At 47.3% G+C, this 144,179-nt stretch overlaps 2 protein-coding genes across 2 annotated transcripts; both read right to left on the reverse strand.

The window, feature by feature from the left end:
* Positions 1-18,756: 18,756 nt before the first annotated feature.
* On the reverse strand, positions 18,757-19,830 carry LOC147971206 (glutathione transferase GST 23-like). The gene is made up of 2 exons (XM_087525950.1): positions 19,353-19,830; positions 18,757-19,249 (listed from the first exon to the last, which is right to left on the reverse strand). The coding sequence occupies exons 1-2, from the start codon at positions 19,689-19,691 to the stop codon at positions 18,887-18,889; spliced, it is 702 nt and encodes a 233-aa protein (XP_087382076.1). The 5' UTR covers positions 19,692-19,830; the 3' UTR covers positions 18,757-18,886.
* Positions 19,831-21,021: 1,191 nt separating this feature from the next.
* BGAL9 (beta galactosidase 9) lies at positions 21,022-51,439 on the reverse strand. Its single transcript, XM_087525949.1, has 19 exons — positions 51,080-51,439; positions 50,299-50,394; positions 50,103-50,215; positions 48,899-48,965; positions 48,605-48,697; positions 40,440-40,583; positions 40,264-40,352; positions 37,465-37,570; positions 35,480-35,567; positions 29,264-29,388; positions 27,204-27,401; positions 26,185-26,417; positions 25,692-25,807; positions 25,073-25,170; positions 24,442-24,552; positions 23,735-23,845; positions 23,290-23,498; positions 21,798-22,140; positions 21,022-21,357 (listed from the first exon to the last, which is right to left on the reverse strand). Exons 1-19 carry the CDS (start codon positions 51,329-51,331, stop codon positions 21,214-21,216), a joined length of 2,736 nt encoding a protein of 911 aa, XP_087382075.1. The 5' UTR covers positions 51,332-51,439; the 3' UTR covers positions 21,022-21,213.
* Between the last annotated feature and the right edge of the window lie 92,740 nt (positions 51,440-144,179).

Genomic DNA, 144,179 nt, shown 5'->3' on the forward strand with positions numbered 1-144,179 from the left:
TTACATGGCGATTGCATTTCATACAATAAAGTGACAACCATATGGCTCCTGCCAGTTGCCAATAACTGTGTTACAAAACATGATCATCTCATACAATAAATTATATAATCACGTCTTGACCATATCACATCACAACATGCCCTGCAAAAACAAGTTAGACGTCCTCTACTTTGTTGTTGCAAGTTTTACGTGGCTGCTAAGGGCTTAGCAAGAACCGTTCTTACCTACGCATCAAAAACCACAACACGGTATAGTCAGATCTGTTGGTCTTCAGAAAGAATCCTGTTCATTGAATCTGATTCAAATAAAGTTGGAGAAACTGACACCCGCCAGCCACCTGTGTGCGAAAGCACCTCAGTAGAACCAGTCTCATGAACGTGGTCTTGTAATGTCGGTCTGGGCCACTTGATCCAACAATACCGCCGAATCAAGAAACAATTAGTGACGGCAAGCAATATGTATATACCCACGCCCACAACTCCTTTGTGTTCTACTCGTGCATATAACATCTACGCATAGACCTGGCTCTGATGCCACTGTTGGGGAACGTATTATTTCAAAAAAATTCCTACGATCACGCAAGATCTATCTAGGAGATGCATAGTAATGAGAGGGGAGAGTGTGTGTATGTATCCTTGTAGACCGAAAGCGGAACCGTTTAAGTAACACGGTTGATGTAGTCAAACGTCTTCACGATCCAACCAATCAAGTACCGAACGCACGACACCTCCACGATCTACACACGCTCAGCTCGGTGACGTCCCTCGAACTCTAGATCCACTTGAGGTCGAGGGAGAGTTTCGCCAGCACAACTGCATGGTGACGGTGATGATGAATTTACCGACGCAGGGCTTCGCCTAAGCACTATGACAATATGACCGAGGTTTGTTTCTGTGGAGGGGGGCACCGCACACGGCTAAAACAATTGTCAACTTGTGTGTTCTAGGGTGCCCCCGTATATAAAGGAGCAAGGGGGAGGCCGGCCGGCCCTATAGGGCACGGCCAAGAGGGGCAATTCTACTCCTAGTAGGAATTGGACCCCCCCCCCTTTCCTAGTCCTACTAGGAGAAGAAGGAAGGAGAGGGGAAGGAGAAGGAAGGGGGGGCGCCCCTCCTCCTAGTCCGATTCGGAGTAGGCCAATGGGGGGGGGGGTGCGGCCAGCCCTTGGCTGCTCCCTCTCTCTCCCTTATGGCCCAATAAGGCCCATAACTTCCCCGGTGGTTTCGATAACCCTTCCGGCACTCCGATAAATACTCGATACACCTCGGAACCATTCCGGTGTCCGAATATAGTCATTCAATATATCAATCTTTATGTACCGACCATTTCGAGACTCCTGGTCATGTCCGTGATCTTATACGGGACTCCAAACTACCTTCGGTACATCAAAACACATAAACTCATAATACCGATCGTCATCGAACGTTAAGCGTGCGGACCCTACGGGTTCGAGAACTATGTAGACATGACCGAGACTCATCTCTGATCAATAACCAACAGTGGAACCTGGATGCTCATATTGGTTCCTACATATTCTACGAAGATCTTTATCGGTCAAACCGCATAACAACATACGTTGTTCCCTTTGTCATCGGTATGTTACTTGCCCGAGATTCGATCGTCGGTATCATCATACCTAGTCAATATTGTTACCGGCAAGTCTCTTTACTCGTTCTGTAATGCAACATCCCGTAACTAACCCATTAGTCACATTGCTTGCAAGGCTTATAGTGATGTGCATTACCGAGAGGGCCAAGAGATACCTCTCCGACGATCGGAGTGACAAATCCTAATCTCTCGATCTATGCCAACTCAACAAACACCATTGGAAACACCTGTAGAGCATATTTATAATCACCCTGTTACGTTGTGACGTTTGATAACACACTAAGTGTTCCTCCGGTATTCGGGAGTTGCATAATCTCATAGACATAGGAACATTTATAAGTTATGGAGAAAGCAATAGCAATAAACTAAACGATCATAGTGCTAAGCTAACGGATGGGTCATGTCAATCACATCATTCTCTAATGATGTGATCCTGTTCATCAAATGACAACTCATGTCTATGGCTAGGAAACTTAACCATCATTGATTAACGAGCTAGTCAAGTAGAGGCAAACTAGTGACACTTTGTTTGTCTATGTATTCACACATGTACTAAGTTTCCGGTTAATACAATTCTAGCATGAATAATAAACATTTATCATGATACAAGGAAATATAAATAACAAATTTATTATTGCCTCTAGGGCATATTTCCTTCACGAAGATGTGTCTCGGTCATGTCTACATAGTTCTCGAACCCGTAGGGTCCGCACGCTTAACGTTCGATGACGATTTGTATTATGAGTTATGTGATTTGATGACCGAAGTTTGTTCGGAGTCCCGGATGAGATCACGGACATGATGAGGAGTCTCGTAATGGTCGAGAGGTAAAGATTCATACATTGGAAGGTTATATTCAGACATCGGAATGGTTCCGAGTGATCCGGGTATTTTTCCGGAGTGCCGAAGGGTTACCGGAACCCCCTCGTCAAGTATTGGGCCAACATGGGCCTAAGGGAGAGAGAGGGAAGCCCACGGGAGGTGGCCTCGTGCCCCCCTCCTTGGGAGTACGAATAGGACAAGGAGGAGGGGGCAGCGCCCCCTTCCCTTTCCCTCTCCCTCTCCTTCCTATTCCCTCCGGTCAAAGGAAGGAAAGGGGGGGCGAATCCTACTTGGACTAGGTGTCCAAGTAGGACTCCCCTATGGCGCGCCCCTCCTGGCCGCCGGCCTCTCTCCCCCCTCCTTTATATATGTGGCCAGGGGGCACCCCAAAGCTCAACAGACAATCTCTTAGCCGTGTGCGGTGTCCCCCTCCACAGTTTAACACCTCGGTCATATCGTCGTAGTGCTTAGGCGAAGCCTTGCGCCTGTAACTTCATCATCACCGTCGCCACGCCATCGTGCTGACTGAACTCTCCCTTGTCCCTCTACTGGATCAAGAGCTCGAGGGACGTCACCGTGCTGAACGTGTGCTGAACACGGAGGTGTCGTACGTTCAGTATTTGGATCTGTTGGATCGTGAAGACGTTCGACTACGTCAACCATGTTACTAAACGCTTCCGCTTTTGGTCTATAAGGGTACATGGACACACTCTCCCGTCTCATTGCTATGCTTCTCCTAGATAGATCTTGCGTGATTGTAAGAATTTTTTTGAATTACTACGTTCCCCAACATAAATGCCACACATTTGATTCACTATTGTTGAAAACAGGATTGACAACTTTTTTGCAAACATCTGACAAGGATAAATAGAACAGTCCTCCTGACTCATAGCCTTTAAACCAACAAAAGTTTCATATTTGGATATTACAAATTTATTTGACTCAAAGACAAGCTTGTAGCCATCTCTACACCGAAGAGATCCGCTAACAAGATTTCTATTGACAAAGGGGACATAATGCATGTTCTTCAGCCACACAATCTTCTGCGAAGTAAATTTCAGATCGACCATGCCAACACCACGGACAGAAGCACTTGAACCGTTTCCCATTATCACGGTGGAAGTCTATGTGGTCTGATAAGACGAAAATATGAAAATATCACCGCATACATGCACATTAGCACCCGTGCCAATCAACCAATTAGGGGAATGACATACTAAAAGAATAGTGGGAAATATAGCATACCCAACATCCTTCATGTCATTGTCACCAATGACAACATTAGCGGTCTTGCCGCCTTTCCCAAGGTGACGCTTGTCATAACGATTAGGGCAACTATGAGCCCAATGATCAGGATCTCCGCACACATGACAAACATCTTTCTTCTTGTCATTCTTCTTCTTGAAGTTGGTGTGTTGTGCAGCCTTGTTCTTCCCATCAAATTTGTCCTTATTGTTGAACTTGTGGGACTGGATGGTTTTCTTTTGTATAATATTGGCACTAGATGCTCCCTCGATACCTCGAGTACGTGTGTCTTTTGCTCTCGCCTTTTCTTCCACATCAAGAGTACCAATGAGATTCAGAACAGAAAATTCATGTCTCTTATATTTTAGAGACAGAGAGGTAGCAAAGTTTCTCCACGAAGGAGGAAGCTTAGTGATGATGCCTCCGACAACAAACTTGCCCGGTAACATACAATTGAAGTTCTCAAGTTCTCTAGCAAATGACTATATCTTGTGAGCTTGCTCAACCATGGAGCGCTCTTCAGTCATCCTGTAGTCATAGAATTGTTCTATTACGTACAACTCAGTGCCGACATCCAAGACCCCAAACTTGGCCTCAAGTTCACCCCACATATCTTTTCCATTATCAATTGATGCATAAGCATCAACTATGTTCTCACCAAGAACACTCAAAAGAGCAGCCTTAAACATGTATTCATTTTTTGAAAAGCTTTCTCCTGTTGAGTATCAAAATCTCCTTCAGGTTTGCCAAGAGTGGCGCCATAGTAGCTCATAGTTTGAAAACCAAAGAACGGCTCTCACACGACACCTCTTATAGTGGATACCCTCAAATATAGAAGGCTTCATGAAAGCAGCAAAACCACTCGGGATAAATTGCCTATAATATAGTTTTCGGATTGTTGGAAATATGAGAAATTTATCATATGATTTTATTAACAAAATAGTAGATAATTAATGACTTATATGTCGTTATTAATTACAAAAATCATCTGGACATTAGTTGCACTTCAAGCGGGGACCCTCCCCTTGGTTGGAGGCGCGCGCGAAGAACAGGGAGGCGGGCTCCGGCACTGGGCAACCCGCAACTCGCTGGCAGAGACGGGGGCGCGGGGGAAGAGGTCCAGCACAGGGAGGGTGGGCTCAACTTGCCGACGGAGGCCGTGGCGCAGGGGAAGAGGTCCAGTGCGGTGGTGGAGCAAGACAGGGTCGGCTTGCACTTCAATTTCGTCGGCCGATGCCGATGAAGGCCGTGGAGGACTGCATGGCCGTGCTATTGGGCGGGCGGTGGAACTGCAGCGGCATCAGGAATAAGGCATGGCCCTTGAGCTGGCCGGAGGCGCTGGACAGCTGGAGCAGCTCGTTGGCGGTCACTGTAGCCATGCCATCCATGGCTGGAGGAGTACAGGGGCGGGCACGCCGCTGTGTGCGTGCCTGAATCAATGTTCAGAGTTTGGTTGTGTGTGTGCTTTCAGAGTGTGACGCCCCCGATTTGACCGTACACTAATCATACACGCAAACATGTACGATCAAGATCAGGGACTCATGAGAAGATATCACAACACAACTCTACAAATAAAAAAAGTCATACAAGCATCATATTACAAGCCAGGGGTCTTGAAGGCTCGAATACAAGAGCTCGATCATAGACGAGTCAGCGGAAGCAACAATATTTGAGTACAGACATAAGTTAAACAAGTTTGTCTTAAGAAGGCTAGCACAAACTAGGATACAGATCGAAAGAGGCGCATGCCTCCTGCCTGGGATCCTCCTAAACTACTCCTGGTTGTCGTCAGCGGGCTGCACGTAGTAGTAGGCACCTCCAGTGTAGTAGGAGTCGTCGTCAATGGTGGCGTCTGGCTCCTGGGCTCCATTGTCTGGTCGCAGCAATCGGGTATAGAAAGGGAGAAAAGAGGGAGCAAAGCAACCGTGAGTACTCATCCAAAGTACTCGCAAGCAAGGAGCTACACTACATATGTATGCATTGGTATCAAATGGAATAAGGGTATCATATGTGGACTGAACTGCAAAATGCCGGAATAAGAGGGGGATAGCTAGTCCTATCGAAGACTACGCTTCTGGTAACCTCCATCTTGCAGCAGAAGAAGAGAGTAGATGGTAAGTTCACCAAGTAGCATCGTGTAGCATAATCCTACCCGGCAATCCTCTCCTGGTCACCCTGTTAGAGAGCAATCACCGGGTTGTATCTGGCACTTGAAAGGGTGTGTTTTATTAAGAAACCGGTTCTAGTTGTCATAAGGTCAAGGTACAACTCCAAGTCGTCCTGTTACCGAAGATCACAGCTATTCAAATAGTTTAACTTCCCTGCAGGGGTGCACCACATTTCCCAACACGCTCGATCCCCTTTGTCCGGACACACTTTTCTGGGTCATGCCCGGCCTCGGAAGATCAACACGTCGCAGCCCCACCTAGGCACAATAGAGAGGTTAGCATGCCGGTCTAAATCCTATGCGCGCAAGGGTCTGGGCCCATCGCCCATTGCACACCTGCACGTTGCGTACGCGGCCGGTGAGCTGTAACACCCCGGATGTAACTTACCCAATATGTACTCCAACTCTTGTCGTTTCCAGCCTTAAGTTATTTTATTTTCTCGGGTTCGGGTTTTTTTCTCCGTGTGTTGTTATCGTTGTCATTCATCTCATATCATGTCATCATGTGCATTGCATTTGCATACGTGTTCATCTCATGCATTCGAGCATTTTCCCCGTTGTCCGTTTTGCATTCCGGCGCTTCGTTCTTCCCCGGTGGTCATTTCTACCTTTCTTTCGTGTGTGGGCATTAAAAATTTCCGGATTAGACCGAGACTTGCCAAGCGGCCGTGGTTTACTACCGGTAGACCGCCTGTCAAGTTTCGTATCATTTGGACTTCGTTTGATACTCCAACGGTTAACTGAGGGACCGAAAAGGCCTCATGTGTGTTGCAGCCCAACACCCCTCCAATTTTGGCCCAAAACCCACCTAAACCCTCTCCATCATCTAGAGCGTTCTATCACGATCGCATGGCCGCAAACTGCACCTCATTTGGACTCTCCTAGCTCCCTCTACCTCTATTTAAAGACCCCTCCCGAAATTCGCGGATCTCCTCTCTCCCTAACCCTAAAAATCTACTCCGCCGCCATCGGACACGTCCGGCCGCAACCGAACGCGTCCGCCCGCCACCGCCGACCAACGGGACGCCGCCACATCAGCCCGCGGCGCCCCACATCGCCGCCTCAGCGCCGCCGGCCCGCCAGGCCCACGTCGGGCCCCCGAGAGCCCGAAGCCACCGCCGCCCGCGCCCGTCTGCTCCGCCGCCTCCTTCCCCGCGTCCGGCGCCCGACGCCGCCGCGACCCTCGCCGCTCCGCCGCGGAGGTTCCCCGCCGGCGCGCCGCACTCTCCTCGCCGGCGCTCGACGCCGACCGACCGCCGCCGTCTCCACCTCGACGTCGCACCTCCAAGCCACTCCGGTGCCGTCCCCGGCCATCTCCGGTGAACCCTCCTCATCCGCAAGCACCGGCGACCGCCGCGACCTCGATCTCCGGCTGACGAACCTCGGGCTTCGCGAGCTTCTACAGTGCCCGGATCCAGATCTGGATCGGATCCGGTTGACTTTTGTTCCTAACCCTAGTTCATGTGCTTATGTTCATCATGCTATATCTCCGCATCCGTAGCTCCGTTTTTGGCATATAGCATATCAAAATGTTCGCCTCAGAGAGTACATCATTTCATTCCATTGCATCATTTTCATTTGAGTTCATCTTGATGCCCGAAATGCTGTTAGAAGAGTGCTACTTGAGATTATTGTCAGATCTGCTGCTCCATTTAGATATTTGTCATTTTTGCCATGATTATTGTGTGCATGATATGCCCCTGAGCTCTACATATGTTTTGTTAAGGGTTTTTCCATCTTTCCAAAGGTGCAACCCATGTATTTTTGTGATGTGTGTGGTGACTAGTACAAGCTTGCAAAGTGAGGCACTTGGTAATGCTGATTTCAGGGACTTAGCATTTCCACTAAGTCCTTGAGCTGTTTATCTCATACGGCCATATGTTCATGTTGTTTCCTAGTGATCCATGCCTCTTTTGAGGATGATCAGTAAGGATGTTTTGTTAATATTGTAGTGCTCTATCCATCCATGTCTTTGTTTGCAATTATGGAGCATCCTAGCTTGAGTCAATCGAGCTCTACTTTTGCTACTTCGTGAATCTGGGCAGATTGTCTACTAGTTAGCGATTTTGCCGATGATGTTGTAGTTGATCCGTGCATGCTATGTCATTGTTCTTGCCATGTCTAGCTTGCATTTTGTGTATTATTTATGGATGTATGCTTAGGTTATCATGACTTGCTCCGTAGTGAGTGCATCGAGCTCGTAAACATGCCTACTTGAGATCTGTTTCAGCATGCCCCAGTTTTCACTAAGTCTGAAAACTGATTATGCTTTTGCTATGTTCACATGCTTGCAAATGTGTTTTCTGATCCCTTTTGGCTCAAGGTCACTAAGGGACTTTTGTTAAGCTTTTTGAGTAGCTCCATGATATGTTTTACTTTGCCATGTTCAGGTCCTGTAGCATATAGTTTTGTTGCTCCGAAGAGTGCTATCTGATCTGAAATTCCAGACAAGTGTTAATTTCACTAAGTCTGAGATCTGTTTAACATATGCATTTTTGCCATGCTTGTTTGAACCTGTTAATGGATGAATTGGCCGTAGCTCAGTGCTAGACTTTTGTTAATAATCTTGAATGCATCCCTACCATGTCTTTTTATGTCATGTTTGAGTGTTGTAGCATGTTCATCTCATTGCATTTAGATGGCTACTTGCTGTAAATTGCATAACGTGGTCATATTTGAATCGCTTGCCATTTCCAAACCGTAACTCCGATTCCGGCGTTCTTTATATCGTTTTCAAGCGATTTCATCTCATCTTTCCAGTGGCACACTTGGATTTTCAATTTGAGGCCAGGTTCATGCATTCCTTGTCAAATCTTGCATATGCATCCCGCATCGCATGCCGCATAGCATATCATCTTTGCATCATATCGTTTGAGCTTTGCATGTGGTTGATTGTGCCCTTGTTGCTTGTTTGTCTTGTTTGGGTAGAGCCGGGAGACGAGTTCGCTAACGAGGAGCCCGTTGAGTTTGCTTTCGAGGATCCAGTCAACTCTGACAACTTTGCAGGCAAGATGATCATACCCTCGAAATCACTACTATCTTTGCTATGCTAGATTGCTCGCTCTTTTGCTTTGACAATGCTACGATGCCTACCTTTTGCTTTCAAGCCTCCCAAATTGCCATGTCAAACCTCTAACCCACCATGTCCTAGCAAACCTTTGATTGGCTATGTTACCGCTTTGCTCAGCCCCTCTTATAGCGTTGCTAGTTGCAGGTGAAGATTGGAGACCGTTCCTTGTTGGAACATTTATTTACTTGTTGGGATATCATTATTTTGCCATGTTATCTTAATGCATCTATATATTTGGTAAAGGGTGGAAGGCTCGGCCTCTCGCCTAGTGTTTTGTTCCACTCTTGCCGCCCTAGTTTCCGTCATATCGGTGTTATGTTCCTGGATTTTGCGTTCCTTACGCGGTTGGGTTATAATGGGAACCCCTTGATAGTTTGCCTTGATTAAAGCTTTTCCAGCAACGCCCAACCTTGGTTTTACCATTTGCCACCTAGCCTCTTTTTCCCTTGGGTTTCCGGAGCCCGAGGGTCATCTTTTTTTTAAATCCCCCCGGGCCAGTGCTCCTCTGAGTGTTGGTCCAACCTAGAGCCCCTTGCAGCGCCACCTCGGGGAAACTCGAGGGCTGGTTTTAGTTGTACGGATTGCTTATCCGATTGTGCCCTGAGAACGAGATATGTGCAGCTCCTATCGGGATTTGTCGGCACATTCGGGCGGTGTTGCTGGATTAGTTTTAACCTGTCGAAGTGTCTTGAAGAACCGAGGTACCGAGTGTGATCGGAACGTCTCGGGAGGAGGTCTATTCCTTCGTTGACCATGAGAGCTTGTCATGGGCTAAGTTGGGACTCCCCTGCAGGGTTTTGAACTTTCGAAAGCCGTGCTCACGGTTATGGGCAGATGGGAATTTGTTAATGTCCGGTTGTAGATAACTTGAACCTTAACTTAATTAAAATGAATCAACCGTGTGAGTTACCGTGATGGTCTCTTCTCGGCGGAGTCCGGGAAGTGAACACGGTGTTGGAGTAATGCTTGCGCAGGTTGTTCTCTAGTTTCTCGCCCGTCCTTTGCCTCCTCTTCTCGCTCTCTTTTGCGAACAGGATAGCCACCATATATGCTAGTCGCTTGCTGCAGCTCCACTTATATTTTTACCTTGCCTTACCTATAAGATTAAATAGTCTTGATCGCGAGGGTGCGAGATTGCTGAGTCCCTGTGGCTCACAGATTACTATTACACTAGATGCAGGGCCTGATGATTCCGCTCCAGGTGACGCACTTGAGCTCAAGTGGGAGTTCGACGAGGACTCTCAACGATACTATGTTTCTTTTCCTGATGATCAGTAGTGGTGCCCAGTTGGGGGTGATCGGGACCGTGTCGCTTGTTGGGTTGTCTTTTATTTTGGCGTCGTAGTCGGGCCATGAGTGTTTGAATGATGTAATGTTATTTATGTACCTTGATTGACGTGGCGAGTGTAAGCCAACTATGTTATCTCCCCTTTTATTAATTATATTACATGGGATGTTTGTGAAGATTGCCTAACTTGCGACATATGCCTTCAATGCGATTATACCTCTAAGTCGTGCCTCGACACGTGGGAGATATAGTCGCATCGAGGGTGTTACATGAGCAGACCTAGCAACCTCCATTACAAAGGAAGTTGCGTTACGCGGTCCAACCCGGCGCGTGCCGCTCAGTCGCTGACGTCACGAAGGCTTCGGCTGATACCATGACGTCGAGTGCCCATAACTGTTCCCGCGTAGTTGGTTAGTGCGTATAGGCCAGTAGCCAGACTCAGATCAAATACCAAGATCTTGTTAAGCGTGTTATCTTGAAGTCAACGCGAACGCCGACTAGGGCCAGGCCCATCTCTTTCCTAGGTGCTCTCAACCTGCCCTGTCGCTCCGCCTCAAAGTAACAGTCGAGGGCCGTCGGGAACTCAGGCCCACCACTACCTGGATGGAGCCACCTGCCCCTTCAGCCCCCACATCAGAATCACCTGCGAGTACTCAACGAGCCGGCCCGACTTTAGTCACCACCTGAATAGTATGTATATATGTAGGTATTTACCCGTGATCAACACCCGACGTGATCACGGCCCGATGGTATAGTATGGCAGACTGACAAGAATGTAGGGCAACTGATGATAATCTAGCATCCTATACTAAGTATTTAGGATTGCGGGTAAGGTATCAACAGTTGTAGCAACAATGACAGGCTATGCAACAGAATAGGATTAACGGAAAGCAGTAACATGCTACACTACTCTAATGCAAGCAGTAGAGAGAAGAGTAGGCGATATCTGGTGATCAAGGGGGGCGCTTTCCTGGTTTCTCTGGCAAGAGAGATGGTCGTCATCACCGTAATCATACTGGGTAGCAGCGGCGTCGGTCTCGGTGTCTAGCGAGAGAAGAGGGGGGGAAGAAACAATAAATATTAAGCAAACAGATGCATAGCGATGCATGACATGACAAGTAGCGGTGCTAGGGGTGCCCTAACGCGGTAAGAGGTGGTACCGGTGAAGGGGGGAAACATCCGGGAAAATATCCCTGGTGTTTCGCGTTTTCGGACAGACGAACCGGAGGGGGAAAGTTGCGTGTTCGCTATGCTAGGGATGCGTGGCGGACGAACGGGCTACGTATCCGGATTTGTCTCGTCGTTCTGAGCAACTTTCATGTACAAAGTTTTTTCATCCGAGTTACGGTTTATTTTATATTGATTTTAAAAGAATTAAGTCATTTTTAGGATTTATTTAATTATTTTAATTCAACATTATCCAGAATAGTGTTTGCTGACGTCAGTAGTTGACCTGGTCAACCTGACAGGTGGGTCCCACCCGTGAGTGACCCATTTGAATTAAACACATAAATTAACCTAATCAGGATTATTTAGGGGGGTGGGCCCCACTGTCATTCACTAATTAATTAATTAATTAATCGGGTTAATTTGGTAAGTAAGGTGTAATTAGTTTAATTAGTTGTTTAACTTAATTAATCAAAATTAATTAAGTTAATTATTCCTTCAATTAATTATTATTATTATTATTTTATTTATTTGTTTTTAAAAAAATATATGTTCCAGGGGCGGGGCCCCCTAGTCAGTGGTTATGGGGGAGCCATAGCGGGCGCGGGCGTCGGGCATAACCCGAACAGAGGCGCACCCGACCGGCCGTTGCAGGGCGGCAGGGGAGCTCCGGCGAGGGTGGTACGGCGCGCGGGGCGGGCGAAGGCACCGACGGGGCGAACAGATCCGTGGCGGGCGAAGCAGAGGGGCGTGGACGCAGCCAGGGGGGCTGTGCAGAGCAGCAACAGAGGGGTCGCGGGCGAGCGACGCAGGCGTGGTAAGCGGCGACGAGGGTACAGGGGGCGGCGATGCTCGGGGATACAGGGGCACAGGCTCGTGTGCCGGGGCACGTGCAAGGGTGCGCGGGGCAGCGGGTCCAAGCAGCGGCGCGACCAGCGCGGTGAGAAGCAGAGGTGGGGCGCGGCAGAAGCAGTAGCAAGCAGCAGGAGGCGAAGCGGGCGCGCGACGACTGGGCAGCAGAAGTAGAGCAGCTGCAGCAGTGGGCAAGGCGCGACCAGACGAGGAAGCTGCGGGACGACGCAGCGACGGGCGCAGAGGCGGGGCTGTGGCGGTGCGCGGTGAGCGTACGAGGCCATGGGCGCGAGCGCCGGGCGTAGTGGGGTGCCGGAGTTGGCCGCGGGCACGGTGGCCCGGGGTTGGCAGCGGCACAGGGAGGCGTGGCGTAGGCGAGGCAACTACGAGACGGGCGGCGCGTGCAGCAGCAGCAGCAGGTGCGGCAGGAGCAGGGGAGGTGCGGGCAGCGACGGCGCGGTGCAGATGACCACGGCGCGGGCGCGGTCATCACGGGAACAAGGGAGAAGGAAAGGTCGGGGCCTCACCGCGGGGCCGTAGGGACAGTGGCAGCGGTGCTCGGGGAGGAGGACGGGGACGGCCGCGTTTGACGAAGACGACGACGATAGAGCCCGGCGAGGAGGAGATGAGGAGGAGGAGGGCGGCACCGCTCCGCGAGGTGGGTCCGACAACGGCGGGGTCTAGCGGCGTCAGAGGCGGTGGGCGGTGGGCGGTGGGCGACGCGGTCGGCCCGAGCGAAGGGCAACGGGGTCGAAGACGAGGGGTGCCGGCGAGAGGCTTCGACACCGAGCGATGGGCGCCCCGATCTCGATCCAGATTCGAGGAAGAAGGGGGAGAGAGCGAGATGGAGTGGGGGGTTGTGGGTGTCGGTCGGGCTGGGGATAAGGGGAGTGAGTGGTGGCCGTTTGGGCCGGCCTGGTCTGACGGAGCCGACTGGGCCAAGAGGCCCAGTGGGAAAAGGGGGTGACCTTTGCCTTTTTATTTGTTTTTTTATTTCTTTTCTATTTTATTACATTCATCAATTTATTTTAGTTTTGTAAAATATATTATTAGTACCTAAATTAGTTTTATGAATTACATCATGGCCCCAAAAGTTTAAACCCCAAAATAAATTAGTTTAAAATTTTATAAAGTATAAAAGGTATTTAACTAAATGTTTTTGTTGCTGTTTTATTTATTCAAGAGCATTTAATTATTTTATAATAATGTGGTCTCTCCATCCTAATTACCTATGTAATATTTGGTTCACTCCAAACATTTTAGTTTTAATATTTGAAAAAAAAATGTTTGCTTGATTTTGAATTTGAATTTAAATCAATTTTAAACTAACGTGAGATTAGCAACAGTAATCGAGGTGACGTGGCATCATTAGCAGAGGGTTACTGTAGCTTAAATATCCGAACGTCACACAAAGTTCATGATGTACATATTTTTTATTGATATTCATTGATAGTTTTGTGGGTTACCACCAATTAGCTATTGTTTTGGTCGTCGTCGATTTGATAAGCTGTTGTTTATGTCCAAAATTTTCTGAAATTTATAGTTTAAGTTCTGTTCGAAACATATGTTCTTGTTGTTGTGCTACTGTTGAGCAGCTGCCGCGGGGCCGGCGATCGGCTGCCGGTTTTACATCTTCACTTTTACATCATCTATTAGTTACCTTTTTATATCTTTAATATATATTATCGGTGAGAGTTACCTTTTTTAGAGATGTAAATTTTTACATCTTCAAATTTGCATCATCTATTATCTATTGGAAATGCTCTTAGAGCAACTCTAATGGGTGACCCATTTCGTCCGCCTGCGTTTGTTTGGATCGGCGTGGACAAAAGTGGCGGCCCAACGTGCCGACCCAAACTCAAATCGAGTTCGCCTGTCGTCCGCGCCGACCCATTTCCGGCCCAAAATTACGCCTGGAATGCGTCGGCGCGGACGCGTCGCGCGTCTCCTCGCCGTCCGCCGCGTCCCCACTTGGCAGCCACCCAATCGCCACCGGTCGTCTAAATTATGACGACCATCGACAGCGGACCCACGCGTCAGCCAATGGAAGCGTCCTTTCTTAACCACGCGTGCGGCGGGGTCAGCCTCATCCACTTTTCTCGTCCACATCTGCCCTCCCCCCACCACTCTCTTTACTTCCTCGCCGGCGACCGCAAACCCTAGCCATGGGCCTCTTCGACAGCAGCAATGGCAAGGGCAAAGGCACCCCCGGCGCCTCGTCCTCCCGTGCTCCCCTTCTCCTCCGACGGCGACGCGTTTCCGCCCTGGTCGCCGGCGCCTACACATCTCGATGCACCAAGCGCGGTGGCACTGGGAGTACAAGCAGCCATTGCCATACCCGATGTCACGCTGCCGCACCATTGGCATCTGGATCCACAGCGGATCCCGGTGCTGGCAGTTCCTCGTACACAACGGGCGCACGACGACGAGGTGCGCAGGCGCCGCGCGCAGCTCACGCCAGAGCAGCATCGGCTGCCAGAGTACGTCGCCGACTCCCCCAACTGGGAGGCGTGGTTCGCCCTCGAACACGAGGAGCAACGGCGCTCGGGTGTCGACGCCGTCCCGCCGCCTTTCCCACCGCCGCCCCCGCAGGTAGAGCCAGAGGACATGGAGGCGGAGGCGGAGTACCATGCCGCCCTCGAGGAGGCCCTGCAGCATGCGCTGGAGGCTAGCCGCCTCGAGGAGGACGCACGCTGGGATGAGCTGGAGCAAGCCCTTACCCTGTCGGCAGCGGTGGACTCTGTCCACACCCCGCTCTTCGTGCCGCCACCGCCACCGTCGCCGCCCGTCCAGCCCAAGCCGGAGCCGGAGCCGGAGCCGACGTGTAAGCGCTCCCCGCCTCCACCCACTTGGCCGGAGGAGGCCTACTCGTGGACGGGTCAGTACCGCAAGTGGGTGAGCGCGCCTCCAGTCCACTTCGTCGCGACGCCGGAGGAGGAGGCGGCCCACCTCGAGCGATGGAAGGAGCACTGGCTCCGCCAGGAGCAGGCCGACGGCGAGGAGCAGATGCGCTACGACGCCATGCTCCAATGCGACGCGGAGGCGCTCCGGCTCGAGGAGGAGGAGGAGCGCGCGCGGCTTGCCGCAATGCCGCCGCCCCAGCAGACGCCGGAGGAGGCGTATCAGGCGGCATTCGGATGGGCTGGCCCTGCTCCGGTCTTCATCGACCTCACCGACGACGGCGGCGTCAGCGGCAAGGGCAAGAGCAAGGCCGACGACGTCTAGGGCAGCGTGCCGGGCGGGCGCAGACTTTTTTTAATGTTTATTAGATTTAGGTGGACTTTGCCAGCGTTTGATCGGCTACTTTATGTTTATTTCGTGCAATTTATTTTTTTCCCACGACGACACATTTGTGTCGGCCTCTCCGTTAGACGGTCAAGTCGACTCATTTTAAAATACGGACGCGCACATTTGGCTGACCAATCCAAACAGACAAAAAACTGACAAAGCGTGCGTCCGTTTAAGTCCCCCGTTGGAGTTTCTCTTAGTTTGAATCAAAATCTGAAGAGAACCCACGAAAGAGCAGGCCCTTTTTTTTTTGAAACTCGAAAGAGCAGGCCTTGATAAGTTGAAGTTGAGCCAAGTCACAACAGTTTTCCATCCTGGGCTAGTCTCGGTTACTGGCGGCAACGAGTGGAAAGCAGATATCCGGGGCATGTCTCGTAACTCGGAGACACTGGCTGCGTCTGTTTCCACCATTATTAAATATCATTGTGCGCATGCAATTATTTTATAATCATGGGAGTATGTTACCACTCCTTGAAGTTGGAGTAAGAAAACAGGGTGGGTCCTCAGCCCCAGGCTGAACATGGCGACAGTGCTTCTTGGCTCTTGCATGGTCAACATCTGGTCAAGGAAGCAAATCATCACCTCACCTCGCCTGTTCAATCAACAGGGAATCCACTTCCAGTGATCCTCGCCGCCATATGGAACATCTCATCTACAACCAAATCACTCATGCCTCTTTTGGTTCATAAGATAGTATTATTGTAGGAATAGGAATTTTGTAGGAAATAAGATGACATGTATCTTAAATTTTATGAATAGGAATAGAAAACAAGATGTCATTTGGTTGACATCATTTTTTTTTTCCATTAAGTCTAGGCTCATTTTTATTTTTCTATAAAATGTGAAAGATAGGAACTAATCCTATGTAGGAATAGGAATCCATTCCTATGAATCAAAAGGCTAAAAAAAATCCTATAAAAATCCTATCCTCTAAAATTTTTATGAAATTCCTCCAAACCAAAGGAGGCCTCAAATGGGAGAGGATTCGGGGCACGCAAGTCCCGCCCGTGCTTTTATTTTGTGACTTTCAATTTTTATTTTTTTATATCTTTCGAATAAAAAGTTTAAATTAATTTCTGGTTTTATGCCGTGTTTCTCGTAACTCAGGTTTTTAAATAATAATTTTTTTGAAAAATAAATAATAAATATTAAGTTTCAACTCTTCAAACTTAATATGAGCAACCGGTAAAATTACGATTTTTGTGCCTACGACCGACCAAAAAGTGTCTTAAAATTTTATTACTCCCTCCATTCCACAATGTAGTGCTTCCTCTATCCTCGTGCTTCAACTTTGACCGTAAATTTAATTACCAAGACCGATTGCGGCGGGAGCAAAAATTATATCAGTGAATTCGTATTCGAAAGAAGTTTTTAATTATGTAATTTTTTCTCCCGCCGCAATCGGTCTTGTTCGTTAAATTTGTGGTCAAAGTTCGACCTCGGGAAGCGCGTGCGCACTATATTTTGGAATGGAGGGAGTATAAAATTAGGTACGAGCCAACGAGAAAATCACAAGTTTTAGTTGGTAAGTTCGAATGACTGAAATTTAAAATTTACTGTGTGTCTAATATGTCCTTATACGGGATCCAACTACTTTACAAACCGCGAGGCAATCGAGCAGCCGGGCAGGGTTTGGTAGGTACGTAGCCCCATACCTCCGTGCCCCTACGAGTTTTCGTCCCTCAAACTGTTCCTTTATTGTTCAAGTAGAAAAGCCCCGTCACTGTTCGGACACAAATTCACCATTCAATCGGACCTTTAATAGCCATCCCAATGTTTAGGATGTTCGCACCCTCAAACCTAACCCATATGTGTTCTAAAAAAAATCTAAACCCATATGTAAGGCGGTCAGGACGTGCCTGAACGTGGCCGCCACGTCGGACTGGCCCAATCTGGCGCAGTCCCATCCCACATATACCCCACCCGAACCAAACTCTAGTCCCTACTCCACACACTTGACCGCCCCATTCTGCTTCCCTGCCGTGTTCTTCCCGTCCCGTCTCCTCCTACCATGGCCAACTCTGGCAGCGGATTCGACAACAAGTCCGACCCTGTTGAATGGGAGGTGCTCCTTAAGGAGGGATCTAGCTCCGCCTCGGACGACAAGTAGCTCGCCTTCCATCGGCTGCAGATGGACAGGGGCAAAAACTCAAGCTCCATGATGCTCGCACCTCCAACCCCTGCTCCTAATGGACAACACTGGGTGCTCGTGTTGCACCGCCAACCCTATGCCCACCGCGGCTACCCGCGTCGAAGGTGCGGGCCGCTCGCCGCACGAGGTAGAGGGCGGCACAAGCCATATCCAACCGGTTCGGTTATGGGCTGTGTCACGCCCGAGCCACTCCCGCCCACTGACTCTAACGACGGTCTTCTCCACTACGTCATCCTCCACTCCTTCATGTCGGCGGAGACAGATGCCCCCCGTCGTCGACGACAAAATGCGAAGGTGATCTGATTGCCAAGGAGAAGGCAGCTGCCGCGGAGAAAGCCGCCCACCTCGCCAAGGAGCAGGCCTCACGGCCCGATGTCAAGCCGGGATCCGTTCCTCTCCCTCATCCGACAACAGCACAACCACTAACGATGATGACGATTCCTCTCCGTCCACCGATGTGTACGTCGAAGACTACTACCGCTGCTCCAAAGACCGCAAGGGGAAGGGACCAGCGAGGAAAGTGTGAAATCCAGCACCCCCTAGCTCTAATTTATGTATCGTATGATAAACTTTTGTGAATATGCTATGCTATGTCCGATCTTTTGTGAACTTCGCACGCTATGTCCGGCTATAAATTGAACTCTGCTATGTCCAATCTGATCTATGCCATATTGAATTATCTATGTGCTATTTTGATCACGCCGCATGGGGTTGCATGGATTTAGAGGTTCGGTTATAAGGGGGACGGCTGTGGACGTTGCCAAATGAGAGGTAACTGGACGCTATAGGGCCCAAATTAGGACATTTCAGTTGTAGATGTTCTTACACGAGTATTTTTTAGAGAAAAAATGTCACGGGGCTATTTCTTTTTCCAATGATAATATACATGTAGTTGCAGAGTAGCCGCGTCGAAAATTTGGTTTCTGTTGAAATCTGACTTAAATTTATGTCTCCATAATATTGTGCCTGAAATGCGTATATTCGGTACCTGCCGTGGTGATTAGAATTTCTGAAATTTCATCGGAAACAAGAGCCATTTTCTTGTGTGGTGAATACGTGTCTCATTTATATCAATAATGATCATAGTACAAGCCATGTAAACACAAAGATGCACTGGACCATATATATATATCTTTTTTTTTTTGCGGGCTAGGACTGTATATATCATGCTAGTACAAGCATTCTTATACTTTAATCATAACTGAAGACGCAGACAGTGCCTTTGAGCTAGCCCATGTTCAGAAAGGCTTCGCGCATGGCTCGGTACCTGGGTTTCAGCCTCTCCACTGGCGGCGGGTGATCCTTCACCGGCGGCGAGTCCAAGAACCGCCCCATCCACGCCGACAGAGACGGGAACCTCTCCTCGGTGACCATCCTCACGCCGATGATCTCCTCGTACATCGGGATCACGTACGCCAACGCGCCGAGCGACAGGTCGACGAGCCCGACGCTCTCCCCGGCGAAGAAATCCTTGCCGCCGAGGGCGAGCAAGTCCTCCAGGACCTGCAGCTGCTCCACGGCGGCCCCCAGCGCGGCCTCCTGGCCCTCGCTTGGCGCCGCCGTGAACCACTTCCAGATCGGCGGCGAGAGCTGCATGTGGTAATATATTGCTCAGTCAGATCGTATCATCTGTGACGAACTAACCGAGTTGGATCGAACTTGGGAACAGAGGAAAGAGAACCGCTGCGCTGACCTTGTCGTGCACGAACCTCACCCAGAAGCGGGCCATGGCGCGCTCGTGGGGGTCGTCGGGGAGGATGCGGCCGCCGCGGTAGCTCCACGCCTCGTCGACGAACTCGACGATGACGTCGGACTCCGCCACCGGTTTGCCGCGGTAGAGCAGCACGGGGACCTTCTTGTGCACGGGGTTGTGCTCCAGGAGGTCGTCGCTCTTGTTCCTCAGGTCCTCCTCCACGTACTCGTACTCCACGCCCTTGATGCTCAGAGCCCATTTTACCTTGAGGACGTAGGGGCTCGCCCACATGCCGAAAAGCTTCACCTTCTCCGGCGCTTCCTCTTGATGATCATCCATGGCGATGATGGCTTTCTAATCTAATGATCCGTTTGGCCAGTTTGCTGAATTTGTAGTGTTTTCTTGTGGCGGAGATATTTTGATGGCTCCAGTGTTTGATTAGTCAGGTCCGGTGGCTTGACTTGGGACTGAGCAGTCTGGACGATCGACGTTGCTTCCTTCGTTTTCACAGTTAATGAAAGGCGCAGCCAATTCAAGCATGAAGAAGACCTGCAATGCCCGATCACCTTTTTTTTCTTTGGGCCTGCGTCAGCCGACAGATCTTTTCAAAAAATCTGCCGCCTCGGCAGCCGTTAGATCTGACGCCATCATCGTCTTCAGCATTGTAACAAATGTAGTATTGCAGAGCTCTTTGCAATAGAGCTCATGTTGCAGAAACCATTTGAAATATAGATGATGTTGCAGATTTTTTTCGGCTTCACATTTTTGCAACATGGGTGTCCTTGCGGAAGGAAATTTTGCAGCACAAATGATCTTGCCAAAAAAATTTGCAATGGAAATGATGTTGCAGAAACGCCGCCATCGTTCGCCGTCGCCCCTTGCAACCCGGTCGTCGCAATTGCAACAGGGAGGCGACCGGTGATGGTCGAAAACGTCATGGAGGAGGTCGGCTGCAGCCGTGCCGAGCTCAGGCGCACCGCACGGCCGACGGTAGTAGTGGAGGCGAGCGGCAGAAGGACGGTGGTGGTGGCCGGAGTTCATGGTTGGTTGCGAACACGAGAAGAAGAGAGGTGTAGGGGGCAGGGAACAGGGTGCAACGATGGACGCAGGCCTCGCCGACGACGGCACTCCCAGCGATCGGCCGGATGGAATCGGGCGATGAGGCATCGTGGGAAATGTTGTGTTGACATTGTTTAGTGTTTGAGACCTGTATTATGTCTGATATACCTGTATTGCAACAATTGCAACAAGGGCCATATTGCAGAAGTTAGCCTATGGTGTGGGTTGCTAAGTATCGTCTGATCAAACGGTGGTGGAGGTGGTGCAGGGGGTGGACGCCCGCGCTATTATCAGTCGGGTGGAACGTAGCGTTTCTGTTTTTTTTTTAAGTTACTCCTTCCGATCCCGTATTAATTCATGCTGCTTTAGTATAAAAATACACTAAGACAACATCAATTAATATGAATTGGAGGGAGTAATATATCAATTCAAGCTCATTCACCCAACATATAATACAGTTCTAGAATTTTATCCTTCAGCTTCTTCAGTCTCTTGCATGGCTGATCGATTTTACTGTTTTTCTGATCAGTCATGGCTGTCGATTTCATTAATGAAATCAAATCTACAATGTTCGCACCACGTTTAGGACTGCAGCGTCGGCCCACAGAGATCATTTCCGATGTGTTGTTCAGCATTAATCAAATCCAATCTCCAGTAACAAACAATATACAATGGGGTACGTATGCGGACTTTTCCCTGTCCTTATTTCTTCAGTTGTAGGATTATCTTTACACCAACACCAAGCACAACCATGGGTCAAGCGAAACACTCCCTTACACCAGTTTGTCACCAGCATCCCGCATCACATCTCGTCTCGAGGTTCTTTGGTGGCCGATGACAGCGAGCACTCAGCCTCAACTGCCAAATCCTTGAGGACTCCTCGGCATGGATCACCAAACACATCATTCGAAACACTGATTGCGCATTCGTTGTTGCCCACGCACGCCTGGAAACGAGGAAAATAATAAGTGTTATGACATCTGGTAGATATTCAGATTTGCATCAAGTTAGTGAACAGAGTTCATGCGTCTGTTCCTTATCTAACAGACTGAATAAATAAACATATAGTGTAATCACCGACTTGCTCAGAGTCTCTTCTCTCATTTTCGGGATCAAGTTTAGCCTTGCGTTGTTCAGAAACCACGGTAAATTAACCCCTCCAAATCTTTCATTTTTCTTCTTTATTAAGAATTTTGCAAACACTGATTGATGCACATGAGCGTGGGAAACTAAAAAGGTGCTTTCGCATCCGTCCATTACAATTTTGCTAACACTTTTTATGATTGATGCACATGAGCGTGTGAAATTAAAAAGGTGCTCTCGCATTCGTCCATTTAGTATCAGAAGAAATTTACTAGGTTTAGCAGTCGTGACTTGTCAGCTTACCTCTGATACCAAGGCAAGAGTACTCGAAGCATGGCACTTTCCTTCGGAGAAATTCTGGCAACCACCTGATGGAGTTCCGTAGCTCGCAAATGTAATCTTAGTGATCAAATGCCCATCATCACACCGTAAGCGCAGTTCTGGTGCTATAGTATCAACCAAGACACGACCACTGGTAAGGCGTGACCAAGCAGAAAGGGGAGGATAATAACTTTCTGATATCCTTGAGCAGATTGTTTTGGTATAATGAACCTCCAGTGATATCTTTGAAGGGTCACCCCCTGTTTCTTCAAACAATACCAGAAGATTGTCCGACTCCTGCAGCCATTCTCGTGGTATGTGGTACCTGGTTGGAAATAACAAGGTTTGAGAATATATAAAATGGTTATGTGACAGTAAAAGGCTAGTTTTCCAAACAAAAAAACACATTGAAATAAAAAAATACACATTAATCTTATCAAATGAATGCAATCATAAGAATTTAGAGTAGACTAGTCACATTCCATCAGTAGGGGCTATGGAAGGATCTACTACTGGCACAAGCCTAATCACTGTAAGCAGATAAAATAAACGATGATGTTCTTCTCTGTTGAGAGGGTCGCCCCATTATGTAGTAGATAAAATAACCAGCTTGTGGAGCAGTAACCTTTTCAATTGACTCCCAGGAGACCTTGGGCGCCACGCTCACCAGTAACCCCGGAACACAAATTTCGTCACAGTTTTCTTTTGTGTGGATAAAATCTTGTCACAGTTGAAGCAAAGACCCTGACGATGACGTTCTGCCAACTCAGCTGGGGTGAGGTGCCAAACTTGCCATGGTGCCGAGCTACGTGAGGCGCAAAACAGTTGCTAGTGGTGCTAGGGGGGAAGGCGTCGGAGTTGTGTTTACTGCAGGAGGAGTGGAGGGGCACAAGGGTCCCGTGGGTCCAGAAGGCTAGTGTGGTGATGTCGATGGAGGGAAATGCCTCTCGTGACGGACCTTGGGAAAGGAGGTGGCGTTGTGGAGGTCGGATGGTTACTGAAGCTCGACATCGACGCGAACACCCTCGGGCAGCCCTGCTGTGTACAGAATTGCTGGGACGGGATTTGTCGGTGAGTAAGTGTACCCACTCGGAGGAGGATCGCATACAGGCGTATCCTGACCATATCACCGGCCCAAGCGTCCAAGGGATAGTTTCAGTACAAATTGAATGGTATAAGTTTTGTGATACATAAACCATGTTTTCTTGGTCAAATTGATGGTCAACGCCAAATCTCAAAATACATGCACGGTATGTAAATAGGGATGGAGGGAGTTTATTTTATGTAACTAAAAATATGATGAAATTCCTTGACTATGTCTATCAATATTGTATCATCACTTTAGGGTTCCAGTTTGTGGCTTATCTGCATGTAATGCTTACACTACAGATATGATAAATATAGACATAAAGAATAGACAAATATAGAAGAGAAACCCGGCACCATGCAATGAATTATACTAAAATCTTAATACCAGCTTTGGGTCGGCATTCCACAGTTTGATTGACATTTGCTCTCACTATACGCTCCCGGGTAGTTGCATGAAGATGAGCACCCAGATTCTGGCGCTACTAGTGACCAGTAGCGCCCAATTAGATGCCCATTCACCCAAGCCTGGCCCTTCCCCATGCTCCCAAGATAGATGGCGACAGGGTCGGTACCTTTAGGGGCATCAAACATTGTCTGCATATAGAAAACAGTAGTTAAGAGACAACCAATGTGCAGATTGCATGATCTTGCAGTAAAATCTGAAAATAAATTTGATGGACTAGATAAAGATTGGCTTGACCTGGGTAGGTAAAAGTTATATCAAAGACATGTCCATGCTAGCGCTAGAAATGATGGAAAGCACTAAAGGAACTAATACAATACCTCAGCCGTATATAATGGCAAGTTTATGGAGATGAAAGTCAACTTACCTTGTACCATGTAAAGGGTGACAGTATATCGTCAATCTGCATGCCACTCCACTCAGCACATGCCTGCTTCTCAGGAGCATAAATCATAGAAAACTCACCTTTCAGCCCCACCTGCATTTCAAATATACATCTTAATGTGCATGGTATGCTCAAATCAGGATAAAATATTTTAAGTCCATGGCAACTCCAGAAGCTTACCTGGAACAATACTAGGTAAAGAACACATGGTGAGAGATACTGTATGCAACATTTCCTTTGGTGGAGAACAAAACATGGAAGAACTGTAGCAGTTTCACTACCAAATTAAGCTGTAATTTTTTGGCTATATTTTCAGTAGTTAACCAGTAAATTCGGTCTAACGATATAGATGGTTTTGGACTACTTGTCATGTGTGTCAGAAGAATACTAGTACAGTATTCTAGTACCTTTAACAATCTAGTACCTTGTCATGTGCGTCATGTAGGTTGTCAAACTATTTTCGGAGTCTCACGAGGCCCTGTAACTTTAAAGATCGTCATCTGGATCCCGGAAGTGCATTCTAGCACCTAGCATGAGTAATTGCACTTCCGGGACACAGATGATGATTAAAGTTCCAGGACCTAAGGGAGACCCTGAAAATAGCACCTATGATACTCAATGCAAAGTCTGCACGCCTGCATCAAAGTGTGAACAAGGTAGAAGTGTGGCTGAAAATTCCAATGCTTTACCTGATATGTCCAAACGGAATGAGTCAGGTCAATGTCCCCATTTGGCAATCCAGTGAGTTTTACTTGCCCTCTAAATCCAGCTCCATCCTTCTCCAAGAAAGCACCATAATTCTTTGCGATTGCCCAAGACAATATGAGACATCAAATAATGTGTCACGTTTTGTGCGTGATGATCATACGTGCATATATAACAGAACAAAAACATACAGCTAGCTAAATGAAGATGATAGCATCACATGCATGCACAGCATACAAGTAGCTCACTTCAATGTAACTGAATTTCTTTCACCCATTATACCTTCAATCCCACAGTTTAAACATGGGTATAATATGAGAACAAAAAATGAGTTCTGCGGTAGAGGAGCCCCATGGAATTGTCATTAAGGTAGAAATGACCATGAGACACCAGAATTCGTTCCTAATGGGAGTTGAACCCTAGTCGGGAAGGACACACCACAAACTTAACCAAGAAAGCATAAGCCTGATTGCTGGACTAAGTGATATAGTTGCTAATTATTAATTACAGGTGAGTGCACAGATGTTTTGAGGCAATAACTATGTACGCCTGATCTCTCAAATGCTATAAATAATATTATTTAGCTAAAAAAGGCATCATAAAATTACGAAATACCTGCAAGCCAACAATTTCTGACAACAATGTCAGCTTATTAAGACCTTGAACAAATTGAACCGGTTGCTTCAGTGATACCCAGTGACCAACTTGACTACCTTCATATTGAAAGATTCCATTATGAACAAATGAATCTTTCATCTATGCATTGGCACAAAATCATCAACACCAGAGCATGTCATACTATGTTTCAAAAAAAATATCGGACAAGTTGCTTGTAGATAACCAAGACCAAAGTTTTTTACCAGCGATAATCTGTGTTGTACTACACAAATATATTTATATATTTATAGAATGAAATCTTGAAACAGGTGGTTCAACTATTTAAAGCATATAACAAGTACTAACTAATGTTGAACTGCACCGATGTTACACAGTTCTTAAATGGGGTTGGCAAAATTAAACAAAAACATCTCAATTTGAATTCATAAACACGTTTACTTGAAATAGTGGTCCATTACCACCACAATTAGGAATTGAATAATTGACCATTACCACCAAGGAACTAACGACTATGATCTAGACTATGATCTAGTGTAGGATACATTTTTTCCACATAAACAGGATGTCAGCAAATAAGTAATCATTTTTATGTAGATTGATAGTCCCAAATAAATACCTGCAAGCTCTCCATTTACAAATACACGAGCTACATCACGAATTTGGTCTATTTTTAGTGCAGGAAGAACCCCTTTTGAACTCCAAAATCCAACATCCTCATCCGAAATGTTTACACTGTTAAATCCAAAAATGTATTTATATATTAAATCTTCTCAATATAAAGGGTGCATTATCAACAGAATCAGAATGTGAAGTACATGACAATCAAACTGCATACTGATCAAGCATTCTGAAGGCACAACAGATCTATTGCAACCCAATAGCTGATGCAGATGATCAAGCAAACCATATCACTTTGAAAATCTACAAACATGTAAATTTCCAGAAAAATGTATTACAGTATTTCTCAATTCAATCAGCCTCCAAGGAGAGAACCCAGCCCAATCAGTCATTGGCTAACTAGAGAAGAGAATACTGGTAGTTTGTTCCCTACAGAATGTAAGCACACAAAATTATATATGCTCTAACAGCTTATATAGGTCAACATTCACCTGGTAGTATACCACAGGTAGTCAGATGTGTCCTTTGTTACATTCAAGTGCTCTAATATTCCCTGCGTAGCAAAGCTTTCACCACCCCATGTACCAATGATCTCTTTAGAAGTCCACCAAGTACTCGAGAAATAGGACCCATCAACCCCAGGTAATAAAAGACTAGGCTTATGTCTACTTGAATGACTTGGGGACCCAGATTCAAACGTAAAAACAGAAGTTTGTGCACCAACCTGAAATATAACAAGTAAACAGTTAAGAAGCACCACAAATGTAAAATAAAAAATAAAAAAAATCAGTGACATCTACCCAGCATGTTGATGTGGAACATCTAATTCAGATCCAAACGATTACAGCCATCCATATGTTCTAACATGACTGTAAACATGGAAATGCATGAATAATCAAATAAAGTAAGTCTGATACAAAGGTTAGACATTCGATGACAAAAATAAGTTCACCCAAGTAGTTTCTAAACTTCTGAAAACATTGTTGCTGGTGTTTTTTTATGCTATTAAAAGTTCGAACCTAGAAACTCTCATGTTTAACAATTTGGTATCTTTGTGGTCCTGAGGACAGGTGAGATTGCGGGGTTATCCTTGTGTGTGTACATGAGATCCCAGTGATCCTGAGAATAATTACAGAATTATTAATTATGCATGTTTTGTCATGAACCAGGAACAGCCTCCAGCTGAATACAGAAACTATGTTCGACCGCACTTCTAGAGACACCTCTGCTTGCATGGCCACCTGATGCGGCAGCCATGCCTGCTCAGCCTGCCTAAGCTGCAGTTGATGTAACCTGTTTCAGTTTCCTGTTTCTTAGTTTTTGGCTCCTGTTTTTCCCTTTTAGCCTTCATTTTGGTGCCCTGTACATGTTCTAAATGTTTCCACTATTTCCACTATTTTCGCAGTCTTCTTCTAATACAATATGACATGCATTCAGATGCTACTAGATAAAGCAAACATTGTGCTCATACATAGGAAAGAAATAATATGCACAGTTATAGATTACTCACGTGAGCAGTATTGAAAGCTACATTCTCACAGTCTGGTAGTATGCTCACAGACCATGGTGGCAGATTATAAGATTTACCAAAGATCCAGACTGATGCATATTTATGCTCATCAATATTGGCAAGAAAAGCGGAGCAAATCAGTCCATTTCCTGTCATGCTTCTGTTTGTTTGAACTTTTCCATTGGAATATACATGTGCCTGAATTAAACAAGAGTGTAAGCAAAGTATTAAGAGACAATTGCATTGGAGATACGTGAACTTGGTGCACGCGAACACTTAAACTAATCTGTCCACTGCAGCGTGCAGCATGTCAAATTGCACATCTCCTGTCCCTCTTTCAGGCCTGTAAATAACCAAATACCCACCTGAGCTGTGTATGATTCGTACCAATAGCAACCCAGATGCTAATTGACACCCTAAGGGCCAAACCCATCTCTTCAAAATTCCCTTCTTCAGGACTCCAGTGCCCGAATTACCCTCTCTGCTCTCATGACCTGGGGGCGACGGCCGGCTCCCTCTCTGCTCCTTGGGGGGGGGGGGGGGGGGGGGGGGATGAGCTGGGAGGTCGTGCAATATATGGATGGCATACCGCCAGAGATGGGGATGATGAACGGCCTATTACGGCTTCCATTTGCAGGTAAAAAGTTAACCATTAATCAATTTAGGATTATTTGGGGGTATTCCGTGAGCTTTTTGGTTAAGTCTCCACACACGATCCATATAGGACTTCGACAGCTCAATGCTGTCGTAATTTGGTTTGTGCTGCTGGGTCATTGACGTCATGGTTCCATCTCTGGCACTCTTAAAGTCGCTGGCATCCAAATCCTCCACACCATTGCCGCAGTTCACCGCCTCCTCAGTAGCTGTGGATAGCTTGACAAGAAGAACAGAATGGAGGCACTGGTAAGGATTGCCAAAAATTGGGAGTCCTAATCGAAAAAAGTACGATGCGTCCGAAGATTCGAAGTCCTCACAAGCATGGAATGTGTGTGAGTAGCCAGACATGGCATGCCATGTAGGCATGATTAGCCTGGCGGGCCTCAGTTCGGACCAAAGTGAACCCGAAAGCCAAGTTGATGGATTAGTCCATTGCATATTCCAAGTTCATGGGGTAGTGTTCCCACACGCCATGTTGATATTGCAATTAGCTCAAATGTTAACATTCACAACCTAAATTGTACATAGAAACCATCGCATACAAAACAAAACTCCCAGTCGGAGTATTACCTAGAAGTGAGACTGTTAGCTTCTAATTATAAAATAATTTTTGGGTAATAATTGTGAGGAAATATGCAATTGTATTTCCACGAGGCCAGAGGCAGAGAGGGTAGTTACGGCAAGTAAGAGGCCGAACCCCTAGACCTCTCTGGCGCGACGCTAGTAGGAGAGGGGTTGTCGCACATCATAGGCAGGGGAAGAGGTAACATGGGGGGATAGTAGATTGATTTATTGCTCGATTGATAGGAGACTAGAGGTAAGCATTATATAGCCAACGTTACAGGACTTAAGAGGCCTAATCCAAAACGTGGAATATTACTAACTAGACATGTAAACAATCTACAGGGAATAAATCCTGCAAAACTAAGAGGATACAACTAATCTTTTCATTTAGCGACTACTGCATGAATCTGGTGACATTGTTGCCACTCATGTCGGCCTCCTGCGCCTATAGGGGATGCCCCACATGACAAGTAGAGGGACAATAGGTTACACGTTCCTATAACCATATATTAGAAGGTTTAGACTATTTGCATGCACTAACCAGTAGAACCAAAAGCCCGAACTCATGGAGAAGGTTGGGCAATCCACACATACTCCACTAGCCCTGCTCATGTATGTCTCAAAAAGTCCTAAACATGGACAGAAAGAGGGACAACAATTTTCTATTCAAAACTGCGAACGCCAAGACTTGAACCAAGACCTCTTGGTTCTGATACCCTATCAAGTTTCATGCACAGTAAAACCAAAAGTCCGAACTCATGAAGAAGGTTGGGCAATCCCCATATACTTCAACATATACATAGCTTATGAAATCAAAAGCAAGAAAATCGGCAACAAACCTCTTGCATTGATCCTAACTTTACATATTGAGGCGAGCCATCCACTGCAATGAGAGCTGGTTCACAAAGTTTGATAGCTGTGTGTAGATCTTTCAGATGTCCCCACTTAGGCTGCCTTAAGAAACCTGAAAATAATAATACCATGCATTCTGAATAGTAACTCTGATGTTTTATACATGCAAAGACTAAGATATAACTTAGATGCCTACTCTTAAGTCACTTGATGATATACACATTTACCACGTTATAATAAGGCACCCACATGCTACCATATGACACAATTTGAATGAAGAAATGCTAAAATTGTAAAAGTTCACCATAATCCGTTTGTGGCTTCTATAGGTTCAACTTGTTAAGGAGTATTAATATTAGGTCAGAGTCCTATTAGGCTAAGTTTCCTTTCCTTGCACCCCAAGTCTTGTGTAATATGTATATGCCCCTTGGGCCTTGCAATCCATAATACAACTGACACGACTACCGGCCCATCAGCCTCATACACCTGGTGGCCAAGATCTTCGCCAAAGTCCTTTCCTCGCGCCTCGGCCCTAAGCTGGATCGCCTTGTCAGCCCGTGCCAAAACGCATTCATCACCGGCAGAAGTTTACATGACAACTTCATCCTAGTCAAACAATCAGCTCGACTACTACACCAGCTGGGTGCCCCGCGAGTGCTGCTCAAACTGGACCTCACACGCGCCTTTGATTCCCTGGCCTGGCCCTTCCTTTTTGAGGTACTACGCCAACATGGATTCGGAAACAGATTCTTGGAGTGGATCGCTATCCTCCCCTCTTCGGCGAGCACGCGTGTCCTGATGAATGGTGAGCCAGGCCCGCCTATTTGGCACCTACAGGGACTCCGCCAGGGGGACCCAATGTCCCCACAGCTGTTCGTCCTCGCCGTCGACACCTTGGGAAGGCTCATCAAGCGCGCGATCGACCTCGGCATTATGGCCCAGCTGCACCCTAGGCGCTCGATCCCAGCAGTATCCCTATACGCGGACGACGTGGTGCTCTTCTGCCACTGTACGTCGAGCGACATCGTGGCTGTGCGGGAGATTCTGGAGCTCTTTGGCCATGCCTCTGGCCTGCATGTGAACTACACTAAGAGCTCCGCCTCGCTGTTGCACTGTGACATGGATGAGGCCACGGACGTGCTTGTACACCTCGGCTGCCCCATTGCTGAGCTACCGATCACCTACCTCGGGATCCCCCTCACGATACGGCGGCCCACCGCTGCCCAGCTGCAGCCGCTAGTTGATGGGATCGCTGGACGGCTCCCTACCTGGAAGGCTGATCTGATGACCAAGCCTGGGTGCCTCACACTTGTCAAATCTGTTCTGGGAGCCATTCCAGTACACCAGCTCCTCGCCTTTGCACCACCAAAAAAGACTCTGCGCCAAATTGAGAAGATCCAGCGTGGCTTTCTTTGGGCCGGTCGCGCCGCAGCTAACGGGGGTCACTGTCATGTCAACTGGCGACGCATCTGCCGGCCCAGCTCGCTTGGTGGACTCGGAGTCCAGGACCTCGAGCGCGCTGGCCTCGCCCCGAGACTACGATGGCTCTGGTACTCCCGCACTAATCATGAGCGTGCGTGGCATGGCCTGGACCTGCAATTCTCTGCCGAGGAGAGAGCACTCTTCTTTGCCTCCACCACTATGACCATTGGAAATGGCCAGACTGCTCTTTTCTGGGAGGACCGCTGGATAAATGGGCAGTCCATCAGTCAAATGGCCCCAGCCCTGTACAACTGCGTCCCCAAGCGCCGCCGCAAGACTCGAACCGTCGCTCAAGGTATACAGGGCAACAGCTGGGCGAGCGACATACAAAGGACTATCGGGATCAACGAGATTGGCCAATATGTGCAAGTCTGGCAGGCGATTGAGCACTTCTTACTCTCGGATGCCCCCGACCAGCTTGTCTGGAAGTGGACTACCTCTGGCACCTATACAGCACGCTCCTGCTACCTTGCCACTTTCCAAGACTTGCTTCTCCTGAAAGCTCATCTGGAAAAGCTGGGCGCCGCCACGTGTCAAATTTTTCCACTGGCTAGCCAACCTTGATAGGTGCTGGACTGCTGACCGCCTTGTCCGTCGTGGCCTCCAGCACCAGCCCCGGTGCCCGCTATGCGACCAGGCGCCAGAGACGATGCGACACCTGCTCCTGGAGTGCGCTTTCGCCAAGCAAACCTGGCATGAGATGCTAGCTTGGCTAAGGATGACAATCGCAGGGCCAAATCAGGAGGAGACTCTCATGGACTGGTGGCTCCACGCCAAGCAAAACACGCCTACACCAATGCGCAAGGGTCTCGCCTCCATTGCCCTCCTGACGCCGTGGATGATTTGGAAGCAGCGCAACGAATGCATATTCGACAATGCCCAACCTCTTGTCCCAGTCCTGGTCTCTAGGATCAAGGACGAGGCCGAGCAATGGGCACGAGCTGGTGCTCGTGGCTTACGGGTCATCCTACCCACCACCTGGGATGTACACTAGTTTCTTCTGCTCCGGCATGAACTTTGACTCTTAGGAGGATTGTAAATAACTCTCTATCTTTCCAATGCAATGAAACGCAAGTCCTTTGCGTTTTCCCCAAAAAAATAATGCAACTGACTCTTCTAGAACTAAGAGACCACCTTCTATACAGTCAAGTACATCTATGTAGATTCTTGATTCTGGAGCATCTATTCATATGATCTATGATTCTTCTGCCCTGTCAATAGATCAGATCTATATACTTCTATTCATGTTCCTATTGCTGATGGTACTTATCTCCCCGTTGCTAGTCATGGCACGCTTAGCACCTCATATTTTCATGTTTCCTCTGTTGGTCATGTTCCTTGGCTTACCATGCAGCTCTTTTCAGCTGGCCAGCTTACTCACTCTGGTTGTTGTGTTCAGGACCGTCACCCAGGGGCTCTAGTAGGGGCTGGCTCCGGCGTTGTGAGTCACGAGCCCTTTGAGAGCTCGAGTGGTGTCACGGTCCCTCTGCTGCCATTGTTGCCAGTCTCTCTATCCCGTTACCTTGTCTACCGTCTATTCTCAGTAACGGCATCATCGTCTTGGTCATCTGTGCAACTCTCGTCTTTAGATCATCATGATTTTCTAGGGTTTATCTCCGGAGATGTATCTTTAGATTGTGAGGGTTGTAAGCTTGGTAACCAAATTCAGTTGCTTATCCTCATAGTGAGTTCGTGTCTTCCTTTTGACATTGTTCATTCAGATGACTGGAGTCCAGCTCCCTTCATTTTAAAAGGAGGTCATTGCTATTATATTATTTTTATAGATGATTTTTCTCGCCACTCAAACAAATTTTATGTCTTCTCGCAGTAAGGTCTTATCTATCTTTAAGCAACTTGTCACTATGGTTCATACGGAGTCCTCTACTCCTATTCGTGTCTTTCGTGTAGCTTCTACTAGTGAGATATCTCATGTTCGCTGCGAGGATTTCTTGCTGAGCAGAGTACACATGCTCACTTCTCTTGTCTCAGTGCACATTCTCAGAATGGTGTTGCTGAGCCCAAGCATCATCGCCTTCTTCAGACAGCTTGTGTGTTGATGATCCCCACCTCTCTTTCACCTCACTTTTGGGCTTAGGTGATTTCTACTTCGACCTATCTCATCAAAATTCAACCTTCTGCTCTGCGGTGTGGCATTCCTCTAAAGTGTCTATCTAAAGTCTATGTGGTCTTTCTCCCGGCTACTCTGCGCCTCGGCCATTTAGTTGTGTTCGCTATGTTGTTCTCGTCCGTCATGAATGAACTAAATGGACTGCTCCATCATTTGATTGTGTCTTCTTAGGATATAGTGTTGAGCACAAGGGCTATCGGCGTTGGGATCCTGTCAGTCATCGAATGCGAATTTCTCAGGATATGACCTATGATGAGTCTCATCCTTTCTATCCACCTCCATCTTCTCCTTCAGCCTCCTCTATCGAGTCTATTTCTTTACAGACTTAATCCTGACACACTTATTAGCTATTACCACTGCCGAGGCTCCTTCTCGTATTGTCCCCACTATCCTCTCCACTACATTCGTCGTCCACGAGTTGCAGATTATTCTGATGGATCGACCTTTCATGATGGGTCTTCTTTTAATGCCTCGTCTTCCCCTACCGCTTCGTCGTCCCCTGATGTGAGTTCTTCTCCGCACGTGTCATGTTTTCCTGATGAGCTAACCCTAAGGTCAACCACTTCATTCCAAACATTCCAGATCTGAGAAGAACACTCCCCATGCTCTCCCAACCCCAATCCTTATTTTCCTTGAGAGATTTGTGAGGAATTTGAGAGAGGAGATAACCCTAGCCAAGATCCAAGCTTCCCCCTCTCTTGACCAATCACTTTTGTGATTTGAGCAAGTTCCAAGCTTCCCACATCGTTCTTGTTACTCTTGGAGGTTGGAGACTCATAGGCAAGAGGAGTCACTGGTGCGGATCCAAATCCGTTGATTATCCTGACGTGTGTGAAGGTTTGGAGATGCCTCGAGGTCTACCACGAATGTTAAAAAGTTATCCCGACGGTCACTTCCTTGGGCCCCTTGAGTGATCAGATCCAAAAATGCATGGAGGTGCCACTTATGGTTGAAGAGTTAACCTAGTAAAGGATTCCGAATCACATGATCAAGAAAGAGAGGTTGAACTTGAGCTTGACCAATATCGTGAGGCGAAAGGAGTGGCATGTACGTCGCTGAAGTGTATATGTGGATTGCCTAACCTTTTCCATCAGTTCAAACTTTTGGTTGCGTTGGCTAGTACGTGAAGTTCGCGTCACGCATGAGAAGGGGTGTTGAAGTGTATATGTGGATTGCCTATCCCTTTCCATCAGTTCAGACTTCTGGTTGCGTTGGCTAGTGCATGAAGCTTAACATATGCAACGTTGTGATCCGATACGGTCTTTGTGTGTGTTTAGGAGTTGGCATGTCTTGCTAGGGGCCAATACCAACTAGTGACCGGGTAGGGGTACTCATGTCATGTCGGAACCAAACGTGCATGAACCTAAAGGGTCACACAAGTAATGGTCCGAAGTTGAAAACGGATTTGACCCGAAGGAAGAAAAGTGAGTTGATTGGGCCTAGACCATTAGGGAGGGTGCCCCAAACCCTAGAGAGGGTCGCCCCTTATAAAAGAAGGGCATGGGGAGGCGTGCACACCCTGACAGCTGCCACGTCACGCACCTCCACTCTTGCCCAAGGGTTTCAGAAACCCTATGGCGGCTCCGCCTCCTTGACTGTTGTTCCTGTTGAGCTTCATGTACTAGCCAACGCAACCAAAAGTCAGAACTAATGGAAAGGGCTAGGCAATCCACATATACACTTCAACACCCCCTCTCACATGAGACGCGGGAAGTCAACATCGTTGACTGTTGTTCCTATTAAGCTTCATGCACTAGCCAGCGCAACCAAAAGTCAGAACTAATGGAAAGGGCTAGGCAATCCACATATACACTTCAACACCCCCTCTCACATGAGACGCGGGAAGTCAACATGTGGATAGACTCAGAGGTATGGCTCAAGAGGCCTATACGTGGACACAAAGGGGGGGACAACAATTTTTGGATAAATTGCGAAAGCCAGGACTTGAACTCAAGACCTTGGACTCGATACCATGTTAAGCTTCATGCACTAGCCAACGCAACCAAAAGTCCAAACTGATGGAAAGGGCTAGGAATCCACATATACACTTCAACAGTTCCGAGTTGCTAGCACATCCCCACCCAAGCACCAGCCGGTTGCTAATCCCACACGTATGCATATCTTGTAGGCATTGCAACTACAACACTTGGACGGATTGTTGGAAGGATCCACGAGGACACGGTAATACAACTACTCTACATCAACGTGTTACACTGACTTTACTTACGCAAACAGGACTCCATATCTAGTGGTACACCTGCCGCGTATGCCAACAGCTGCCTCGAGGGCCTCCCCCTTGAAACAGTGATAGGTAACACCAAGCACTTCACGAAGTTGATACACAACCCTAATGTGTGCTCGAATTATGCGAGCAAGCTGCAAGCAATAAGTAACTCCATCCTATTCGGGTGGCAGACGATGACGAGGTTGTCCGCATACAACAAAACACTGGTCGGCAGGTCATGCAGCCTAAGACGCAAAGAGCTAGCTCAGGGTATCGGTCACTAGCAAGTCCTCTTATATGTTAAAACAAAAAAACACATTAAATCTTTATAGTTCTGAAGTCTTTGCACTTACAAAGAAACTCACATACCATACTCGTTAACTGGAGCATCATAATCATAACTTGTTATCTGAAGTGGACCACCAGCTGTTCGGGCAAAATTTGTTCCACCAAAATACTGCAAGCAAAATATTTAGAACCATCATATTCATGGTAAAACATTTTCACACTACAAATGAACAATTGTCTGACATTTTACTAGAAGTACCAGAATTAAGTCAACCCAGTAAAAGGCTATGCAATGTAACTTATGATATCAAGCTGGAATAAATATTTGTCAAACATCTAAGGGAATGTGAACCAAGGATCACTACACTGCTTGAAACATCTGTTTTGAAACTTGAAATATGCTCTGAACTTCGCCTTATGAAACTTTAGAAAAATGAGACCTGTAAGTTGTAATGAACAGAGCTCATTGTACTGCAGGTCTCGAGTAATGCTGATAGCACATGTATTGTCAGGCAAAAGAGGAGTCATGTAGTGACAGAAACACTAAAATCTTCAAATAACCACCGTAAACAAGTCACCTCTTGTATCAAAAAAGTTGTAGCTTACAACTTAGCCTATGCACTTAAACGAGAAACTGCAGTCTTTTCTTCGTCTTCTAGGCAATGAGAGAACCACCAAGAAAGCCACAATAAGAAGAAATCGACCGGCAATCCAAAGGATCACTAGCCCAAGTAGCATAGAATATGCCTGAAGCTGTAGGGAATTGGAGCATGGAAACGAAGACCGTGAGAGATAGTTCCATGAAGATATCGCAGAACCTGAAGGAGGTGATTCCAACGAACTTGAGAGGGAGAAGAGGCAAACTGACTCTGAACATGAAATCGATAGGAAATATCTGGACAAGCGAAAGCTAGATTGACAAGACTCACAACAAGATGGTGATTCCGCGTCCGATTAGAAAGAGGATCATCATCAAAAGCTTGAAGGTGGACATTGAGCTCCATCTGAGTCTTCAATAGTACGCTCATTGGTAAGAGCAGCACGAGCAAGAAGATCCTAAATGTACTTCTTGGAAGGTAAAGAAGCCATCTGGGTAGAAGAAACCTCATTCCCAAGAAAGTAGCCAAGAGGACCAAGATTAGACCAAAGAAACTGCTCACTGAGGTCAGGCACTCAAACCTCGCACGAGTGGCTACTGAGGAGAAGCACTCAAACCAGGCACGACTGTCAGGTTGGAGGCGGACCACCCGGTGGTGGATTCCACGCCAGTGCGCTCAAGAGCAACAAGCTCCTCTGCCATCGCATGTTGTCATTCCGGATGAACACAGCGTCACGATAAGAAGTGGCTCGAAAAGAACTAGGACGACACGATAAGAAGTGGCTCGAGAAGAACTAGGACGACGAGTGGGGACCACCTGCAGGGTTGAGTACAATGGGGGCGGCGTGCGGGGGTAAGATGGCATGCCACGTTGGACACCAGAGAATGTGTTGTGATGGGTGATGGGAATCGACCAAGTGCAGATGGAATTGATGATAAAATTGGGATCAGGATGGGCGACAGGGGAACTAGGGCACAAATACGATCAGGAAGACGATAGAAAATCAAAGTAGAGATGATACCAAGATAAGAGAAAAACGATCTGTGTGTGGCGACACTATGAGTTGCACGTGCGGTGGAGAGAGAGAAACTCTAAACCTGGGGCTTTGATGCCATGTTAGGAAAATAACAACTTGTATTACTCCAAGGCCAAGGACATGTATATATAGAGATACAAGTAGGGAAATAAGCAAGATACCCCTTATATAGTGGGGTATATACACACCACTAATATATACATCAACATGTGACAGCTCAAAGGACTGAAGCTAGGGCTCCATTCAAACGTATCTTGGAATCATATGCATATGCCAGTGATATGAGACAGACTAAGAGCCTGGGGCGCAAACATATTCAGATTCCCCAGCCAGATCAAAGTGCATATAAAGTAGATATTTGAATTTGCTGTTGGAGATAGTGATTCTTTTACAATCTCCCTTTTTATTTCTCTTATCGAGGAACATCTTACCATATAATAATTCTGTAAACTTCCGCCACGTTGGTAGAAACGAGCAACAGCAAAAGCACTGTCTTTGGCAGGCCTATGAGGCAATGGTCCACCCCAGTTGGCATACCTGCGCAATACATCAGGTCACATTTTTCAAGAGAACAAGAATATATCTTCAATAGAACATCAAAACTAGCAGGTCGTTCAATTAGTAATTCTTGAAGAAATATAACAGAAGGGTAGTCATATTGGGTTTAGGTACATCATTCATTTGGCAAACATTATTTATCCATGTGCATATGGTTACACATTCGGTTTGCTACTACAGCAAAACCATAGAACTCAGCAGACTTCTAAATTTTTGGCTTTAAAGCTAAACAAATACATGGAAGAAAGATCGATCATGCACATGCATACAGGAAAAAAAATACTCCCTCTGTCCCAAAATGTAAGTCGTATTTTGATTTGTTCAGACAAAGTTTCGCGAACTGTTTCTTTTTTAATAGGTAGTTTGTGTGCACACTGTCAAGAGTTAAATGTACATAGCCATGTAGCCTTTGTATTTTCCCCATTGTATAAGGGACTTTCTCCATATTGTACCACACTTGTACGTGTATATATGCTGGCCTATGGCCACCTGGGAATACAAGTTGCTATTCTATCGAGGGTCTTGCGGACGCATTCTTTCCTCTGTTTCCAGATCATCCAGGGGACGAGCATTGTGATAGATTGCAGAGCTTTGCGTAGTGTAGGAGGGGTCTGTGCCTTCGCACGCAGCCACCAGTCCAGCATGGTAAGTTCGTTGGCTGGTGGTTGGGCAGGTATGCGCCTAGTCCAGGATGATGTGCCAAGTCTGCTTAACGACCGCGACGCCGTCCAGCACCACCCCAGGTGTCTCCTTTGCGATCAAGACCCGGAGACCATCCAACACCTGCTCCTGGCGTGTCCATTCGCTAAGCAGACTTGGCACATCATCCTGGACTGGGCACGCATACCTGCCCAACCACCAGCCAACAAACTTACCATGCTGGACTGGTGGCTGTGTGCGAAGGCACAGACCCCTCCTACACTACACAAAGCTCTGCAATCTACACAATGCTCGTCCCCTGGATGATCTGGAAACAGAGGAACGAATGCGTCTTCGACAATGCAAGACCCTCGATAGATGCATTAGTCGATAGGATTAAAGACGAGGCCAAATGTTGGGCACAAGCTGGGACACAAGGGCTGAGGGTTGTCTTGCCCGCCTCCTGGGATGTCCACTGATCGGGCGCTGGGACTCTGTAACTATAACCTCCTAGGAGGCATGTACTCTCTCTCATCTTTTCAATGCAATGAAAAGCAAAGATCCTTTTGCATTTTCTCGAAAAATTTCCCTAATACCAGGCCGCCTGACCAGGCATGTTGGAACAGCAGCACACCTGTACAATTTAGCCCTGCAGCTGTGCTTATTTATCTTCCGTGTTCCATATTTGTTGTTCTTGAAAAAGTGTTCCACAGATCTCTCCTGCCTTTTGTTTATTTGTTTGTGCAGTTCGGTTTTCTGTTTGCAGTTGGACTTGTACATTTTGCCGACATCTTGATAAAAAGAAGGGCAGCCCGGTGCACGTAGCTCCCGCTTGCGCAGGTCCGGGGAAGGGTCCGACCACTTGGGTCTTTTGTACGCAGCCTTTCCTTACATTTCTGCAAGAGGCTGTTTCCGGGACTCGGACCCTTGACCTCATGGTCACAAGGCAACAGCTTTACCGCTGCACCAAGTCTCCCCTTCATTTGGCGACAGCTTGATGTTTCCCCAAAATACAAAATGATATGCACTTGGGTCCATGTTCGAGAAAAAAAAAATGTTTTATGCGACACAAAATTGATATCACTAGATTCGTATTTGTTAGTAGTTAGGACTGCTCGTACCGCATGTTAATCAAGTGTTGGTCAAAGCCTTGCCTTGGCAAATCAAATTACACCTTACATTTTGTATGGAGGGAGTATACTGCATTAGGCAGCAATATGTTTATGATTTTGTTCCCGAAAAGGGGTGGCTGGAAAATTCCTGCGATATAAGGATTATAAATGGAGCAAAATCATAAAACATATTTCTGCACTGATGCAGTATACTCTGCGTACAAAACAGAAGGTGTAATGCATGGAGCAACAAAAAATTCAAGAGCTTCCAATAAGGTGAAAAATGTAATGTTAATCACCACCCAACAATCTTGTTTATGATATTTGAACATTTTACACCATACTTGCCAAAAAAAAAGGAATTTTATTCGCAGATATCTGGCACAGGAAGGGCGGGCCTGGCACGGTGGTAGTCTCTCCACTTGTGGCCTGGAGGTCTTGGGTTCGAACCGGCCTCCTTGCATAATAATGTCTAGAAATTCCCTTCCTCATACCCCACCTTGTGTGGGAGCTTTCAGCACTGGGTATGCCCTTGTATGGATGGTTTTCCAAAAAGAAATCATGCCAATGCCTCTTTGGCCACTCTAGTTTCTTTTTCTAGCCAACCAACTCATGAGTGAGCAAAAGATAAACCCTAGCCAAATATATGTAGGGCGAGGTTGGGGTAAAGCCAAACATACCCTCAATGATGTTGATGTCTGAACATGAACTAGTAGACCTGCCTAATCACTACATCTAAAGGAGGAAAATATGATGTTCTCCTCCTGCCTAACCCCATTGTATTAAAGCCATGTTCATCTTGGGTAGATTAAACACACGGGTCCGTACCCCCAACTATCACAGTTCACACAACAAAGTACCTGATTATGCCATTAAATGTTCATAATAATGGCTGAAGGAAACCAGGAACAAACCACATACCATCCATCCCAATCCTCAGTCCATATCTTTGGCTTATTGTAAGAATTTGGCTGAAACCCATCGCAGTAAAATGCATTGCAAGTATCAAGCTACCAAAAAAAGTATCGAGTCAGAACTCTGTTACATATAGTAAACAGAAGTAGTGGAAATTATCACAAGGTTGTGAGGTCACCTACAATTTGTTCCGGAGCATCAGTTTGCCGGCACATCACCCAAGGAATGCCAGTATCAAGCCCAAGTGCCATCTGAGCTGCCCATTGCATATATCTCTTGCCTGCTTGACCATACTTGCTTTGAATATTCCCATATTCATTTTCAATCTATATAACAATCTCCAAAGGATACCCAATAAGAAGAAAGGTCATGTAATCGTGTTTGCTTCTAATGCATGCAACACAACTAACATATAGCATCCTAGTCAGCTTCATATAAGTTGTTGCACATATATGTTGGTTTTCGATAGAAAGAGGTCCACTTTTCTAGCATGGTTTCATGCTGATTCGGACGACGCCATATGTGGCCAACAATTAGAAGTTTAGGATAACTTCTTATCCACGTCACGTCTACCTCCCTCCCTGACCACCTGTCTGCTCACTTTCCCCAACCCGAGCCAGCCCAAATCCTAACTCTGGGGGACCCAGTGATCGGCAGTGACCAAGGCACCTAACTCTGGGGGACCCAGCGATCGGCTGTGACCAAGGCACCTAGCGCGATGGCTTTCGTTGGCCTGTCTTTGAATGTCTTAGAATGGGTGTCTCTCAGTCTCGAGGCTGAGATCTGTTCCGGCGGCATGAGAATGATCTGGGCGATGCTCTCAACCAGGAGAAGCAGACCAATCCGGAGCTGCGAGCAGGAAGAAAATGTAGATCAGCTTACTGTTTGGTCTGCAATTTGGGGAAAGTTGGGAGAGAAAGGGCCACATGGGAGAAAGAGCAGAGAGAGAGGGAGAGGAGAGAGAGAAGACAGAGCTCTAAAATGAGAGGGACAGAGATGTGCTGACATGGCATTTGAATGGCGTCGTGTACTGCTGACATGGACAAATTGTCCTAGTTGTCATCACATGGCATCTGAGTCAGCAAGAAACTAACAAACACAGGACCAAGGTTGTGAAGTGATTATAAGTGAACAGTTTGTTTAGGAATTGAAGGTTGAAAAGTGAACTTCCTGAAAATTTGAAGGCTGAAAAGTGGACTTCTTTCTTTCCAATATACTAGATGGCGATCAATTCTTGAATGAGACGGTATACGAGTTTCCAAGAACAAGAAGTTTCATGTAACAAATTTGGTACCACAACATATACTGACGATGGGTAGTCATACTACCGTATATGTGTATACGGCATAACATGCCATACGGGCCTAGGTGTACGTAGGACTTACAGGCCCATGCGGAGCACCACCGACCAAGGGAATGCATGTTCCAGATATGCAATAAGGAAACCTTGCGGGTTACAAAGCAATGGGGCCATGGGTTCTACTCGCATCCGATCTAGACTCCTACCCGTATACGAAGAGGATATATGTATGAGGGAAAAAGCCACCACTAACCAGAAACAATATGAAGGCATCCAAGACCCCGTAAGAAGGATCAATCAATCCAAGAGTCAGCAAAACCCTTAACGATTAGGCGGATCTCACCTAGATCAATCATCTTAGCCCGTTGGGCTGCCTACAAACTTGCCGGATCCATCCACTCTTTGTAATCCAGATTGTACTGGGCCCGAACCGGGATAAATCGTGTCCTAGATTCCCTGGTAACCTGAGTTCGAGGGCAACTCCATCGCGGTTGACCAAAACGAACACCACCAAATGTCCACGGATACGTCCAAGCTTGTCCGTGGACAGGAATAGGGGCGGACGCCTCCAACCGGAGTCACCAAATATGACCAAATGTCCGCCCTTTCCTACTTTTTTAATAAAACTAAACCAATGATCGCCTTTGGTCACTTTGCAAATCCATCTAGATCAATAGCAATCCAACCATACATTTAAATCCAAAAGTACTCCTTGAAAGATGTTCAACAAGTTTTTAAGTTTCATCGATCATCTCAAGCTTCCTCTCCTCGAGCTTGCACTACTTCATAGGTAATTGATCCAGTTGCCATGGTCATTGAGCTTCATCCAACAATGCATCATTGTTAAGGGCTTGCACTCCGTCCTATGGTACACCATGGTACAACGCGCATGCACATACGGGCTAGCAAAGGAAGACAAGGGATGGTCAACAACTTGCAACATAGAGCAAATCAATGAAATGACCAACATGTAGAGCAAAAAGAAGCAAAACTCACAAGCTCTTCGAGTGACGCAGCCCTTGGCCACCTTGTTCACACCAATGCATACGCACTGCAATACTTGTAGACGGCATTTTGAATGGCGTACCACCGATGGAGTAGCGACCTCACACCACAATCATGGATCACTTCCATGTTGTAGGGCGCGTAGTACTTATGCTCATTGAACCAAACATGCACACTTTGCCAAAATGCCACATTTATGCTTCATGCCTTGAAACTCCACACTTGTGGTCAACCTCGCATCACACAACAATTCATCCTCCTTCACCAAGTATGCGATTATCGTGTTTCCTTCAAAGTCAGCAACGACAATGTCAAATATTCTGCTATGGCATTTGGCCGAACGCTTGCCGGGCGTGGCATTCGCCATGGAAGGCGGCGACAGGGGCAGATGATACATGGGCGATAGGCAGGATGCAAGGCGGAACGACCGCGTAAGCCAAAGCGGGCGCCTGGTTGGAGTGGCGGCGAAGGTCCGATAAGGCCGGGGTGGTACAGCGGCGGCAGCAGTCACCGAGGGTGCGGATACAGAACACGGGGGAGGGACGAAGTGGAGAAAAAAGGGCTCCCGGTGGGGGCATTTTGGTGGGCCAGCGGTATCGGAGTCCGACGTGGCGGATGTCCGGAATCCCCCAAGCCTCCCCTAGGTTTGGTGTCAGGTTTGTGCAATTTTGGCCATCCAGACCGGTCCGAACAAATTTGGTGACCAGCGTTGGATGGCAAAAAATGCGTGGACAGTCCGGTCCGGATATTTAGGGGTGGTTTGGTGAACTGTGTTGGAGTTGCCCTCGCATTGCTAGGGCTACATAAATCATGCGCAACTACTATACCACTATGAGGCACCAAGGAAATTACCCTCGACAACTGGCATCGGCCTTGGGGACTTCGTGTCATCAAATCGAACCCTATGGAAAAGTGGATCCAGAGGAAGCAGCAGACTCATAAGAATTGTTGCGAACTTCACAATAGTGTCTCCCATGCTCAAGCCAACTAAGGCGTGTTCTGATAACTTATCGAATTGGAGACTGAGGAATCAAGAGACAACTCCCCCAGATCATCGTGCGGCGACCACTTGTGGGTGGTTGGGCTTGCTACAAGTCGAGGAGGGAAGCCATGGTCGTTCTTACCCAAGCCTCTACTCCCTGATCAAAGTGGTCCAAGGTGCAAATTCTCTTCGACGAAACTGATTGCTCGATGAGCTATCGCCTCTCAAGTCGCTACCCTTTGGTCGTATCACCAATGATAGACATAGCTCGAGTTCACCGCGTCTTGATCGGCAGTGGGAGTTCCCTAAGCATTATCATGATAAGGGACCTCGGGCAGATGCGGGTCTTGCAATCAGAGATCAAATCAACGTCATGATCATTCCATAGACTTAGGCCAACCCGGCAGGTGGTGCTCCCGGACATCATCGGTGAAGGGCACAATTATCACAAAGAGTACGGTGCTCCTTTCAAGTAATTGACTTCAAGATTCCTTACAAAGCCCTCTTGGGCCGAACATGGCTCACTAAGTGTTTAGACGTTTCAAGCTACCGCCCACATGGTAGTAAAGATCACGGGACCAAAAGGTATCATCATCATTCACGGCTCCCTCGAGCATACGGTATAATGCGACAAAGCTTCAAGTTGGGACAAACTCGGGATTGCTGATAACGCCAAACCTAATGTCTAAACTCACTCATGGGTCACGCAAACCTCATTGACGAGTTAACCCCATCTCGCTAGAAGCCCAAGCTCTCAGTCCTTCCTCTTACGTGATGATGACCCTATTGAGAGTAGCTAAGATGGGCTCTAATCCCCCCCCCCCATATGAGAACTCAAACTTGTCACCTTCCTTCGAGACAACGCAGACATCTTCACCTGGCTACCCGTCCATATACCTAGAATTCCCAGGGAGGTGGCCGAGCACAGGCTTGGCATTGACAAATCCATCAAACTAATCAAGTAGAAGCTACGACATTTTAACCTCAAACAGAAGAAGGTGATACTTTGAGAAATCAAGAAGCTGCGGAAGGCGAACTTCATCAAGCCAGTCCTATAGCCCACCTGGCTATCCAATCCGGTGTTAGCACCGAAGAAGAGTGGGGAACTTCGACTGTGCGTCGACAACACACGCCTAAATAAAGCCTGCCCACCGAAGAAGAGTGGGGAACTTCGACTGTGCGTCGACAACACCCGCCTAAATAAAGCCTACCCTGAGGATTCATTCCTGCTACTCCCTCTATCCATCTATATAGGGCCTAATGTGTTTTTCAAGGCTAACTTGACCACATGTTACAACAATAATATATGACATGCAAGTTACACAAAGCATACCGTCAAGTTAGTACGTGAAAGGAGCTTCTGATGATATAGTTTTCGTATTATACATCTCATATACTACTAATCTTATCAATAGTCAAAGGCAATATTGGAAAACTCATTAAGCCCTACATATATGGATGGAGTACCCTAGATAGACCCGATCGTCGACTCCACATCAAGCTGCAAGTACATGTGCTTCCTGGATGCTTACTCCCTCTGCCACCAGATCCGCATGAGAGAAAAGGATGTGCCCCACACCAACATTATCACGCCCTTTGGCACATTTTGCTATAAAAATGCAACCTTTGGGTAGAAGAACGCTGGTTGCACATAGCAGCACGCCATGTAGGAAACCTTCTACACCCAGATAGGTGAGAAAACGTGGAAGCTTATAAACCTGGTCATCAAATCGAAGATCAAGGCAATCCTCGATATGCCATCACCAACCAACCTCAAGCAGGTTCAAAAGCTCATGGGATTGATGGTTGCCCTAATTTGTTTTATCTCCCTACCAGGCGACAATCTCCCTTTCATCAAGCTGCTACACAACACAATGGTGTTATGTCAACCACATGTTGAAGAGTTCTTTTCTTTTTGTGGATCTTGTACGTTTCATTTCATTGGAAAGGCAGGGTTTGAGTTACAGTCCTACTAGGAGGCAATTACAAAGCCAAAATATGAAATCAGTGGATGTCCAAGGTCTAGGGGATAACAGCTCCAGATAGATTTTTTGCTTCCCATCTTTCCCGGTCCAATTTGTTGTTTCCCCAACCTCGCAGCTCGATTCCCTCTACCACGACGAGGGTTGCCTCCGACCATAGCGCGTGCTAGTTCACCCCTCAGCAAGCTGCCCCAACTCTTTGTCCAGTTCGAGTCGATGTTGAGTCGCTGCCTCTACGCCTATGTTGGGCCACTCCATCCAGCATGGATGTCGCTACGACTGCATCTGCACCCATCGAATTGACACGCTATGTCCATGCGTGTCGCATACTGCCATCGTCACCCTGCCTCTGTCCACTCGTCCGCGCTTGCAACCACCCAACAAAAGCCAGCCGCTGGCACCTCGCGCCGGGCGCTCCCTCTGTCGAGCCTTCTTCCATCTCTGCGGGCACTGTCGCCCGAGTTGCCTTCCCCAACAACCGTCATCCCAGTGCCCGCCACCTGCTTTCCTACCTAAGCACCCACCTGCAAGATGCCACCGAGCTGGTTCAACACTAGAGTTCATGCCAGTTCCACAGTAGGAAAACACACCAACACATGCATGCCTTATAGGTAATTCCACTGTCTTGGTCATTCGTGACTTGGGGGCTCGACCTCCTTGGTCCCTTCCCCATTGCTCCTGGTGGGTGGGTTCAATTCCTGATTATGGCCATCAACACATTCACAAAGTAGATCGAGTCCCTAACCAACATTATCGCAACAAAAAAGCCTTTGTCCCAAGCAAGTTGGCAGAGAAATGTATATAATGCAACGTCTTTATACGATTTGGCATCCCGAGTAGGATAATCGCTGACAATGGCTCCCAGTTCACCAGCTAGAGGTTTTTGGGATTCTGCGAGGACTATGGGACAAAAGTGTGCTTCGCATCCGTCGCACATCCCTAGAACATGGCTAGGTCGAGCACGCCAAGAACATATTACTACACAGGCCATCAATCGCGAGGAACCAAAAGGTTGCCCGGCCTTGGTAAAACTTGGGTGAGTGAGCTACCCACACTGCTTTGGGAGGCATGCATGCAACAAAGTCACGCCGTTGGTCAAAAGCCTTTCTTCCTCCTCTATGGGTCCAAATTTATGATCCCTTCCGAGCTGAAGCTACAATTCCCTCGAGTTACATGTTTTAATGAAAATAAAAAATGCAACACCGCTTGGATGAGTCGAAGTACTTGAGGAGCATCGAGATATCGCCTTCACACGTGCAACCAAGTATCAGCAAGATCTACGTAGTTGTCCAGAAGACCAAAACGTCACATGAGGAAGCGGATTATGGGGGTAGGGGTTCTCGCCCTACGAATATTCAGTCAACTGAAGTCCTCCCTCATTCCTAAATGAAATCAACAACACAGCACAACAACGTTCCACAAACATAGCACAATCTCAAGGGTCATTTACACAAACTGGGATGCGCCTTTTACCTCCAAGCCTCCATAATCGAGTCCAAGAGCAAGCAGACCTTAGATGCCGAAGGCCCCGACTTGTGGAGTCAAACCTCTAGTGTCTTGGCTTTGTGCTCTGAAGTCCGAGCCACACCCCGTGTCATGCTAGCATCCACTGTCGCTAATTCTTTCCTCTTCCCAATCTCAATGAATTCGTCCTTGGCCTTCTGAATGTGAAACTTAGGCCCCAATCGGGTTCTGGTGATTAATGACAAGGAAATTAAGAGGACTAATGCTTTATCAAGTATACTTCGGGAATGGGCTAAGTATCCTCCATTTTGATGAGTGGAAACATCATTGGTGGCCCCTTGCTTTCCATGCTATCAAGTGGTTGGTTCTTCAAGCTCATAGTTTGCAATTTATAGATTCTTAGTGGATCCAAGATCCACATTGAGTTCAAGGACAACCGCACTATCAAGAGGGCACATGAAAAATAACTAGGGATGCACTCTATCTCAAGATCCACAACCAAATCCCCAAGTTTTGCACTGCTTCCACTCAATTCCTCAAGTTCTCCACTTTCCTGGTACTTCTGAGTATTTCGTACCTGGTACTACTGACCCTGTGAGCATCGAGTGATCCTGTCGAATGAACCCTGCTCTACAAGTGTTTGTCGAAACCGCCTCCATTTTCCTCCGTTACCATCGAGCTTTGATCCTGCCAAGAGAATCTCTCTTAGCTCCGATAACTTCGGGCCTAACCTTTTTCAACACTTCCAAGCACCTCTCAGTTTGTATAGGTCCAATACTCCCGAGCAAATGTTATACGGCACCTCCGAGCTGAGAGATTGTCGTTTTTGCACCATTTCATTCTAAGGCTTGCTCTTTTTCTCCTTTTCTTCAGTACTTCGGAGCAAGTTTCTCCTTCACGCTGAGATGAGCTTCTTTGTGTTTGGTACCTCCAAGCTTTTTGTTTCCAGCACCTCTAGGTATTTGGACTTCTAAGATCATGGATGCAAGGTGCTTAATTATTTTTCTCAAGTAACATTGCTTACTTCAATAGCAGGGGTGCCAAATTAATCATCTATGTTCTATAAATAAGCACCGGTGCTAGGAAAAACTAGTTCTCTTTTGTACATGGCCTAAGAGGCTTACTAGGCAGCCCAGTACCTCCAAGCTCCAGGTACATATAGGAATGTTCGTTTTCCTACCTAACAGTTCAAATTTTGAACAGGCCCGCTACTACAAAGAATACCATGTGGTACTTCCAGGGTGGTTGTCTTTTACTGTTCAACGGTTAGATTTCTGCTTTTTCTATAAATAGACGCCACACCCCTTGAGTGGGTGAGCACTTTGTGAGCGTTTCCGAGAATAAAGCTTCTCGGCTGCTGAGCCGGAGTATAGTTAGTACTGGAAGTACAAAAGGCAGGACAAAAAGAATGTGTGCATCTCCGGTATCAAGCTGTTCCTTGTTGCCGCCCTTGTGTCCACCTTCCTCTTCCTCTTTTCCTTGCAATGCTTTCCCGAGGAAAGATGGGAGAAGAAAAGCAGTGTTGGACTCTGTCTCCCTCCCTTCCCCTCCCTCTCACTCCCTCTCGAACAAAAATATATATCCAATAACTGAAATTTAAGAATTGGTTCATACCTGCTGCAATATAATGGGACCACCTTGCCAAGAATAAAGCTTCTCGGCTTTCATCATGTCTACAATTTTTGTCACGAAAGTCTGCATTTCAGCCTGTTGAAACATTTATACGGCTTAGTGGTTAAGGAGTGCTTGAGGATGCTCCTCCCACTAAAATCAGTGTTGTAACTGTACATCGTTTCTACACATATAAGTGCAGGAATCATGTGACTTCATGCAGCATGAAACTCTTATAAGATGGAAAATCTATGATCTGAAGAAAGCCATGGATCAAACTGTGAAATGTTTTTTTACCTTGTATGGCTCATTGTCAGTACGAAATTCTATGCCAGGGATATCACGTAACCAAACTGGGAAACCACTGCACAAATGCATGACAAAAGGACAGATTAATAAACATCATGAATAATACTAAGTATTTTTTTTTCTCAAACACGCAGGAGAGCTGCTAAATAGGGTAAAAAAGGGCAGCCCGGTGCATCTAGCTCCCGCTTGCGCAGGGTCCGGCGAAGGGTTCGACCACTTTGGGTCTATTGTACGCAGCCTTTCCCTACATTTCTGTAAGAGGCTGTTTCCAGGACTTGAACCCGTGACCCTGCTAAATAGGGTAAACGTAATAAAAAATAATTGTGCAAAGCTGTAACCATGCAATTACTAAGATAATGCTTATTATTACAGAAACTACTGACGTTATGTTTAATGTAGAGGGAGAGAAAACTCAAACGACAATCTACCATCAAAAGCTCAATTGCACAAGGAAGAAGAAAATTTGTAACTCTGAAATATAATAACTGGGGCCTCTAAAGTACATAAGTGTAGCTCGTAACGTGTTTAAATTAGCTGCATTTATGAGTGCAACTGTGAAGTTTGATTGCTTTGATAAGTGGCAGCTATGAGATAAAAATAAGGAGGTATACCAATTATAGAGCACCTCCTATAATTAGCCCTTTAATTTTTTTGTGTGGGTGATAATTAGCCTTTTCCAGTGCCACTGTATATTAGTAGAAATAAATTGTTTGATTTGATGAACTCTTGACATACACCAACTGTGGTGTTCCCTTACGGCAGTAGAACTACATTTTTGTTCACAAACACCTCTTCCTCTACGTTTCCAGAGCTTCACCAGCTTCCCTTTTTTAATGAAGGAGGGCAAAATATGTCATCCTCCTAAAATGTAGGACATGTGAAGTGTCATCCAAATGCTATGGAAATCATGCATATTCGGCCCATTTAACATCCAATGGTTACTTACTGAGGTAGCTAAGGTAAACGTTCTCAGACATAGTGATTGACTTAAGCCTATACAGACAAGCTAGAAAGGATTATGTTAGTTGTAAAATGATGTGTATGTGCATGAAGACAACAAACACATGTCCGTGTATACCAATAATCAAAAAATAGAGCAAGAGAAAAAATTATAACGCAACTGAAAACTCTAGTAATTAGTACGGATGTGATCAGGATATTTCAAAAGTCCACTGTCAAGATATAAACAGACCCGAAATTCCATTCAGCACAAGCATATGGGCCGATACGAAGGAGAAAAAATAGGCCTTCAGCAGCAACCAGCTTCACAAATCTCACAAGATCAAATCTGTCTTCAAAGTAATACTGGGAAAAATGGAAGATGCATAAGTTCATATTCAAGGACAAAATATGTACAACTGAAGTAAACAAGTAGGCAACTACATTACCTGACCTTTGGCTGGTTCATGCCCATTCCAAAAGACATATGTCTCAATTACATCTGCACCACCTTCCTTGCACTTTGCAATTATACTAGGCCACATCTAGCACAATTTGCAAGAATTTAGTTAGAGCTACAAGCAATACAAACACCGTATTCCTGGGCAAACAAAGAACGATGCTAATCGCTCAGCAATTAATTTCATGCAGCACCCAGCTATTTGAAGCACAAGAAAACTACCAAAATCTGATGTCCATACTAAAAGTGATAATGAAACTCAGTCTCACACGGACGCCTCAAGAAGAGCCAGTGTGAAAATCTCTTGACACCCTCACGCACACCAGTGTCAGTTACAATTCCATCCGACTCGCTAACCGCAAACGAGCTTCGAAGGAAGTTCATGGAGGAGCAAGCCATGGTTATCCACCGTGCTATGAAGAAAAAATACTCAGGTTTTCAGTCTATCCTAGTTTAACTTCTTTTTATTATGGGAGAACACCAATTTTGTTCGTCCCTGCTCAATTGCAGCAGCCCCGACCACCACGGATCAAGCCACCACAAATCCCACATTTCCGCCGCACCAACTCGAACCTGATCAGGCATGAGTAAGCTCTTTGGCGGGGCGGCCTACGATATTGCGGCATTGAGGTAATGGAATAAACTCGCTCCGATAAGAGGGGGAAAACTACAACGGGTTCCGCCCGATGCCAACAACTCCACCAGAGGCTGCCTTTTTTTCCGGTAGCAACAGACGCTGCCCTTGCACAAGCCGCGGACGGCATCCTCACCTCGGGTGTGGCGCGGGGGTAGTGTACTCCTGCTGAGACGAGCATCCTCCGCTGCCCGCCGATGCGCACCGCACGATGGTCGTAGCTCACGTTGAAAGGCTCGAAGTAGGGCCCATCCGCCCCCCTCCCCACCACCTGGCTCAGCTCCCCCGCCGCTGATGCTGAGGCGGTGAAGTAACCGACGACGAGGAGGAGGAGGAGGAGGGGGAGGAAGGGGGGCCCAAATCGCGAGGGCGGCGGCGAGGCGGCCATGGCCAGAAGCACAGTAGAAGCACAGGGGGGTTACGGGGAGTGTATAACAGAGAGGCGGATGAAGCGAGGTTTTTCCTATTTTCTTTTGGATAATTTTGTTTTACGGAAGCTCTGACTAGGACAACGGATTGAGATCAGGATGAACGGAGCATAGCCAGATCGGAGATGGCGTATTCCAAACTCGAACTTGTTGCCGATACCTCACGCGACGCATTAATGATTGGAGTTCTTTTACGCGGGGAAATGATTGCGATACGTGGAGAGAAAGTAATTATACAGTACAACAAGAGCAATAAACCAGTTAGCAAGCAGCCGGCCATAGGTCAACTTTCCATCTATTTATCTTTAATCAGGATCATAGGTCAATACCATGTCATCTATGAAACCTTCACACATATAGCTCCCCTCTCTCACTAATTTAAAAAGGGTTTACAGATGATGTGCTTTTCCAGAGTCCAATAATTCTTGCCCCGATATTAAATTTAACATGTGGGTCTCACTTGTCAATGAGAGACGACCGTGGTGGGCGATGATGGCGGTGGTACAGTGACTCACATCGGTGGTGTCGCAGTGGTACGACTGTTGGGCCCATGGGACTGGGGGTACCCAGGGCCATCTGTCTGTGGTCCAGGACACGACGCCCTTACAAGGCCCAAACTGGCCCATCGTCAGGACTTCACGAGCAGGCCCCTTCGTGAGGACCCCGCCTCGCGGGGAGCGCGCCCTCAGGTATCAACAAAAATACCTCGTGTGAGACTTAGTCGTGAGGCCAACGCATCTTTGTAGTAGCTTGAGAGGGGTTGAGCGGAATCAAGAGACGCAACACAAGATAAGGATTTAGACACCTTCGGACCCCGAGAAACATCATCCGGTAACAACCCTGCGTGTTGTTTGTGGCTAGGTTTTATTATCATCACGAAGGAGTCGCCGTAAACCGGCTCTCCCAGTTATCCCTAACCCTTAAGATTATTTCCTCTCCCTCTTGGGGTGCCCTGCCCCTCCTTATATATGTTGAAGGGGCGGGTTACATGTAGAGTCCGACTCGGATTAAGACTTAAACTATTCTGACTTCTCTTCATGGGCTTAACGTCTTGGGCTTCATAACGTCTCGGCCTTCATAACCCCAGGCGACTCTATGCCGCCGGGTTATGACTGTCAACCAGTTATCACTGTCTGTCGGGTTATGATTGTCAACCAGTTATCACTGTCTGCCAGGTTATGACTGTCTGCTGGTTTATGATGGTCTGCCCGGTTATGACTGTCCACCGGTTTATGATGGTCTGTCGGGTTATCGTCTGACTTAACACCTGCTGGGTTATCATCTGACTTAACACCTGCCGGTTTACCAGGTCCGAGCCGGGTTATAGCTCCGGCCGGGTCATACCGCGGGGTATATCCTCGACATTAGCCCCGGTTTAATTTGGATTTCCATGTTAAACTGATCCTGATTATCCTTAAGTCCTTGTCACTTCCTTCCTTTAGAAAATCCAGGTCAATAGACCAACTTCATAGTCAATTTGCTTGTAGAAGAAATATTGTAAACAAAGAATCCATTTGAATCGTCCTTCAATGCTCTAACTTGACAAAAATACTGGCCTTTGAAATATTCAACTGATTTTCAGCCGGTTTAAGGATGTAGAACTTGCCAATTTATAAATATTGATGGCACCGGGTCATAATTGCAGTTAACATCAAGCTTGAAAATATATCTCTTATATGCCTATCACTTGTAGCCCCCAAGTTTTAAGAAGGTAGCGTAGCAACAGCTTAAGACTTGTTTCAATATAAATGTCACAACCTTGAAGAAATCCGATTTGTTCATCTCCGTCATTAGTCATAAACTGAGTATTCCACATATGTAGCCCCCAAGTGTCGGATTGTCATGCTTGCAGCAACCTGGGATTTGAAATTGCCTTATGCTCATAAAAACTTCAACCAGTGTAGCCCCCAAGGGCCGGATCATTATGCAATAATGAGCAGGGACTTTGTAAATATAATCATGTAGATTTGAGCAGTGACATGTAGCCCCCATCGTAGGGGTTGAACCCATGTCCACAAGGTTAAGAGCTTTGTGCTTTATCAACTGAGCAACGGACCCTTCAATATAATGGATTTAACTTGTGTACCTTGAATTATTGACAGGAGCAATTGGTAGCCCCCAAGGGCCGGCTCATTATGATGTGATGAGTCGGGTCTTCAATAAGGTGAGCAAACAATGACTTTGCATTAGCCCCCAAGTATCATGGTGCCTACTTGCAGCGACATGAGACTTGTGTATTTGATGTAATCTCAACTTGAATAATGTAGCCCTCAAGTGTCGGGTCGTAAGCCTGCAGCGACTCGGGACTATTCCTTCCATTGTATAATAACTTATATCCATTGCGCTGAAGCGACTTTGAAAACCTCAATTATAATATTGGTTATTGATAACCATAATAAAAATCCAGTCATGTTGGCTATTAAAGATTTGAATAATATAACCTGGTTTGAAAACTGATTCCTGCCACATAAACCGGTATATTCGTGGACATATGATACATGCTATGATGATGTAATGATGATGCAATATATGATGATGTATGTGTATGATTAAGAGGGTTTAAGTTATGGTTCGGATACGACCAGAGCCCCCAAGTAGTCATAATTGTGGCATTGCGCCGATCAAGAGATGTAGCTATGGTTCTAATACGATCAAGCCCCCAAGTGATTTCCCTGTTGTCCTTATGCCTATCAAGAGGTATAGCTATGGTTCGAACCCATAGCCCCCAAGTGATTTCCCTAGTGGCCTTACGCCAATCAAGAGGGTATAAGGTATGGTTCAGATACGACCAGAGCCCCCAAGTGATTATCCTGGTGGCCTTACGCCAATCAAGAGGGTATAAGCTATGGTTCACATACGACCAGAGCCCCCAAATGATTTTCCTGGTGGCCTTAAGCCTATCAAGAGGTGTGACTATGGTTCGAACATAGCCTCCAAGTGATATTGTGAGTTGTGCTCAAGGGATACCCATGTTTGAGCTGTGCTGTGCAGCAGACTCTCTTTGGCCCCTTATGATAATATTGGCTTGATGGCCGGATTACCGAAGTAACCAGAGCTGTGCTCTTATGATAATATTGGCTTGATAGCTGAATCAAGAGGGCAGTAATGCTATGTTCTCTTTGATGAATACACCTATGTTTGAAAGGAAGCCCCCAAATGACATTGTGAGTTATGCTTAATGGGCACCTATGTTTGAGTTGTGCTTTTGCAACAGACTCTCTTTGGTCCCTTAAATTTTTCCTGAGGATTCGAACTTGCGAGAGATTATTCTTTTGAACTGGAAATTCTTAAACCGGATATTGAGAGCTTCAAAGCTTTGTGGGAGACAACTTTCCCTTGAACTGCAATTTAAACCGGAATCTTTCTTTTTAAGCCGGGAATTTTCTGACGGCCTTTAAATTTGCACCAATATGATGGTTTAGGGTCCTGCATTAGATAACTTTACAAGCCAGAGTAATTGCTCTTTTAAAGAAAGCAATATATAATATAAAAATATACTGGATGATTTCACCTGATATGTCAGGCCAGTTAATATCCACTGTGGGGCTGATGATCACCATGGTGAAGCTGACGTCAATCACGGTCGAGTCGATCGTGGGAGCATATAAATGAATCAGCCGCGATGTTGTAAACCGGTGCGGACGCATGAACCGGTCGTCCGCTCATCGGGTAATATAACACGGAGCAAAACACCGTTGTAGAACGTTGCCAGTGCATGCTCTATACCCGCAGTATAACAATAATTTTACCTGTATATAAAAACACCAATAGGAAAGTGTAATGGTGCTCAGAGGAATTAAAATGTACTGATAAAATATATAAGAAAGATAACACCTAATTTTGTTTTTGTCGGATGAACGCAGATACTGGTGCCATATAATACTGGGTAGTATATGCACGTTGAGCTCCGCTGATATGATGTAGCATAACATCTACGTGACTTTTTTTGAACGAACAGTTGATCTTTCTGATGTAGTACTGCTCTGTATAGCTTTAGTATTTATAGCACCAGGCCTCCATGTAACCTGCCCTCCTTCGTCTTTTTCTTGTCTCACATGAGGTTTGTACGTGGATCACTTTGATTGAAAATACCATGTAGGCCATTCATGAGTCGTGATACCCTCATGTTGTGACTGTCAGGTACGTGGAGGGATAACTTGATCAATGTGACATAGCACCTTTAAACCGGAAGAAAATGATAGAACGTCATCTGCCTCCCTCTGCTGACACATGTCATCTGGACTTCATTTTTTTCGAAAAGGGGATCTTCCCGGCTTCTGCATCAGAGTGATGCATACGGCCATCTTATTAAAACAAATAAAAATGTTTCAACAAAGTCTCAAAGTTTCTAACTGAAAAAAAGAAAAAAAACTCACACAGAGCCAAAATGGCCTAGAAACACAAACTAGCCAAATAAAGGACGCCACAACCGGCAGGCTAAAGAGAGATAGGTAAAATAATTTCCTATCCTATTACATGACCGCCATCCAAACCGGTTGAAGATATCCCGAGCTACCATCTCCCAGGGGACAGATCCAGTAACCAAATGCTCCCTGGCCTCCATCTGAGTGAGTAGCACCACGAACGGATCAAAGCCGTGGCTCGGAAGATAACCTGCAAAAAATGAATACGTGATGTTCTGTTAAAAACCAAATCATTTCTGCAAGTTCAGATAGTCCACATCAAAGCGCATACTCCTACACGAATATGTCTCGCTAAGTCGGGCTCAATCCCATTAAGCCACGTCCCAAATAACGTGTTGACAGAATTCGGTGGAGTAATATTAAAAGCAATGTGGACCGTCCGCCAAAGAACTTTGGCTAGCGGGCAATCAAGAAACAAGTGCTTGATCGTCTCATCCCGATCACAGAAACTACACCTAGCAGGTCCTATCCAATTACGCTTCGTCAGGTTGTCTTTGGTTAAAATAACTTGTTTATGGACAAACCACATAAACACTTTTATTTTCAATAGAACTTTGACAACCCAAACATGCTTGGAGGTAGGAATGAAGCTCGAATTGATAACATCAATATACATTAATTTAACTGTGAATACTCCAGACCTAGTAAGCTTACAGCGTAATTCATCTGGTTGTTGAGAAAACTGAATCTCCATCAGTCTCCTAACTAGACGGAGCCATTCTTCCCAACGATTGCCCGCTAGCAATCGTCTGAACTAAATATTAAGGGGGATAGATTGAAATACCGTTGCAACAAACACCTCTCGTCGTTGACCAATGCGATATAAAGACGGGTATTGAATGGCCAAGGGTTCCTCTCCGAGCCAAGTATCCTTCCAGAAACGTGTACTAGCACCGTTGCCAATAATGAACTTTGTCCTATTAAATAAGGATTGTTTGACTTTCATCAGTCCTTTCCAGAAAGGCGAATCGGTCGGCCTGACTGTCACCTGGGACAAAGTTTTGGTTTGAAGGTACTTGCTACGAAGGATTTGCGCCCACGTGGCATCCGGCTCACTGGACAGCTTCCACAACCACTTACTGAGAAGGCATTTGTTCTTAACTTCAAGATTCTCAATACCAAGACCCCCTTGGTCTTTCGGTCTACAGATGATATCCTATTTGGCTGGGCGGTATTTTCGTTTTAGTTCATCACCCTGCCAGAAGAAACGCGATCGATAGAAGTCCAGTCTTTTCCTGACTCCAACTGGGACTTCAAAGAACGAAAAGAGAAACATAGGCATACTCGTGAGCACCGAATTTATCAGAATTGATCGGCCTCCGTATGACATGAGCTTGCCCTTCCAGCAACTCAGTTTCTTTTCAAATCGGTCATCGATGCATTTTCATTCTCTGTTTGTTAGCTTACGGTGGTGTATTGGTGTACCTAGGAAGGAAAAAGGTAAAGCCCCCAAATCGCGCCCAAACAATTGCCTATAAGCCTCTTGTTCATCCTTGGCTCTACCAAAGAAGAACAACTCGCTCTTGCGAAAGTTAATCTTTAACCCAGTCAATTGTTCGAAGAGGCATAACACCAACTTTATATTTCTCGCCTTGGCCAAGTCATGCTCCATAAAGATGATTGTATCATCAGCATACTAAAGGATGGATACACCTCCATCAACAAGATGAGGTACCAAGCCACCTACTTGACCATTCTCCTTAGCCCGTCCTATCAGAATTGCTAACATATCAAACACAATGTTAAACAGGATAGGGGACATCGGATCTCCTTGCCTTAGGCCTTTATGTGTCTGGAAGTAATGACCAATATCGTCATTCACTTTAATTCCAACACTCCCTTTTTGCGTAAACGATTCAACCTGGCGGCGCCAGACTTCATCAAAACCTTTCATACGCAATGCGTGTTGGAGGAATGGCCACTTGACTTTATCGTACGCTTTCTTGAAATCCACCTTAAAAACCACTCCATCTAATTTTTTTTTGAATGGATTTCATGGAGCGTTTCATGAAGAACGACCACCCCTTCAAGGATGTTTTTGTCCGGCATGAAAGCAGTTTGGGACTGTTGCACCGCAGAATGCGCAATCTGTGTGAGCCTATTAGTCCCGACCTTGGTGAAGATTTTGAAACTAACATTGAGAAGGTAGATCAGCCTAAACTTCTCTATTCTCAGAGCATCCGTTTTCTTAGGAAGTAGTGTGATTGTTTCAAAATTCAATGCACTTGCTTTCGCTCTCTCCACCTGATTTCCTCCAAAAAAATAACACCAACCACCGGCCACCGGCGGCAACCACCGCGGTAGGATGCAGGCACCACCAGCCGCTGCAACCACTCCACTCGCTATTCTTTTTCACCGGGTCAAACTCCCCCTCATAATCCTTTACTTCAAAGAGCCAAGACGCTCAAGGGTGCGTCAGTAAGGCGGAGCGATGCTGTGGCGGCTCATCGGCACAGGGCTGCGTCACAGGTAATAGGAGGTGAGCACGGCGAGGTGACTTGATGGTGATGGCGGCGAGGTGGCTGGCCAGGTCGGAGTGCGGCGGCTTGAGGGCAATCGCGGCAGCTCGCGGTGCCTTAGCAACTTGGAGGTAGATGCAACCGGAGGAGGGTGTCAAGGCGCCGGTGACTCGAAGACGACGGCTCAAAGGCGAATGCTGCGGCGGCTCCGCGGGGGCGAGGCCGGCTCGATGTGACTCGGATGGCGAGGCGAGGCTCAGCGGGGGCGAGGCGCGTCAGAAAATCACTAGTGAACTCCTGGCGATGGCGCCGGCGAGTCATAGCGATGGAAGCGGCGCAGGGTGAAGTGACTCCTGGCGGTTTTAGGCGACAAAGTCCGACTCGTAGCCGCATACTTGCAGGCGCTGACTTGGGTCGCAGGTGAACCGGCATCGGCGGTTCAGAGGCGGGCGAGTCCGAGGTAGAGCCGGCTCATGGAGGAGCGGTGGGTTGAAGCACGGCCACAACGACTGAAAGGCCAGGCGGCCCGAGGATGTCCCCAGCGAGGCGGAGCTATGGTGGCGGGCTGGCTTGGTAGCTCACGATGTAGGTGAGGCGATTTAACTTGAGGCCACAGCGACGCGCCGGTTTATCCTGAGGCCATGGAGACGCGCCAGTTTAACTTGAGGCGAAGCCGATGGACCGGCGTTGGTGAGTTGGAGCAGCAAAAGTGGGACTGCGGCGGCGAGTTACAGCAGCTCGACGACAGCTGAAGCAGGGACGCTAGGAGGCACCGCGGGTACTAGACTGAGGAGCAGCGTCGGCCGGGGCGGCACACGCAAGAGGCAAACTGCTGAAAAGCACGGGAGGCTCGTGGGCGAGGAGGCCTCAAGCACGGCTGGTTCACGCAGCAAGGTTGGTGGCTTCAAAAGCATGGAAACGGGTGGATCCTGCTCATTACGACCATGGTGGAAGTGGGCGCGGTGAATTGGCCGTAGCTGTACGTGACTCGTCGGTGAGGCGGCCATGGCAGTTTTGTAGGTGAGGTCGCGCAACGGCGGTTCTGAGATGATGGAGGAAACGACTCGGTGTGGCGTGGCGCCCGGCCATGACGTCAGAGACAGGAGGTCCGATTCGGCGGTTCAGTAGCGACTGCGAGATGGCCTGATGGTGACTTGTAGAAGAGGCCCGAGGCCACGGGCCCGCTCGCAGCAGCAGGATCAATCCGCGGCGGATCACGGTGAGGGCGGGCTGTCCTGGCACAGGCGACGACTCGGCGGTCGGCGGCTCAAGAGGCTGGCAACCGTAGCCGCAGCGGTAACTTGTCCGTGGACGTGCACTTAAACGGCGGCGGTTTGGAGCGAAATTGCGGCGTCGGCGACTTGAAGCTCCGGCGAGGCGAAGCCAGCGGGCGGCGGTGGCGGGTTGAAACTGAATCAGCGGCGGCCTTGAAACGGGGCGGCGGGCGGGCAGGAAGGCGAGGCGAACAGAGGCCACGACAACTATGATGGTAGCGGCCGGTTCATCACTCAAGCATGGTGGATGGCGGGTTGGCGTACAGCTCATCTTGGAGGCGACGTCGTGCAAAAAACAAGCCAACGTAGTGACGGCTCTGAACCGGCGAGGCTGCCGATTGACCGAGCCAGGGTGGCCTGGCCATAGCAGAGTCAGAGCGCAGCTAAGGTGGCTTACGGCAAGGGGAGGCCGTGGCGACTCAGTGGAAACCGCTCGAACGCAGAAACGAAGGCGGAGACGAGTCTATTCATGTTGACCTCTTCCTCCAGGTTGTGGTCATAGGTTGTGATTGAAAACGGCGTTTTGACGCATAAACAAGCCCACAACAGCAGAACGAACCATGGTGGTGGCAAGGCAAGACGGCGGTTTGAGGAGGCACCGGACCGGCGACCCACTACAGGGTCCGGCGACTTGGCAAAAACTGAAGCGGAAATCGAGCTGGAGACCTGCAGAGGCAAAAGCTAGATGGCCCGATGAACCAAAGCGAAAACCGAGTCTACCTCCGGCTCTGGGTCGTTGTAATCGAAATCGAGTTGAAGAGCCGATGGCGCGAGTCTGTGTAAATGTGGTACGTGAGCCGGTGACTCGGGGAGTCAGGGTTACTTGACAAGACGGTGAACAATGGCAGAGCCGCGGCGGTTGCGGCGATTTACATCTGCAAGGTTTGATTCGGCAAGGCAGGGTCCGAGCTTGGAATCGGAGGCAGGCGGCGCTGGTGAGGTTGACTCGGACACATCTTTTTTAGGAAAAATTCCGTTGATCCCGGCGACTCGAAATCCACCAAATAAGTTGTAGGATTGCGGGTAACCCTAACTCCTCTTGATCTCAACTTTATATAATCCATTGCTGAAAAATTCCATTAATCTTTGACTGATAAACTTCTGGTTGATGTGAATCCTTCCAAACCGGTTTATTTTTCATCCGAAAAAATTGCAAACTTCTCGATCCCTGGGAGAGATCCCTTCAAGAACTCGTCACCACCATGCATAGGCCCCACGGTGGGCGCCAACTGTCGTGGAATTGTCATGGCAGATGTCCTAGTGTGAGGACTTAGTCGTGAGGCCAACGCATCTTTGTAGTAGCTTGAGAGGGGTTGAGCGGAATCAAGAGACGCAACACAAGACAAGGATTTAGATAGCTTTGGGCCCCGGGAAACATCATCCGGTAACAACCCTACGTGCTGTTTTTGGCTAGGTCTTATTATCATCACGAAGGAGTCGCCGTAAACCGGCTCTCCTAGTTATCCCTAACCCTTAAGATTATTCTCTCTCCCTCTTGGGGTGCCCTGCCCCTCCTTATATATGTTGAAGGGGCGGGTTACATGTAGAGTCCAACTCGGATTAAGACTTAAACTATTCTGACTTCTCTTCATGGGCTTAACGTCTTTTGCTTCATAACGTCTTGGGCTTCATAACGTCTCGGCCTTCATAACCCCAGGCGACTCTATGCCGCCGGGTTATGACTGTCAACCAGTTATCACTGTTTGTCGGGTTATGACTATCAACCAGTTATCATTGTCTGCCGGGTTATGACTGTCTGCCGGTTTATGATGGTCTGCCGGTTTATGATGGTCTGTCGGGTTATCATCTGACTTAACACCTGCCGGGTTATCATCTGACTTAACACCTGCCGGGTTATTATCCGACTTAACACCTGCCGGTTTACCAGGTCCCAGCAGGATTATAACTCCGGCCGAGTCATACCGCGGGGTATATCCCCGACAGGGGGTACCCAGGGCCATCTGTCTGCGGTCCAGGACACGGCGCCCTTACAAGGCCCAAACTGGCCCATCGTCGGGACTTCATGAGCAGGCCCCTTTGTGAGGACCCCGCCTCGCGAGGAGCGCGCACTCAGGTATCGACGAAAGCCTTGCGAGGCCCTCTCGCAGGGCGACTTCTCGACGCTTGAAGGAAATATGTCCTAGAGGCAATAATAAAGTTGTTATTTATATTTCCTTATATCATGCTAAATGTTTATTATTCATGATAGAATTGTATTAACCGGAAACTTAGTATATGTGTGAATACATAGACAAAAGAGAGTGTCTCTAGTATGTCTCTACTTGAGTAGCTCGTTAATCAAAGATGGTTATGTTTCTTGACCATAGACATGTGTTGTCATTTGATGAATGGGATCACATCATTAGGAGAATGATGTGATGGACAAGACCCATCCATTAGCTTAGCATAATAATTGTTTAGTTTTGCTGCTATTGTTTTCTTCATGACTTATACGTGTTCCTCAGACTATGAGATTATGTAACTCCTGAATACCGGAGGAACACCTTGTGTGCTATCAAACGTCATAATGTAACTGGGTGATTATAAATATGCTCTATAGGTGTCTTCGATGGTGTTTGTTGAGTTGGCATAGATCGATATTAGGATTTGTCACTCCGTGCATCGGAGAGGTATCTCTGAGCCCTCTCGGTAATGCACATCACTATGAGCCTTGCAAGCAATGTGACTAATGAGTTAGTCACGGGATGATGCATTACGGAACGAGTAAAGAGACTTGCCGGTAACGAGATTGAACTAGGTATGATGATATCGACGATCGGATCTCGGGCAAGTAACATACTGATGACAAAGGGAACAACGTATGTTGTTATGCGGTTTGACCGATAAAGATCTTCGTAGAATATGTACCAACCAATATGAGCATGTAACACCCGGATAATTATGCTACAGTAATCCCACGTTAATGATGCCACGTCACCATGGTTACTATTGTTAATCTAGAGTTAGTTCAAAACCGATTCAAATTCAAATTTGAATTTAAGCCAAATGATAAAAAAATTCAAAAGTTGAAACAAAAATGTTCGGACCGTCCCAAATATGGCATAAGTAATTATGGTGTAGAAGACACAATTTTATAAAATACTTAAATACCATAAACTAAATAAAACAAAAAAGAAAAATAAATAAAAGAAAGGAAAATACAAGAAATAGAAAAGAAAACAAAAAAAGAAAAGAAAAGGAAGAAACACCCCTCCCTCTGGGCCGAATGGCCCAGCTAGCTAGCAGGACACCAGCCCAACCGGGCCACCAGGCCGGCCCACCCCACTCCTCTCCATAACCCTCCCTGAGGAAACCCTAACCGCTCCCCACACCTCACTCGCCCCACTCCTCTCTCCCCCTTCCCATTCTGGATCGAGGAACGAACCCCACGCGCCTCGACCTCGCCGACGATCCCCCCGCCTCAACGCCACCCGAAACGCCACCTCGTCGTCCTCCTCCTCATCGGCGCTGTCGTCCTCGGCTCCTCCTCAACCCCCGTTGCCACGTCCCTGCACCCGCCGTGATCCGCTGCCCTCTCCTCTTTACCTCTCTGCACGCTCCGCTCCGGCGCGGTGCGCGCTCACCGCGCCTGCTGGCGTCGACCCGCACTCGAGCTCGCGCGGGCCTCGGCTCGCTCCTCCGCCCCGCCGCGCACGCCCACGCGCTCCGCTCCCTCTCACGCCGCTCGCCCATGGACCTCCCCTGCGGCGCGCCCCCTCTGCTGCACCCTTCCTCTTTCCTTCACTCCCACGCACGCCCGTACGTCACAGCCACCGCGCCTCCTCGCGCTAACCCTGGCCGCGCCCGCTCCGGCTGCTCCGCGCCCCGGCCTACCCCGGCGCTGGCTCGTCGCCTGGCCGTGAGCCCGCCCACGCCGAAGCCAACCATCGCCCCTTCCGCGCTCGATGCTCGCCCTCTGTCGCCCCGCGTCTCCTCCCCCTTTGCTGGAGCGCGCGCCGCCCCACTCGGCTCGCCGGCTGCGCCCTCGCTCCTGCTACTGCCCCCCTGGACGCGGCCCGCCGTCGCCCAACGCGCGCACCCCCCGCCGTTGCCTCCTCTACCCACCGCACCTGCCGTGCCGCTACCTCCCCAGGTCGCCGTGTCCTCGCCTGTGCCGCTTCCTCGTCGTCGCGACCGCCTGGCCGGCGCCGTGGCCACCGCCCCCTGTGTCGTGGCCACCGCCCCCCTGCGCCGGCCCCTGCCGGGTCCGCCTGCACTAGGCGTGCGCCCGCTCGGGCGCGTCCTATGCCCCGCCCGCTTGCGGCGCCCCATAGGCCCCTAGGGCCAATGACATGTGGGGCCCGGCCCCAGAACGTTTAAAATAAATAAATTAAAAGAATTAAATAATAATTAATTAATTAACTTAATTAACACTGTTTAGTTAACTAATTAACTCTAATTAAACCTGCTAATTAAATATTTACAAATAATTAGTCTTCAGCCTATGACATGTGGGACCCACACGTCAGTTTGACCAGTCAACACCCCTGTTGACTGCTGACATCATGCTGACATCAGCAAACACTGTTCTGGATAATATTGATTTAAAATAATTAAATAAATCCTAAAAGTGCTTTAAATCTTTTAAAATTAATATAAAATAAACCGTACCTCAGATGGAAAACTTTGTACATGAAAGTTGCTTAGAACGATGAGACGAATCCGGATACGCAGCCCGTCCGCCCGCCACACATCCCTAGCATAGTGAACACACAACTTTCCCCCTCCGGTTCATCTGTCCGAAAACGCGAAACACCGGGGATATTTTCCCTGGTTGTTTTTCCCCTTCACCGGTATCACCACCTACTGCGTTAGGGCACACCTAGCACCACTACCTGTTATGTCATGCATCGATATGCATCTGTTTGCATTGTATTCATTATTTATTCCCCCTCTTCTCTCTGGTAGACTACAAGACTGATGCCGCTGCTGGTGCCCCGGTCGACTACGCTGTTGACGACCCCTCCTTGCCGCAGCAACCAGGCAAGCCCCCCCTGATCACCAGATATCACCTACCCTTCTCTCCACTGCTTGCATTAGTGTAGTGTAGCATGTTACTGCTTTCCGTAAATCCTATCCTGATGCATAGCCTGTCATTGTTGCTACAGTTATTGATACCTTACTTGCAATCCTAAATGCTTAGTATAGGATGCTAGTATACCATCAGTGGCCCTACATTCTTGTCCGTCTGCCATGCTATACTATCGGGCCATGATCACTCAGGAGGTGATCACGGGTATATACTTATATACATATTATATGATACTTGTGGTGACTAAAGTCGGGTCGGCTCGTAGAGTACCCGCGAGTGATTCACGGATTGGGTCCGAAAGGACGGTTGTCCCGACGGCCCTCTGAGTGGATCTTTGTGGCGGAGCGACAAGGTAGGTTGAGACCACCTAGGAAAGAGGTGGGCCTGGCCCTGGTCGGCGTCCGCGGTTATTTCAAAATAACACGTTTAACGAGATCTTGGTATTTGATCTGAGTCTGGCCATTGGTCTATACACACTAACCAACTACGCGGGAACAATTATGGGCACTCGACGTCGTGGTATCAGCCGAAGCCTTCATGACGTCAACGACTGAGCGGCGCGTGCCGGATTGGACCGTAAGCCTGCTCTTGTATTAAGGGGGCTAGGTCCGCTTCCGACTGCCCTCGCAACGTGCAGGTGTGCAATGGGCGATGGGCCCAGATCCCTGTGCCATAGGATTTAGACCGGCGTGCTGACCTCTCTGTTGTGCCTAGGTGGGGATGTGACGTGTTGATCTTCCGAGGCCGGGCATGATCCAGGAAAGTGTGTCCGGCCAAAGGGGATCGAGCATGTTGGGAAATGTGGTGCACCCCTGCAGGGAAGTTTATCTATTCGAATAGCCGTGTCCCTCGGTAAAAGGACGACCCGGAGTTGTACCTTAACCTTATGACAACTAGAACCGGATACTTAATAAAATACACCCTTCCAAGTGCCAGATACAACTCAGTGATCACTCTCTCACAAGGCGACAAGGGGAGGATCGCCGGGTAGGATTATGCTATGCGATGATACCTGGTGAACTTACCATCTACTCTCTTCATCTGCTGCAAGATGGAGGTTGCCAGAAGCGTAGTCTTCGATAGGACTAGCTATCCCCTTCTTATTCCGGCATTCTGTAGTTCATTCCACATATGCTACCCCTTTTCCATTTGATTCCAATGCATGCATTGTAGTGTAGCTCCTTGCTTGCGAGTACTTTGGATGAGTACTCACGGTTGCTTTGCTCCCCCTTTTCCTCCCTTCTATACCCGTTTGTTGCGACCAAATGATGGAGTCCAGGAGCCAGACGCCGCCGTCGACGACGACTCCTACTACACTGGAGGTGCCTACTACTACGTGCAGGTTGCTGACGACGACCATGAGTAGTTTAGGAGGATCCCAGGCAGGAGGCCTGCGCCTCTTTCGATATGTATCCTAGTTTGTGCTAGCCATCTTATGGAAACTTGTTTAACTTATGTCTGTACTCAGATATTATTGCTTCCGCTGACTCATCTGTGATCGAGCTCTTGTATTCGAGCCCTCGAGGCCCCTGGCTTGTAATATGATGCTTGTATGACTTATTTTATTTGTAGAGTTGTGTTGTGATATCTTCCCATGAGTCTCTGATCTTGATTGTACACGTTTGCGTCTATGCTTAGTGTACGATTGAATCGGGGGTGACACAAGTTGGTATCAGAGCCGACTGCCTGTAGGAATCCCCCTTCCACACTCCTTGGCCGAAGTTGAGTCTAGACATTGAAAAACTTTTACTAACATGGTTGTGTGTCTTACGGGCCCACGTCGGCATTTGGGTGGTATTAGGATCTTTTACTCCTCGATCGTTACTCTGGGACTCTGAACTCTCTTCTACTCGGGTTAAACGAATTTAGTAACGCTAACATTAGGATCCCGTGACCACATTCACCCCAAAGTTGGATAAGCCCTAGTTTTTCCTTAGAGTAGTATTTTGAACTATACCCACACTGTAATTTGATTCCTTTGAAACATCTTTGTTTTCAGATGGAACCCACGAGACAGGTCGTGCGCCACACGACGGCCATTGGTGCCTCAGGATCACCTGCTGTGTTGGTTGAGATGATGACCTATCTAGGTTATCGCTGGCACCCTGAGTACACTGTCTACGAGGAGTATTAGGACTTTAACAGGAGCGGTACCATGCCATCGTCCACCTCTACTCTCGGGAGTATGACTCCACTACCGTGCTGCACACTGCTCATGGTGTTGGAGTGACTATCGACATGGTGGTCCACGATGCTGCTTATGCTGCTCTGTCACGTCTTTGTGGAGAGTATCGGGAGTTGGACACCTCCCCTTTCAGGCACATTGCTATCGCATCCGATGTTGGTGCGGAGGGATACTACACTGCTGCCTACTCCACCATCACCCAGGAGCCCTTCTACCATCAGAACCTAGTTCTGCATGCTGATGGGCTGGATAGAGCTAACCGAGATCTTTGCCACGAGTTGTACACCACCCGTCAGCATGTTTACCGTGCTTTGACGCTTTTGCACCCCTTTGTCCGATCTGGTGATCTATCGCGTTCTGTGATCTACCCTACCAGGACCGTGATGCCCCAGGGTGTCGGCTGGCCAGATGTGGGAGGCTACTCTCCCGCACCTGGTCCTCTTCTACCACTTGTGCGTCGGGTTCTGCACCAGAGTATCCGCGGACCCCAGGCTACTGATGTGGAGGACTTCCTGTCGCGTCACTACCAGTTGTCCGGCTACACCTACCTCCACAGTTCCTCCTGGGACTGATGTAGGCCTTCTTATTAGTATTAGATGCATTCGCCGCGAGCTTGCGTGCTGCCTATGTTGTCTTTAGTCTGCGTACTGAACTCTGTGTACCGAACTCTATGCATGATCCCTTTTGTAAGATATGCCAACTACTATGTAGTAACTATCATGTTCCTTTCATTATGCATGTTTCATCATGAATGATTCTTGTCCTTGCAAATTTCTCAATACTGAACTACCCCTGTTATATATTAGCAGGATGGTTAGACCAGGTGGTCATGGTCGTGGTGTCCATGCCCCACCACCGCCTGAGTACATGGCTGGTATGATCCAATAGTTCGAGCTGAACCGCCAGTTCATGGAAAATATGATGGCTCAGTTTCCTCGCCCCAATATGAACCATCAGCCAGTCCAAGTGACTCTGCAGGATTTCATGCGCCTCAACCCAACTATGTACCACAGCTCAACTCAGCCTCTACATGCTGATGACTGGCTCCGTGACATCACCTATGAGATGGAGTCTGCTGATGTAGCCCCTGCCAGCTATGTCACCTTTGCTTCCTTCTTCCTGAAAGGACCCGCTGCCCAATGGTGGGACAACCACAGGCGTACTCTGCCGGTTGGAACAATCATCACCTGGCCAGACTTCCAAACTGCTTTCCGTGCTTGCTTCATTCCTCTGGGAGTCATGGACCGGAAGAAGTACGAGTTCCGCAACCTCACCCAAGGCAACAAAACTATGGAAGCTTATCAGCGAGAGTTTCTGGATTTATCCCGCTATGCTGAAGAAGACATTGCAACTGATGCACGCAGACAAGAGAAGTTCCGTGATGGCCTCCAAGCTGACATCAAGCTCGCACTTCTAGTGCATGACTTTGCTGATTTCTCCACCTTGGTGAACAAGGCCATCAATGTCGAAAATGGTCTGCAGGAACACCAGAGCTCTCATAGGCGCAATCGTGACACAGGCTCATCTTCGGGCCCGTCCTCGCAGAAGTGTAGGATATGGATTCCCAACAACATGTACCGGCCAACTGCACCTGCTCCAAGGCAGTCCTATGCTGCATCGCGTCTGCCTCCCCCACCAACTAGGCAGCCAAGACTTCCAGCTCCACCACCCCGAGCTCATGTTCCCACTCCCAATAATGGTCTCTGCTACAAGTGTGGTCAACCAGGTCACCGTGCCAGAGACTGCAATCAGAATCAGAATCAACTGGCCCTTCCCGCAGCTGGCCGTGGAAGCAACCAGCCTCGCAACAACAATGCCAGGTCTTATGGTCGTGTTCATGCCAACCACGTTGATCTCAATGAAGTTCTAGACCAGTCTGCTACCGTGATGGGTACACTCCTCGTAAATTCCGTACCAGCATCCGTTTTATTTGATACAGGTGCATCACATTCATTCATGTCAGAGGATTTTGCATTCATGCATGGCATTAAAAGCGAAGACATGAACGCTTCGCTATTAGTACACACCCCCGCGGGCCAATGTCGGACCTCCATGATTTGCAACGATGTCCTCATTGAAATCGAAGGACTAGAATTCCTTGTCTCTCCCATCGTACTGAAGTCCTGTAGCATTGATCTCATTTTGGGAATGGATTGGTTGAAAGCGCATACTGCTTCTATAGTTTGCGCCACTAAAACCGTCCATCTGCTACACCCTTCTGATGAAATAATTACTTACCAGGCTCATCTGGTTTAGAATGCCGAGGCACGACTTTATGCCTTGAATGCATTGAACGCTGCACCACTCGAGGACATTGAAAACATTCCCGTCGTTCGTGAATTCCAAGACGTCTTTCCTGAAGAACTTCTAGGGATTCCCCCTGCTAGAGCTGGCGAATTCATCATCGACTTGAAACCAGGCACCACCCCTATAGCCAAACGACCCTACAAGATGCCGCCGCATGAACTCATTGAGCTTAAGGATGAAATTGACAAATATCTTAGCAAAGGTTTCATTCGCCCTAGTTGCTCTCCTTGGGGAGCACCTTCTCTCTTTGTTAAGAACAAGGATGGGACGAACCGATTAGTCCAAGACTATCGTCCTATTAACCAAGCCACTATTCAGAACAAATATCCCCTCTCTCGGATCAATGATCTTTATGATCAACTGGCTGGTTCATCGGTGTTCTCCAAACTCGACTTGAGGTTGGGTTACCACCAGACCCGTGTTCGTGAAGAGGATATCCCAAAGACCGCCTTCGTGACTCGGTATGGATCATACGAGTACACCGTCATGTCATTCGGCTTAACGAATGCTCCCACCACCTTCTCTCGTCTGATGAACTACATATTCATGGATTACCTCGACAAGTTCATCGTGGTTTATCTGGATGATATCCTTGTATTTTCCAAGAACAAAGAAGAACATGCAGAACATCTTCGTCTTGTGCTGGAAAAGCTTCGAGAGCATCAACTCTACGCTAAGTTCCAAGTGTGAATTTTGGCTCCCCGAAGTAACCTATCTTAGGCATGTCATCTCCAAGGATGGTATTGCCGTCAACCCTGAATGAGTCCAGGCTATTCTCGATTGGACTCCTCCGAAGAATGTTAAGCAAGTCCGAAGTTTTCTCGGTCTCGCCAGCTATTGTCCTCGATTCGTCGAGAACTTCTCCAAGATTGCTAGGCCTCTGACTAATCTGTTGCATAAGGGCGTCAAGTTTCAATGGACAGACAAGTGTCAAGAAAGTTTCCAGGCGCTTAAAGACAAGTTGACTTCTGCCACAGTGCTTGCTCCACCTGACACTAAGAAGGACTTCGTCATTTACTGTGACGCTTCCCGTCAAGGATTAGCTATGTCCTAATGCAAGAGCGCAGAGTGATTGCTTATGCCTCTCGTCAACTGCACCCTCACGAAGAAAACTACCCAGTTCACGACCTCGAGCTTGCTGCTGTCATTCATGCTCTGAAGCAGTGGCGACATTACCTTCTCGGTAATTGTTGTGAGATCTTCACCGACCACCAAAGTCTAAAGTATCTATTTACTCAACCAGGCCTGAACCTCCGTCAACAGAGATGGATGGAGACTGTTGCAGACTTTGACGTGGGTATATCCTATACCCTAGGCAAGGCTAATGTAATGGTGCTGCCTTAAGCCGCAAGTCTTACTGCAACCACCTCCAGGTTCACAAAGTTCAGCCCTCACTTGTCGAAGAATTTAAAAGGCTGAACCTTCATATTGTCCCCCCTGGTGCACTCGCTCCCCCTCCCCCAGAGTTCCAAAAGATGAATCTTCGTGTTGTTACTAAGGGTTCTCTAAATACCCTGGCTGTCGTACCAGATCTCGTAGACGGTATAAAGACTATTCGAGGTTATGACTGTCAGGACCCCGATTCTAAGTCACACCGATCTAGCCTGTGACACCTCATATCACTTTGCGACCTCACACACGGTATCCCCACGGGTGTCGCCTTACCATGGCCCGTGACCGTTTGCTCCTTTTGGCTCACGTATATGATAGTGTCGCTAGCATCCATATGACAGAGAACCCGGGCCAACATGACTAGTCGTGAACCCAAAGTGGCACTAACTTACGGGGACATGCATACATGAATCAACATCGAGCATGTCAGTCAGCAGCGTGCGAATCCGGTCTGTAGCACTGGGCTAACAGGACAACGGTGAACTGGGCTATAGCAGGCTAGGCAGGACTCCGGATGTCACTACGTGACATTTCCCCGAAGGGACAGACACAGGAACGAAGTGAATAAAATGCGGTCCAGTCAAGTGTTCCGGAGCAGTAGTGCTGGGCTAGCAGGACTCCGGTGAACCGGGCTGTAGCGGACTACTATGGCTCATGGAAGCACAAGACTACATTTTCCCATAAGAGAGGCTACTAAGGATAAAAACTAGGTTGTCGGATCCCACACATACCAAGCATTTCAATCATACACCCAATATGCTCAATATGTGTAATACAACATGGCATCACAACAAAACTCTACGACTCAAAGTATTTATTCATTAGGCTCCGAAGAGCCAAGAATTACAAACATGGGTCTCATGACCCAACATACAGAGCATACAAGCAACAAGCACATGCGGAAGGATAACTTGTCTGAGTACAGACAACTACAAATGAAAAAAGGCTAAGAAGCCTGACTATCTACAAGACCCTCCCAAGGGTACAAGATCGTAGCTGTGGTAACAAGCTAAACTTCGAAGTCCACGCGATACTACTAGTGAGACTGAACTCTCTCTGCAAAACATAAATTAAGCAAACATGAGTACAAATGTACCCAGCAAGACTTACATCACAACTAACTACATATGCATCGGTATCATCAAAGGGGTGGTGGAGTTTAACTGCAGCAAGCCAGCTTTGACTCGGTGGCTATCCTGAACTACGACTGCAAATAACTCTTTGAGGTGGCGCACACGAGTCCACATATTCACCATATCAATACACCACTATGGATCCGCTCCCGTCTCCCTACGAGAATGCCATCCATAGCACTCACGCTTATCTTGCGCATTTTAGAGTATCCACTTTCACTTGTCTATGAACTATGCAAGGGGTCCAAGTTTCCATATCTGAGGAATCCGGCTATTCGAATAGATAATGATAACCCTGCAGTGGTGTACTTCTTCACACACGGTCTCGCCACTTACCACCATGTACACATCGTGTATCTCGGCAACCTTCAAGCGGAAGCCTGGCGAGGGAGTCGGCCAGGACCTGACTAACCAACAAGTCTCTAGTCCAGGTTTATCACCTATTCGGGTTCCATCCGCAAGGAGATCCGACCGGGGTGTCGCTCACTGCCCCAAACGATGTGAGCAGGGTTCCCAAGCCCACCATCCGGGTGCCACTTGGTACACCGGGCCACTATGCCTAGTCTGTCCCAAGCCCACCTATACCGGGTGCCACCTGGTAGACTACTAACACTACCTACAAACACCAGAAACTAGTTGCAACTCCTGGACAGAGATCATGTTGATTAATAAGTCGAGAGAGCTTGGAGCGCCCGGAGCCCAATGTGTGGTAGTAACTGTTCATGGATCACAAACACAGAACTCAGTTCCTGAGGACAACTGCAATGAGACAACCCACCATGTACTCCTACATGGCCTCTCACCACTACCTTTACCAAATCATGTTCACACACTTAGCTCTCAACAGTAGGACATGTTCACCATATTCCAATTCATCCCCAATGAACCGAACCTGACTCAACTCTAAGCAGTAGCAAGCATGACAAAAAAGCATGAATGAGTAGGCACATCAGGGCTCAAACAACTCCTACTCATGCTAGTGGGTTTCATCTATTTATTGTGGCAATGACAGGTCATGCAGAGGAAAGGGGTTCAACTACCGCAGCATGTAACAGTTGAATCGGTGTTGTCCTAATGCAGTAAAAGAGAGCAGGAGCGAGAGAGTGGGATTGTATCGGAATGAACAAGGGGGTTTTGCTTGCCTGACACTTCTGAAGAGGAACACACTTCATCGTTGTCATCGTTCTCGTCGTCGGTACACGTCTACCGAGAGGGGACAAACACCGGCAACTGAGAAAGAACACAATCAATGCAATGCCACAATATGATGCATGATCATGACATGACAATATGTTGTGATTTGAGCTAATGCATCTAGCTATGATTTAAATGAAGTTGGTTTGAATACATGATTCAAATTCCAACTCCATATATGATTAATTAAATGCCCTTTATTTGTTTTGTCCAAAACAGAGGACAAACATTGTTCAAACATGCATGAAAATGGTACAGATGGATTCCTTGAATTTTTTTGATAATTTTTCATATATAAATTATTTCATTCTGAGTTATAGATTAATTGCTATGATTTTTAGAAGTTTTAGACATTTTCTGGAATTTTCTAATTATTTTAAATCCAGAAAATGATTTGCTGCATCAGCATGACATAGGTGTGACGTCAGTAGGTCAACTGGGTCGGCCAGGTCAAACCTGACCTATGGGACCCATACGTCAGTGTCTCAGGCTGGTTTGGTGGATGACAGGTGGGACCGGTCAACGTTGACTTGACCAAAGTCAAAGCTGACACGTGGGGTCCACACATATTAGTACTAATCTTAACAGAAAATTAGACTAACCTAATTACGCTCGGGGACCCACATGTCATTGACACAGGCAGCAACTAAACACGATTAGCACCTAAACTAATGGTGCCACGTCAGCCACCGGCGTTTAACCGCCGGCGACGACAGGCCGCGGCGGTGCTCGCGTCGGGTTTGCTCTACGGGCCATCGTTCGATGAGCGGTTTGTGGCTACGGGTTGCTTGCGCTTGCGCGCATCCAGTGGTGCTAGCGGTTGGGTGCGGGGAGGCCGGGAACGACAGCGACGACGACAACCGCGGTGGCCGGAGTTCGGACCTCAGCGAGAACGGCGTTGCAGCGCACGGCAGGAACAGAGGGTGGGTGCTATGCACTCCTGATGGCGTGCTGAGCATGTTGCAGTGCTCGGTTGTGGTAATAGCTAGCTCTGGTCGTGGCGGCGATGAGGCCTGACGGCGGCGAGCTTCGGAGCTCATGGGGACGGCATCTACATGATGCTAGGGACGAGGGGCAAGGGGAAATCAGGTCAGCGGCTCACCGCGGAGCTGCAGGTGGTTAGCGGGCTCGGGGACGTCCGGTAGCTCTCGAATCAACGGCGAGGATCCACGATGGCCGGCGATGGAAACAACAATGTTGGCGACGTTGTGGCACGTCCGTAGTTCCATGGCTTGGTGGAGAGGATGAGGAAGACATCCCGGAGCTCTTGGATAGGTCAGGGGAGCAAGGGGGTGGCTGTGGCCGCGGTAAACGGCGTCGGCGGTGACGAGCTCGCTCGGGTGGGTGAGAGAGAGTGGTCCAGGCGAGGGGAGAGAGAGCGCTGAGAGGGGGAGGATCCGGGGGTGTCTGGGCGTCTCACTGGGGTGGCTGGAAGAGTCGGGGCGTCGCGCTGGAGCAGGAGGTGGCACGGCTGCGGCATGCCGGGCACGCAGCTGCTCCTACTGGAAGGAGCTATAAGACAGCGTTGCCCCTGGTGGGCTGGGCTGCTTCTGCTAGGTAAGGCCCAGGTAAACTCTTTCTCTCGCTCTTCCTTTATTCTAGTTCCTGTTTTCTATTGTTTGCCTCTTTTTGAACTTGGTTTGCTAACCAAATTATTTTGTTGCTTCTGAAAATTGTTGTGGGAGCTAAAATAATTAAACCAAAGCTCCACAAAATATTTTAGAATTATTGGACATATATTTATTTAATAGTAGATATAAATCCAATTCAAATAGCTATTGATTTAATTCAAAGGCCCAAAATAAATATCTCTGAGTCTCCAAAAATATTGGTTTGAATTTTACCTCTTGCCAATATTTTTATAGAATAACAGGAACATTTTCTTGGACTCATTTGAAAAGATTTTAATGTTGATTATTTCTGAAGTGACTTCTGAGGGTTTCAACTAACCTCAATTCAACTTTCAGAATTTAGACATGATGCATGATGCTCTCAAATGCAACTAATTACAAACAAATTCTAGGGCTGTGACAACTCACCCCCACTAAACAAGAATCTCGTCCCGAGATTCAGGACGTGAGGTAAGAAGGCAGAGGGGACACGGAACTGACACAGTCTTCACGATCCATGTTGCACTTCATAAGAACGTTGATTCGATCACCATCTTTGATTACGACATCCTTTCCTTCGAGAACTTCATCCAACATGGCGACAAGAGAGCAAGACAACCTCACAAGAATGGATCATCGATCTTAAAGAACACAAGATCAACTCATGGAATGAGACTTAGAAACATCCCTTGAGCTAAGACGCAAAGCACACATCAGAGATGATGGATGAGAAACATATGACAAAGGTTCAAATTGGTAGGCCATAATTCCATGCTGGAGTAGGATAGTGCATGGTTTTCAAGGTAGTGAGGAGATAATTTCCATGATTCCATAACGAGACACCTCGGGAAAGGTGACTCGTAGAATTATTCCCTTAAGTGGCAAAAAGAATTACTTTTGATACAGAGATCATTGAAACTCTCTATACCAGCCTAAGGAAAATCACAATTGATCGTTTGAATGAATTCGAAAGAATGGCATACTCAGTTTGGAGAGGAAACTAGGGTTATAGGACAACTCGGCAATGGAAGGCACATTCCAATTGATACCGAGGATATAACCCAGTGACTGAGCGTGCTCTCAAGACCTTAGCATTTCCGTATTAATCAAGGTTTTACCAACATCCGTGCCGAGGATCCTGGCAACACATCATACTACCATGATGAACGGTGATGGAGGATGCAGATGCAAGGAGGACATCACTTTCTTAGATTTTTCCTTAGCAATGCCAAAGAAGCAAATCTGGATGATCAACCGAGAGACATTTAGCACTCCGCTTCTAATGTTCTCCTTGATGTACTAGGTACCACGGTCAATGCTTAAAAGCATCAACATGGCCATCAAGTAAAGGTCGGACTTCGGGAGCACAAAATCCATAAGGAACAACTTGTGGAATAAGTCATACCAAATCCTCATGGAGAAGATGGTCGAATTGCTCATTCAAGATACTACCATAATAGATCTTCCGACTAGCTGTGTTGGCCAGAACATCAATCTCGTCGGGACCTACATCATAGATCTTGGAAATGTTCCAGCCATCATATCTGCCTAAGATTCAGATCTGGCTGGTAACATGATTTTTTTCAGACAACATGTCTAGAAAGAAAGGTTGCAACACAAGTCGACGAGATAACGTTGCGAGACTCTCGGGAGATGAACTATGATAGCAAGATCCAAAACATGATCTGGTTCTGCTACACACATGTGAACATGTTGTCCAAGACAAGCATGACCACATAGTAGTCTTACAATAAAACACTACGAAAGTTCAGGTGAGGAACCATCATCGAGGATATCGAAGTCCTTACACAAGTCCGGATTAGCTCTTAGGAAGGAACTTCTTCTCCTTGAACAAATCAATCAGTGGCTTGGTGTGCTAGGGAATACATATGGAGTGGAGGTAATTAATCTACCAAACCATAGAATACTTCGCACGTATGCATGACTAATTTGGGATGATTCCAGAGGAAACAAAACAAACCTTTCTCAAATTCATGGCGGCAACTTACACCTAATGCACGTGAACTTGGAGAAAGTCACTTCTTTCACCAAAACATATACTTCATGAACGGGAGATGAAGAAATGCTTACAAAAGTTTCCAACACTAACTTAGATGTTCAACATGAATCATGGACAAGATGAAAATATTGCCGATGGGCTCAACAACAACTCATCGGAATTTCCATATCACTGGACTTCCACCATTATGTGAACAATGTGACAGCATTGGTCAGACCAAAAGATGTAATGGCGTATGCTCGAGGGATCAACCACGAGTAAGACAACATTACGAACATCGTTGGCTCTGTTTTGATTTGACGATAGCCCACACTCAAATCAAAGATTGGATAAGATAATAGCACCGATAACTGATCACGAGGATCAATCGAGGAAGATATCATCTTTCTTCAACGCCCACACACACAAGGATATCCCTTTGGAACGAACTAAGTTAGGCCAGCTTTTATCTTCCAACTCCCCAAGTTGTTACTTAGCTCAACCAACTAGCTCAGGGTATCCAACACAGATTCTTGGAGAAAGGGGTGGCTACAAGAAACCAACTTGATCATGAGCTCAACATAGTGGTCAGGTGACAACCCGGTGATACTTCTGAGAAGATATTCGGAAAATCACGAACCACCGAAATGTTATTAAGCTCGGGAGCAATCTTGCTTTCGAGGCAAGATGATATGATCAAAAGGGTGAGGGATTGACACAATCCTAACTCATTGATCGAAGAGTGCACCACAAATAAGGACTAGGTAGCACAATCATTCTTAGGATGATGACTCAATAACCAGCACACTAAGAATGAGAGTATTGTCCATTAACTACCAAGCAACGGAGTTGCTAGGAATATTGATTTCACACATCATGGTTCACTTGTCGGCATTCCGGTCACAACAACACAAAGACCGAGGAATGAATAATGATGGCGAGAAGTATTACTGTACCAAGAATTCAATGGTGTGCAATTCCCATGACATTCTTGATATAAAGATGGTAATACTCCAAGGTAGAACAGAACAAAAACTGGATTGACATTTTGATCTGTGGAATACAACTACTTTGACCCAATCGTAGATATGGATGAGGTACTGGAGTTTGTTTCTCCTAGTCATTCTGGAATAAAATGGCTTGACGGACCACAAGAACGATAGGCACCGATGAACGAATGCTCACATACTCTTGACTATCAATTGATAGAAGAAGGTCGGAATATAACTGAAGGGGGACAACTCAAAGGAACATATAACTTTCTGAGTTGTGGATGCATAGATTAGTATGTCGAATGAGTTCAACATATTTCTTCCGGATAACCCATGCAGAAAGGTAGAACTGGCAGAATCACAATTATGAATGGAGAGCTCCTCAGGAGTACTCTAATGGTGATCTTTTGGTTCAAAGAACTTCTGCCTTAATGGTTCATGGTATTTGGAAGAAGGAAATACCACGGACCTCAAGGACTATCGCAAAGATTACTAATATCCTAAAGGAACTAGCAACAATATCAACAGGAAGTGAACAGAGTGATTCTTGGGTCAAGAACACAGGAGTAGAATACCTACTACTAAATGGCATCACGGGATGCTATCAAGAATGGTGACCAGAATCATCACACCGGGAACACAAAACATGGCTAGATTACTAGGTGACTCCCTAAAACACCTAGGGTCATAATAATAGCTCCAACACATACGTCGAGGCAACAGAGTACCTCAACTCACTGGTTAGTATGCTTAATCTGGCCCAAAGGACATCAGGAACGGGAGGAAGGGATTTGCAGATGCATTAGAATGTTTAGAAACCTGGTGTCGGGGATATACCCCGTGGTGTAAACCGGCTGGAAGTTAACCCGGCCGGACTTGGCGGTTCATCTGAAGACCCCGCTGACACTTGGCGAGTTACTGGCAACCCGCCCTGACCTGGCGGTTTACAAGCAACCTGCCTAGTCATTATGACTCACTAGTAACCCGGCATGTGGGACAGACGGATGACAAGGCCCAAGGCCCAGAAGGCCGGTTCACGTTTAATGATGGGCCGGTTTAAGAGGAAAGGCATGAGGAATATTTGTCTTACAAGGAGTTAAGACCTGGACTTATATCCGGTTTGTATTAGAGATAGACTAGTCCTAATCCTAATAGGACTCCACATGTAAACCGCCCCTTCAACATATATAAGGAGGGGCAGGGCTCCCCAAAAGGGACAAGATTGACAAGTTCCACGAGTTGGACAAGTTAGGCTCTCAAGATAGAGCACTCTTGTAACCGTGATCGTCATCATCATCAATATCAATGAAGCAGGACGTAGGCTTTTACCTCCGCCATGAGGGGCCGAACCTGGGTAAAATCTCGCGTCTCTCGTCCCGCTCAACCCCTCTCAAGCTACCACATAGATGCGTTGGCCTCGCGACTAAGTCCTGACACTAAGGACATCTGCCGTGACAATTCCACGACAGTTGGCGCCCACTGTGGGGCCCGCGCATGGTGGTTTTGAGTTCTTGGAGGGATCTCTAGAGGGATTGAGAAGTTTGCAATTTTTCAAAGGAAGAAGATCTGGTCTGGAAGATTTGCATCAGCTTCAAATTTATCAGTCCCAGTTGAAGATATGAGAGTTTTAAGGTTCAAAAGAAATTAGGGTTACTACTGAGCCGCCGCCATCGGATGTGTAATCCGTCAAGTTACAGTCAAACCAAAGGGCAACACGAACAGTCAATGACCCGGAATCAGACCCTGACTACATCCGGACTTGGATTCACCGGCCATGCCTACTCTTCCTCGCCCCCGGACTCCACCATCGAGGGTCGTTGTTCCGTCCAAGTCAAACCGGCCGCTGAGCCCGCTGAGCGGTTAAGTCACCGCAGCTACCATCCGAGTCAAACCGCCTTGGCCTTCGCCCTGCATCTGCTTATGCCATCGAGGGTCATTGCTCCATCTGAGTTAAACTGACCTGCCGTCGCGCGTAAACCGCTGGGTCTCACCAGACACTGCCCTCCACCTCAACTCTGCGGCAACGACGTGCTTGCCTGCCATCCTCGACTTTGCTGTAAGCTGCCGCCGCGGATTCAACTCGCCGGAGTTCGCCTCCCTGGCCTTTCTGCCGCGGACTCGCTGAGCCGCCTTTGCCTCGTGCGCCGAAGCTGCCGCTGGCCAGACCTGCTACTGCTCGCTTCCTCAGAGTCGCCATGACCCTCTGTGGTCTCCGCCTGTGCTGCCGAGCCCTCCAAGTCGCCCATGGCGGGCCCTTACCGCTACCGCTTGGCCTTGCGCGAGACCCGCCGGCGCGGGTTTACCTCCAGGCAGGCCCGCGGCCTCGCTTTGATGCCGATGAGCCGCCTCCGCTCCGCTTTAATCCGTCGCTCCCTCCGCTGGCGTTGCCACTGCCTTGGGTGTCGCCCACTCCATACTGCACCGAGTTACCGACGTGTGTGCGACGTTACAAATCGTCAAGGATCAGACATCAATCATGGAGTGGTCATTTGGTACTAATTGAACGAAGAAAAATCAGTCACATAGAAGTACTGGTTGAGTACTGTTTACGTAAAAACCAAGTTGGCAAGGACGCCCAAGGTACGATGCGTTGTTCAAGGGGCAAGACCCACTTAAAAAATCAATGGATGCATGGCTGTTTGGACGTGAAGGCCACCTGGTCAAATTGCCGTACAATCACTTCATCCAAAATATATCAGGTGAAATCCGTCCGGTTTGTTTTCATAGCACATATTAATTTTTGTGTGACCAATTACTTTGGCATGTGATATTTTTTAACGTAGGACAATTGTTCATTACAAATGAGGCGTTATATTACGGGCACGGAGCACGCGCTAGCGACATTCTGCACCGGCGTTTCATTCGTGTCATACCACCCGGTGAATGAACGTGAGAAGGTCGCCGTCCCTGTTCGCCCGGTTTACATCAGCTTGCCGGGACCGCGCCCGCGATTAACTCGCCCGTCCGAGCCGGTTTACGACACCGGTGCCGATCTTCCCCGTCTGCACCAGCTTACAATGCCGCGGCCGACTCATCTGTCCGAGCTTCCTCTGATGTTGCGGTCGTCCTTGTCGTCCGTCTCTCGCGGCCTGGTCTACATCAACATATCGGGCCGCAGCTGTCTGCATGAGCTGTGTATTGAGTATGAGCAAGTCACAGCTTGGGTAGCCCGGTTTTTCTTTCAACAAAATAGAGGCAAATCATCATATACTATCAACCGTCGTCTGCACTGGGTGGTTCAATGGGTAGGCGCACAAATCGCCGTCACTACAGTTTGGTTAACTTCAAATCATCAGTTGGAAGGAACCATTGGCCGAGTTGCTGACACGGCTCATACGGGATCATTTACAACCCGCCGCAGTCACCTCAACCTTCTATGGATTCACATCGTGCTATCAACACCAATGATATACAAGTTATGCCGGTTTATATCACGGTCAAATATGGAGAATCTCAAGCCAACTCCTCGAGTCACCTTGAGACTTGGGGGCTACAATGATATGACTTAGCAAACGTTTCCGGTTTTCAGTGAAGTCAAGAACCCCAATACGTTGGAGGGAAAGATAATCCGGTCCCGGATTCACATCGTGTTGTCAGAAGATTTCCGGATTAGAAAGTATATGACAGTTACAAACTCCGGGCTCAATGAAGAAGTTTCGGGTCATCAGAAAAGGATTCTGGTTTACAATCCGGTACAAGGGAAATTTGTTCTCCGACAAAGCTCTGAAGCTCTCAAATCCGGTTTAAGAATTTCCGGTTCAAAAAGGAATTAACTTCTCACAAGTTCGAGTTTAAAGGCCGTCAGAAAATTTCTGGCTAAAAATTAAGATTCCGGTTTAAAATCCGGTTCAAGGGAAAGATGTCTCCCACAAATCTTTGAAGCTCTCAATATCCGGTTCAAGATCCCGGTTCAAGAAGAATTTATCTCTTGCAAAAAGTTAAAAATTGCCGAAGAGGACCTGCTGCCACGATGCGCGGTTCAAACATGGGTATCCCGCCTTACTGGCCTGACATATTATTGACCACATGGGGGCTTCTGCTTCATAAAGCGGGGTCTCTGTTCTTTTACATCATGCATGGTTACACGGAGCTGTTCTATCTTAAAGCGGCCTCCGGTTTACCCCTTGAAAATTTTATGAACATCACTTGGGGGCTTGGTCGTGTCCGAACCAATGCAACACCTTTTGATAGGCGAAAGCCACCAGATCACTTGGGGACATGGTCAAGTCTGAACCAGTCACGCCTCTTGGTCGGCCTAAGGCCATAGAATCACTTGGGGGCTTGGTCGAACCCGAACCATTGCCACGCCTCTTGATCGGCATAATGCCACGGTTTTATTTGGGGACCTAGCTGACTTGAACCATAGCTACACCATTGGGGAGCTTGGTCGTGTCCGACCATGGTAACACCATCTGATCAGCTCAATAAGCCTCTTTTTGCAAATAGTTTTATCATTGCCTTTGCTTCAATATTTTCCTTGATAATTATTTCTTTGTTGCGTTTTTAAACCGACAATTCTTAAACCGGTTCGACTGTCAAATTACAAATTGACGGAACACGGTCAAATCTTAATCCGGAGACTATCTGCCCGGTTTGATTTTCTGTTACCATCCTATTATGGAGTAAACCGGTGTTTATCACAACCCGGCACGGTTTATCATAAACCGGCACAATATGGAAGGAGTTATCAGTACTCAAGATTTGGGTTATCACCCTTACTACAAAAAGTTGGTAAAACCAACAATGTGATTCAATGTCACAGGTATGATATATTTCATATTTGATTATTCTTAAGTGCAGCCTTGGTTATAAACCCGGGTTATATGTTGGGCATTATGACCCGTCCGGCGGTAAACCGCCAGGACACTTTAAAACTTGTTGTATGCAGAAACATGTTTGTTAAACTGGCCTGGCTTTGGACTATAAGTCGCCAGTATATATATATTTGGATTGCGCCATTGGAATCATGCGCTTATAAATCATTGGGTTATATTATACAAATAGCCAAATTTGGCTGAATTTTCATTATGATATTAATGAATAAGGTTTTCACCGGATTATGTTATCTTGAATAGCCAACATGGCTAGATTTTTATGGTTATTAATAACCGGTATTATTGAGGTTTTCAAAGTCGCTTTAGCGCAATGGCTATTATTTTATCAAAGGATATGATTTATTCTACAATGGAAGGAATAGTCCCGAGTCGCTGCAAGCTTACAACCCGACACTTGGGGGCTACATTATTCAAATTGAGATTACATGCAAGTCTCATGTCGCTGCAAGCATGCATCATGACACTTGGGGGCTAATGCAAAGTCATTTTTACTAGTCTTATTGAAGACCCGACTCATCATATTATAATGAGCCGGCCCTCGGGGGCTACCAATTGCTCCTGTCAACAATTCAAGGTACACAAGTTTTCGTCCATAATATTGAAGGATCCATCGCTCAGTTGGTAAAGCACAAAGCTCTTAACCTTGTGGACGTGGGTTCAAGCCCTACGATGGAAGCTACATTATAAGATGTTATTTTCATTGAAGTATATATCAAGTCCCGGTTCAGTATTATCTTACTAAGCCGGCCCTTGGGGGCTACACATCACTGCTAAAATCTACATTATTATATTTACAAAGTTCCTGCTCATTATTGCATAATGACCCGGTCCTTGGGGGTTACACTGATTGAAGTTTTTATAAGCAAATTACAAGTCCTAGGTTGCTACAAGCATGACAACCCGACGCTTGGGGGCTACATATATGGAGTATTCGATTTATATGATTGAGATGAACTAAACGGATTTCTTCAAGGTTGAAACACTTATTGGAGCAAGTCTTAAGTTATCACTATGTTCTCCTCTTAAGACTTGGGGGCTACAGGTATTATGCATATAAAGGAGGAACATCTTCATTTTATCAGTTTTGAGCAAATCAAGAAGATCAATTACATGACCCGGTGTCGACAACAATTATGACCCGGCGCCATCAATATTTATAAACCGGCCATTTTGGTAATAGTAAACCGGCAAGTTTTACATCTTCAAACCGGCTGAATATCAGATAAGTATTTTCAGACCCATATTTCTTAAACCGGATTTGGGAGCTGAGTCAAAGGAGTTAGTCTTCACAATATTTCTCGGTGACAAACCAATGTCGGCAAATTGATTATGAAGCTGGTCTGTTGACCCGGATTTCCCAGAAGGAGGAAATAACAAGGACTTAAGGATGATCAGGTACCGGTTTACAAAAATTCTTAACCCGGAGCATAACCTGTCAAATTTGTTCTTGTGTTTATTTTGCAGCATAAGTTTACCATGAATAAATCCAAGCTAAACTTGGGGGCTAATATCGGGGATATACCCCATGGTGTAAACCGGCTGGAAGTTAACCCGGCCGGACTTGGCGGTTTATCTGAAGACCCCGCTGACACTTGGCGAGTTACTGGCAACCCGCCCTGACCTGGCGGTTTACAAGCAACCTGCCTGGTCATTATGACTCACTAGTAACCCGGCGTGCGGGATAGACGGATGACAAGGCCCAAGGCCCAGAAGGTCGGTTCACGTTTAATGATGGGCCGGTTTAAGAGGAAAGGCATGAGGAATATTTGTCTTACAAGGAGTTAAGACCTGGACTTATATCCGGTTTGTATTAGAGATAGACTAGTCCTAATCCTAGTAGGACTCCACATGTAAACCGCCCCTTCAACATATATAAGGAGGGGCGGGGCTCCCCAAAAGGGACAAGATTGACAAGTTCCACGAGTTGGACAAGTTAGGTTTAGACAATAGCTCTCAAGATAGAGCACTCTTGTAACCGTGATCGTCATCATCATCAATATCAATGAAGCAGGACGTAGGCTTTTACCTCCGCCGTGAGGGGCCGAACCTGGGTAAAACCTCGCGTCTCTCGTCCCGCTCAACCCCTCTCAAGCTACCACATAGATGTGTTGGCCTCGCGACTAAGTCCTGACACTAAGGACATCTGCCGTGACAATTCCACGACACTTGGGATGACTCGGACAGCATAACGGCTGTAAATGCTCAAAATGATTTGAGACATCCTGCAAAAATGGGCATAACCACTCAACATCACAATATCAAGGTTCGGAGGCGAGCTATGAACATATGGAAGTAGTAGGAACTGAACTGAAGCTTGAACTCAACAATCCTAGGCAACTACGGTTTAGTAACACGTCATCCTGAGAGATAGAAGAGAATCCTAGTTCTTAACCCCCGTAGAAAAGAAGAGGTTGACTCAGAGCAGAAGGGCATAAGGTAAAGGAGTAAAAAGAGCCTTACGTTCCCATCCACAATCAATTCCCTTATATAACTAAAGCATTTCTAGACTCAACTTCGACCAGCTTGGTTTGGTAATCCTACATGCAGTCAGGCTCTGATACCAAAGCTGTCAGGACCCCGATTCTAAGTCACACCGATCTAGCCTGTAACACCTCATATCACTTTGCGGCCTCACGCACGGTATCCCCACGGGTATCGCCTTACCATGGCCCGGGACCGTTTGTGCCTTTTGGCTCACGTATATGATAGTGTCGCTAGCATCCATATGACAGAGAACCCGGGCCGACATGACTAGTCGTGAACCCAAAGTGGCACTAACTTATGGGGACATGCATACATGAATCAACATCGAGCATCTCGGTCAGCAGCGTGCGAATTCGGGCTGTAGCACTGGGCTAACAGGACTCTGGTGAACCGGGCTGTAGCAGGCTAGGCAGGACTCCGGATGTCACCGCATGACATTTCTCTGAAGGGACAGACACAGGAATGAAGTGAATCACATGCCGGCCAGTCAAGTGTTCTGGAGCAGTAGTGCTGGGCTAGCAGGACTCCGGTGAACCGGGCTGTAGCGGACTACTATGGCTCATGGAAGCACAAGACTACATTTCCCCATAATAGAGGCTACCAAGGATAAACAACTAGGTTGTCGGATCCCACACATACCAAGCATTTCAATTATACACACAATATGCTCGATATGTGTAATACAACATGGCATCACAACAAAACTCTACGACTCAAAGTATTTATTCATTAGGCTCCGAAGAGCCAAGAATTACAAACATGGGTCTCATGACCCAACATACAGAGCATACAAGCAACAAGCACATGCGGAAGGATAATGTGTCTGAGTACAGACAACTACAAATGAAAAAGGCTGAGAAGCCTGACTATCTACAAGACCCTCCCAATGGTACAAGATCGTAGCTGAGGTAACAAGCTAAACTTCGAAGTCCACGCGATACTACTAGTGAGACTGAACTCTCTCTGCAAAACATAAATTAACCAAATGTGAGTACAAATGTACCCAGCAAGACTTACATCAGAACTAACTACATATGCATTGGTATCATCAAAGGGGTGGTGGAGTTTAACTACAGCAAGCCAGCTTTGACTCGGTGGCTATCCTGAACTATGACTGCAAATAACTCTTTGAGGTGGCGCACACGAGTCCACATATTCACCATATCAATACACCACTATGGATCCGCTCCCGTCTCCCTACGAGAACGCCATCCATAGCACTCACGCTTATCTTGCGCATTTTAGAGTATCCACTTTCACTTGTCTATGAACTATGCAAGGGGTCCAAGTTTCCATATCCGAGGAATCCGGCTATTCGAATAGATAATGATAACCCTACAGGGGTGTACTTCTTCACACACGCTCTCGCCACTTACCACCATGTACACATCGTGTATCTCCGCAACCTTCAATTGGAAGCCTAGCGAGGGAGTCGTCCACGACCTGACTAACCAACAAGTCTCTAGTCCAGGTTTATCGCCTATTCGGGTTCCATCCGCAAGGAGATCCGACCGGGGTGTCGCTCACGGCCCCAAACGATGTGAGCAGGGTTCCCAAGCCCACCATCCGGGTGCCACTTGGTACATCGGGCCACTTTGCCTAGTCTGTCCCAAGCCCACCTGTACCGGGTGCCACCGGGTAGACTACTAACACTACCTACAAACACCAGAAACTAGTTGCAACTCCTGGATAAAGATCAGGTTGATTAATAAGTCGAGAGAGCTTGGAGCGCCCGGAGCCCAATGTGTGGTAGTAACTGTTCATGGATCACAAACACAGAACTCAGTTCCTGAGGACGGCTGCAATGAGACAACCCACCATGTACTCCTACATGGCCTCTCACCACTACCTTTACCAAATCGTGTTCACACACTTAGCTCTCAACAGTAGGACATGTTCACCATATTCCAATTCATCCCCAATGAATCAGACCTGACTCAACTCTAAGCAGTAGCAGGCATGACGAACAAGCATGAATGAGTAGGCACATCAGGGCTCAAACAACTCCTACTCATGCTAGTGGGTTTCATCTATTTACTGTGGCAATGACAGGTCATGCAGAGGAAAGGGGTTCAACTACCGCAGCATGTAACAGTTGAATCGGTGTTGTCCTAATGCAGTAAAAGAGAGCAGGAGCGAGAGAGTGGGATTGTATTAGAATGAACTAGGGGGTTTTGCTTGCCTGACACTTCTGAAGAGGAACACACTTCATCGGTGTCATCGTTCTCGTCATCGGTACACGTCCACCGAGAGGGGACAAACACCGGCAACTGAGAAAGAACACAATCAATGCAATGCCACAATATGATGCATGATCATGACATGTCAATATGCTGTGATTTGAGCTAATGCATCTAGCTATGATTTAAATGAAGTTGGTTTGAATACATGATTCAAATTCCAACTCCATATATGATTAATTAAATGCCCTTTATTTGTTTTGTCCAAAACAGAGGGCAAACATTGTTCAAACATGCATGAAAATGGTACAGATGGATTCCTTGAATTTTTCTGATAATTTTTCATATATAAATTATTTCATTCTGAGTTATAGATTAATTGCTATGATTTTTAGAAGCTTTAGACATTTTCTGGAATTTTCTAATTTTTTTAAATCCAGAAAATGATTTACTGCGTCAGCATGACATAGGTGTGACGTCAGCAGGTCAACTGGGTCGGCCAGGTCAAACCTGACCTGTGGGACCCATACGTCAGTGTCTCAGGCTAGTTTGGTGGATGACAGGTGGGACCGGTCAACGTTGACTTGACCAAAGTCAAAGCTGACACATGGGGTCCACACGTATTAGTACTATGTAACACCCCGTATGTAACTTGCCATATCTGTATTCCAACTCTTGCCATTTCCGGCACTAAGTTATGATATTTCCTCGCTATCGGGTTTTGTCTTTGTCATGCATCGCATATCATGTCATCATGTGCATCACATTTGCGTACGTGTGCGTCTCCGTTTTGCATTCCGGTGCTCCTATGTCCTCCGATGTCCCTTTCTACCTCTTTTCGTGTGCGGGTATTAAATGTTCTTGGATTGGACCGAGACTTGCGAAGCGGCCTTGGTTTACTACCGGTAGACCGCCTGTCAAGTTTCGTGCCATTTGGACTTCGTTTGATACTCCAACGGTTAACCGAGGGACCGAAAAGGCCTCGTGTGTGGTTGCAGCTCAACACCCCTCCAAAGTGGCCCAAAACCCACCTAAACCTCCTCCATCATATAGGTCGTTCGATCACGATCGCGTGGCCGAAAACCGTGCTCAATTTGGAGCCTCCTAGCTCCCTCTACCTATAAATATAGCCCCCCCTCCAAAATTTCCGGATCAATACCTACCCTAAACCTAGCTCCTCTTCCTCCTGCCGCGCCGGACACGTCCGGTCCGGCTGGACGAAACCTGTCGCCACCGCCTCCTCCCGCCACCGGCCCGGGCGAGCCCGGATCGGGCCCCCCGAGCCCATCTACTCCCGTCGCCGCCCGCGGGTCAACGCCCCGACCCCGCGCCCGGTCGCCTCGCCGCCGTTCCGCCCAGACGCCGCGCTGCCCTTCGCCGGAGAGCTCCACCCCGCCGGCCGCCCTTGCCTCCGCAGCGCCACCGTGCGTCCACGCCGCCGGAGCCGCCAAACGCCGCCCTAAGCCGAGCGCCGCGCCGCCCCGCGGGTCCCTGGCCTCTCCGCGCCCTGATCCCCGTCAGCCGCCGTCGTCTTTGCCGATTCCGGTGACATCTGCGGCGATGAACCTCGAAGTCCGCACCCGGCTGATCCGGATCTGGATCCGCGCTACAGTAAACCCTAGCCGGGGTTGACTTTCTCCCTATCTCCCAGTTATTTTATGCATATTTCGTCGCATCATATCTCTGCAACCGTGGCTCCGTTTCGAGCGTGTAGCATATCAAATTGTTTGTCTCGACGAGTACTTCATTTCATCTCATTGCATCATGTTCATTTGAGCTCATCTTGATGCCCTAAATGCTGTTGGAAGAGTGCTAGTTTCTGTTAGTTTCAATTTCTTATCAGTAATTGGACATTTGTTATTTTTGCCATGATTAATGTGTGCCTTCTATGAACTTGAGCCCTACATGTGTTTTGAAGTATGCCATGCCATCTTTACAGGGGTGTATGCCATGTATTTTTGTGATCCCTGTGGTGACTAGCACAAGCATGCAAAGTAGCTCTCTTAATGTTGCTGATTTCAGGGACTTAGAAATATTCTAAGTCATTGCCCTGTCAATATTTTTATGCCATGTGTTCATGTTGATACAGAGTGATCCATGCCTCTTTTGAGCATGATCAGTAAGGATGTTTTGTAGATGTTGTGGTGCTATATACATCCATGTATTTGTTTGCATTTATGGAGCACCCTAGCTTGACTCAATCGAGCTCTACTTTTGCTATAAAATGTTCCTGGCAGAATGTTTACATGTTAAGCATTTTTGCCGAGCTTGTTGTAATTGATCCATGCATACTATGATGTTGCTCTTGCCATGTTTAGCTTCTATGCCATGTCTAATTGCTGGGTGTATGCTTAGTTTGTCATGCAATGCCTTGTGGTGAGTGCATCGAGCTCGTAAACATGCCTACATGATATCTGTTTTGCCATGTTCTAGTTTTCTGCTAAGTCTGAATCTGTTAACGATAATTGCTATGTTCACATGGTTGCCATTGTATTTTCTGATCCCTTTTGGCTTATGGTCAGTAAGGGACTTTTGTTTTATGCTTTGAGTAGCTTCATGCCATGCCTTGCTTTGCCATGATATGTTCCTGTAGCATGTTGTTATCTTGCTCTAAACATTGCTTCCTGATGTTAAATTCCTGACTTGTTGTTATTTTCACTAAGTCTGAAACCTGTTATCTTTTGCACTTTTGCCATGCTTGTTTGAACCTGCTATTAAGTGAATTAGCCGTAGCTCAGTGTTCATATTTTTTCAAGCATCTTGAGTGGATCCCTGGCATGTATTTTGTTGCTATGTTAGAGTGCTGTAGCATGTTGTTCTTGATGCATTTAGATGGCCTCATGTTGTTATTCGTAGATCGGTGCCATATTTGTTTTGCTTGTCATTTGCAAACCGTGCATCCGATTCCGGTGATCTTTATATCGATTTCGACCGAAATCAACTCCTCTTTCCAGTGGCACTCTTGGATTTCCAAGTTGAGGCCAGGTTCAATCTTTTATTTCCGAATCATGCATATGCATCGCATACCGCATCCCGCATATCATGCCATGTTTTGCATCATGTTGCTTGTGCATTGCACGTGGTTGATTGTGTTCTCCCTTTGCTTGTGTTCTTGCTTTGGGTAGAGCCGGGAGACGAGTACGTGATCGAGGAGCCCGTTGAGTACGCTTACGAGGATCAAGCTAACGTCAACTCGGAGAACTTTGCAGGCAAGATGACCATACCCTCGAAATCACTTCTATCTTTGCTTGCTAGATGCTCGCTCTTTTTCTATGCCTATGCTACGATACCTACCACTTGCTTATCATGCCTCCCATATTGCCATGTCAAACCTCTAACCCACCTTGTCCTAGCAAACCGTTGTTTGGCTATGTTATCGCTTTTCTCAGCCCCTCTTATAGCGTTGCTAGTTGCAGGTGAAGATCGGAGTTTGTTCCTTGTTGGAACATGTTTATTGTTGGGATATCATTATTATATCTTGTCTATTCTAATGCACCTATATACTTGATAAAGGGTGGAAGGCTCGGCCTTATGCCTGGTGTTTTGTTCCACTCTTGCCGTCCTAGTTTCCGTCATACCGGTGTTATGTTCCTTGATTTTGCATTCCTTACACGGTTGGGTTATAATGGGAACCCCTTGACAGTTCGCCTTGAATAAAACTCCTCCACCAGGGCCCAACCTTGGTTTTACCATTCGCCACCTAGCCTTTTTCCCTTGGGTTTCGGGACTCAAGGGTCATCTTTATTTTAAACCCCCGGGCCAGTGCTTCTCTAAGTGTTGGTCCAACCCAGAGCACCGTGCGGGGCCGTCCCTTGGCAACTTGGGTTACGTTGGCTTCCGTACGCTTAGCTTATCCGCTGTGCCCTGAGAATGAGATATGTGTAGCTCCTATCGGGATTTGTCGGCACAGCGGGTGGTCTTGCTGGACTTGTTTTACCATTGTCGAGATGTCTTGGAATCGGGATTCCGAGTCTGATCAGATTGTCTTGGGAGAAGGAATATCCTTCGTTGGCCGTGAGAGATTGTGATGGGCTAAGTTGGGACACCCCTGCAGGGATTTGAACTTTTGAAAGCTGTGCCCGCGGTTATGGGCAGATGGGAATTTGTTAATGTCCGGTTGTAGAAAACCTTAACCTAAACTTAATTAAAATGAATCAACAGAGTGTGTGGCCGTGATGGTCTCTTTTCAGCGGAGTCCGGGAAGGGAACACGGTCTCGAGTTATGCATGACCGTAGGTTGTTCTAGGATCACTTCTTCATCATAGTTTCTCGACCGTGCCTTTACCTTCTCTTCTCGCTCTCTTTTGCGTATGTTAGCCACCTTATAGGCTAGTCGCTTGCTGCAGCTCCACATCATACCTTTTACCCTTCCTATAAGCTTAAATAGTCTTCATCGCGAGGGTTTGAGATTGCTGAGTCCCCGTGACTCACAGATTACTTCAAAACCAGATGCAGGGACCGATGATACCGCTCGAGGAGATTCAACTAAGCTCAAGTGGGAGTTCGATGAGGACTCAGGACGATACTACGTTTCCTTTCCAGACGATCAGTAGTGGTGCCCAGTTGGGGCGATCGGGGACTTTGTCGCATTTGGGGCTGTTCTTTATTTTGGTTCTGTAGTCGGACCCTGATTGTATCTGGATGAATGTATTGATATTTATGCTATTGTGTGACATGGCGAGTGTAAGCCAACTATGTATCTTTTTCCCTTATTCTTTAAATGGGTTGTTGTGAATATTACCTCACTTGCGACATTGCTTACAATGCGGTTATGCCTCTAAGTCGTGCTTCGACACGTGGGAGCTATAGCCACATCATGGGCGTTACATACTAATCTTAACAGAAAATTAGACTAACCTAATTATGCTCGGGGACCCACATGTCATTGACAGAGGCAACAACTAAACACGATTAACACCTAAACTAATGGTGCCATGTCAGCCGCAGGCGTTTAACCGCCGGCGACGACAGGCCGCGGCGGTGCTCGCGTCGGGTTTGCTCTACGAGCCACTGTTCGACGAGCAGTTTGTGGCTACGGGTTGCTGGCGCTTGAGCACATCCAGTGGTGCTAGCGGTTGGGTGCGGGGAGGCCGGGAACGACGACGACGATGATAACCGCGGTGGCCGGAGTTCAGACCTCAGCGAGAACGGCGTTGCAGCGCACGACAGGAACAGAGGGTGGGTGCTATGGACTCCTGACGGCGTGCTAAGCATGTTGCAGTGCTTGGTTGCAGTAATAGCTAGCTCTGGCCACGGCGGCGATGAGGCCTGACGGCGGCGAGCTTCGGAGCTCATGGGGACGGCAGCTATAGGATGCTAGGGACAACGGGGCAAGGGGTAATCGGGTCAGCGGCTCACTGCGGAGCTGCAGGGATAGTTAGCGGGCTCGGGGACGTCCGGTAGCTCTCGAATCGACGACGAGGATCCACGGTGGCCGGCGATGGAAACGGTGATGCTGGCGACGTTGTGGCGCGTCCGTGGTTCCATGGCTTGGTGGAGAGGATGAGGAAGACATCCCGGAGCTCTTGGACAGGTCAGGGGAGCAAGGGGGTGGCTGTGGCCGCGGTAAACGGCGACGAGCTCGCTCGGCTGGGTGAGAGAGAGGGGTCCAGGCGAGGGGAGAGAGAGCGCTGAGAGGAGGGAGGATCCGGGGGTGTCTTGGTGTCTCACTGGGGTGGCTGGAAGAGCCGGGGTGTCGCACTGGAGCAGGAGGTGGAGTGGCTGCGGCATGCCGGGCACGCAGGTGCTCCCACTGGCAGGAGCTAGAAGACAGCCTTGCCCCTGGTGGGCTGGGCTGCTTCTGCTAGGTAAGGCCCAGGTAAACTCTTTCTCTCTCTTTCCTTTATTCTAGTTCCTGTTTTCTATTGTTTGCCTCTGTTTGAACTTGGTTTGCTAACCAAATTATTTTGTTGCTTCTGAAAATTGTTGTGGGAGCTAAAATAATTAAACCAAAGCTCCACAAAATATTTTAGAATTATTGGACATATATTTATTTAATAGTAGATATAAATCCAATTCAAATAGCTATTGATTTAATTCAAAGGCCCAAAATAAATATCTCTGAGTCTCCAAAAATATTGGTTTGAATTTTACCTCTTGCCAATATTTTTATAGAATAACAGGAACATTTTCTTGGACTCATTTGAAAAGATTTTAATGTTAATTATTTCTGAAGTGACTTCTGAGGGTTTCAACTAACCTCAATTCAACTTTCAGAATTTAGACATGATGCATGATGCTCTCAAATGCAACTAATTACAAAAAAATTCTAGGGCTGTGACAATGACTCTGAAGTCCAGAAGATTAAATGCCATCTCGCATAAGGAAAGCCCTCGTTCTTCACTACCTCCGATGATGGCGCCTTGTACTTCAAAGGCCGCCTAGTGGTACCATGTTCGAGGAAAAACCTGGATCAGACTAAAAAGGTTATGAAAGAAGCTCATGATATGCCTCTGTCCATTTATCCCGGTAGTACAAAGATGTACCAGGATATTCGTCAGAGATTCTGGTGGTCTAATATGAAGCAAGACATTGCTCGATATGTTGCTGAGTGTGATGTTTGCCATCGTATCAAAGCAGGGCATCAAAGGCCTGCTGGAACTCTGCAACCTATCTCTATTCCTGAATGGAAATGGGACCATGTTGAAATGGACTTCGTCACCGGATTTCCCAAATCGCAGAAAGGTAATGATGCTATTCTTGTCGTCATTGACCGACTTTCTAAGGTCGCACATTTTATGGCGGTCAAAGAAACAATCACTGCTAGTCAGCTTGCAACTCTCTATATGTCCAGAATTGTTTCACTTCACGGTATTCCACTAGTTATCAGTTCAGACCGTGGCAGCTTGTTCACTTCAAGATTTTGGGAAAGTTTCCAAGAAGCTATGGGAACTCATCTGTCGTTCAGTACTGCGTTTCATCCTCAGTCGCAAGGTCAAGTTGAACGTGTCAACCAAGTTCTCGAAGACATGCTTCGAGCTTGTGTAATTTCCTTCGGCAAGAAATGGGAGGAATCTCTTCCGTATGCCGAGTTCTCTTATAATGATAACTATCAAGCTAGTCTGAAGATGGCCCCCTTCGAAGTGTTATATGGACGAAAGTGTCGAACCCCTCTGAACTGGTCAGAAACTGGGGAACGTCCACTCTTCGGTCCGGATATTATCCAACATGCCGAAGAACAAGTCTGCATTACTCGTGAGAATCTCAAGACTGCTCAGACACGTTAGAAGAGTCAGTATGACCATCATCATAAAGACATGGTCTATCAACCTGGCGAAAAGGCTTATCTTCGAGTTACACAAATGAAGGGTGCTCACCGCTTCGGGATTAAGGGCAAGCTAGCTCCTTGCTATATCGGCCCCTTCACTATTCTCGAAAGGCGTGGAAAAGTGGCATATCAACTGGAGCTTCCGCCGAACCTTTCTCAGGTTCACGATGTGTTCCACGTGTCACAGCTCCGCCGTTGCTTCAAGGACCCAATCCGAGCAGTGGATCATGAAGTGCTCGAATTGCAACAGGACCTCTCCTATAAAGAGCATCCGGTCCGCATGCTCGACCAAGCTGAACACCGCACACGTCGGAAGGTGATCAAATTCCTCAAAGTCCAGTGGTCACATCACTCTGAAGAAGAAGCCACTTGGGAACGCGAGGACCGCCTGCGTGATGAATACCCCGCACTATTTCCCTCAACCTCCTAAAATCTCGGGACGAGATTTCTTGTAGTGGAGGAGTTTTGTAACGCCCGAATAATTATGCTACAGTAATCCCATGTTAATGATGCCACGTCACCACGGTTACTATTGTTAATATCGCGTTAGTTCAAAACCAATTCAAATTTGAATTTAAGCCAAATGATAAAAAATTCCAAAAGTTGAAACAAAAATGTTTGGACCGTGCCAAATATGGCATAAGTAATTATTGTGTAGAAGACACAATTTTATAAAATACTTAAATGCCCTAAACTAAATAAAACAGAAAAGGAAAATAAATAAAAGAAAGGAAAATACAAGAAATAGAAAACAAAACAAAAAAACAAAAGAAAAGTAAGAAACCCCCCTCCCCCTAGGCCGAATGGCCCAGCTAGCCAGCAGGCCACCAGCCTAACCAGGCCACCAGGCCGGCCCACCCCACTCCTCTCCATAACCCCCCCGAGGAAACCCTAACCGCTCCCCACACCCCACTCGCCCCACTCCTCTCTCCCCTCCCCATTCTGGATCGGGGAACGAACCCCACGCACCCCGACCCCGCCGACGATCCCCGCCGCCTCGACACCGCCCGGAACGCCGCCTCGCCGTCCTCCTCCTCGCCGGCGTCGTCGTCCCCGACTCCTCCTCAACCCCCGTTGCCACGTCCCTGCACCCGCCGTGAGCCGCCGTCCTCTCCTCTTTGCCTCTCTGCCCGCCCCGCTCCGGCGCGGTGCGTGCTCACCGCACCCGTTGGCGCCGACCCGCACCCGCTGGCGCCGACCCGCACCCGAGCTCGCACGCGCCTCAGCTCGCTCCTCCGCCCGCCGCGCACGCCCGCGCGCTCCGCTCCCTCCCGTGCCGCTCGCCCGCGAACCTCCCCTGCTGTGCCCCTCCTCTCTCCTTCGCTCTTGCGCGCGCCCATGCATCACAGCGACTACGCCTCCCCGCGCTAACCCTGGCCGCGCCCGCTCCGACTCCTCCGCGCCCCGGCCTACCCCGGCGCTGCCTTGTCGCCTGGCCGCGAGCCCGCCCTCGCCGACGCCAACCACCGCCCCGTCCGCGCTTGACGCTCACCCTCTGTCACCCCACGTCTTCCCCTTTTGCTGGAGCGCGCGCCGCCCCACTCGGCTCGCCGGTCGCGCCCTCGCTGCTGCTGCTGGCCCCCTGGACGCGGCCCACCGTCGCCCAGCGCGCGCACCCCCCGATGCTGCCTCCTCTACCCACTGCACCCGTCGTGCCGCTACCTCCCCAGGTCGTCGTGGCCTCGCGTGTGCCGCTTCCTCGCCGCCGCGCCGCCTGGCCGGCGCCGTGGCCACCACCCCCCTGCGTCGGCCCCTGCCGGGTCCGCCCGCACTGGGCATGCGCCCGCTCGGGCGCGTCCTACGCCCCGCCCGCTTGCGGCGCCCGATAGGCCCCTAGGGCCAATGACATGTGGGCCCGACCCCAGAACGTTTTAAAAAATTAATTAAAAAAATAATTTTAAAAATTAATTAATTAATTAATTAACACTGTTTAGTTAACTAATTAACTCTAATTAAACATGCTAATTAAATGTTAACAAATAATTAGTCTTCAGCCTATGACATGTGGGACCCACACGTTAGTTTGACCAATCAACACCCCTGTTGACTGCTGACGTCATGCTGATGTCAGCAAACACCGTTCTGGATAATGTTGATTTAAAATAATTAAATAAATCCTAAAAGTGATTTAAATCTTTTAAAATTAATATAAAATAAACCGTTGCTCGGATGGGAAAACTTTGTACATGAAAGTTGCTTAGAACGACGAGACGAATCCGAATACGCAACCCGTTCGTCCGCCACACATCCCTAGTATAGCGAACACGCAACTTTCCCCCTCCGGCTGATCTATCCGAAAATGTGAAACACCGGGGATATTTCCCCCGGTTGTTTTTCCCCTTCACCGGTATCACCACCTACTGCGTTAGGGCACACCTAGCACTGCTACTTGTCATGTCATGCATCGATATGCATCTATTTGCATTGTATTCATTGTTTCTTCCCCCTCTTCTCTCCGGTAGACTACAAGACTGACGCCGCTGCTGGTGCCCCGGTCGACTACGTTGTTGATGACCCCTCCTTCTTGCCAGAGCAACCAGGCAAGCCCCCCCTTGATCACCAGATATCGCCTACTCTTCTCTCTACTGCCTGCATTAGAGTAGTGTAGCATGTTACTGCTTTCCGTAAATCCTATCCTGATGCATAGCCTGTCATTGTTGCTACAGTTATTGATACCTTACCTGCAATCCTAAATGCTTATTATAGGATGCTAGTTTACCATCAGTGGCCCTACATTCTTGTCCGTCTGCCATGCTATACTATCGGGCGGTGATCACTCGGGAGGTGATCACGGGTATAAACTTATATACATATTATATGATACTTGTGGTGACTAAAGTCGGGTCGGCTCGTAGAGTACCCGCGAGTGATTCACGGATTGGGTCCGAAAGGACGTTTGTCCCGACGGCCCTCTGAGTGGATCTTTGTGGAAGAGCGACAGGGTAGGTTGAGACCACCTAGGAGAGAGGTGGGCCTGGACCTGGTTGGCATTCGCGATTATTTCAAAATAACACGCTTAACGAGATCTTGGTATTTGATCTGAGTCTGGCCACTGGCCTATACGCACTAACCAACTACGCGGGAACAGTTATGGGCACTCGACGTCGTGGTATCAACCGAAGCCTTCATGACGTCAGCGACTGAGCGGTGCGCGTCGGATTGGACCGTAAGCCTGCTCTTGTATTAAGGGGGCTAGGTCTGCTTCCGGCCGCCCTCACAATGTGCAGGTGTGCAATGGGCGATGGGCCCAGACCCCTGCGCCATAGGATTTAGACCGGCGTGTTGACCTCTCTGTTGTGCCTAGGTGGGGCTGCGACGTGTTGATCTTCCGAGGCCGGGCATGACCCAGGAAAGTGTGTCCGGCCAAAGGGGATCAAGCGTGTTGGGAAATGTGGTGCACCCCTGCAGGGAAGTTTATCTATTCGAATAGTTGTGTCCCTCGGTAAGAGGATGACCCGGAGTTGTACCTTGACCTTATGACAACTAGAACCAGATACTTAATAAAATACACCCTTCCAAGTGCCAGATACAACCTGATGATCGCTCTCTCACAGGGCGACGAGGGGAGGATCGCCGGGTAGGATTATGCTATGCGATGATACTTAGTGAACTTACCATCTACTCTCTTCTTCTGTTGCAAGATGGAGGTTGCCAGAAGCGTAGTCTTCGATAGGACTAGCTACCCCCCTCTTATTTCGGCATTCTACAGTTCATTCCACATATGCTACCCCTTTTCCATTTGATTCCAATGCATGCATTGTAGTGTAGCTCCTTGCTTGCGAGTACTTTGGATGAGTACTCACGGTTGATTTGCTCCCCCTTTTCCCCCTTTCTATACCCGTTTGTTGCGACCAGACGATGGAGTCTAGGAGCCAGACGCCACCGTCGACGACGACTCCTACTACACTGGAGGTGCCTACTACTACGTGCAGGCCACTGACGAGGACCAGGAGTAGTTTAGGAGGATCCAAGGTAGGAGGCCTACGCCTCTTTCGATATGTATCCTAGTTTGTGCTAGCCATCTTATGGCAACTTGTTTAACTTATGTCTGTACTCAGATATTGTTGCTTCCGCTGACTCGTCTGTGATCGAGCTCTTGTATTCGAACCCTCGAGGCCCTTGGCTTGTAATATGATGCTTGTATAACTTATTTTATTGTAGAGTTGTGTTGTGATATCTTCCCGTGAGTCCCTGATCTTGATCATACACGTTTGCGTGTATGATTGAATCGGGGGCGACACAAGTTGGTATCAGAGCCGACTGCCTGTAGGAATCCCCCTTCCACACTCCTTGGCCGAAGTTGAGTCTAGACATTGAAAAACTTTTACTAACATGGTTGTGTGTCTTACGGGCCCACATCACCATTTCGGTGGTATTAGGATCTTTTACTCCTCGATCCTTACTCTGGGACTCTGAGCTCTCTTCTACTCGGGTTAAATGAATTTACTAACGCTAACATTAGGATCCCGTGACCACATTCACCCCAAAGTTGGATAAGCCCTAGTTATTCCTTAGAGTAGTATTTTGAACTATACCCACACTGTCAATTGACTCCTTTGAAACATCTTTGTTTTCAGATGGAACCCACGAGATAGGTCATCCGCCACACGATGGCCATTGGTGCCTCAGGATCACCTACTGTCTTTGCTGAGATGATGACCTATCTAGGTTATCGCTGACACCCTATGTACACCGTCTACGAGGAGTATCAGGACTTTAACCAGGAGTGGTACCGTGCCATCGTCCACCTCTACTCTCGGGAGTATGACTCCATTACCGTGCTGCACACTACTCATGGTGTTGGAGTGACTATCGACATGGCGGTCCACGATGCTGCTTATGCTGCTCTGACACGTCTTCGTGGAGAGTATCGGGAGTTGGACACCTCCCCGTTCAGGCACATTGCTGTCGCATCCGATGTTGGTGTGGAGGGATACTACACTGCTGCCTACTCCACCATCATCCGGGAGCCCTTCTACCATCAGAACCTGGTTCTGCATGCTGATGGGCTGGATAGAGCTAACCGAGCTCTTCGCCACGAGTTGTACACCACCCGTCAGCACCTTTACCGTGCTTTGACGCTGTTGCACCCCTTTGTCCGATCTGGTGATCTATCGCGTTCTGTGATCTACCCTGCCAGGACCGTGATGCCCCAGGGTGTCGGCTGGCCAGATGTGGGAGGCTACTCTGCCACACTTGGTCCTCTTCTGCCACTTGCGCGTCGGGTTCTGCACCAGAGTATCCGGGGACCCCAGGCTACTGACGTGGAGGACTTCCCATCGCGTTACTACCAGCTGTCTGGCTACACCTACCTCCACAGTTCCTCCTGGGACTGATGTAGGCTTACTTATTAGTATTAGATGCATTCGCCACGAGCCTGCATGCCGCTATGTTGTCTTTAGTCTGCGTACTGAACTCTGTGTACCGAACTCTATGCATGGTCCCTTTTGTAAGATATGCCAACTACTATGTAGTAACTATCGTGTTCCTTTCATAATGCATGTTTCATCATGAATGATTCTTGTCCTTGCAAATTTCTCAATGCTGAACTACCCCTGTTATATATTAGCAGGATGGTTAGACCAGGTGGTCATGGTCGTGGTGGCCATGCCCCACCACCGCCTGAGTACATGGCTGGTATGATCCAACAGTTCGAGCTGAACCGCCAGTTCATGGAAAATATGATGGCTCAGTTTCCTCGCCCCAATATGAACCATCAGCCAGCCCAACTGACTCTGCAGGATTTCATGCACCTCAACCCAACTGTGTACCGCAGCTCAACTCAGCCTCTGGATGCTGATGACTGGCTCCGTGACATCACCTATGAGATGGAGTCTGCTGATGTAGCCCCTGCCAGCTATGTCACATTTGCTTCCTTCTTCCTGAAAGGACCCGCTACTCAATAGTGGGACGGCCACAGGGGTACTCTGCTGGTTGGAACAATCATCACGTGGCCAGACTTCCAAGCTGCTTTTCGTGCCCACTTCATTCCTCGGGGAGTCATGGACTGGAAGAAGCGCGAGTTCCGCAACCTCACCCAAGGCAACAAAACTATGGAAGCTTATCAGCGGGAGTTTCTGGATTTATCCCGCTATGCTGAAGAAGACATTACAACTGATGCACGTAGACAGGAGAATTTCCATGATGGCCTCCAAGCTGACATCAAGCTCGCACTTCTAGTGCATGACTTTGCTGATTTCGCCACCTTGGTGAACAAGGCCATGCTATACTATCGGGCCGTGATCACTCGGGAGGTGATCACGGGTATATACTTATATACATATTATATGATACTTGTGGTGACTAAAGTCGGGTCGGCTCGTAGAGTACCCGCGAGTGATTCATGGATTGGGTCTGAAAGGACGTTTGTCCCGACGGCCCTCGGAGTGGATCTTTGTGGCGGAGCGACAGGGTAGGTTGAGACCACCTAGGAGAGAGGTGGGCCTGGCCCTGGTCGGCGTCCACTGTTATTTCAAAATAACACGCTTAACAAGATCTTGGTATTTGATTTGAGTCTGGCCACTAGCCTATACGCACTAACCAACTACGCGGGAACAGTTATGGGCACTCGATGTCGTGGTATCAGCCAAAGCCTTCGTGACGTCAGCGACTGAGCGGCACACACCGGATTGGACCGTAAGCCTGCTCTAGGGGGCTAGGTCTACTTCCGGCCGCCCTCGCAACATGCAGGTGTGCAATGGGCAATGGGCCCAGATCCCTGCGCCATAGGATTTAGACCGACGTGCTGACCTCTCTGTTGTGCCTAGGTGGGGCTACGACTTGTTGATCTTCCGAGGCCTGGCATGACCCAGGAAAGTGTGTCCGGCCAAAGGGGATCGAGCGTGTTGGGAAATGTGGTGCACCCCTGCAGGGAAGTTTATCTATTCGAATAGCCGTGTCCCTCGGTAAAAGGACGACCTGGAGTTGTACCTTGACCTTATGACAACTTGAACCAGATACTTAATAAAATACACCCTTCCAAGTGCCAGATACAACCTGGTGATCGCTCTCTCACAGGGCGACGAGGGGAGGATCGCCGGGTAGGATTATGCTATGCGATGATACTTGGTGAACTTACCATCTACTCTCTTCTTCTGCTGCAAGATGGAGGTTGCCAGAAGCATAGTCTTCGATAGGACTAGCTATCCCCCTCTTATTTCGGCATTCTGGAGTTCAGTCCACATATGCTACCCCTTTTCCATTTGATACCAATGCATGCATTGTAGTGTAGCTCCTTGCTTGCGAGTACTTTGGATGAGTACTCACGGTTGCTTTGCTCCCCACTTTCCCCTTTCTATACCCGTTTGTTGCGACCAGACAATGGAGTCCAGGAGCCAGACGCCACCGTCGACGACGACTCCTACTACATTGGAGGTGCCTACTACTACGTGTAGGCCGCTGACGACGACCAGGAGTAGTTTAGGAGGATCCCAGGCAGGAGGCCTGCGCGTCTTTCGATATGTATCCCAGTTTGTGCTAGCCATCTTATGGCAACTTGCTTAACTTATGTCTGTACTCAGATATTGTTGCTTCCGCTGACTCGTCTGTGATCGAGCTCTTGTATTCAAGCCCTCGAGGCCCCTGGCTTGTAATATGATGCTTGTATGACTTATTTTATTTATAGAGTTGTGTTGTGATATCTTCCCGTGAGTCCCTGATCTTGATCGTACATGTTTGCGTGTATGATTAGTGTATGATTGAATCGGGGGCAACACAGAGCATCCATGCTCCGCTATTGGTTATTGACCGGAGATGTGTCTCGGTCATGTCTACATAGTTCTCAAACCCGTATAGGGTCCGCACGCTTAATGTTCAATGACGATTTGTGTTATGAGTTATGTGATTTGATGTGCCGAAGTTTGTTCGGAGTCCTGGATGGGATGACATACATGACGAGGAGTCTTGAAATGGTCGATACATAAATATTAATATATTGGAAGGTTGCATTTGGACATCGTAATGGTTCCGAGTGGTTCGGGCATTTTTCTGGAGTACCGGGAGGTTACCGGAACCCCCCCGGGAGAAGTATTGGGCCTAGTGGGCCTTATTGGTGGAGAGGAGAAAGGGCCACAAGAGAGGGGCGTGCCCTCCCCTTGCCCAAACCGAATTGGACCTGGGGAGGGGGGCGATGAGGGAGTCCTGGATTCCTGGGGTCCTCGGACGTCCGGACTATGTAACATGGGTCGGACTAATGGGCTACGAAGATACAAGACAGAAGACTTCTTCCCGTGTACGGATGGGACTCTCCTTTGCGTGGATGGCAAGCTTGGCATTCGTATATGTAGATTCCTTCCTTTGTAAACCGACTCTGTACAATCCTAGGCCCCTCCAGTGTCTATATAATCCGGAGGGTTTAGTCCGTAGAGGTAGTCATAATCACAACCATACAGGCTAGACTTCTAGGGTTTAGCTATTACGATCTCGTGGTAGATCAACTCTTGTAATCCTCATATTCATCAAGATCAATCAAGCAGGAAGTAGGATATTACCTCCATCAAGAGGGCCCAAACCTGGGTAAACACCGTGTCCCCTGTATCCTGTTACCATCGACCCTAGACGCATAGTTCGGGACCCCCTACCCGAGATCCACCGGTTTTGACACCGACATTGGTGCTTTCATTGAGAGTTCCACTATGACGTCATTAGAAGGTTCGATGGCCCCATCAGTCATCTACAACAATGCTGCCCTGCGGGAGGATTTCCTTCCCGGCCAGCTCTTCGTATTCAGCGGCTTCGCACTGCGGGCCAACTCGGTTGGCCATCTAGAGCAGATCGACAGCTACGCCCTAGGTCACCAGATTCGTTTTGGAAATCTGGATTATGTTGCTAATATCCAAGGGTTCACGACCCCAACCTTCGCTCTGGCCTTAGATCCGGAGCACATCGCTAGGTCCGAGGACGGGATTATTGAGCCCGTCGGACTATCTGCGGACACTAAGCCCAATATGGGAGAGCCGGAGGAAGTAGTCTCGCTGGCAACCATCATGGAGCCGGACTCTTCTCCGGACACTGGCTCCGAACCCTCGGAGTTAGCATCGTGTGAGCTCGGCCAAGGAGTTTCCTTCCCGCCGCACTCCACGAATTTTCTTCTCCCTGGCCAAACCTCGCCTTTAAGCGAGTCTCTGGACTTGATGCGATCCCTCGTCATTACAAAGGAGCAATGTCCGAGCTATGCCCAGCCCGGACTAGGGGCTGAGAGCAGGGAATTTTACATCCCACCCACCACCCACTTCATAGCCACTATCGAGGACTTAACTGACATGCTCGACTACAGCTCCAAAGACATCGACGCTATGGACGACGATGCCAGGGAGGAGCAGGCCGAAAATCCACTGTTTACCGGACGCTGGGCGGCCACCTCTTCGTATGACGTGTATATGATGCACACACCCAAAGAGGGTAACGACGATGATAAAGAAGATCTGGTCGAGGATAAGCCTCCTGAGATACAGCCAAAGCGCCGACGTCAACGACGCCGCTCTAAATCACGCCGTGGAAAAGACAGCAATACCGGCACAGGAGACAACAACACTCCGGAGGGTGCCGAGGACAAAGAAGAACCCGTCGAGCCGACCTCTAAACAGGATGACCGGGAAGATGGGCAAGTTAGCCCCGATGAACAGGCTGAAAACGAAGACTCGGAGGACAGCAATTATCTTCCTCTCTCTGAGGATGAGGTGAGCCTCGGCAACAAGGATTTTATCATGCCTGAGGAACCTCTCGAGCAGGAGCGCTTTAAGCGCTGGCTAATTGCCACTGCAAGGAGCCTGAAAAAGAAGCAGCAACATCTTCAAGCTGATCAAGATCTGCTCAACGATAGGTGGACTAATGTCCTGGCAGCCAAAGAATACGACCTCGAACGCCCAACCAAAAGTTACCCGAAGTGTAAATTGCTACCCTAGTTTGACGACGAGGCCCTCGAGCCCGCACCATCAGCACGTAATGCGGCTGACTGACCAACTCGTGGCCGGGACAAAATGGCAACTCAAGCCGAACACCAACCCATACTACCTCACCGTAAAGGTAGAGATGTAATAGCTCGGAGATATACATATGACCTGCGGCAAGACCTGGATAGTAGAGCAGGTCAGACCAGATCAATCTACGGATCGTGGGGGCTTGCCCCGACGCGCGACGACGGCTATCTAGCTAGACATGACAAGCATAATCACGCCCGGGCCAAAAACCACAGACGGACTCCATCTGAGCTGCATCGTGACTTGGCCCATATAGACGCGCCGCACACCCCCTCTGCTTCACTGATGAAGTAATGGAGCACGAATTCCCAGAAGGGTTTAAACCCGTGAATATCGAATCATATGATGGAACAACAGATCCCTCGGTATGGATTGAGGATTTTCTTCTCCATATTCATATGGCCCGCAGTGATGAGCTTCATGCCATCAAATATCTCCCACTAAAATTAAAGGGACCAGCCCGACACTGGCTAAATAGCCTCCTAGAAAACTCTATTGGCAATTGGGAAGACCTGGAAGATGCCTTTCACGACAACTTCCAAGGTACATATGTCCGGCCTCCGGATGCCGATGACCTCAGTCACATCATCCAGCAGCCCAGAGAGTCAGCTAGGAAGCTCTGGACTAGGTTCTTAATTAAAAAGAACCAAATTGTTGACTGTCTGGACGCCGAAGCCCTAGCGGCTTTTAAACATAGCATCCGAGGTGAATGGCTAGCCCGTCACCTCGGCCAAAAAAAACCATAGTCTATGGCAGCTCTTACCGCACTGATGACCCACTTCTGCGCGGGAGAAGACAGCTGGCTGGCCCACCGAAATAATAGCGCCTGTGATCCTGGCACCTCTGAGGTCAGGGACGGCAATGGCAAGCCTCGACACAATAAAAACAATCGTCAAAACAATAATGTAGGAACCCAAGACATAGCGGTCAACGCCGGATTTAGTGGTTCCAAATCCGGTCAACAGAAGAAGCCATTCAAGGCAAACAAAGATGGCCCATCCAGTTTAGACAAGATACTGGATCGGCCCTGTCAAATTCATGGCAACCCCGACAAACCTGCCAACCATACCAACAGAAATTGTTGGGTTTTCAAACAAGTAGGCAAGATCAACGCTGAACACAAAGGGAAGGGGACGCCTAGTGACAGCGAAGACGAGGAGACTCGCCAACCAAACATCAGGGGACAAAAGCAATTTTCCCCCGAAGTAAAAACAGTAAGCATGATATCTATGACGCATATCCCTATGAGGGAGTGCAAGCGCGTACCACGAGACGACTATGCCATAAAGCCGGTCGTACCAAAATTTAACCCATGGGCAGCCTGTCTGATTACTTTTGATCGCAATGACCACCCAACAGGTATCCATCACAAGGGTTCGGCAGCTTTGGTCCTCGACCCAATCATTGATGGATTCCATCTCACACGAGTCCTTCTAGACGGCGGCAGTAGCCTTAATTTTCTCTATCAAGACACTATTCGCAAAATGGGCATTGATCCCTCAAGGATCCAACCCACCACAACTACCTTTAACGGTGTAATACCTGGCGAAGAAGCTCACTGTATGGGCTCAATCACACTGGAAGTCATCTTCGGTTCACCGGACAACTTCCGAAGCGAAGCCTTGATCTTTGATATTGTTCCATTCTGCAGTGGATACCATGCATTGCTTGGGCGGACCGCGTTCGCTCGCTTCAATGCGGTCCCACACTACGCCTATCTAAAGCTTAAGATGCCTGGCCCACGTGGCATCATAATGATCACTAGGAAAAAGGAACAACCACTCCATTCCGAGGAGTATACCACGGCCATCACAGCCGAAGTACAAAGCAGACTCGTTAAACCGCATACCTTATCGGCCATTAAGCCACCGGCCTCTACTACACAAGACTCAATTTTTGAGCTGGATTAGTAGTTCTGCCTCCGTCATTTGCTGCATATGCCCATGAAGTTTACGCCGCGCATGCATAATTATGCACTTAAAATACCTTGGTCGTCGGCGGAGGCACAATTTGGACAAACCTACAGCACGGTTCGTCCTCCTACAACTTTTCTCCCTTCTTTTTAAACCGTTTCTTATCTTTTGTCACAGATGAATCAAAACCTGTTTGTCCTATGGACCTGCAAGGACTCTTTCTGAGCCCAGTTTTGTCCAGGCAACCAAAGATTTCTCCTTTTAAGGAACCCTCTTCGCTAAGGCAAAGGAAACGCAGACATGCGACAGGAGGTCCAAAAGATTTTTTTTGTAGACCAAACACTATTTAAAACCTGGATATAGCCTTTTTCGTCAGCGTTCGACCTTGGCATGTAAAATGACCTGGGTAGAGGTGTTATAATCTGTAAGATTGCGCTCAACGTATCAATCAGATTCCAGTGGACATAATTCGTCTTCAGTATTTATTTTTTCCTTATAGAACTGTATTTCACCTTTTCGGTGGTTTCACACACACACACCTCGGCACTAATCGCCAGGGGCTCGATACGACAACATATTAACTTGCCAACAAGTCCGAAGAGCTCTACAACATACTTCGGCGTCACGAGTTTTGGCATTATATGCATCAGCTCCAAATCATGTCTTTGGTCAATAATTGGGTTGCCCGGCTCCTGTGCTTACTACCTTACGTTCCGCTCTGTCAACTAGGGTAGTAAAGGGAGAACTACTGCGATTGTGTTTCCGGTTCACCTGGTTAAGCACCTCAGTAGAGAAAGCCAAAAACTGACTGTCATGATGCGGCGAGAGCTGGTCAACCACTCGGCGACTTACTAAAATCTTTTGCGATTTCTTCCGTATAACACGAAGGACTGTTTTCCGGTCACCTATGTAGCGCAGCCGTATTCGGATAACCGCGTACATACAAGGGGCTATATCGTAGACCCACCGTCAAACTCCTATGGCTAAGTGAAGGTGTTAAAGCCCTATAGTCCGATTGCCTAGTTCGCCGCACTGGCACCTCCTTCACGGACCAAGACGTTGGGTCAAGTGTAGTCAGTTGCTATTCCGAACACCCCCGCATTATATGCGACGGGCTGAAGCCGACGACTGGCAAACCTTCAGATTATAAAAAAACAGCCGCACAGGAGGTAATGCCTTTCAAGAAAAAGGCATAAATATAACACATCCTTAATATATCATAATATTGTTATCACAATTCCGATACATTCACTCGAACATAATATTCCTTGAGCACTGACCCTCTATCAAGCGGGCGCCCTCTAGGACATCTTCATAATAATGCTCCGGCGTGCGATGGTCCTTGCCCTCGGGTGGACTGTTTGCTGCAACATCGACGACCTTCATTTTTGCCCAGTACGTCTTGATGCGGGAAAAGGCCATCCATGCACCTTCAACGCACGCCGACCGTTTAACGACGTCGATACGCGACACCGCATCAACAAGTCGCTGCACCAAACCGAAATAATTATTCGGAATTGGCTCAGTTGGCCACAGCCCAACCACGACTTCCTTCATGGAAGCTCCGGACACCTTGTGGAGCTCAGCCCACTGGGCCATTTGTTCGTTCAGCAATGACGGGCACTTTGGCACGTTGAACTATGACGAGAAAAGCTTCTCACTGCACGTCCGTCTTGCGCTTGATAAAACTGCACCGCATCGGTGACACTTTTCGGCAGGTCCAATAATGAGTCTGTCCACAAGTGATTAAGCGGGGCATACTTTGGGTCGTCGAATTTAGTCTGTAATAGAAAGGGCTTACCAGCCGTTACCTCCCCAACTTGTCGGATCTCCTCCCGAGCCGCTCTAGACTCGCACCGTGCCTCTCGCGCCTCTTGTAAAGCCTTGTTGAGTTCGGCTGCCTTGGCTTTGTTATCCTTCTCGAGTGATTCGCATTGGCTTGTGGCATCCTTCAGCTCTCGCGCTATGGTAGATACTCTCTCCTCGCACTGGTGCCGAGCGGCTTGTTCGGACTTTAACTCAACAGTTGCCTTCTTCACAGCCACATTGCTCACTCTGGCTTGCTCCTTGGCCTGGGCAAGTTCAGCCCGAAGGGTCTCAACCACAGCAGCACCATCTGCAATTATGCATGTCCCAGTATATAATTTTCAGCTTCGTGCTAATATTAGTATACATGCATAAGCCGACGACCCCAAAACATACCTTGTGCCTCGTTGAGCCGCCTGTTGATAAGAGTAATGTCCTCATCCGCTGACTCAAGTTTCTGCTTCAAATCTGCAACTTTCGCAGCATGGGCAGTCTCCATTGACATAGCAGCCTGTTTTCAAATTAATCATGTCATTTCCTGAGCATATCTTTTTGATCCTTTGATCGCCTCCCTGTGGAAGCCGACCAGAGTCTCAGGGGCTACTGTCTATACACAGGCGCATTCGGCATGAAAAGAGCGGTTAAGATATTACATTGCATACCTCAAAGCCTCTTAGTAAGCTCGTGAAGGCTTCATTCAATCCGCTTCTTGCGGACAGAATCCTCTCAACTACTATACCCATTAAGGTATGATGTTCCTATGAGATGGACGCATTCCGCAACATGCCCATTAATGTATCCAGCGCCTCCGGACTCCTGGAAGCGACTACAGGAGTACGAAATCCCTTCAAAGGGATAAGTTCACTCGACCCTAGAGTCATCTTCGGCTGTAAATCGGATAGTCCCGGGCCTTTATTATTGGTTCCCATAGGGGCTACACACCCCGGATCCTTGACGACCGAAGTATCACCTTCGGGCACTGCCTTCATTGCCCCTCGCACCATTTGATGGTCGGGGGAGACCCTCCGAGATGACACTTCGAAGTCGTCTGCCCTAAGGGGCGAGGAAGCATGTGGAGGCGTCTCACTTTCCATCATTTCCGGAAGCAGGTCACCCGAGGAGGAGGACTATTGAGGAAGACTGCAGGCCGGACTGCAAACATATATTTAAGATGTTACCCTTGTGACCTGAAAAGAACGGGATATGCCTACAATACCCTTGTTCACTTACGATTCGCCAAAAGGCTTGTCCTTACAAAGGAACTGCGCGGCAACATCATCTTCTGAACCCGAACCGTCTGACAGGGACATCTTCCCTCCCTTGGGAGCCTCTACCTTCAAATCTTCGGAGGAGGTCCTTTTCTTCCCATGGGGAGAAGGGATATCAGATTTTTCTTCCCCTTCGTCTTCAGAAGAGGGAGTTCTGGTCTCCGCGGACATAGCGTCCGGTGTACCTTTAGAGTGGGAACCACCCCTGGCCTTTTTGCTCTCCTCTTTGTCCTCCTTCGCCGGCACTTGATATGGCGCTAGGGCCAACATCCTTGTAAACACGGGATCAGCTGAGTCTTCGGGAAGCGGAGCCGAACACCTAATTCACTCCGCCTTATTTATCCATCCCTGGTCGAAGACAGTTTCTCAGTATGTTGATACGGGGTAATTAACTAAGCTGTGTCCAGGAGTCGAGTGCTTACCGAGGTATCCGGATGGTTGCAGTCGAGGCCAATGTCCTCGGTTGTATCCGGCCACTACTTTCGGGTTCCGAAGAATAACTTCCACATCCCTCTGTGAGTTATGCCGAAGAAGTGCTGAAGGGTTCGTGGTCCTTTTGGATTGAACTCCCACAGGCGGAGAGGTCGTCATTGGCACGGCATAACCCGATAGACTAACATTACCTGGATCACATTGATGAGGCCGGTGTCCTTTTCAAGGAGACTCCGGATACGGCTTTGTAGCGTCTGCCCTTCATCAACTGATCCCCAGTCCGGCCCCTTATTAATCCATGATGCGAGTCGTAACGGAGGGCCAGATCAGAATGCATGTGTAGCTGCCCACTTATTACCGTGGGGTTTAGTGATGTAAAACCACTCACGCTGCCATAGGTTGGAAGTTTCTGTGATGGAGCCCTTTATCCAAAGAGTATTCGCGAGCTTGCTCACCATAGCACCGCCACACTCCGCTTGCTCCCTGTCGACTACCTTCGGCTTCACATTAAAGGTCTTGAGCCACAAGCCGAAGTGTGGGGGAATGCGGAGAAAGGCCTCGCACATGACAATGAACGCCGAGATGTGAAGAAAGGAGTCCGGAGCTAGATCGTGAAAATATAGCCCGTAATAGAACATGAGGCCATGAACGAATGGGTAGAGAGCGAACCCTAGACCCCGGAGGAAGTGGGAGATGAATACGCCCCTCTCGCCAGATCTGGGTGCAGGAGTAACCTGCCCCTTGGTAGGGAGCTCGTGGGGGATTTCCGTGGTCAGGTACCTTGCCGCCCGGAGCTTTGCGATATCCTCCTCTGTAACAAAGGAGGCCACCCACTGGCCTTGAAGGCTAGGTCCGGACATGACTGGGAGGCTTGAAGCGATTAAGTTGAAACCTGGGTGCTGGAGTTCAAGGTTGGAAAAGTTGAGGAAGAGGTAGGCGTAGAGGAGAAAGACGGGTCTGTGCCCCTTTATAAAGGCGATGAATATTGAACGCCTCCTCATGAGCCTTAAAACTTGCCTATTCCCAAGGAATCATACCAATGAGGCAGTTGGATTGCCCACGCCCATGTTGATGAAAATCCCGTAATAAGGGGACACAATCTCTGCTTCGACAAGACATGCCAATAAAACCGCATCTTGGAACGTGGAGCGGGAGGCTAAAAATGGTTCGAAATAAGGACCGGGCAGGGACGTGATGTCACGCTACAAAAGTTGTCAATAGATTGGACTCGTGAAATATTATGTTCCCTGCGGTTATGTGTGGTATTTGATCTGTAGAGCCGGACACATTGTCCGTGTTCAAAAGCTGATTTGGAGTATTCGGAGGAGGAACCCGCCTTGCAATGCCGAAGACAATCTGCGCGCCAAACACATCGTCATTGAAGCCTGGTTCAGGGGCTACTGAGGGAGTCCTGGATTCCCGGGGTCCTCGGACGTCCGGACTACGTAACATGGGCCGGACTAATGGGCTACGAAGATATAAGATAGAAGATTATTCCGGTGTCCGGATGGGACTCTCCTTTGCGTGGATGGCAAGCTTGGCATTCGGATATGTAGATTCCTTCCTTTGTAAACCGACTCTGTACAACCCTAGGCCCCTCCGCTGTCTATATAAACCGGAGGGTTTAGTCCGTAGAGGAAGTCATAATCACAACCATACATGCTAGACTTCTAGGGTTTAGCTATTATGATCTCGTGGTAGATCAACTCTTGTAATCCTCATATTCATCAAGATCAATCCAGCAGGAAGTAGGGTATTACCTCCATCAAGAGGGCCTGAACCTGGGTAAACATCGTGTCCCCTGTCTCCTGTTACCATCGACCCTAGACGCACAGTTCGGGAACCCCTACCCGAGATCCGTCGGTTTTGACACCGACAGGCCCCCCCTCTTTCCTTCCCCCTCTCTCTCCCTTCCCTTTCCCTCCAGTGGAAGAAAGGAAGGGGGGCGAATCCTACTTGGACTAGGAGTCCAAGTAGGACTCCCCCCTTGGTGCGCCCAACCTAGCCGGCCTCCTCTCTCCCTCCCTCCTTTATATACGTGGCCAGGGGGCACCCCGATAGCACACCAAGCCTTCTCTTAGCCGTGTGCGGTGCCCCACTCCAAAGTTACACACCTCGGTCATATTGTCGTAGTGCTTAGGTGAAGCCCTGCGCCGGTAACTTCATCATCAATGTCGCCACGCCGTCATGCTGACGGAACTCTCCCTCGTCCTCAACTGGATCAAGAGGTCGAGGGACGTCATCGAGCTGAACGTGTACTGAACGCGGAGGTGCCGTACGTTCAATGCTTGGATCGGTTGGATCGCAAAGACGTTAGACTACATCAACCACATTACTAAACGCTTCCGCTTTCGATCTACGAGGGTACATGGACACACTCTCCCACTCGTTGCTATGCATCTCCTAGATAGATCTTGCGTGATCATAGGAATTTTTTGAAATACCGCATTCCCCAACAGTGGTATCAAAGCCAGGTCTATGCGTAGATGTTATATGTATGAGTAGAACACAATGAGTTGTGGGCGATATTCATACTGCTTACCAACAACATCTTACTTTGATTTGGCGGTATTGTTGGATGAAGCGGCCCGGACCGACATTACATGACCGCGTTCATGAGACTGGTTCTACCGACGTGCTTCGCACACAGGTGGCTAGCGGGTGTCTGTTTCTCCAGCTTTAGTTGAATTCAGTTTGACTACGCCCTATCCTTGTTGAAGGATAAAATAACACACTTGACAAAAAATCTTTGTGGTTTTGATGCGTAGGTAAGAACGATTCTTGCTAGTAGCCCGTAGCAGCCACGTAAAACTCGCAACAACAAAGTAGAGGACGTCTAACTTGTTTTTGCAGGGCATGTTGTGATGTGATATGGTCAAGACATGATGTGATATAATTTGTTGTATGAGATTATCATGTTTTTGTTAAAGTTATCGGCAACTGGCAGGAGCCTTATAGTTGTCCCTTTATTGCATAAGATGCAAGTGCCATATAATTGCTTTACTTTATCGCTATGCGATAGAAATAGTTGCAAAAGCAATAGTTGGCGAGACGACTATGTGACGACACATTGATAGATATCAAGATGATGGCGATCATGGTGTCATGCCGGTAACGATGGAGATCATGATGGTACTTTGAAGATGGAGATCAAAGGCACAAGATAATAATGGCCATATCATGTCACATATTTTGATTGTATGTGATGTTTATCTTTTATGCATCTTATTTTGCTTAGTACGACGGTAGCATTATGAGATGATCCCTTACTAAAATTTCAAGGATAATTGTTCTCCCTGAGTGTGCACCGTTGCAAGAGTTCCTCGTGCTGAGATACCACATGATGATCGGGTGTGATAAGCTCTGCGTTCACATACAACGGGTGCAAGCCAGTTTTGCACACGTGGAATACTCGGGTTAGACTTGACGAGCCTAGCATGTGTAGATATGGCCTCGGAACACTGAGACCGAAAGGTCGAACGTGAATCATATAGTAGATATGATAAACATAGTGATGTTCACCATTGAAAGCTACTCCATCTCACGTGATGATCGGACATGGTTTAGTTGATATGGATCACGTGATCATTTAGATGAATAGAGGGATGTCTATCTAAGTGGGAGTTCTTAAGTAATATGATTAATTTAACTTAAATTTATCATGAACTTAGTCCTGATAGTATTTGCATATCTATATTGTAGATCAATTGCTTGCATATAGCTTCCCCGTTTTATTTATGATATGTTCCTAGAGAAAACTAAGTTGAAAGTTGATAGTAGCAATGATGCGGACTAGGTCCATGATCTGAAGATTATCCTCATTGCTGCATAGAAGAATTATGTCCTTGATGCACCACTAGGTGACAGAACTATTGTAGGAGCAAATGTAGACGTTATGAACGTTTGACAAGCTCGGTATGATGCCTACTTGATAGTTTAGTGCACCATGCTTTACGGCTTAGAACCGGGACTTCAAAAATGTTTTGAAATGCCATGGAGCATATGAGATGTTCCAAGAGTTGAAATTGGTATTTCAGACTCATGCCCGGGTCGTGAGGTATGAGACCTCTGGCAAGTATTTTTGCCTACAAGATGGAGGAGAATAGCTTAACCAGTGAGCATGTGCTCAGAATGTCTGAGTACTACAATCGCTTGAATCAAGTGGGAATTAATATTCCGGATAAGGTAGTGATTGACAGAGTTCTCTAGTCATTATCACCAAAGTTATTGGAACTTCGTGATGAACTATAATATGCAAGGGATGACGAAAACGATTCCCCGAGCTCTTCGCGATGCTGAAATCGGCGAACGTAGAAATCAAGAAAAGCATCAAGTGTTGATGGTTGACAAGACCACTAGTTTCAAGTAAAAGGGCCAGGGAAAGAAAGGGAACTTCAAGAAGAATGACAAGCAAGTTGCCACTCCCATGCAGAAGCCCAAAGCTAGACCCAATCCTGAAACTGAGTAATTCTACTGCAAAGGAAATGGTCACTGGAAGTGGAATTGCCCCAAATACTTGGCGGATAAGAAGGATGGCAAAGTGAACAAAAGTCTATATGATATACATGTTATTGATGTGTACTTTACTAGGAATCATAGTAGCCCCTGGGTATTTGATACTAGTTCAGTTGCTATGATTAGTAACTTAAATGGGAGTTATAAAATGAACAGAGACTAGTTGAGGGCAAGGTGAGGATGTGTCTTGGAAGTGATTCCAAGGTTGATAAGATCACCATCGCACACTCCCTTTACCTTCGGGATTAGTGTTAAACCTAAAATAAATGTTATTTGGTGTTTGCATTGAGCATAATATGATTGGATCATGTTTATTGCAATACAACTATTCATTTACGTCAAAGAATAATTGTTATTCTATTTACATGAATAAAACCTTCTGTGATCATACACCCAAGGTGAATGGTTTGTTGAATCTCGATTGTAGTGATAAACATATTCATAATATTGATGCCAAAAGATGAAAGGTTAATAATGATAGTGCAACATATTTGCGGCACTGCCGTTTAGGTCATATTGGTGTAAAGCGCATGAAGAAACTCCATGCTGGTGGGCTTTTGGAATCACTTGATGCTTGCAAACCATGCCTCATGGGTAAGATGACTAAGACTCCGTTCTTCGAAACAATGGAGTGAGCCACTGACTTATTGGAAATAATACATACCGATGTATGCGGTCCGATGAGTGTTGAGGCTCGCGGCGGGTATCATTATTTTCTGACCTTCACGGATGATTTGAGCAGATATGGGTATATCTACTTAATGAAACACAAGTCTGAAACATTTGAAAAGTTCAAAGAATTTCAGAGTGAAGTGGAAAATCATCGTAACAAGAAAATAAAGTATCTACGATCTAATCGCAGAGGCGAATATTTGAGTTATGAGTTTGGCCTTCATTTAAAACAATGTGGAATGGTTTCACAACTCACGCCACCTGGAACACCATAGTGTAATGGTGTGTCCGAACATCGTGACCGTACTTTATTAGATATGGTGCGATCTATGATGTCTCTTACTGACTTACCACTATCGTTTTGGGGTTATGCATTAGAGACAGCTGCATTCACTTAAATAGGGCACCATCTAATCTGTTGAGACGACACCGTATGAACTGTGGTTTGGCGAGAAACCTAAGCTATCGTTTCTTAAAGTTTGGGACTGCGATGCTTATGTGAAAAAGCTTCAACCTGATAAGCTCGAACCCAAATCGAAGAAATGCATCTTCATAGGATACCCAAAGGAGACTGTTGGGTACACCATCTATCACAGATTCGAAAGCAAGATATTCATTGCAAAGAATGGATCCTTTCTAGAGAAGGAGTTTCTCTCGAAAGAAGTGAGTGGGAGGAATGTAGAACTTGATGAGGTAATTGTACCTTCTCCCGAATTGGAAAGTAGTTCATCATAGAAATCAGTTCGAGTGATTCCTACACCAATTAGTGAGGAAGCTAATGATGATGATCATGAAAATTCAGATCAAGTTACTACCGAACCTCATAGGTCAACCATAGTATGGTCCCCACCAGAGTGGTACGGTAATCCTATTCTGGAAGTCATGTTACTAGACCATGAAGAACCTACGAACTATGAGGAAGCGATGATGAGACTAGATTCCGTGAAATGGCTTGAGGCCATGAAGTCTAAGATGGGATCCATGTATGAGAACAAAGTATGGACTTTGATTGACTTGCCCGATGATCGGTGAGCCATTGCGAATAAATGGATCTTCAAGAGGAAGACGGACTCTGATAGTAGTGTTACTATCTACAAAGCTCAAATTATCGCAAAAAGTTTTTGACAAGTTCAAGGTGTTGACTACGATAAGATTTTCTCATTCGTGGCGATGCTTAAGTCTGTCCGAATCATGTTAGCAATTGCCACATTTTATGAAATCTGGCAAATGGATGTCAAAACTACATTCCTTAATGGATATATTAAAGAAGAGTTGTATATGGTACAACAAGAAGGTTTTGTCAATCCTAATGGTGCTAACAAAATGTGCAAGCTCCAGCGGTCCATCTATGGACTGGTGCAAGCATCTCGGAGTTGGAATATACGCTTTGATAAGTTGATCAAAGCATATAGTTTTATACAGACTTTTGGAGAAGCCTGTATTTACAAGAAAGTGAGTGGGAGGACTACAACCTTTCTGATAAGTATATGTGAATGACATATTGTTGATCGGAAATGATGTAGAATTTTCAGGAAAGCAAAAAAGAGTGTTTGAAAGGAGTTTTTCAAAGAAAGACCTCAGTGAAGCTGCTTACATATTAAGCATCAAGATCTATAGAGAGAAATCAAGACGCTTGATAAGTTTCTCCAATGAGTACATACCTTGACAAGATTTTGAAGTGAGTCAAAATGGAACAGTCAAAGGAGTTATTGCCTGTGTTGCAAGGTGTGAAGTTGAGTAAAGACTCAAAACCCGACCACGGAAGAGAATAGAAAGAGAATGAAAAGTATGCCATGAATTTGGCAAGGGGGTACAATAGTGATCCAGGAGTAGATCACTTGACAACGGTCAAAATTATCCTTAGTGGAATAAGGAAATGTTTCTCGGTTATGGAGGTGATAAAGAGTTCGTTGTTAAGAGTTACGCCGATGCAAGCTTTTACACCGATCCGGATGACTCTGAGTCCCAATCTGGATACATATTGAAAGTGGGAGCAATTAGCTAGAGTAGCTCCATGTATAGTGAGGGAGTCCTGGATTAGGGGGTCTCCGGACAGCCGGACTGTCTCCATTGGCCGGACGGTTAGACTATGAAGATACAAGATTGAAGACTTCGTCTCGTGTCCGGATAGGACTCTACTTGGCATGGAAGGCACGCTAGGCAATACGGATATGGATATCTCCTCCTTTGTAACCGACCTTGTGTAACCCTAACCCTCTCCGGTGTCTATATAAACCGAAGGGTTTTAGTCCGTAGGACAACAACCACAACATACAATCATACCATAGGCTAGCTTCTAGGGTTTAGCCTCTCCGATCTCGTGGTAGATCTACTCTTGTACTACCCATATCATCAATATTAATCAAGCAAGACGTAGGGTTTTACCTCCATCAAGAGGGCCCGAACCTGGGTAAAACATCATGTCCCCTGCCTCCTGTTACCATCCGGCCTAGACGCACAGTTCGGGACCCCCTACCCGAGATCCGCCGGTTTTGACACCGACATTGGTGCTTTCATTGAGAGTTCCTCTGTGTCGTCACCTTTAGGCCTGATGGCTCCTCCGATCATCAACAATGATGCGGTCCAGGGTGAGACCTTTCTCCCGGGACAGATCTTCGTGTTCGGCGGCTTTGCACTGCGGGCTAATTCGCTTGGCCATCTAGAGCAGATTGAAAGGTACTCCCCTGGCCATCAGGTCAGATTTGGAAGTTTGAACTACATGGCCGACATCCGCGGAGACTTGATCTTCGACAGATTCGAGCCACAGCCGGGCGCGCCGCACTGTCACGATGGGTATGACCTAGCTCTGCCGCCGAATAGTACCCCAGTGGCCGCGCCTGCATCAGCTCCGACCCTTAGCTCGGTGCCAACTGCGCCAATCGAGGACGGGTGGCTAGACACCGCCTCAAGGGATGCAGTCTCAACGGCGATCGAGCCGAACACCAGCCTAATCCTCTGCGCAGCCCGTGACTCCAAGGTGCCGGACTCTTTTCTGGACTCCGAACCATCCGCGCCCCCGCTAATCGAATCCGACTGGGCGCCGATCATGGAATTCACCGCCGCGGATATCTTTCAGCACTCGCCCTTCGGTGACATTCTGAGTTCACTAAGGTCTCTCTCTTTGTCAGGAGAGCCCTGGCCGGACTATGGCCAACAGGATTGGGATGCGGACGACGAAGAAATTCGACGCCCACCCACCACCCACTTCGTAGCCAATGTCAATGATTTAACCGACATGCTCGACTTCGACTCCGAAGATCGACGGTATGGACGACGATGTAGGAGACGAACATGAACCAGCGCCTATAGGGCACTAGAAAGCCACCTCGTCATATGACATATACATGGTGGATACACCCAAAGAAGGCAATGGCGACGAGATAGCGGAGGATGACCCCTCCAAGAAGAAACCCAAGCGCCGACGTCAGCGGCGCCGCTCTAAGTCCCGCCAAAGCAAAAGTGGTGATACCAGCACAGGAGATAGTAACACTCCGGATAGTGCCAAAGGCAACAACAATCCCCTCCAGCAAGATTTAGAGCAGGAGGATGGAGGAGCCAGCTCTCCTGAGAGAGCGGCAGACGGAGAGGAGGAGGATGACAATTACACGCCCCCTCCGAAGACGAGGCAAGCCTCGGTGACGATGAATTCGCCGTACCAGAGGACCCCGTCGAACAAGAGCGCTTCAAGCGGCGGCTTATGGCCACGGCAAATAGCCTGAAGAAAAAGCAGCAGCAGCTTCAAGCTGATCAAGATCTGCTAGCTGACAGATGGACTGAAGTCCTCGCGACCGAGGAATATAAACTCGAGCGCCCCTCCAAGAATTACCCAAAGTGCAGGTTACTACCCCGAGTGGAGGAAGAAGCATATGATACGGCTGATTGGCCACCTCGTGGCCGCGATAGAGAGGCATTCCAGCCAAAAGCTCAGCCTCCACCCCGACGCCATTCAAATAAAAAGGCATGGGTAGATACGCCAGACCTGCGAGACATACTGGAGGACAAAGCAAAGCATGCAAGATCGATCTATGGATCACGAGGGCGCACCACTCTGCGAGACGATAAACGTCACGCCGGATATAGTAAAAGCAAATCCGGCCGGGCCGAACACAGCGGGCAAGACCCATTCGAGCTGCGTCGCGATATAGCCCAATACAGAGGCGCCGCACACCCCTTATGCTTCACAGATGAAGTAATGGAACATCAATTCCCAGAAGGTTTCAAACCTGTAAATATTGAATCATACGACGGCACAACGGATCCTGCGGTATGGATCGAGGATTTCCTCCTCCACATCCACATGGCCCGTGGTGATGACTTACACGCCATCAAATACCTCCCACTAAAGATCAGAGGACCAGCTCGGCATTGGCTTAACAGCTTGCCAGCAGACTCCATTAGCTGTTGGGAGGATCTGGAAGCCGCATTCCTCGACAACTTTCAGGGAACTTATGTGCGACCACCGGACACCGATGACTTGAGCCACATAATTCAGCGGCCAGAAGAGTCGGCCAGGCAATTCTGGACTCGGTTCCTTACAAAGAAAAATCAAATCGTCGACTGTCTGGATGCAGAGGCCTTAGCGGCTTTCAAACACAACATCCAAGACGAGTGGCTAGCCCGACACCTTGGTCAGGAAAAGCCGAAATCTATGGCAGCTCTCACGACGCTCATGACCCGCTTTTATGCGGGAGAAGACAGCTGGCTGGCTCGCAGTAAGAACATATCAAAGAACCATGGTACCCCGGATACCAAGGACGGCAATAGCAGGTCATGTCGCAACAAACATAAGTGCCGTATTAACAGCAAAAATACCGAGGATACGGCAGTCAATGCCGGATTCAAAGGCTCTAAACCCGGTCAGCGGAAAAAGCCATTCAAACAAAGTACGTCGGGTCCGTCCAGCTTGGACCGTATACTCGATCGCTCGTGTCAAATACACGGAACCCCAGACAAGCCAGCCAATCACACCAACAGGGATTGTTGGGTGTTCAAGCAGGCCGACAAGTTAATTGCCGAAAACAAGGACAAGGGGCCTCATAGCGATGATGAGGAGGAGCCTCGGCAGCCGCACATCGGAGGACAGAAGAGGTTTCCCCCACAAGTGCGGACGGTGAACATGATATACGCGACCCACATCCCCAAGAGGGAGCGGAAGCGTGCGCTCAGGGACGTATATGCGTTGGAGCCAGTCGCCCCAAAGTTCAACCCTTGGTCCTCCTGTCCGATCACCTTCGATCGCAGGGACCACCCCACTAGTATCCGTCATGGCGGATTCGCCGCACTGGTCCTAGAACCAATCATTGACGGATTTCACCTCACTCGAGTCCTCATGGATGGCGGCAGCAGTCTGAACCTGCTTTATCAGGACACAATGCGCAAAATGGGTATAGACCCCTCAAGGATCAAACCCACAAAAACGACCTTTAAAGACTTCATTCCAGGTGTGGAGGCCCATTGCACAGCTCAATTACACTGGAAGTGGTCTTCGGATCCCCGGATAACTTCTGAAGCGAAGAGTTAATCTTCGATATAGTCCCGTTCCACAGTGGTTATCACGCGCTGCTCGGGCGAACCGCATTTGCTAGATTCAATGCGGTACCGCATTATGCATACCTCAAGCTCAAGATGCCAGGACCTCGTGGAGTTATTACAGTCAATGGAAACACATAGCGCTCCCTCCGAACAGAGGAGCACACCGCGGCCCTCGCAAAGCAGCCTCTCAAGGCAATCAACCAGTTCGGCGCTTCAAAGCCCGGACACCTTCAAGTGCGCTCGAAGCAATCGGCAAATAGACCGCCTGGCACGATCTGAGCTCGCATAGCAATACGGCGGCCACCCCAATCCCAGCCCAACGGCGAAATTCGTGCAACGCGCACATAATTACGCATTAAAAATACCATGGGCACAAGTGGGGAGGGGGGACAACTACAGCACGCCCCAAGACGCGGCTTAAACCGCACTAGGGGCTTCCCGTGTGGTTATTTTTCTTTTTTTTCAGGACATTAATCTCTGGAAACACTGTCCGGCAGCACTATAGCCGAACACATGATGCAGCAACCAAGGAGGCAGACAGCTACGTCATACCACAGAATTCCCAGGTGAATTACAGTAACGAGCGAAATATTCGATTTAATATCATTCCTCAGCTTGCCCTTGGAAGGGACATAGTCCTACTCTTTGCTTATCACACTATCTGTATCACTCTGCTTTAACGCAATTTTTTGAATAAACAACGCATGACATTACGACTATTATTGCATTCTTGTTATATATAGAGTGTTACTATTCATCATCCAGGGTGCATAATAAGTTATTCTTCACCCGAGGTAATCTTACGATCATTTCATAATTAAATTACGTTTAGAATTCAAATAGTTACATTCCTATTGATTCACTACATAAAATTTGACATATGAAAATAAAAATATAGGTCATAAGACAAGAAAATTTGTAGTTTATGTGTATTTTAGACTATGTTTTTACGTTTGTAATTTTACATAACATAAAATATTTTTTACAGCGATTATATATTTTCTTACAGTCTCTTTTTACGTCGGAAATAAGATAAAACTTACGGAATGTTAAATTACGGTGCATTGATGGTAAAATAGAGGGGGGGGGGGGTGAAGAATAACTATTCCTCAACCAGGGTGACGAATAGCGTGACCCTATATATATATGTTTATTAATGACGCCTTGCAACCGTACACTTTGGTACGGCCAATACACCAGGGGCTTACGTACCCCACAATGCGGTGTGAAAAGTCTGAACACTTTCACAAGTGCGGCACCCCGAACTTATAGCATTATATGCATCAGCTCCGAATCATGTCTTTGGTCAAATGTTGGGTTTGCCCGGCTCCTATGTTTTGGTACCTTACGTTCCGCTCTATCGGCTAAGGTAGCGCTAGGAGAACTACTGCGATTGTGTCCCAGTTTTGCTGGGTTCAGCACCTCAGTAGAGAAAGCTAAAATTGACTGTCATGATAAGGCGAGAGACTGGTCGCTGTTCGGCGAGGTTTTCAAGTCCCTAAAGGCTTATGCCACTTAGAGCGAGGGGCCGGCCCTGTCCGGCTTAAAGGTGTGTATCGCGCCCCAAATTCGGCCTTCCGAATACCAGGGGCTTTGCCAAAATTTAAAATTATAGAATTCTATGGCTAAGTGAGAGTGATAAAGCATTATTAGTCCGGTTGCCTTGTTCGCTGTGCTAAGCACCTCCCTCGAAGGACCCAAACATGGGAACAAGAGTGCTCAGGTTTATCCCGAACACCCCAGCACTCGTGGCATGGGGGCAGAAGCCGAGGACTAGCCATCTCTCAGATTGGATAAACAGCCAAACAGAAGGTAATATTTTAAATTCAAACAAGCGTTGCATAGTGCATATGAAACAAGTTTTCATAAATACAGGATATAACGAGCAAGTCTCACTCAAATATTACATCTTTTGAACACTCGTCCGCTATGAGACAGGCACCCGGCAGAACACCCTCGTAGTACATCTCGGGGTGGCGGTGCTCCTTGCCCTCTGGTGGCCCCTCCTTGACCAGCTTCACGGCGTCTAGCTTGACCCACTGCAATTTCACACGGGCGAAAGCCCGGCGTGCATCTTCAATGCAAACAGATCGCTTGACGACCTCCAGCCGTGGGCAGGCATCCACAAGCCGCCTTACCAGGTCGAAGAAGCTGTTCGGAAGGGCGTCGCCAGGCCACAGCCGGACTATAAAGCCCTTCATGGCCTGATCGGCCGCCTTATGTAACTCGACCATCTGCTTTGGCCGGTCGCTCATTGGCACTCGGTGTACGGCCTCAACATACTGAGACCAGAACAACTTCTACATTGAGCTTCCATCCTTGGTCTGGTAAAATTGTGCGGCATCGGACACACTGCGGGGCAAATCTGCGAATGCTCCTGGAGAGCTCCGGATTCGGGTAAGTAATCGGTAATTTACTTTTACATGCTTGCTTTGCATATAGAAAGCCTTACCCGCCACTATTTTCTTCATTGCGTCGATCTCCTGGAGAGCCTTTTGGGCTTCGGCCTTGGCACTTTTTGCGCTCTCGAGGGCCGCGGCAAGCTCAGACTCCCGCGTCTTTGAGTCAAGCTCCAACGCCTCGTGCTTCGCCACGAGAGCCTGGAGCTCTTGCTGCACCTCGCCCACCCGAGCCTCGTGCTTCTCTCGCTCGGTGCGCTCCTTGGTCTCTTTATCTTCGACCTTGGTTAGCACTTGCTTCAGGGTCGCCACCTCGGTCGTGGCCCCTGGCAAATATACAATGATCCTATCATTTTGCAAACGCGTCTTCTTTTATATATACATATCTATAGACAGGGTATTACTTACCCTTGTTCTCCTCGAGCTGCCTCTTGGCAAGGCCGAGCTCTTTCCTGGACCCCTCGAGGTCCTGCTTCAGTACGGCGACCTCCGTAGTCAGTGCGGCGGACGCTAGCAGCGAAGCATGCATATGCATATTGACATACTTATATTAGACTCCTGCGATATTATTTGATCCTCTGTTCGGCTTTTCTTTGTGAACACCGAAAAAAGCATCAGGGGCTACTGTCTATGCGGTAATATTTCTACTACATTTTAAAACACTTACCTCAAAGCCTGTTAGAAGGCTGGCACAGGCTTCAGTCGACCCGCTCTTGGCGGACTGAACCTTCTGGAGCACCGCACTCATAATAGTACGATGCTCCTCGTCGATGGAAGCACTGCGAAGCGCTTCCAGCAGATTGTCCGGCGCCTCTGGATGGACAGAGGTCACCGGCACAGGCGTCTTGCCCCTCTTAGAAGGAGGCCGCCTGCCCGAGCCTGGAAACGCTGGAGGTTCCGGCGCGGTGTTCGGCTGAGGGCCGAACTCGGAGCTCTCAGGGGCCCCGTCCCCTCGGCTCCCGGAGTCCGGAAGGTCGCCTTGAGGTGCCTCCGAGACTGTCTCCCCTCGGTCCGGTGCCTCTTGAGACAGCACCTCGGCGTCATCGGCAGGATGAGGGGAGGTGGCGGTCGGGACTGGATCGCTATCCATGTCCGACGAGCCTAGGGAGCCGTATGATGATACATCGATACTGGCTCGTGGCGGCCTGCATAATTATGTTCGGCGTTAGGGAAAACAGTGCGACAAAGGAATTCTATGAGTTACTCTGGTATCCGTATACTTACGATCTCCCCGGGGGCTTGGCCCTGGGCAACCACTCGTCTTCGCCTTCGTCGGCGTCGGTGGAACTGTCCGGAAGGAGAGTCCTTCCCTTCGTGGACCCTTCGCCCCCCAGTTGGGGCGGCCTTCCTTTTCTTATCTCCCCCAGCCGATGGGGGAGCATCTTCTTCTTCTTCCTCGTCTTCGGGGGAAGAGTGCGCCGCAGAGTCATCGGACGGTGAGTCCGACGACGCCTGGCGTCGGGAACTCTTTTGGGTTCCCTTGATCTTCTTGGTCTTCTTCCAGCACCGTATAAGGGGCCGGAGTCAGCATCTTCGTCAAAAGAGCGTCTGCGGGGCCTTCGGGCAAAGGAGCCGGACAGTCGATCTGTCCGGCCGTCTCCTGCCAGTCCTGTCAAAGGTACGGGAGTTTAGATCCCGCGTGGAGTCAATCTATAAAAAATAAGTATCCTGTGAAAGGTAAAGCAACTTACCGCACTGGCTTGGCGCTTCGTGTTGAATGCACGATCCTCAGTAATAGGAGTGGGGACCTTGGCGCTTTTGAACAGCACCCTCCAGGCATCTTCGTGAGTCATGTCGAAGAGCCTGTTCAGAGTTCGGTGCTGTGCCGGGTCGAACTCCCACAAGTTAAACTCCCATTGTTGGCGCGGGAGGATCCGGCGGTGGAGCATGACCTGGACCATGTTGACAAGTTTGAGCTTCTTGTTCACCATGTTTTGAATACATGTTTGGAGTTCGGTCAGCTCCCCCAAACTACCCCAGGATAGGCCCTTCTCTTTCCAGGAAGTGAGCCGCGTGGGGATGCCAGATTGGAACTCGGGGGCCGCTGCCCATGCAGGGTCGCGCGGCTCGGTGATGTAGAACCACCCCGATTGCCACCCCTTTATGGTTTCCACAAAGGAGCCCTCGAGCCATGTTCCGTTGGGCATCTTGCCCACCATGGCGCCTTCGCACTCCGCCTGGCGCCCGCCCACAAACTTTGGCTTGACATTGAAGGTCTTCAACCATAAGCCGAAGTGGGGCTTGATGCGGAGGAAGGCCTCGCACACAACGATAAACGCCGAGATGTTGAGGATGAAGTTCAGGGCCAGATCGTGGAAATCCAGGCCGTAATAGAACATGAGCCCCCGGACGAATGGATGGAGAGGGAATCCCAGTCCGCAGAGGAAATGGGCGAGGAACACTACCCTCTCATGGGGCCTGGGGGTGGGGATGAGCTGCCCCTCATCTGGGAGCCGGTGCGCGATGTCGTCGGGCAGGTATCCGGCTCTCCTCAGTTTCTTGATGTCTCCATCCGAGATGGAGGAGACCATCCACCTGCCTCCCGCTCCGGACATGGTTGGAGAAGGTTGAGGTGGGAAGTGTGGACTTGGGCGCTAGAGCTCGAGTGTGTGAAAATGGATGAGCAAAGGAGGAAGAAGGCGTGGATAGAAAGGTGAATCCTTATCCCTTTATATGGGCGGACGAAGCTAAGCATCCCCACTTGCCTGGTAAAACTTGCTTATCCCCCAAGCGCCGTAATTGATGGCGCAGTTGGGTTACCCACGCCCGTATTGATGAGAATCTCGTAATAAGGGGACACGATCTCTGCTTTGACAAGACGTGTCGAAAAACTGCCCCGCGTTATGTGCGGGCTGGTTAAAGGAAACGGTTCGAATAATCACCGGGCCATGACATAACGTCATACTGTCAAAACAAGTCAGCAAATTAGATTTGCGAAAATATTATTCTCTCTACGGTGGTATGTGGAACTTATTTTGCAGGGTCGGACACTATCCTCGTATTTAAATTCTTCTGTGATGTATTCGGAGAAGGAACCCGCCTTGCAATGTCGAAGACAATACTGCGCGCCGGACTCGTCGTCATTGAAGCCTGGTTCAGGGGCTACTGAGGGAGTCCTGGATTAGGGGGTCTCCGGACAGCCGAACTATCTCCATTGGCCGGACTGTTAGACTATGAAGATACAAGATTGAAGACTTCGTCTCGTGTCCGAATAGGACTCTACCTGGCGTGGAAGGCACGCTAGGCAATATGGATATGGATATCTCCTCCTTTGTAACAGACCTTGTGTAAACCTAACCCTCTCCGGTGTCTATATAAACCGAAGGGTTTTAGTCTGTAGGACAACAACCACAACATACAATCATACCATAGGCTAGCTTCTAGGGTTTAGCCTCTCCGATCTCATGGTAGATCTACTCTTGTACTACCCATATCATCAATATTAATCAAGCAGGACATAGGGTTTTACCTCCATCAAGAGGGCCCGAACCTGGGTAAAACATCGTGTCCCCTGCCTCCTGTTACCATCCGGCCTAGACGCACAGTTCGGGACCCCCTACCCGAGATCCGCCGGTTTTGACACCGACACAGAGAATTGTAGACATAGAAAATTTGCAAAATACATATGGCTCTGAATGTGACAGACCCATTGACTAAGCTTCTGTCGCAACAAAACATGATCACACTGATAAGCCACAACTATAGGGGATCGCAACAGTTTTCGAGGGTAGAGTATTCAACCCAAATTTTTTGATTCGACAGAAGGGGAGCCAAAGAATATTCTCAAGTATTAGCAGCTGAGTTGTCAATTCAACCACACCTGGAAACTTAATATCTGCAGCAAAGTATTTAGTAGCAAAGTAATATGATAGTAGTGGTAACGGTAGCAAAAGTATTGTTTTTGGTATTTTGTAGTGATGATAGCAATAGCAACGAGAAAGTAAATAAGCGAAGAATAATATATGGAAAGCTCGTAGGCAATGGATCGGTGATGGAGAATTATGCCGGATGTGGTTCATCATGTAACAGTCATAACCTAGGGTGACACAGAACTAGCTCTAGTTCATCAATGTAATGTAGGCATGTATTCCGAATATAGTGATACGTGCTTATGGAAAAGAACTTGCATGACATCTTTTGTCCTACCCTCCTGTGGCAGCGGGGTCCTTATGGAAACTAAGGGATATTAAGGCCTCCTTTTAATAGAGTACCGGAACAAAGCATTAACACATAGTGAATACATGAACTCCTCAAACTACGGTCATCACCAGTAAGTATCTCGATTATTGTCACTTCGGGGTTAACGGATCATAACACATAATAGGTGACTATAGACTTGCAAGATAGGATCAAGAACTCTCATATATTGATGAAAACATAATAGGTTCAGATCTGAAATCATGGCACTCAGGCCCTAGTGACAAGCATTAAGCATAGAAAAGTCATAGCAACATCAATCTCAGAAAATACTGGATACTAGGGATCAAACCCTAACAAAACTAACTCGATTACATGATAAATCTCATCCAACCCATCACCGTCCAGCAAGCCTACGATGGAATTACTCACGCACGGCAGTGAACATCATGAAATTGGTGATGGAGGATGGTTGATGATGACGATGGCGATGGATTCCCCTCTCCGGAGCCCCAAACAGACTCCAGATCAGCCCTCCCAAGAGGTTTTAGGGCTTGGCGGCGGCTCCATATCATAAAACGTGATGAATTCTTCTCTCTGATTTTTTCTCCCCGAAACACAATATATAGAGTTGGAGTCGGAGGAGCTCCAGGGGGCCCATGAGGTAGGGGGCACGCCCTAGGGGGGGCAGGCGCGCCCCCACCCTCGTGGGCAGGTGGTGGGCCCCCTGGCCTTCATCTTTTGCAGGTATTTTTTTATATTTTCCAAAAAGTTGCTCCGTGAAGTTTCAGGTCATTCTGAGAACGTTTGTTTCTGCACATAAATAACACCATGGTAATTCTGCTGAAAACAGCGTCAGTCCGGGTTTGTTACATTCAAATCATGCAAGTTAGAGTCCAAAACAAGGGCAAAAATGTTTGGAAAAGTAGATACGACGGAGACGTATCAACTCCCCCAAGCTTAAACCTTTGCTTGTCCTCAAGCAATTCAGTTGACAAACTGAAAGTGATAAAGAAAAACTTTTACAAACTCTGTTTGCTCTTGTTGTTGTAAATATGTAAAGCCAGCATTCAAGTTTTCAACAAAGATTATAACTAACCACATTCACAATTACGCTTAGGTCTCAAGTTTACTCATATCAATAGCATAATCAACTAGCGAGCAATAATAATAAATCTCGGATGACAACACTTTCTCGAAACAATCATAATATGATATAACAAGATGGTATCTCGCTAGCCCTTTCTGAGATTGCAAAACATAAATGCAGAGCACCTTTAAAGACCAAGGACTGACTAGACATTGTAATTCATGGTAAAAGAGATCCAATCAAGTCATACTCAATGTAAACTAACAATAATGAATGCAAATGACAACAGTGCTCTCCAACTGGTGTTTTTTAATAAGAGGATGATGACTCAGCATAAAAGTAAATAGATAGGCCCTTCCCAGAGGGAAGCAGGGATTTGTAGAGGTGCCAGAGCTCGTTTTTGAAATAGAGGTGAATAATATTTTGAGCGGTATACTTTCATTGTCAACATAACAACCAAGAGATGGCGATATCTTCCATGCTACACACATTATAGGCCGTTCCCAAACAGAATGGTAAAGTTTATACTCCCCCTTCCACCAACAAGCATCAATCCATGTCTTGCTCGAAAAAACGAGTGCCTCCAACTAACAAGAGTCCCAGGGGGAGTTCTGTTTGCAATTATTTTGATTTAGTTTGCATAAAGCATGGGACTGGGCATCCCGGTGACCAGCCATTTATCTCGTGAGTGAGGAGCGGAGTCCACTCCTCTTGAGAATAACCCGCCTAACATGGAAGATACAGACAGCCCTAGTTGATACATGAGCTATTCAAGCATACAAAACAGGATATTTATTTGAAGGTTTAGAGTTTGGCACATACAAATTTACTTTGAACGGCAGGTAGATACCGTATATAGGTAGGTATGGTGGACTCATATGGAATAACTTTGGGGTTTAAGGGATTTGATGCACAAGCAGTATTCCCGCTTAGTACAGGTGAAGGCTAGCAAAAGACTGGGAAGCGACCAGCTAGAGAGCGACAACAGTCATGAACATGCATTAAAATTAATCAACACCGAATGCAAGCATGAGTGGGATATAATCCACCATGAACATAAATATCATGAATGCTATGTTGATTTTGTTTCAACTACATGCGTGAACATGTGCCAAGTCAAGTCACTTAAATCATTCAGAGTAGGATACCACCCTATCATACCACATCACAACCATTTTAATAGCATGTTGGCACGCAAGGTAAACCATTATAACTCATAGCTAATCAAGCATGGCACAAGAAACTATGATCTCTAGTTGTCATTGCAAACATGTTTATTCATAATAGGCTGAATCAGGAACGATGAACTAATCATATTTACAAAAACAAAAGAAGTCGAGTTCATACCAGCTTTTCTCATCTCAGTCAGTCCATCATATATCATCATAATTGCCTTCACTTGCACGACCGAACGATGTGAATAATAATAATAGTGCACGTGCATTGGACTAAGCTGGAATCTGCAAGCATTCAATAAACAGGAGAAGAGAAGGCAATATGGGCTCTTTTATCAGATCAACAATAATGCATATAAGAGCCACTTCAACAATTTAATTATGGTCTTCTCCTATCGACCCCCAAAGAAAAGAAAAGAAATAAAACTATTTACACGGGAGAGCTCTCAACAAGTAAAAGAAGAACAGGAAATCTTTTTGGGTTTTCTTTTTAATTACTACTACAAGCATTGGAAGTAAACTAATTAGAAGCTACAACTATTTTTTTGGTTTTTTCTTAAGGTTTATTAAACACACACGAAGAAAGCAAAAAAAAGAAAATAAACTAGCATGGATGATACAATGAAAAAGTATGAGCACCGACATCTAGCAATGAGTGTGTGAACATAAATGTAATGTCGGTGGGAAATACGTACTCCCCCAAGCTTAGGCTTTTGGCCTAAGTTGGTCTATGGCCACGGCTGGCCTGGCGGATATCCATAATAATAGTTGGGGTCATACTGCGAAGAAGAAGAAAACTCCGATTGCCACTGGTTGGCAATCATCTTCGGATCCCACTGGTAATTAGACTGTCATGAAGGATCAATTGGTGGTTCCGGCTCTGGCTCCATAGCTGGTGCAGGGTTCCGGTAGGCGTGAATAGCCTTTAACGGAACAAGGTACTGGCCTGCAGATAAATCAAACAAAGAAGGAGCAGGCAGGGTAATAGTCTCAGGATGATGTTTATCAAAGAACAATTTGTATTTAAGCTCTCCTTCCCTATTCTTAATAATAAAATCATGTGCCACCATACTTTTATAATCTAAATAAACATGAGGCAACACTTTTTCTTCCTTCTCATAATGCCTAATGGGTATGTTAAAATGTGCAGCTAGGCGTGAAGCATAGATGCCTCCAAAGATGGGCCCCTTTGTACGGTTCAGACTTAACCATTTAGCAATAATGTTGCCCATACTAACAGAGTTATCACCGTATAAACCGTGGAGCAAAATAATAATATCAGGGACACTAAGGTTTCTACAGTTTCCGCGACCAATGAAACAACGACTAGCAAATAATGCAAAATAGCGTAAAACAGGAAAATGTATGCTAGTAATTCATGCATCGGAAACATTCCTTGTTTCCCCTACAGTGATAGTGTCAATAAACCCATCCACATCCTCATGATGTGGTTCCTCTGTCTTGCCCTCGAAAGGGACTAAACAAACCCAACAAAAATCATAAAGTGACATCTCCTTATGCTCATCATATAAATGAAACTCCACTGTAGGTGGTGAACTCCTAGAATGGAAATGAAAGTTTTGCACAAAGATATTTGTGAGTAAGAGATACTGATCGCGTTGGTCGTGGAGGAAAGCAGTGAGGCCTGCATTCTTAGCCAATTCATAAAAATCTTCATAAATCCCGGCTGCTCTCAAGAAATCATCGGAAGTCCATTCACACGACCGAACCTCCGCGGTGCGAGGCAGATTATACTTAGGCTTCTGTGCCTTTTCCTTCGAGCTTCGGCTCGATGAGCCCCTCAAAAGTCTCTTCATCATTTACTGAAAAAATCTGAAATTTTTAGTAACTTCAAAATAAAAGTAAACCAAACTCAATAATATTGATAGCAACTACTCCTACAAGTGCCTAGAGCCTATATCATGCATCAAAACTACTTGGAACCATATAAATTTGACATGCAAGCTCAAGAACAGGGTCACCTAAGCAGCACAAATTTGCAATGAATAAAGCACTAGAACAAATACTAATTGGACCAATGGAGGAGTCACATACCAAGGAACAATCTCCCCAAGCAGTTTTGTGAGAGGTGCTTTGAGCAAGGAGATCGAAAATGGCAGCAAAATGAGCTTGGACTCGGGTTTGAGATGGATATTCGTGTTTGGGGGAGGAAGAAGGAGTGTGTGGTTGAAATGATAAGTGAAGGAGGGCCATCGTGGGCCCACGAGGCAGGGGGCGCGCCCGGGGGGTAGGGCGCGCCCTCCACCCTCGTGGGCAGGTGGTTGACCCCCCCTGCTGTGTTCTCAGTGCCAAATATTCTCAAATATTCCAGAAAAATCATATTTAAATTTCAGGGCATTTGGAGAACTTTTATTTTTGGGGTATTTTTATATTGCACAGATAATCAGATAACAGACAGAAAAATACTATTTTTATTTTATTTAATATAAATAACAGAAAGTAAAAGGAGAGTACAGAAGGTTGTGCCTTCTAGTTTCATCCATCTCATGCTCATCAAAAGGAATCCACTAACAAGGTTGATCAAGTCTTGTTCACGAACTCATTCCGAATAACATGGAACCGGAGAAATTTCGAATAACACTATGTTACCTCAACGGGGATATGCACATCCCCAATAATAAGAATATCATATTTCTTCTTGACAGTAGGAAGAGGAAATTCAAAACCTCCAAATATAATCGATGGAATTTTTCCAATAGAGTTGATACTATGAACTTGAGGTTGTTTCCTCGGAAAGTGTACCGTATGCTCATTACCATTAACATGAAAAGTGACATTGCCTTTAGTGCAATCAATAACAGCCCCTGCAGTATTCAAAAAGGGTCTTCCAAGAATAATAGACATACTATTGTCCTCGGGAATATCAAGAATAACAAAGTCCATTAAAACAGTAACGTTGCAACTACAACAGGCACATCCTCACAAATACCGACAGGTTTAGCAGTTGATTTATCAGCCATTTGCAAAGATATTTCAGTAGGTGTCAACTTATTCAAATCAAGTCTACGATATAAAGAGAGAGGCATACCACTAGCACCGGCTCCAAGATCACATAAATCAGTTTTAACATAGTTTCTTTTAATGGAGCATGGTATAGTGGGTACTCCTGGATCTCCAAGTTTCTTCAGTATTCCACACTTAAAAGTATAATTAGCAAGCATGGTGAAAATTTCAGCTTCCGGTATCTTTCTTTTGTTTGTAACAATATCTTTCATATACTTAGCATAAGGATTCATTTTGAGCATATCAGCTAATCGCATACGCAAAAAGATAGGTCTAATCATTTCAGCAAAGCGCTCAAAATCCTCATCATCCTTTTTCTTGGATGGTTTGGGAGGAAAAGGCATGGGTTTCTGAACCCATGGTTCTCTTTCTTTACCATGTTTCCTAGCAACAAAGTCTTTCTTATCATAACGTTGATTCTTTGATTGTGGGTTATCAAGATCAACAACATGTTCAATTTCTATATCATTATCATTACTAGGTTGAGCATCATCATGAACATTATCATTAACCTTATTACTAGTTTCAGGTTCATTACCAGATTGTGTTTCAGCATCAGAAATAGTAATATCATTTGGATTCTCAAGTGTTTCAATAACAGGTTCACTAGAAGCATGCAAAGCCCTATCATTTTTCTTTTTCTTCCTTTTAGAAGGACTAGGTGCATCTATGTTATTTCTCTGAGAATCTTGCTCAATTCTCTTAGGGTGGCCTTCAGGATACAAAGGTTCCTGAGTCATTCTACCACCTCTAGTCGTAACACTAACAACATTATCATTATCCTTACTATTCAATTCATTGAGCAAATCATTTTGAGCTTTAAGTACTTGTTCTACTTGAGTGGTAACCATAGAAGCATGTTTACTAATAAGTTTAAGTTCACCTTTGACATTAGCCATATAATCACCCAAGTGTTCAAGCATATTTGAATTGTATTTCAACTGTCTACCAAAATAAGCATTAAAATCTTCCCGCTTAACCATAAATTTATCAAACTCATCTAAGCATGGGCTAGCAAACTTAGTAAATGGGATTTCAGCTTTATCATATCTATAGAGAGAATTTACCTTTACTACCTATGTTGGATTATCAAGACCATTAGTTTCTTCAATAGGTAAAGGATTAAGATCATATGTTTCTTCAACAGGCGGTAAATTAAGACTGTGTATTTCTTTAATAGGAGGTAAATTCTTAACATTTTCAGCTGTAACACCTTTTTCTTTCATAGATTTCTTTGCCTCTTGCATATCTTCAGGACTGAGAAATAGAATACCCTTCTTCTTCGGAGTTGGTTTAGGAATAGGCTCAGGAATTGGCTCCGTAGGTGTCCAATTATTTTCATTTGTCAACATATTATTCAATAGAATTTCAGCTTCATCTAGTGTTCTTTCCCTGAAAACAGAACCCGCACAACTATCCAGGTAATCTCTGGAGGCATCGGTTAGTCCATTATAAAAGATATCAAGTATTTCATTTTTCTTAAGAGGATGATCAGGAAAAGCATTAAGTAATTGGAGAAGCCTCCCCCAAGCTGTGGGAGACTCTCTTCTTCAATTTGCAAATATATATATATATATATCCCTTAAAGCAGCTTGTTTCTTATGAGCAGGGAAATATTTAGCAGAGAAGTAATAAATCATATCATGGGGACTACGCACACAACCAGGATCAAGAGAATTAAACCATATCTTAGCATCACCCCTTAATGAGAACGGAAATATTTTAAGGATATAAAAGTAACGAGTTCTTTCATCATTAGTGAACAAGGTGGCTATATCATTTAATTTAGTAAGATGTGCCACAACAGTTTCATATTCATAGCCATGAAAAGGATCAGATTCAACCAAAGTAATTATATCAGGATCAATAGAGAATTCATAATCCTTATCAGTAACACAGATAGGTGAAGCAGCAAAAGCAGGGTCAGGTTTCATCCTAGCATTTAGAGACTGCTTATTCCATTTAGCTAATAACCTCTTGAGTTCGTATCTATCTTTGCAAGATAAAATAGCTAAAGAAGCTTCTTTATCAAAAACATAACCCTCAGGAATAACAGGCAAGTCTTCATCATCAATTTCATCAGTATTATCAGATTCAATATTTTCAATCTCTCTAGCCCTAGCAAGTTATTCATCAAGAAATTCACCAAGTGGCACAGTAGTATCAAGCATAGAAGTAGTTTCACCATAAGTATCATGTATAGCAGAAGTGGCATCATCAATAACATGCGACATATCAGAACGAATAGCAGAAGCAGGTTTAGGTGTCACAAGTTTACTTAAAACAGAAGGTGAATCAAGTGCAGAGCTAGATGGCAGTTTCTTACCTCCCCTCGTAGTTGAGGGATAAATCTTAGTTCTCGGATCTTTCAAGTCCTTCATAATGATAAGCAGATATAAATCCCAAGTGACTCAAAGAATAGAGCTATGCTCCCCGGCAACAGCGCTAGAAAATAGTCTTGATAACCCACAAGTATAGGGGATCGCAACCGTTTTCGAGGGTAGAGTATTCAACCCAAATTTATTGATTCGACACAAGGGGAGCCAAAGAATATTCTCAAGTATTAGCAGCTGAGTTGTCAATTCAACCACACCTGGAAACTTAATATCTGCAGCAAAGTATTTAGTAGCAAAGTAATATGATAGTAGTGGTAACGGTAGCAAAATGTAACGGTAGCAAAAGTAATGTTTATGGTATTTTGTAGTGATGATAGCAATAGCAACGGGAAAGTAAATAAGCGAAGAACAATATATGGAAAGCTCGTAGGCAATGGATCGGTGATGGAGAATTATGCTGGATGCGGTTCATCATGTAACAGTCATAACCTAGGGTGGCACAGAACTAGCTCCAGTTCATCAATGTAATGTAGGCATGTATTCCGAATATAGTGATACGTGCTTATGGAAAAGAACTTGCATGACATCTTTTGTCCTACCCTCCCGTGGCAGCGTGGTCCTTATGGAAACTAAGGGATATTAAGGCCTCCTTTTAATAGAGTACCGGAACAAAGCATTAACACATATGAATACGTGAACTCCTCAAACTACGGTCATCACTGGTAAGTATCCCGATTATTGTCACTTCGGGGTTAATGGATCATAACACATAATAGGTGACTATAGACTTGCAAGATAGGATCAAGAACTCTCATATATTGATGAAAACATAATAGGTTCAGATCTGAAATCATGGCACTCGGGCCCTAGTGACAAGCATTAAGCATAGCAAAGTCATAGCAATATCAATCTCAGAACATACTGGATACTAGGGATCAAACCCTAACAAAACTAACTCTATTACATGATAAATCTCATCCAACCCATCATCGTCCAGCAAGCCTACGATGGAATTACTCACTCACGGCGGTGAGCATCATGAAATTGGTGATGGAGGATGGTTGATGATGACGATGGCGACGGATTCCCCTCTCCGGAGCCCCGAATGGACTCCAGATCAGCCCTCCCGAGAGGTTTTAGGGCTTGGCGGCGGCTCCGTATCATAAAACGCGATGAATTCTTCTCTCTGATTTTTTTCTCCCCGAAACACAATATATAGAGTTGGAGTTGGAGTCAGAGGAACTCCAGGGGGCCCACGAGGTAGGGGGGCGCGCCCTAGGGGGCAGGCGCGCCCCCACCCTCATGGGCAGGTGGTGGGCCCCCTGGCCTTCATCTTTTGCAGGTATTTTTTATATTTTCCAAAAAGTTGCTCCGTAAAGTTTCAGGTCATTCCGAGAACGTTTGTTTCTGCACATAAATAACACCATGGTAATTCTGCTGAAAATAGCGTCAGTCCGGGTTAGTTCCATTCAAATCATGCAAGTTAGAGTCCAAAACAAGGGCAAAAGTGTTTGGAAAAGTAGATACGACGGAGACGTATCACACACCTTAGTACTCTTTGGGTGTTAATCTCATAGCGATGTGAACTAGATTTTTGACTCTAGTAAACTCTTTGAGTGTTAGTCACATGGAGATGTGAGCTATTGGTGTTAATCACATAAAGATGTGAACTATTGGTGATAAATCACATGGCGATGTGAACTAGATTATTGACTCTAGTGCAAGTGGGGGACTGAAGGAAATATGCCCTAGAGGCAATAATAAAGTTGTTATTTATATTTCCTTATATCATTATAAATGTCTATTATTCATGCTAGAATTGTATTAACAGGAAACTTGATACATGCGTGAATACATAGACAAAACAAAGTGTCCCTAGTATGCCTCTACTTGACTAGCTCGTTAATCAAATATGGTTAAGTTTCCTAACCATAGACTTGTGTTGTCATTTGATGAACGGGATCACATCATTAGGAGAATGATGTGATGGACAAGACCCATCCGTTAGCTTAGCATTAATGATCGTTTAGTTTTATTGCTATTGCTTTCATCATGACATATACATGTTCCTCTGACTATGAGATTACGCAACTCCCGTATACCAGAGGAACACTTAGTGTGCTATCAAACTTCACAACGTAACTGGGTGATTATAAAGATGCTCTTCAGGTGTCTCCAATGGTGTCAGTTGAGTTGGCATAGATCGAGATTAGGATTTGTTAGTCCGTGAATCAGAGAGGTATCTCTGGGCCCTCTCGGTAATGCACATCACTGTAAGCCTTGCAAGTAATGTGACTAATGAGTTAGTTGCGGGATGATGCATTACAGAACGAGTAAAGAGACTTGCGGTAACGATATTGAACTAGGTATGATGATATCGACGATCGAATCTCGGGCAAGTAACATACCGATGACAAAGGGAACAACGTATGTTGTTATGTGGTTTGACCGGTAAAGATCTTCGTAGAATATGTATGAGCCAATATGAGCATCCAGGTTCCGCTATTGGTTATTGACCACTGATGTACATGTCTTGGTCATGTCTACATAGTTCTCGAACCCGTAGGGTCCGCACGCTTAAGGTTCGATGACGATTTGTATTATGAGTTATGTGATTTGATGATCGAAGATTGTTCGGAGTCCCAGATGAGATCACGGACATGACGAGGAGTCTTGAAATGGTTGAGAGGTAAAGATTCATATATTGGAAGGTTGCATTCGGACATCAGAATGGTTCCGAGTGATTCGGGCATTTTTTCGGAGTACCGGGAGGTTACCGGAACCCCCTGGGGGAAATCATGGGCCTTATGGGCCATGGGAGAGAAGAGGGGATAACCCACAAAGGGGAGGCGCCCCCCTAGTGGAGTCTGAATAGGAAGGGGAGGGGGTGCGCCCCCCTTTCCCTCTTCCCCTCCTCTCCTTCCCCCCCTTTTCCCCCTCTGTAAAAGGAAAGGAGAGGGGAATCCTACTAGGACTAGGGAGTCCTAGTAGGACTCCCCTCCTTGGGCGCGCCCCCTAGGGCCGGCCGGCCTTATCCTCCCCTCCTTTATAAACAGGGAGGGGGCACCCCATAGACACACAAGTTGATCTTTTAGCCGTGTGCGGTGTTCCCCTCACAGAAACACACCTCGGTCATATCGTCGTAGTGCTTAGGCGAAGCCCTGCGCTGGTAACTTCATCATCACCGTCACCACGACGTCGTGCTGACAGAACTCTCCCTCGGCCTGAACTGGATCAAGAGTTCGAGGGACGTCACCGAGCTGAACGTGTGCAGATCGCGGAGGTCCCGTGCGTTTAGTACTTGGATCAGTTGGATCGTGAAGACATTCGACTACATCAACCGCATTACTAAACGCTTCCGCTTTCGGTCTACGAGGGTACATAGACACACTCTCCCGCTCGTTTCTATGCTTCTCCTAGATAGATCTTGCGTGACCGTAGACAATTTTTTTGAAATACTACGTCCCCCAACAAACTATGGGTGTTAATCACATAAAGGTGTGAACTATTGGTGTTAAATCACATGGCAATGTGAACTCGATATTGACTCTAGTGCAAGTGGGAGACTGAAGGAGATATGCCCTAGAGGCAATAATAAAGTTGTTATTTATATTTCCTTAAATCATGATAAATGTTTATTATTCATGCTAGAATCGTATTAACCGGAAACTTAGTACATGTGCGAATACATAGACAAAACAGAGTGTCCATAGTATGCCTCTACTTGACTAGCTCGTTAATCAAAGATGGTTATGTTTCCTAACCATAGACATGTGTTGTCATTTGATGAACGGAATCACATCATTAGAGAATGATGTGATGGACAAGACCCATCCGTTAGCTTAGCATAATGATCGTTTAGTTTTTCTGCTATTGCTTTCTTCATGACTAATACATGTTCCTCAGACTATGAGATTATGTAACTCCTGAATATTGGAGGACCACCTCGTGTGCTATCAAACCTCATAACGTAACTGGGTGATTATAAAGATGCTCTACAGGTGTCACCGATGGTGTTTTTTGAGTTGGCATAGATCAAGATTAGGATTTTTCACTCCGTTTTTTTGAGGTAAGGACAGTAGGAAAGGCTCCTACCGTGTTTTCATATATATATATATGAATGGGGGGTGTTACAATGTTTTTCATTTTTACAAGTAAGTCCCCTCCCAGCCCAGACAAGTTTGGGTTAGGTAGGGGAAGAAGAGGGGCCACTACTAGTGTAAATCAGAAATAAAAGAAATGAAGGCAGGGTGAACACCCTTTGTCCTATGTTGGAGGAGGCCGAAGTCTTCCTTAAATCTTCTCAGCCAACCATCAATGGTTGGAGCAATCCTCCTGAAATGTTTATTGTTTATTTCCTTCCACAAACTCCAAGCGGCCACTAAGAAGATGTCAAAGAAGAGCAGGCGCCCCCAAGAATCTTTAGCTTGTTGAAGAAGTTGGAGGTGGCAGGTGAAGGAGGGCCAATTAATTCCAAGGTTTTGCTAGCAGGATCGACTGAATGGGCAAGTGAAAATCATATGATCCACCATCTCCTCATCATGGGTGCCACAGAGCAGACAACTGTGGTCATCTCCTATATCACAGTGTCGGTGCTTGAGCATGTCATGTGTGTTTAGTCTATCATTCATGAGAAGCCAGCCAAAAACCTTTATCCTCATGATGTAACGAGAGCGCCAGAGAAGAGAGAAAGCTGGATGGGCGTTCGTGTCTCGAAAGTAGAACCTGTAGTAGTCGGCTGGTTGATAAACGGTTTTGCCCCAGGTATAGTACCAGACATCGCTATCCGACGTGGATGGATGCATGTGTGAGGAGAGTCGTTGGATGTCTCACGCTTCGTCCAAGGCTTGCGGGGAGAGCGGTAGGTGAAAGGCCTCCGACAGCACCGTGCTCTCCAAGGAATCCTTGATGGTCACATCTTCATGCATGGCAAAGGAAAATGCATGGGGATGCGAGCTTTCCAATACGTCTCCAGCCCAAAGATCTTTCCAAACTAGAGCAGTTGTGCCCGAAACCACTCGAACCTGTGTGATGCCTTGGAAGACAGGGGTGAGCTTTAGGATGTCACGCCACCAGAAAGAGCCAACATGATTCATGGCATGAGGGATTTTTTCAGCATAGTACGTGTCCCACGTAAGGTGCACCCACGGTACATCAAGCTTGTTGTAAAACTTGTGTAGGAATTTCATGAGCAAAGCATCATTTCGCAACCTTATATTGAGAACACTCAAGCCACCATGCTTTTTGGGTTTGTAAACCATGTCCCAGGCGGCAAGGGAGTTGCATTTGTCCCCCTGCTCCGTCTTTTTGGTCCAGAGGCATCTTCTTCTAATTTTATCGAGCATCTCAATCAGCTTGGGTGAGAACTTGAGCGTGCACATGGCATAAATGAGGAGGGATGTGACGGTAGCATTAAGCCAAGAAAGTTTACCACTGTAGGACATCATTGCGATCGTAGAGGTGAGATGGTGTTCAGCACTGCACACTAGTGGCATGAGGTCTCGGATAGTCGGTTTGGTTGTGCCAAGAGGGAGCCCAAGGTAGGTAAACGACATTGAGCCAACTGAGCACCCAAAGAAGCTCGCAAACGCCAGGGCAGTTTCATCTGATAGGTTGATTGGGATGAGCGTGGATTTATGGAAATTGATCCAGAGGCCGATGGAGGACGCATAGTCCACAAGGATTTCTTTGATCACAACAGCTTGTTGAGGGCATGCAGGCATAGCCAGGATCGTGTCGTCGGCATAATGGATACGGGGTAGTCCATTTGGCCAACGCAAGGGAAGGGCAACTGAATTTCCCCCTGCCTGAACGCGTTGTTGATGGCTGCTTGGAGGAGATCAGCTGCAATCACGAAGATCAAGGGGGACAATGGGTTGCCCTGCCTTACACCAGTGCGGCAATGGAATTGACGGCCGAGTACACCATTTAATAAAACCGATGATCTCCCGGTTGAGAAGATGCATTTGATCCAAGAAAGCCATTTGTCATTCAAACCCAAATGTTTCATAATGTTCAGCATAGGAGCGTGTTCAATTGTATCAAAGGCTTTGGCAAAATCTAGTTTTAGCAAGATAATTTCCTTTTTAGAGGCATGGCATTGATGAATATATTGGAAGGCCCAAGCAAGGCAATCTTGTATCGTTCTCCCCTTTATAAAACCATACTGGTTCTTGTGTATGATCTTTAGAATGACTCGTTCCAGGCGGTTGGCAAGCAGCTTAGTGATCATCTTAAGACAACAATTGAGGAGTGTGATCGGGCGGTAGTCATTGACAGTTTCAGGCGAATTGGTTTTTGGGATTAAGGTTATCAGGCCATCATTTATGCTAGTGAGATCCAAGTCCCCTTGATGGAAAGCCTCACAAAGGTTGTAGAAGTCTTGCTTCATAATAGGCCAGCATGCTTTGATAAAAGCCCCGCTGAAACCATCAGGGACGGGTGCTCGAGCAGCCAGCATTTGTTTAATCACCGCATCAATCTCATCGTGGGTAAATGGTTCAGTTAGTTGGTCTAGATCATCATGGTGCTACAGAATGCTAGGGAGGTTGAATTTTATTTCTGCTGGTCTCGAGGTACCCAGGCGGTCAGTGTAAGTTTGGAACAGGAGCACTTCTTTGCCTGTGTGAGTGTCAACGAGGGAGCCATTTTCTTTTTTGAAGCTTGTGATGTTGTTGCGATGGTATCTTTCAGTAGCAACAGCCTGGAAAAATTTGGTATTCTCATCTCCAAACGTGATCCACCTAATGGTGCAGCGTTTCTTCCAGTACTGGTTTTGATATTTAAGTAAGCGCAGTAAATGTTTCTTGGTGATATGCCGAAAGTTCGTCTCTGGTATTGTTAGATTTCTGCTGTTTTCTAGTTCATCAAGATGTGCAAGGGTCTCGTTGTAGTTAGCAATGGCTACTGAAAGTCGTGATAGGTTTTTGCTCCAAAGTTTTATGGCGTGGCGAAGGGCTTTAAATTTACGACAAAGAATGGTCGCAGCATTGTGGGCTCTAACTGGTCTGCTCCAAACCTCTTGGACAAGATCTATGAAGCCAGGGTGTAAAATCCAAAATGGCTCAAAACGGAAAACCTTGTTGCGAGGAATGTAGGTTTGGATGAAAATAATGCAGGGCACGTGATCAGAGACAGGCTTACCAAGAGGCTTGACCAGGGTGTTGGGATAGACATTAGTCCAATGCAGCAAAGTGAAGAACCAATCTAGCTGTTCAAGGATTGGATCTTGTTGCATATTGCTCCATGTATATGATCGGCCTTTTATAGGTAATTCAATAAGGCTCTGCTTACGGATAATGTCATTGAAAGTACACATGTTGTTTGGACACCCCCTGGCTTGTTTCGGTTGTCAGGCGCACAAATGTAATTAAAATCGCCAACTAGAAGCCAATCTTGCATGCTAGGTATATCTAGATTAAAGAGTCAGTTGGTAAACGTAACACGAGCGTCACCCGAACATGGACCATATACATTAACTAGCGTCCAAGAATGAGAGGACAATGTGCTAGTAAAGTTAATAACCAGGGCAAAGTCAGACGAAAACACAACATCACCAGTAAACACAGAGCTTTTCCATATAGTAATTAGGCCCCCCGAAGCTCCTTGAGATGGGACATAAGCAAACTGATCAAATTGTCTAGGGCAACAAGATTTAATAAAGGATAACTCAAAAGATGATTTCTTTGTCTCTTGAATGCAAACGACCGAGCAACCACTAGTTCATATGGCGTTATTAAGAGCTAACTGCTTATCATCAGAGTTGATGCCACAGATGTTCCAACAAAGAACCTCCCAACTATGCAAAAGGGGCATGCTATGAAAGCAAACTAGGCCCTGGAAATGTCATCCTCACCAGGAAGATCATCAGTATTCATGGTACCTGAGCGAGAGGACGAAGCAGTAGTTGGTGCAGGAGCCGCATTGAGGAGTTCTTCAAAAAGTTCAGCAATAGGGACAACACATCTGTTTATACCAATCTCCTAAAGGACATGGACATGTGTGGGAGGAACTTCCTCAGAAAGCGTCTCGTGGGCAGATAGGAGGAGCCAATTGATGGAACCAGCCGGGGTTTAACCCTAGAAATGGTAGGACGGGTGTCAATCACTTGGTTGACCTTGAAGCCATTGTATTTTTTGGATCGATTGCTCCGACGAACTTCAACAGTGGAAGTGGGTGCAGGTGCACGAGCCCGACGTCCACGAGTCACAACAAGGCCGGAAGGTTCAGTGATGGAGTTAACAGCAGCAAGGCCGACAGGCTCGGAAATGGAGTTAACAGCAGCAAGGCTAAGCACGTCTTGATTGATCCTGCGGTTGGAGCTGCCTGAGTGGGGCGGGTTGTTGCGTGCATCATCCAGAGGCAGAGTTTCAGACATGGGAACATTTTCGGCTTGATCAATGTCAGGGGTTGTTGGCGGCAGAAATTGTGCAGACTACGGAGAACTTTCTGTAATTTCTTCCAGAACCATAGAGGAAGTTGGAGATGGTGACAGCTGTGAAAAGGTGATGCCATTGTCGCCAGAGGAAATTAAGACCGAAACCTCCAAGTTGGCAAAATGCATACCGTATCCAGTGCACCAAGGTCCAATGGTGGCAATTGCAGGGCTCAGAGCATGGAAGATGAAGTTGTTCAGTTGCTGCCTGGGAATCGGGTCTGACAAGAGAAGGTTGAGCAGGTCTGAGCCTTGGGCAGAGAGGACAAACTGAAATCCTTGGTGGTGCAGACTAACAGAAACAGTTATTGCATCCTGAGCTTCAGACAGTGGTGGAGCGGGAGCAGCGACAGGGAACAAAAGCAGAGCATCTTCAATGGAAGCAGAGTTGCCGTCAGAAGAGGAGGAGGTGTCGTTCCAAGCCTCCATTGCATTATCAGAGATGTTGTCCTCCGGAACAATGCCATGCTAGAAAGTGAGACCTTGAGCTGCCAACCAAGCTTGATAGTTCACAAGATGAGGGGGAAGGGGTGGCAGTGGAGGAGCCGGAGGAATTATACATTCCCCCCAACCAACATTGTTCTAAGGAGGCCCATTGCCCTGATTGACATTGTCAGCATTGGGGGCGCCATTCTGCACCAACCAGTTGTGCACCTGGTGTTGATACAGTTGTTCGGCAGTTAGCTCAGGTCCAAACTGCGGATGAGGATTACCGTCAGGAGGTGGGTCTTCTTCACCAGGAGGGAGCACTTCAGGCAGCAGGCCATTCCAATCATTGCTCCGAAGGATTGTGATTTGGACAGTCCAGTAGTCACGCGCACCACCCAGCTGCCAGACGACGAAACTCTTTGGGATCAGACGGTGGCGCAAGACATGGGCTTTGATTAGCATATACCACCTGTCCTACCTTGGGTTGTACCAACTGACTAGAGAACCGTATCCACCCAGGGCTTTTGTGATGTAATAGTCAGTCTGGTAGTCATAAGGAAACCCGGAGAACATGAGCCATACCTCAGGGCCAAATGAAGTTGTGCGGTGATTGAGGGCTTCATTGTGTGGCATAAAAGAAATCAAGAGATCTTCTTCAAGCTCGAGTGGAGTAGCAACCGCAGTGTCATGCATGAAAGAATCCACAAATCCAAATATGCCAATGCCAAAAGGGTGGTCGCTGGATTCAGTGGTAAAGAGCTGATACTCATGGAGCAGACCTTGAACCATGTTGCGGATGGCCACACGGCAATGCAGAGGGACATAGGCGCTGGCCTCAGCGACGATGAGGAAGTCGTGGTTGAGCGGCAGGATGGGTCCGACAACCATGCCGTTGCGCACGA

This window comes from Triticum urartu, chromosome 5A (assembly GCF_056163025.1).
Source record: "Triticum urartu cultivar PI428250 chromosome 5A, HENAU_Tu73, whole genome shotgun sequence".
Taxonomy (NCBI): domain Eukaryota; kingdom Viridiplantae; phylum Streptophyta; class Magnoliopsida; order Poales; family Poaceae; genus Triticum; species Triticum urartu.

What these genes read in the sequence shown, in the direction of transcription:
- LOC147971206 (XM_087525950.1), bottom strand. Translation starts at nt 19,691, where the DNA reads ATGGATGATCATCAAGAGGAAGCGCCGGAGAAGGTGAAGCTTTTCGGC. An exon ending in TGAGGTTCGTGCACGACAAG is followed by an intron (nt 19,250 to 19,352) that starts GTCAGCGCAGCG and finishes TACCACATGCAG; the next exon opens with CTCTCGCCGCCGATCTGGAA.
- BGAL9 (XM_087525949.1), bottom strand. Translation starts at nt 51,331, where the DNA reads ATGGCCGCCTCGCCGCCGCCCTCGCGATTTGGGCCCCCCTTCCTCCCC. An exon ending in ATGAACCAGCCAAAGGTCAG is followed by an intron (nt 50,216 to 50,298) that starts GTAATGTAGTTG and finishes CATTTTTCCCAG; the next exon opens with TATTACTTTGAAGACAGATT. An exon ending in GGAATGCCGACCCAAAGCTG is followed by an intron (nt 22,141 to 23,289) that starts GTATTAAGATTT and finishes ATTTCCAACCAG; the next exon opens with GTACCACATACCACGAGAAT.